The 144,179-nt window shown below is 38.5% G+C and overlaps 6 protein-coding genes and 1 pseudogene across 6 annotated transcripts; 4 read left to right on the top strand and 3 right to left on the bottom strand.

Annotated features, from left to right (window-relative positions):
- Nucleotides 1-942: 942 nt before the first annotated feature.
- LOC139744949 (ficolin-2-like) lies at nucleotides 943-4,899 on the bottom strand. The gene is made up of 3 exons (XM_071655359.1): nucleotides 4,771-4,899; nucleotides 3,694-3,955; nucleotides 943-1,432 (listed from the first exon to the last, which is right to left on the bottom strand). Exons 1-3 carry the CDS (start codon nucleotides 4,876-4,878, stop codon nucleotides 1,191-1,193), a joined length of 612 nt encoding a protein of 203 aa, XP_071511460.1. The 5' UTR covers nucleotides 4,879-4,899; the 3' UTR covers nucleotides 943-1,190.
- An 18,274-nt stretch (nucleotides 4,900-23,173) lies between these two features.
- LOC139744956 (uncharacterized) lies at nucleotides 23,174-28,615 on the bottom strand. The gene is made up of 3 exons (XM_071655366.1): nucleotides 28,127-28,615; nucleotides 23,685-23,805; nucleotides 23,174-23,187 (listed from the first exon to the last, which is right to left on the bottom strand). Exons 1-3 carry the CDS (start codon nucleotides 28,433-28,435, stop codon nucleotides 23,174-23,176), a joined length of 444 nt encoding a protein of 147 aa, XP_071511467.1. The 5' UTR covers nucleotides 28,436-28,615.
- A 2,639-nt stretch (nucleotides 28,616-31,254) lies between these two features.
- On the top strand, nucleotides 31,255-32,253 carry LOC139744955 (beta-1,3-galactosyltransferase 1-like). The gene has a single exon (XM_071655365.1). The coding sequence runs from the start codon at nucleotides 31,255-31,257 to the stop codon at nucleotides 32,251-32,253; it is 999 nt and encodes a 332-aa protein (XP_071511466.1).
- A 50,707-nt stretch (nucleotides 32,254-82,960) lies between these two features.
- On the top strand, nucleotides 82,961-113,276 carry LOC139744954 (uncharacterized; the record flags this gene model as incomplete). The annotated part of the gene is made up of 5 exons (XM_071655364.1): nucleotides 82,961-83,666; nucleotides 109,027-109,209; nucleotides 109,814-110,026; nucleotides 110,725-110,766; nucleotides 112,786-113,276. Coding segments are annotated over exons 1-5 (1,143 nt in total), but the record flags the coding sequence as incomplete, so codon positions are not given.
- Nucleotides 113,277-113,318: 42 nt separating this feature from the next.
- LOC139744953 (uncharacterized) lies at nucleotides 113,319-124,626 on the top strand. Its single transcript, XM_071655363.1, has 2 exons — nucleotides 113,319-124,470; nucleotides 124,577-124,626. The coding sequence occupies exons 1-2, from the start codon at nucleotides 113,574-113,576 to the stop codon at nucleotides 124,624-124,626; spliced, it is 10,947 nt and encodes a 3,648-aa protein (XP_071511464.1). The 5' UTR covers nucleotides 113,319-113,573.
- LOC139744964 (uncharacterized) lies at nucleotides 124,548-137,310 on the top strand. The gene is made up of 10 exons (XM_071655374.1): nucleotides 124,548-128,574; nucleotides 129,349-129,462; nucleotides 130,233-130,360; nucleotides 131,093-131,318; nucleotides 131,789-131,932; nucleotides 132,688-132,759; nucleotides 133,846-134,076; nucleotides 134,792-134,988; nucleotides 135,931-136,047; nucleotides 136,576-137,310. The coding sequence occupies exons 1-10, from the start codon at nucleotides 124,698-124,700 to the stop codon at nucleotides 136,603-136,605; spliced, it is 5,136 nt and encodes a 1,711-aa protein (XP_071511475.1). The 5' UTR covers nucleotides 124,548-124,697; the 3' UTR covers nucleotides 136,606-137,310.
- Nucleotides 137,311-141,168: 3,858 nt separating this feature from the next.
- On the bottom strand, nucleotides 141,169-142,301 carry LOC139744948 (uncharacterized; annotated as a pseudogene).
- Nucleotides 142,302-144,179: the final 1,878 nt, after the last annotated feature.

Below are 144,179 nucleotides of genomic sequence, written 5' to 3'. Positions count from 1 at the left end.
TCTGAAGGAAATATTTTTCACACAACGATAGATATATAATGTACTCTTAAATGATTCCCACAAGAATTGGAACAATCATCCCCCAGCATTCCCACTGATTCCCACTGATCAGTTACTAGCCATCCCCTTTAAACACAACCACGACTGTCCGGAGATTACAACGATTGTGTGAATAAGCGGCAGCAGAATAGATTTGTGGCAACTGTCGCGTCAGCCTGTCTGTCAGTCAGTAGCCCAATGCAATGTTTACAATATACATACATAATGATTATTATTCATTCATTTATTTATTTGTTTTTTATAATCATTATCCTGCAGGTTTAGCCCATTCAGTTGTACAAAACTGTTTTCCAAAACCACACTGCAGTTTCACATGGATTAAACTATACATCATGATACATCTAACATACACTTATGTACATGAGTTACACATATCAAGTTATATTATATTATATACAACTGGAGAGTGATTAATAAAGCAATATACATGTTTCATGCAGATACAAAGTCAGAATATCAAATTTGGTAGTTGACGCTTAATGAAACCAAGATATCTGCATACACTCAACAAAAGTTTTAAAAAAGATAGAAAAAGAAGATAAGAAACCCATCTGCATCCGTGGAATGCACATTGATGTGCGCTAATGCTTTCTCTCAAATCAAAAAAGTATAAGGAAGGACGTGATGAACATTACAAAGGAGAGCATTCTACAAGATAGCTGCGACAAATGCAGACGATTTATTTTTTCTATTCCGTCCTTGTGCGCAATATATATATATATATATATATATATATATATATATATATATATATATATAATACGCCTTAACTTGTATAGGAAGCCCATTAACACTCATGTTGGAAAGATTATAGATCCGACTGTAAAGATCAATCTTATAAGTAAGACGATCTGGGACGATCTTATGGCGGTTAACTGCAATTTTTGATACAAGTCGTGTACGTGTTTTCTACTGTGTCGATACAAGAGTCACAAATGCAATTGACTATCATGTTCTAATTCGATCTTCAACGCATTGGCAAAAAGTAAGAAAGAAAATGAGATAATTACGTCAGTGTAAAGATGACATGTGAAACGCGCGATTGTGTATAATGTTTTTGTGATCTTCCAAATTCAGTACCCGTATCCCGTCTAAATCCAATCGTTATGGTGGCTGCTCTCAACTTTCGCTTATTTAACTGGGCGTATTTTCATCTGCGTCTTCTTAAGCGCCGTCGTATAGCCTTTCCACGCGGCCCAGAGGATGTTGGTGACGTCCGCTCCGCGAGGCCGGCCCCGGTAGACCCCGTTCAGGTTGCTCTCGAAGCATCCGTCGTACCACCAGGCCCCCTGAGCCGACGCGGCGCACTCTTGCTCCGAATCGCGGTCCCGAGTCGCGAATTGCTTGTTGCCATGGTAACCGAGAGAATCCCCTTGATGATACCAAGGAGTGATGATGGAGGGATTGGTAGGGAGATCAGATGAACAGGGAATGAAAGAAGAGAGAGAAGGATGGGTGAGAGTAGAACACAGTTAAACGGGGATTTGATTTGATTTGATTTCTGCTTCTGTCACAAAATAAAAAAAAATAACATCGCAAAGCATTCCTCCAGTGTAATCATGATTCTCAAAATTCGATTACAAAGTCATATATACATATATATAATTATATATATATATATATATATATATATATATATATATATATAAATTATAAATAATAATAGTAATAATAATAATAATAATAATAATGATAATAATAATAATAATAAAGTCACAACAGAGGAATGCAGGGAATGCATTAATAGCCAATCTTGATTTAATGAATAATCCAAATTTTCGAGGATCCTTCCTCTTCTTCTAGTACTGCCAATACGCGGAACAACTACAATATATATAAATTATATATATATATATATAAATTATATATATATATATATATATATATATATATATATATAGATAGATAGATATAGATATATATGAAGTATATATATATATATATATATCTGTATATCAATAGTGATGTGAATGCTGCAAACATAAACACACACAGATTTGTCCTCATGAACATAATTATCATGTATTTACATGTGTATATCGCATTTACAATTGTATCTATATTCACATTCATATTCATATACGAGGTCAGGTTCAAGGTCTTTACCGCAAGTTATGTGAGCTATTTAACATTGGGAGCAGTAACTCAAAAAAATGTCAAATCATCATGTTTGATGCGTATTCATAATTCAATATTAATGTTTCACAAAACACCATAGTTCAATAAATGTTACACAAAACAACCTGCGGTACAAAAGAAAAAAATCTCAATTATGCCGCAAATGTAAGGAGATATCACAAATTTTCTCAATAAACCGTGACGGTGATGGTTTATTCCAGAAACTGTTTTTAATAAAAATTACATTACATAATACTTAACAATGATAATGCTGATTAACGTTTTCACGTTTTTTTAATCCCTACATCACATTTTATACTCAGTATTTTGAAGCACTTTTAAGCTGTTTTATTTTTTCACCTGCTAGTGTTAAAAGGGGCTATAAGTTCAATTTGCATTTAATAGGCTGAGCAGACGTTCGGACTCCAATAACATTATGGATGAGAGAAACCCTCCTATCACCCCACCCCACCCCCCCCCACCCCTCCCCATTCGCCCCCTTCTTCCCTTCTAGACACACAAACAATGATTTGCACAAAAAAAATAAAGGAGGAGTTAACACATGTATTCTGCATAACAATTCATCTTATGCTCGCAGCTATGCTCAGATGATGTGGGATTGGATGAAAACGGTGGCTCAATAATTCAGTGTCTATGAGAAGGGCTGTTTTGTTTTTCCTCAAAAAATTCAAAGGGCCGCACATCGCTTAAGCCCCCCCCCCCCTAGTTTTTGTTGAGATGCAAAAATAATGTCTTTAACGGATGATCATACATTAATAGCAAAAATCTGAATACAGAAACACACTCCGTCAGACTAAGACATTAATCAATGGTTTGTTTGTTTGTGTGTGCGTGTGTGTGTGTGTGTGTGAGTTTGTGTGTGCGTGTGTATGTATTTTTCTACATTTCAAAACAGAACCATATACGAAAAATGTGCATTAAAGTAAAAAAAATCAACTTAAGTGATCAATAAAGAGGAAATATATTACACTTTTGACAGGTAGGCCTTTTGGTGATAAATAAATTGGAGGATGCAGGTGGGAAAACCCACTAAAAAGAGAAGCTTGTATTCACTGTGGGTTCTACCAATTACATTATACAGTGTACATGCAAAAAAAAAACAAGAGAAATGCGTTGTCACATTTACACTCTACGCATATACATAAATTTGTATTGTTTTAGGAAGTGGATAAAATAAATTCAGTGTATAAATCCAGCAGAGACGACACTAAAAAACAAACAAGATACAGGACAGGTACGCGAGCTAAACCGAAATTCGAACAAGAACACTACAGACATTGATGTTTATCTTCAACACGCAATAAATTCCTTCGAATCTATCAAACTTTGCTACCAGTTGTGCTTATTCCTTAAACGTCACTTGAACAAAAACAGTCCTACTAATTCTATCTTTACGCGCGCGCGTGTGTATAGCCCGTGTGTGCGTGCATGCGTGTGTTATGAAACCTCTATTACGTTTTCTTGAGGAGTAACGTGTTTTTGTATTGTAATTACCTGCATCACCGTTGTACGTCCCAATTAGGAGCTTGTACCCCGTGCTCTCGTCACCCAAGCGGAAGTAATCGTACTCCGCAAACTTCCGGTTGCCCTCGAAGTCTTCCAGATCGACCCGTAGGACGTAGTACGTCTGAGCCGAAAGGCGATGGATTTTGTCATTCCCGAGCCAGTGCTCGGAGTTGATGTTCCCGAAACCGTGCTTGTAGTCGTTCCAGTCCCGGAAGAAGGTGACACTCCCGTCTTCCCGATTTTGAATGACCTGGGGAGGGTGGGGGAGTGGGGACGAAGAATGTTAGTCGAAAGAATATCGGATCAATACGTTGAGTGGGTGAGTTTTGACATGACAAAAACACATTGGAAAGTCTCTGTTATTGTACCTGTGCTCCACATTGCCTCACTTGGCAACCGCCTAAAGAAAGCAACACGTGACTCTTTTCGTACCACACTCCAACTGTTGTCACATTCTCGAACTTTAAGTCAACTACTCCATGGTAACCCTTAATCGAATACTTCGCGGTCCTTATTTTTGCGACGGAGGCTTCGAGGTGCAATGAGGTGGTTAGGCCTACTCTTTGAAACTGTGTTAGGTGCCAAAATACCTTTCTGTCGAAATCAATATACCTCGGAGAGTTTAGTTTAAAACAAACAGATATCACGCATCCCCTTGGTAAAGTTGTCAGTTTTTCTTGTCCTTAAAGAGATGTATAGTTTTGGTTGAGATAGGGATTTAGATCTTAACTAAAGTCTTCTTGCGAGATGATTACAAAACCACTTATATGAACTATTAACTCAAAGAGCATGCAGTTCTAAGAGAAATTGCAAGTTTTTCTATGAAAATTGGGTTTAGAATGGCTAAGATATTCTAGTACAAATCAAAACAAAGTGGTCATAAAGGGATGTAGCTCCCATCTTTTATGCACAGTACACACAGAAAACAGAAAGTTTTCTTTATTCGTTTTTGTTTCTTACAGCTTTGGTGATTTTTGTTTCGTTTGTTTGTTTGTTCGTTTGTGTTTTGCCAAACAACATGAAGGGTATAATAAACCAACTATCAGGTGGCACAAAGCTACTCACCGTCCAACCACCGCCGTCCGTGTCCATGTCACAACGCACGTAAAAAGGATCACCGTTGTCCTGGGGATATATGAGAAAGCGTCCGCTAGCGGTTTCACCAAGTTCCATAACTTGAGCGCAGTCTCGAGGCATCAGCTTCTCTGTCAGTGAATAATTCTCGCAGACTGCAGAAAAAAAAAATATGAAGAGGTTTTATCATTTCTTCTGTTCACATTCAAATTTATTCTTCTCGAAATCTAAGTCATTACATAAGGAGAAGAGAAAATTATATATATATATATATATATATATATTATGAATATATATATATATATATGTGTGTGTGTGTATATTTGCGAGGGGTATCATTATTATTTGTATAATTGTTATTAATATTAGTAGTAGTAGTAGTAGTAGTATTGTTATTATTATTGTTATTATTATTATTATTATTATTATTATTATTATTATTATTATTATTATTATCATAATCAACATCATCATCATCATCATCATTATCATTGTCACTGGTTGTAATTACTGGTTGTTACCTGAAGATAATCATTATACAATGTGTATCACAAACATACATTTTCATTGAATTCTTTGCCCTGTGAAAAAAGATAAACGAATAAAAAATACATTATTAACTGCATCTCCTGACGTGGGAATAAAATTATGTCAAAATGGCTGTTTTTTATATCTAAACTTTATGCAAAAGAAAAAGCCCTCTTGCATGGAGGTTTCGAGCGTATAATGGGAATTTGCAATGTTGTTTAGAATATGCGAGACCGGATGAATGAAAACTCCCGACGAAGATTTAAAAGATTGGATTTATACGTTTCTATCGTTTATATACTCGAAAAAAGACGAGAAATTTGACATAGAATCTTCCGGTCGCTGCAAAGTTTACTTTTGAGTCAGTCAAAGTGACGGGTAGGAGAAGATCTTTGACCTCATACCCCATAAATCAGACGAATAACGGACACATCGCGAAATAGACGATCACATAGCAATACACATGTTAACTGCGTTCAATTTTCGAGCATAGTTAAAGGGAAATGAAATCTAGATAAACACGTGGATTGATTGAATTCAAACTTTACTCATGTGTTCCACTGTAATTTCTCGGGGTGTTTCATCAACGTTTGTCAGCGCTGACAATCACCGTAGTAACAGTCAGTGACCAGAGCATCTCATCCAATCAAAACCAAGGATTTTGCTGAAATTGTTAGCGCTGACAAACGTTGATGAAACACCCCGAGAAATTACAGTGGAACACATGAGTAAAGTTTGAGGAAAATCTGACAGTCCTTTAAAAAGGTTATGATTTTTTGAGTTGTTACGGTTTCGCTCCCGCCATCGCTAGAAGAGTTAAAAGACTTCAACCATTAGCGATGTCACAGTAAGACAATATAAGAGAATTTGACACAAGCCATTTTCCCTTTTCCATCACAATGAAAGAGCACTTGGCGATGACTCTTTCAGAAGACAAGGGGAAGAATATTACCCTCATTTTACGATCATATTGACAATCAGTTGCAGTAAAAACAACTCGGGCCGTTAACGATCGCCCCGTCACTGTACAGGCATGCTAACCTGGAAACATTAAACTGCACATACATTAGATCATTCTGAAGCAAATGGTGTTCACACAACAATAGATACATAATGTACTGTTTAATGAATCCCACAAGGATTGGAACAATCATCCCCAAGCATTCCAACTGATTCCCACTGATCAGTTACTAGCCATCCCCTTTAAGTCGTTGTCTTATGTTAAGACAACACTTCCAAGATGATGTACTCTTCTCATCTGGCAGTCGAGTTACCGAAAATTTGTGAATTAATAGTTTTGGGCGGTTTGTCCCATTTTCCTCAAACTTCACTAATGTGTTCTGCTGATATTATGGCTGCATTACTCAATTAGACATTGAATATTTGAGTTTCATTCCCCCGTATAATAAGACACTAGGGATAGATACAGCGCTTGTAGGGGTATAAGGCATGAAATATTGGCAATCATTGCCATACCCGGGGGATAGCTTATTTTCTCTTTAGATACTAACCGGGGGGCCAAAAGCTAAAAACAGAGGTCGAGTTGCACTCTCTCTACAAACTAAGTAGACCATGCTTATTTTCAAGTTTTTATTGTAACAAACAACATTCCACTGGTCTACCTCAAAAAATTTGTTGCGAAAGCCTCCAAATCCAAGATGGCGTCCAAGATGGCCGCCATATTTACTGAATTTGTTATTTGAAAGATAGAATTTGATTGAAAGATCAGTGTTCAACAAATGTGATGTCATATGAAAGAGAATAAAATTTTCTACAAGTTGATACCATTTTTGTGGGTTATTGTGATAAGTGGATTGAGATTTTAAGGAAAAAACACTCATTTTTTGATATTTTTCTGAAAAAAGGAAAATCATGAAAATGCTTGATTCAGCATAAATCAGAGAAAGACTAAAGGATTATCTTGAAACGTTTCAAGAATTTTGTTTGACATATAATTAATGTTTGGAGAAAATTAGGGGTCAGTACCGTTTTTGGTTCAGGAGTTATAATGTCTCAAACTTGAAAACTCACTATGTAAAAATGGCCACTTTAGTTGTGACAATACCTTGTTGGTCGTAAAAAGAGCCTGCGCGCGCCAAGACTACTACACGCACCACTGACACTGGCGCTTGTAGCAGTGCCAGTGGTGCGTGTAGTAGTCTTGGCGCGCGCAGGCATTTTCTTTGACAAACAAGGGTTTGTGCCTGCAAACTAGCTTTTCATACGAAGTGGTAGCTCAGGTGACGCTGATTGCTATTATTTCAAAGTAGATTGTTCTGAAGCAGATGAGATGAAGCAAAAATATCTTTCAAATAGAGGTAGAAGCTTGAAACAACCTTGCTATAGAAAGTTTAAAACAAAATCTGGATCAATCACTCAAAAATTCAAGATTGCAGGCCATCAAAGCTGACATAGTGGATAAAATTGCGCCAAAGTAAATGTATTATTTCGTTTTTGATACAATTTTGTCTGTTGTGCTATCTTAAACCGTCTTAGGTTTTTATGGACACATTTTTAGAACCAGTGATATTCTACTCTCCAAAAAAGAAAAAAAAACTCAAATCGAGTGGAAGTTTTTGCTTTTGATGTGAGGAGTGAATAACAAGAAAACGGTGAATTTAGAGTGAAATTGGAGTGACTTTTGAGTGAAAATGTTCATTTTCACTCATTTTAGAGTGACCTTAATAGGCAGGGCTCCACACTAACTTTTATTTTTGGTGGCCCAAAGGCAAATATCCGATCTTTTTTGGTGGCCCGATCAGGCCACCTATGTTCTTCATTTCTGACATTTTGGTGGCCCGACGTGCATTTTTGGTGGCCCCGGGCCACCGGACCACCGTTAGTGTCGAGCCCTGCCTTAGGGATCACTTGTCACTCTTCGAGTGATCCCCGAGGTCACTCTAAAATTAATGAGAATGAACATTTTCACTCTCGAGTGATCCTGATATCTAATATGGGAAAGCATCTACCAATGGCATAAGCTCAGATCAATTGTGACACTATAACCCACATGAAATCAGCCTAAAAACAATGTAAGAAAAATCTGGTAACAGAAAATACAGTTTCAGCATGCTTATTTGTAAATGTGAATATACAGCACGAATAATCAATTTGGACAATTTTATTCGAACAATATACTGAAAAGTAATTTCGCACAACACATTTCGCACAACAAAGTTGAGAAATTGCCGCCATGTCGGATTTTTTTTTTTTTTTTTTTGGGGGGGGGGGGGTTCGGATCAGAAGGGCTTTCAAGGACATCTACGGATCAGACATTATTACACATATACCATCATCATTCAGGCGTTTCTACAACAGCAGAGTAACATACAAGTAAAAAAGCATATCTTTGATACAGAAGCATTTCTTTTTTATCAAAGATTGGGCCTTACCCTAACACTGGAATGAGCTCCACCCCCTCCCCCCCCCCCCCCCCAAAAAAAAAGACCCTCAATATGGTTTACACTAGCACAATGTCGTTTGGATGTATAGGAACATGTAATAGACAGCAATATAAGAAGATTAAAAAAATATATCAAATTATAAGTTATAAGTTGAGATTTAACTTTGACGCAACACACTAAAGGTATTCTACCATTGGGGGAGATATCACGTTCGATTTATATGTGCAGGTTAGTTGTATTACAAAACATTCTACCATGTTAAAAAAAATATAATAAAGCCTAAAACATACGGAGATATCACCATTGCTTTTCAAGAAACCATAGCCATGACTGTTGACAATTTAGTATATTAAAAAAAACATTCTTATCAGATCTATTTAGTATATCTAACACTATTTAGCATTAATTAAACTGATTTCAGTTTGTACATTAGTTGTTCTATCCCTAACTCACAGTTTAGAACTAGTTTGAGGAATTAAGTAAAGCTGGGTTTTTGTTTTACGTGCACTAATGGTAAATAATGCCTTGAACGACAACCTCGATTAATTACCGCCATCTTGAATTTTGTGTGGATACTATTTTTATCGCTAAATATTACACATTGGCAAAATTTGTGCCAAATTCCAAGCTCCTATCTCTTTTTGGAAAATACTTTCTGTTCAATTTTATCTGCCTCAGAACAATCTACTATGATGAAATGCTACAGTAATAGCGATCAGCGTCACCTACCACTTGGCATGAAAAGTTAGTTTGCAGGTACTTGCAAGTCACTAGACCGTTACAGTATTACATGTGACCATGTAAACACATTGTATACAAAATTTATAATGCATAAATGTAATTTTTTCAAGTTTTAGACGTTAACTTGTCAATAGTGTATGATATTGCCTGTAATTCCTGAAATATGAATTAACATGTATGTCTCAATCTCAGTAAATCTCAATCTCAATCGCAGGTTTCAAAATAATTCTTCAGTTCTTCTTTGATAAATACTAAATCATGCATTTTCACATTTCTTCCTTTTTTCAAAACAGCATAAAAATATGGATTCCCCCCCCCCCCCCCAATTTATCACAATACACTGCTAAAGTGGTATTAACTTTTAGGAAGTTTTACTCTCCTTCATATGACATCAAATGTGTTGCAATCCAATGTCTCTATCAAACTTTATGTTTGAAATGTTAACTTCAATAAAAATGGCGGCCCTATTGGACCGCATCTGTACATTGGAGGTTTTTGCAACAAATCTATTGAGGTGTACTTACGGAACATTGCTTAGTATGCTTAATATTATGTATGGTCTTGTTTATAGAGAGAGTGGAACTCGAAAAGTAAGCACGATCTTGGATTTGACCCTCTGTGACGTCTTTGGGAACAGATGCGTGTAAATGCATATTATGTAAAATGGGATTTCAAGTTTGAGACATTATAACTCCTGAACCAAATACAATACTGACCTCTAATTTTCTCCAAATATTGATTATATGGGAAAGATGTTAATTTCTGCATGGTTTTCATAAACATTTTTGATTTAATTTTTTTTTTACTTTTTAGAGAAATATTCATGGTGCATTCTGAAAAAAAAAATGTCTCCGTAAAAACCTAAGATGGTTTGAAATAGCATTAAAATGTTCAGAATATATAAAAACCATATAAATAGACAGCAAAAAAGACAAAATTATATCAAAATCGAAATAATACATTTACTTTGGCGCAATACACTATGTCAGCTTAGATGGCCTGCAATCTTGAATTTTTTGAGTGATTGATCCAGATTTTGTTTTAAACTTTCTGTAGCAAGGTTGTTTCAAGCTTCTACCTCTATTTGAAAGATAATTTTGCTTCATCTCATCTGCTTCAGAACAATCTACTTTGAAATGATAGCAATCAGCGTCACCTGAGCTACCACTTCGTATGAAAAGTTAGTTTGCAGGCACAAACCCTTGTTTGTCAAAGAAAATGTTTGCGTTTGCCAAGACTACTACACTGCTACAAGCGCCAGGAGTGTCAGTGGTGCGTGTAGTAGTCTTGGCGCGCGCAGGCTCTTTTTACGACCAACAAGGTATTGTCACAACTAAAGTGGCCATTTTTACATAGTGAGTTTTCAAGTTTGAGACATTATAACTCCTGAACCAAAAACGATACTGACCCCTACTTTTCTCCAAATATTAATTATATGTCAAGCAAAATTCTTGAAACGTTTCAAGATAATCCTTTAGTCTTTCTCTGGTTTATGCTGAATCAAGCATTTTCATGATTTTCCTTTTTTCAGAAAAATATCAAAAAATGAGTGTTTTTTCCTTAAAATCTCAATCCATTTATCACAATAACCCACAAAAATGGTATCAACTTGTAGAAAATTTTATTTTCTTTCATATGACATCACATTTGTTGAAATCTGATCTTTCAATCAAATTCTATCTTTCAAATAACAAATTCAGTAAATATGGCGGCCATCTTGGACGCCATCTTGGATTTGGAGGCTTTCGCAACAAATTTTTTGAGGTAGACCAGTGGAATGTTGTTTGTTACAATAAAAACTTGAAAATAAGCATGGTCTACTTAGTTTGTAGAGAGAGTGCAACTCACTCGTTAAGTAAGCGACTTTTTGGGGTTTGGCCCTCCGGTTATACGGAGATGCCATGGTAGAAGATATCGTTGCTCATTACTGGTCTCAGCGGCATCGAAGCCGAAGCGTGTTGATTGTTAGGCACACATAACAGCGCTTACACTTGGATGATCAAGTCTGTCCTTTATTCCGTGTTTTTTTTTTCTCCACTAATTCCACCACAATTATTGTCAAAATAACAGCTTTTACGCCCCTCTCCCTCTCCCTCTCTCCCTCTCTCTCTTCCTTCTCTCCCTCCCTCCCTCTCTCTCTCTCTCTCTCTCTCTCTCTCTCTCTCTCTCTCTCTTTTGCTCGCTCTCTACACAATGTGTGGGTTTATGTGAATGGTTACAAGATATTAGTGAGTAAAAGCTTAGTTACTGTCGTAAAACAGCAGTAATAGCATCATCTATAGTGCTTCTAGCAGGCATTGCATTATAACACACAGGCTGTAAAAGCGTTGCGCATGAAGGAAATAAATACAACATGGTGATTTTTTTTTTAATGACTACAGAAAGTACATTCAAATAAGTTTGTAAGTACATAACTCAGGGTCTAAATTCGCCATAACTACGAACAGTGGAGATTTAGGGTGATGAATAATTGAATTGATCAAGATATAGGCAGATATGTCCTGCACAGTCTGAAGTTGAACCCAAAAATGAAGACTCCGTGCATTAAAAAGTCTGCTTATCGTATAGGATCTAGGTGCTATGCCGAAAGGGTATGACATAAACATATTTCAATCTCGAATGGAGCTGTCTCGGTTGATGAGTCTGTTGAAGAGACCACTGCATAATCAGGACTACTCTACTATTCTATCACTACTATATTTCTACTACTACTAGGCTACTCATCATCATCATCCTCACCCTCATTATCATCCTCCTCCTCATCATCATCATCATCATGATCATGATCATCATCCTCACCATCACCACCATCATGATCATGATCATGATCATCATGATCATGATCATCATCACCATCATCATCATCATCATCATCATCATCATCATCATCCTCACCATCATAATCATCACCATCACCATCATCATCATCATCATCATCATCATCATCATCATCGTCGTCATCATCACCATGGTAAGGATGACAAAAGATAATAATAACAATGATGAATGTACCAATCGTGAAAATGATAAAGTGAAGAATGATGGGGATCATCACGTATTCATATTCTGGCTTTTTTTTGTTGTTGTCCTATGTGCCTTGTGATTCCCACATGCATACTGTTCTGAAGGAGAGGTTAACTTGCATTTTCCAGCCTCTATCGCACTATACTCTGTATACAAAAAGGAAGAAAACCTGCCTCTGGCGCCCTTGGCAAATAACACGAGATAAGCACTATCATTGTATTATTCTCTCCGATCCCTTACGCTTGTGTTGTGTTTGAGTACGTGTTTGAGATTACGTTATTATACTCTATATTGGAAAAACCCATGGATACGCCGTCTGTACGGCACTCACTTTGTTTTTCATGACTGCATCAAAGCAGTGAACTTGAAATCGTTAATAGTCGATTGTTGACTGATATTGTGCAGTACAGTTACTGTACCAGTACGATAGGCGTTGCATGTACATAATACAATGATGTCTAATGGTGGAGCAACGATTAAGTCTTATAACGTTGACGAGGTGATCCTATAGCATACCAAAGTCGTCTATAATTAAGTTATCATGCATAATAAACGTTATATCAAACGAATACATTCGCTGAGGATGAAACATGCTTGTACATTATCGCATGGAACACCCCTATCTTTAGAGGCATAGCCGGAGAATAATTATACTCGACGTTTCCACGTGAAATATGTGTAATAAGAAATGATCTAAGCTCTTGTTTCCTTTATTTTGTTTTGTTTTGCTTTAGGTTTGTTTTCCCTCTAATTCTCTAGTGAAATGACAGAGATAAATTATGTCTGAACAAAGGAAACCTGCTTAGTTGTAAACACTTCCTAGCTAGAACATAACCTTTACAGACCTTTTAAAGCTTTATCACGCATCATGGGTGTATCACAATTTTTCAGGTGCAAAATATTGCGAGTGTGTGGATGTTGCCTTATAAACCTAACACTCTTGGGTACAGTCTATCCACCTCCTCTGCAATCTCATCGTTGAAGGTGATATTTTGATTAAAATTCAATCCTGACTATTCATCAAAACAAAGCTCTTGTAGTCTGCGCTCTTATATAATACACCAAAAGACACTTCTCCATGGTAATCAAAAACACGCGCTATAGTTTCGCGATGAGAGGTCAAGTATTTTTCTTCTCTCATCTCTCTCTCCCCTTCTCTTTTCTCTCCCCCCCCCCTCTCTCTCTCTCTTTCCCATTCACATTCATAGTTTCGAGGTGTTTTTTTTTTCTTCTGAGAGTCTATGCTTCTTTCATATCTCTTTCAATCAAGGCGTATATAGATATCCTCGAGAAATAATAATATTGCAAACAAGAGGAGCATACAACTGTAGCGTGTGATGCCTTTCAAATAACGGAATTTTGTTATGTGTTCCAGTTCTTGGAATCCTCGACTTGCCTAAATTACACATCCAATGAATACCCTCTCGCCAAAGAAAAACAAAATGTCTCGTTAATCATGCCTTGTCTTGTATAGAAGCGGTAAATATGATATTTATGTCTTGAAATGTCATGTAATGAAGACATACTAAAGCCGCGTTTTCGTTTATCTGAAACCCGAAAACAGTTTTGGCAGCACAAAGCGACCCCATCCATCTTTGATAAATTTTCCCACCTCCGACGTCACAGAAATTTTCAAGAAGCGGCTGATGACGGCGTGAAAGGTCGGTTCAAACTGCGCAAAGTCAGTTTTCCCTTTTGTTGCCAGTCACGTTCTTTCCTTTCCTTCGTGTATAGGCAGGTGAGTAACGCATAATAGTCGCAATCAGACGGTATATTCAGGGAGGGGGTCCCACTTCCCTTTTATATTACACTCTTTCTTGCAGGAAGCAATAACAAAAGAGGACCCAACGTCACGTACCATGACCCCCATATGGTGGTACCGTAATTATTCCAGTGATTGTGATAGATCAATGCCCTCTCACTTACAAGTTCATTGACCCGAAAGTTTTCTGTGTTAATATAAAACATCGTCACAGTACGTGTGCTTCGACGGTAATGAACCACAACCTGAGCACTCCCATCGCCGCGCCGTTCTGAGTGACCGAGAGGTGGCGTCCTACCCGTTCTGTGTGTCAGCTGCATGTGCCAGCAATATTATTGTTAAACACGGTATTACGTCAACTTTCTTCAATAAGTAGGACTTGTATGTATTCATATTTCACGTATAAATGTAGGTACTGCTATTGACGCAGAGATCTACGACTTCTCGTATATAAAGAAAATAAAACAAATCAAAATAACAAAAACAAAAGATCCACAGGTATTATAATACTAGTACTCCTGAACTGAATTCCAAAGACAGATAATTTTCTTGATATATAAAGCTTTGCGATGATTAGGAAGTGCAACACTTATGTTAAACTCGAAGACATCCATCCATAACAGGCATAAACAATAATGATGGGGTAATTGGTAATCTATGTTGATCTCCTTTTCATTGCAGTCACAGAAGTGACAGTGACGTACAGCAAGCCCTCTTCATTTTCCGCACGTTTTGCCCTTCCTCCGTGACGAGTGCGTCGCGCGCGTTGAACACGCTCGCCCTCGTTTCCATGGTGATGTCAATACCTGTATGTTCACTGGACGTGAGGGGTACGAACAGGTGGCGCCTCCTCTACAAGTTTGTTTCACCTTAAGAGGTCATTGCACTCGCCTGCCCCACGTGGTGGGGCATTGGGGGGGGGGGGGGGGAGAGAAGATAACGTGACAATAACTTGATGGACTTATCTTTACTACCAAGGAGTGTTGTATTGTAATACATGTTTAAAATTAGTTTCAAATGATTCGCTCTCTGTTTTAGAGACGGTAGAAGATGCCTGAATTATTTTAAGAATTTTTGTTCTTATCTAGTTCTTCCTTTGGTGCAAAGGACAACCCTGGGATAATTAACTTTGCGCTCACTGACTTTTTCCCAAAATTATTGCCATATGCTATTTTAGGCCAAACATTCTATACTGTCGCTAGTATAAAGTCGTATAATATACCACGGAAATAGGTCGCGAGTGCCTATGTGTGTTAAGTTGTACACGCATTTCAAATATACACTGATTTTCTCGAGCAATATTTGTGTGTTAGGAAAAAGCTGAATAACATCTGTACCAAAAGGACCGTTGAATGCTGGACACACAGCAAAACAACAAAATCAGAGTTACATAATTCGAAGAAGAATTTATGAAATTTTATGCGCAAGACAAAACAATGGAAGTTGAGCTCACATGTTACGTCATTGTCAACAGTTTACTCTGTTTGCTTGGTCTTACCTTCGACATTTCATCGAACTTTGAAAACAGCAAGATATTCGGATCAGAATTTGGTCAGACATTTATTATCCTGTTCCTCATTTTAATTTTCTCCTCAAACAAACTTATTTCTTGGGTCTACACTTGCTTTGTCTGCGACTAGATAGGCAGCCTGCGTTAAGTCCGACAAATGGTGGCGCAGTTCAACTTGGGATTCCTGCAGACTAGACGAATAAACACTACATTTATATGAATGCTTTCAAATGCTGATATAATTACTGGATAAACTCACTCCGCTGACATGAGAAACAAAAATCAATACATGAATTCATCACAATTATAAAATTATAAGATATAAAAGAACATGATTATTAAAGGAGACCTCCGAATGATTTTCAGATTTTTACATTTGAACAACTATAAATTACTAAATACTGAGGACAGAGTTTCAGAATTTGTGACAATTGGGATGAAGAATAAGAATATTTTCAAAATTTAGAACAAATTGCAACGAACAAGGATGATGACATGGCAGAGTCACCATAAGAATGCATGAGTTGGGGCTCATGGAAGCAGAACAAAAGAAGAACGCATGCATAGATTATACACAGGTGAACTCGCAAGCAAGCGGTATTGTAATGGAATTACACTGCTACATTTCTGAAATATGTGAACCTCCTATGTCATCATCCTTGTTCAGTGTAATTTGTTTAAGGTTTTTCAAAGTATTGTTTCTCTGTTCAAGAACCAGAATAAATTCCACAAATCTATACATGGAGCTGTTGATTTATGTACTACATGATGTGAAATTGTGAAATCGTTAATAATCAAATCGTCTGGAATGTCCCTTTAATGATGAATAACATTTACGAATAATTAAACCGCTAAAAACAAATAAACAGAAAAGTAAGAATAAAATGATATATGTAATAAAATAAGCAAACCAAGCACAAAGAACAAATGCAAACGAAACCATGCAGGAACAGGAAAAAAAATCAGCTGAAGTCAATTGTACTGAAGATCTTGGTTCAAACCAGTTGTAATGGCGCTGACAAGGACTTTTGTCTACCTGTCTTTCTCATGAGGAGCCAATCACAAGAGTTTCTCCTCAGGTGGTGTTCCTCGACTTTGTAAAGCATTATTTTATAGATTGGAGAGCCCTATTACAGATTCAGACAAAACTTTTTGAACAACTTTCTTGCACTGTAATTTCCGGGAGGTGGAAAGTGTCCAGAAGGGGCAGACGTCATTTATACTGGTGTCAACACTGTCCTTAATTGAAAGATGCAGAAAAATCCCAAACGGCAAGCTCTAAGGTTCCATGGCTCGACTCTTATCTAGATTTTTCGATCCTACGTATCAGATCAGCGATGTCAGCTGGCGACACGATGATTTATACAGGGTGGTTTCTGAAACGTGCCAACGCCTGTCAAATAAACGTTGACACCTATATACCTCTTTGTTTTGTTCTGCTTTCATCAACGCTGTCTCCTCGTAACAAGGTATATTGTTGACAGGTATGCAAGTTGCCATGGAAACAGCAATGTTAGTTGGGGCTGCATGTAAACCACGTCACACTCGTTTCAGTAATCTGGAAATTTGCGAGACTTCCATAGGTCGTGCTATAGCGTGGGAGTAAAGACTCCTGTTCGAAGCTAAACATTCTCTCTCTCTCTCCCTCCATCCCTCTCTCTCTCCCTACCCCTCCCTCTCTGCCTTCTCTCCATCTCTCTCCATCCCCTCCCCCACTCCACCACCCCCCCCCCTCTCTCTCTCTCTCTCCCTCTCTCTCTCTCTGTGCCTTTGTGCCCATAAGTGCGATGACCAAAATAAATGATTTGGGAATATAACGTGAGATTTTCCTCACGTTAAACCAAAATCAGTTTTAGGAAGTTGGTTCCTAGCTCTCATCGTGGCGCTTAACTTCCAACCATGCTCTCATGTTGCTGACCATAATTTGAAGAGGAGAGTAGCCTACGTCAACATTGATTGCGCAATCTTGAATTGCTTCGTGCCCCCCCCCCCAAAAAAAATGAAATGAATAGATAAATTTAAAAAACAAACGGGCTCGACCTCAAGAAATAATGTTCCGGATTAGGTATACAAACACTGAGGAATGTCACAGTTGTGTGTCTCTAAATATGCGGGGAAAATCTCATGATATCATGTTACTCATTGTCATTGGAACATACTGAAGAGAAGAGACGGACGGACCGACAAACAAAAACATAGAGAAAGAAAGAAAAGAAAGAGAAAAATTGAGAGAGATCGGAGAAGCAAAATGAGTAAGGACGGCCGCTTAAAATAATTTTACCCTTGAGAGATAGCGTTTTAGCATAGAAATGAAGTGGTTTCTTCATTAAAGTTTCTGTCACTTGGACATCCACTTCTACGTCAGCATCTTCTGTCCTCACTATTGTCTCAATTATATATATATATATATATATATATATATATATATATATATATATATATATATTTACAATTATTATATATCACATATTCCCTTTTTTACCAGCTATCCTATAACTCTAGACGAAAATAAGTTGTTAAAGTCATTTCATCAGCGTGAGCTGATGAGTGGGATCAGTGGAAGGGGGAGGGGCAAATCCAAAACAATGAAGGGAAATCATCCATCATTTTTAAATGACAAATATTAGGACGTGATGAGCTTGAACGTGAAGAAACAAAAAATAGAACGCTCTCCTCCTGAAGTCCTTGAAAATGTTTACGCACAGATGTAATGCCATCCTAATCCAAGAGAAAATAACCCGTATTTGTGTTTCACTCGCACAAGAGATTAGTTTGGAAATCCATCGTCGAGATGGGAAGACTAGGGTAAGCGGGCAGTACGTGCAAATATGCAACTTGGATTTGAGAAGCAGAGGAGACTAGCCATAAAGTGTGCGGCGTTCTTTCACCTCTACCAAGGAGCTTATACCTCTATTATAACTTGTAACCACTCCCTTTGTTAAAGAGATGGTATATTATTGGTTAAGATGAGGATGCAGTCGTTAACTTTTAGCAAGAATCTTGGAAACCAAGTTAAAGAAAATGTTAAAGAGCATACAATTCTAAGAGGATTTCAAAGTTCATTGGATAAAAATTTGTTTTGAAATGGCTGAGATATCCAAAAAACAAATTAAAACAAATATGATCCTGATGTAAGGTGGGTTCCCGCCCTTTATTAGGATTGCTTTGTTTTGGATATCTCCGCCATTTCAAAAACCAATTTTCATCAAATAAACTGTGATATCTTTTAGAAATGTATGCTCTTTCATATTTCAAAAATGAGGTTTCTCATTATCTAAAAAAAAAAAATAATCATCATTAAAAACCATTGGAAACCTGTAGCCCCATCCCAAACCGAAATTGTACGATTCCTTTAAGGTGATGTTTCCTCGAGTATGTTTATGGAATTTACGGAAGCAGGAAAAGGAATAAAACACTCCTCTTGATTGAAATTTCTGTGAATAAAATTGGACTATTCGTTCAAAAGATTTGATTTTTTGTTTAACTTTTTTTATTTCATTTGTCGCTCTGTCTATTTAGTGGAACCACTGCAGCAATGTGTCATGTCCCAGAGGAAGCAGAAAAATGAGGAATTAACGAAATCTTCTGCTTTCTGATGAAAAGCACACCGCGATTCTTCGCAACTTTTTACTGTCATATGTTATGACGAAATGAATGTTGCTCCCCATGATTTCCGGAAGAGTAAGATAAAGTACTCTTTTAATGACAAGGGAAGTTAGTTTTGTGAAAGCATTATTTTCTGTATTTTCTGTTATATTGTACTTTTACTGGAATAAACATCTCGTTATATTGTAGAGTAACAAAAGCGGCGTATGGAATAATCAATGTTTTAGGAATAGACAACTTTAGAACGGATTGTCCGATTTTCCTAACACTTTCATTAAGAGCTTAACTAATCGTTGTGTATTCGCCAGCTATACAGACGTCTAGAATGCATGGCATAACGTTTCTCTTTAAGCTTTGACGTTTGGATAAACACATTTTTGTAGCTCCGTAAAAAGGGGTTATGACAGGGCCGTGAAGGGTGGCTGTCGACAGGGTATTAATAAACATAGCGTCAACGTTATGTGCAACCCCCCCCCCCCCCCCCCCCACCACCACCACCACCGCCACCCTCATACTTTTGGAATGGCTGCATACCTTCATTTTTTTGCAATCTGTCTCACGGATAGTATAATATACACTTGTACTTTCATCGCACATTATCGGGTATTCGTATCTATTTAACACTGCATGTTTTTCACATTGTAGATACCCGTGCATACATCATCGCCTCTGTCTACGAAGGTGATGTCTCTTTCACGCATAGCAACAGGTCCTACGTATACGGAAGTGTTCCACCTCCCTGGTTCTACTCTACGCAATTCCCACTGGAATATAGAATGAGAAGGGGGAGGGAGACTCTTAATAAATAAAGTACTTCAATTTATTATTCGCGGAAAGTACCTTTGGCTCCCACGGCATGAATTCCAAGGGATTGGGGTTTTTCTTTTCACCAAAGAGAAGACAAATCTTACTGTGAGTGTGATATTTGTGATAAATTCAAAAGTAAGTTTTTCCAGTCGTTAAACTATTTCCCCAGGCTTCTGGCTAAGATAGTGATTTGATGTGAAATGGATAAACTTCCCGCCCCTACCCCGATTCGTCAAAATAAGAAAAATAAAGATACGTCACAGTTTGCATGGAATTTATGTACATATTATAGTCGAAAGACTTGTCGATCTTACTGCTGCTATTTTTTTTTTCCTTTTACAGCAATGCAAAAGATAATAAGTTACTTGCAATCTATCACATTCTACATAGGACTGTAGTTCTTCTCATTTTCCAGACAGTGTCTCTATGATGGTACATGACGCTGTATAAATAGTCCTTAATCTGTACAAGACCAAATTATACCGTCAAGAACAAGGGGAAGCGAGCGTGATTAAGTGTTTGTTTCATCATGTGCGATGAGGAAAATAGGAACATAAATCAGACAGTGACATGCAAAGTTTGAAGACAACAAACTCGTGAATGTAAAAGGACAGAAATAGGGAAGGGGAGGCGTATAGAGCCCCCCCCCCCTACACACACACACACACACACACACACACACACACACACGCATACGCACATACTCACGCGTATACCTGTAACGGCACGACAGAGCAAACTTACAGGATTATTGAACTGATATTGAACAGCAGGAGTAAACAACAGGAAATTGTTTAGTTGGGAGGTTGGAGGGGGAAAACAACAATAAGGAAAGCAACAAAGGCAAGAACACAAAGTCAGCGGTAGCGCCCTCCCCGTCAGTATGCTAACAATGTTCAAAGTTCATCAACCTCACTGATGCTGCACGTACGACCAGATGAAAGCTACCAGTGCTTGACGTGCTTTCTGAGCTCAGCTTTCGATTTCTCCAATCCGTGTCACGAACTGGGCTGGATATTACATCAACACAGATGAGTGGATGGATAACATTTGCAACTCATGATACACAATGCAGGCCTACCGAAACTCCGACTTGATCATTTTGTATACAACCTTGTTTATCATGAATAAACAGTAATAAAACAGTTGGCAGCTGCTAAAATGCTAGCGCATAAAAGCGTCCGTTTGGTTTATGCTTGGTCCTTACAACTCAACAAAAAGAAAAGAAAGAAAGCAAACACATTTAAGCGTATAGTTCGATTCCAACTAATGTTCGCTTCAATAAACAGAGTGTCACTGTAAACTAAAATGGTTTCACAAAGAACAAACAGCACGTTCAAAAATAAATGAAGAACAAAACCTAATATTTGGAACTGTTTTGCTTACAGTGTCGTATACATAAGAAAAAAAAATAATGTCATTACCTCCGAACTCGGACCCCATACATGAACTTTTTTTAGTCCGTATTTTTGGCACAGTACATATTCAATTTGAATTTCAATTTCAAAGTTTATTTCATTTTTCGACAAAGCATACATGTTTTCACTTCCTTTGATAACAGAAAATAAGGTAAAATGAACATTGTAGAATGAAAAGACTTTACCATATTAAATTGAAGAACCTTATAGTAATTATACATTGTAGTAAAAAGAAACAAAAGTGGTCGAAATAAAGTTGATGTACAACCTTGCGTAAAGTGCGAAAAATGGAGGGACCCACTTAAAAAGACAGAGCTTGTCAATTTGCTTGTAGAATGTGGGTCCCTCTGGAAGAGAACATTAATGGAAAGACAGATTGAAGCATCGTAACAAAAAAAAAAAGAGGAAGAAGTCTGGAAGAAGTTTGTTTTTTTCACACAGTGCATACTGACAATTCTTTCATTTTCGTTACCTCTGCAACAATTGCAATGTATTGATACTGTTAGTTTTTCCCGTTATTGTTGTTTTCTTTGTACAAATTTACATGCATTGTTAATTCTGTCACTCAAGAAAATGAGATTGATGTTCATATTGCTTTATTGTGGAAAAACGATATAAATTCGAACTTGAACTTGAACTTGAAGCCAACTGAAAAATAGATTAACAGATAAATACATTTAGACGCGAACAACCATGAAATGAGACTAGACAACAATAAAACTATTCTTCTCTTCTGAAATCTCTGGAAAGGGGAGGTGGGTTAGGGTAAGGGTTAAATTAGGGGTACAACGAAACCCTGATATTTTAATCTGAATCAGCAATGTCTGTCAGTGGGACACATTCGTTGGTAAACTCTTCAATGATGTGTCACACGTTATCCTATGTAGACTGCTTGGAGTTTGACGGGGCAAGACAGACACCAAGTCTACTCTCTGAGGTAATTCCCACAAAACGAACGTTTGTAAAACGCACACGCACACACACGCACACATATTATCAACAATCATTTGTACGACAAGCACGTAAAAGAACTCGTACTCAATGATCGTTGTTTGTGTTCGAAAGTATTTCGACAATCTTCATTGTGGAACAATATGACAGGTTTTTAAAATAATCAAATAGGAGATATCGAAACTCTTTGGGGCCCCCTTCAGAGGTCACGTGGGTTGATTCGCTGGTCTATCCCGTATACTGCAGCTATTTGACGTGTTGCGATTAGTTAGACCTTGATATTACATTCCTTGTTGAACTTGAAGTCAATTAAAAACGCATAAAATCGCCCCAGAACTTGCACATTACCCTTATGATTGCCACATACGAGCAGATCACGATTATTAAAATCCTGTAGTATGCCACGAAGACGATCGTTTATTACAGATATAGAGAAAGTGGCATCTTTCTCGAACACATTAACTTATCTACAAAGCAATTTCTATTCTGTTAAAGACTCTGCAGTGGGTAGAAATGTAGCTTAACATGATTACACAGTCGACAGGTTAACCAGAATGATTGACCCATCATGGAGCAATTCTATGGTTGAACTTTGATTGCTTCCCGTAAAACGCTGTCTGTGTAAAATGACATGGTGGTAGCTTTAGAGGGTGGTCGCTGGAAAAAAAAAAGGGGGGGAAAACAGCATTGCGTCATAAAAAATTAGTTGGTGTTTCGAAAATTTGAGTGCTTGTTAGCATGTTTGGTTGTTGTTGTTCTTGTTGTTGTTGTTGTTGATGATGATGTTGTTGTTGTGTGTGTTTTTTTTCTTTTCCAAGTGATATTTTGGTTTGGTGTAACTACTTTAAAGCTGCCGCGTGAACGTCTTCATAAATACCACCCATTACAGAAAAGGGGGAATTTGAATGAAAGAGAAACATGATGAAGAACGTTAAATTTCAAAGAAACATCCAGATTGATGATTGTGTTAGATCATGAAAGCCTCGAAAGGCAAGGGGAACGACAGGGTTCTTTCGTGTGTTTGACTGTTTGTTTGTTTGTTTGTTTGTTTGTTTGTTTGTTTGTTTGTTTGTTTGTTTGTTTGTGTTATCTGAGTTAGTAAATATAGTTGGCATCGGCAATCAGCACACTTTCGCAAAGAAGAGCACACTCACCCGGTTTTCTGGGGATGCTTTCCAGACTCGCCAAGATTCTCTTCGACAGCTCCCTCTGTCTCGTTGCCATGGCGACCAGCTCCTCCAGCGCGGAGCAATTTGTCTGCGCGGGACTGCCAACCTGCGATAAGCGAAGCGGGAACATGTTTTCAATGTCATTGAGTTTTCCCTTTTTTGTAACAGGAGAATTAGGAGGCCCCTGATTATTCCCCCTCGGAATGTCTTGTGCAGGGGCTGCCGGGATGGCCCGTCCATATCGCGGCAAGCAAAGTGAAGGAAATTTGATTGGGTTCCCATGCAATCAGCAAATCTTGATACAATCTGAATACCTTGATTTGCAAAGTAAGCTCTCAGGCGGATAGCGTGGAAATCAAATTCGATGTCTTACACATTAATTTTGTGTGCTGTGCTTGGGTGTTTGTTTGTTTGTTTGGTTTGTTTCTTTTGTAAGGACTGGGACAGAGAGCGAAGGAGAGAAAGAGACATGAACTCAGCGAAAATTCAGCATCTAACAAAATTCAATGTCTTATGTTTATCGTATAACCATCAAACGTGCCAAGCTTATTCCTTAATGCAAGAAGTCAAAGTTCTCTGATTGGGAAAATAGAGAGAGCGAGAAAGGAAGAAAGGATGGGGGACCGTACCATAGGATGGTACATTTTCAAGAGAGGCCTACATAGATCCCATTGACAGGAGCGTATGCAGCATCCCACGCCATGTTCAAGTTCACTTTAAGAAAAGACATGGTTTAAAAAGATTTATTGTGGAACTTTATTTTACTGTTTACTTGTTAACCTTAATAAAACTGTATAATGATGCTCAACTAAATACAAAAAGAAAATAATAACTCAATCCCGCGCAAGGTGAAATAATTATGCCTCCTCTATGAAATCACACTTTGCTATTATTTAATCATTTCCGTTACGAGTTTTGAGTTTGAACATTGGGTATCAACCCATGACCACTTAATTCAAAACGGATGAGTCTAATCCCATTAGTATTCTCATCTTTCTTATTCGCTGGAGTCGGTGAAAAGACAGCGATACACAATCTGACGTTAAAACATGGAACTTTGTGTCTGTACAATGTTATCACTTGCATCTTATAAAACAGCGAAATATCGAAATAAACGTGCAATATTCTTATCATCAATGGTTGTCACAGTTTGTATCAACTTCATTTGCAATCATGAACAATAATTCTGTTCAGATTCCTTTAAATATATACCATCTTAACTTGGTTGAGGGGATGACAGAGACCTCAAAGTTTAAAAAAACCATGATAAGATTAAAAAGATAATAATGACAAGGGATAAAACAAGGAAGATAACCCCGTGATCTCACGCAACTTCCGATATTCATGGAGACAAGACTGAAACCCTTTCCAAGACAGGATGCACACTATCCGCTCCAGGAACAAACGACCTTCCCCCTGAAACAGCCGTTTACTAAAATAGCATCTTCCCAATTGCAAACAGGCAAAAAGCTAACGTTAAAAGTGATGATGATGATGATGATGCAGACTTCCTGATGTCATATCTTTGCAAAATTCTGATGGTTTGTATCATCTGAGTGTCAGAGGAGACCTTCTTATGATAGCTCAGACACTTTGTGGTGTATATCCTGTATGTCCCTTCCCCCCCCCAAAAAAAAAAAATCGCATTTCCGCATTGATAACTTCCAATATGATTAAACTTGCAGGATTCCATTTCAGAATAACATCTTACCTACATTTAGCAGAAAACCACATTCATTTTGGTTAAGTGGTCAAAGAGAAATATGTGGATCGTTGTAAAGCATGTTATTTGTCTGTTTCTTCCAAGTTAAGCACTTCGATGCTCTTGGAACTGCATATGTGTGAACACAATGGACAGAACTTGGAGAAAAGGCATTCCTGACATGCTCTCAAAAAAAATCCTCATTTCTCTTCGACCACTAAAGTATATCGGATGGGGTTTGCTGTATGATATGGATGATAAGTTATAGGTTCATACCACGAAATCGAATTTCGATTGATCCACTATTTCTAAAGTTATCGTTGTGGAGGGTCCCGTTGTATTTTTTTTTTTTGTGACATATGGTACTGGAACAGAGAGTGATCTATATACGAGCTAACATCACCGTCTGATCACTTGCCTGGAAAACCGAGTGAGTTTTTTTTTTCTTTTGTCAAGTATCAATATCGTTCATCTGGCCTTTAAGTGTCCAGATGCCTATTACACATCTCATCGCCTATGTGGAACTCCCTCCCATCTTTTCTCGGTGAAGTTGACAAACTGAATCACTTCAAAGCCTCACTCAATAAGACTCACATTTTTCACCAGGTATTCAAGGGACAACTCTCTTGGAGGAGTCTGCGCCTTTAAATGTTTCTTCAACAAAATATCTAGCGTAAATACAAATGCTGCAGTGGACTACCAATATACCAAGGGCACTCTCAAGAGAATCTCAAGACGGTTTACATGTTCCGTCCGACGAACCCTTCACGGTGAACTTTAACAGTCAACTTAAAATTGTGTATCACACCAACCGTGATCAACGATAAACTGCATTTTCAAAGGATATGCATCAAAATTGTGATCATAACATATCGACATAAAAAGTACAACCACCAACAACAAAGACTGGTGCAAAGTATTATCATTGCCAGGTTAGTACAAAACAAAATGCTGAGGGTGTAAGTTCTCCTCCATGATTTCACGTCTGAAACGGACTTCTATAGAAGATTCCTGTGTGGATCTTTAAAAGACTTGTAAAACGAATAAATTATCACCTCGTCTTATTGACAAAACATTACTTTGTTATGAAAATATACAACAGGGTAGTATGAAAATTAAGGCAGAGCTTTCGTGGCTTTCTTTCTTTGAAGGACAAGTTCACCTTCATAGACATGTGGGTTGAGTGAATGCAGCAATATTAGTAGAACACAACAGTGAGAGTTTGAGCAAAATCGGACAATCCGTTAAAAAGTTATGAATTTTTGAAGTTTCTGCTCAGTCACGGCTGGATGAAAAGACTAGTATAGCTTGTGATGTCACATGAGTACAACGATATAAAGAAAGAATAAAGAAAATTCAACATATTTTCATTTTTCTCCCATAACATGAGAACACTCGACTTCTCTCTTTCAGAAGGCAGGGGGAATAATATTACCCTTAACATACGCGCAATAGCAAGTCGAAGAAGTGTGCACTTTATTCAAAAAGTAAAGTTTTGTGAAATTCTCTTTTTATTTTCCTTATACGCATGTGACATCATAATGTAGTAGTCTTCTCTTCCAGCAGTGACTGCGCAGATACTTAAAATATTCGTAACTTTTGAACGGATTGTCCAATTTTCCTCAAACGTTCACTGATGTGTTCTAATAACATTGCTGCATTCTCTTAATCCTTATGTATATGAAGGTGGACTTGTCCTTTAATGTTTAAGATACTATGGGCCGAATGCATAAACGCTAGCAATTGCTTGTGCTAGCCTTTTACTCGAATCCGTATGCATAAAAACGAGCAATTGCTTGCAAGCAGAAGCTTTTGCTAGCAAGCACAAGCTATTGCTTGTTGCCCGCAAGCAATTGCTTAGAGACCAAGCATTTGCTTAAAAACGTATGCATAAAACATACCATTTGCTAGTTCTTGCTAGCAATTGCTTACGATTTTCGAAGCTCTGTAAAATGAGCTTGAGCTTTTGCTTAACCGGAACGTTCCCTTTTAAGTATCATTTTCATATTCATGAAAGAAAGACCACACTTGTGAAGGAGTGGTATAAATTTACAAGAAATTACTCATAAGTAGTGTAAGAAACTTTTTCATTTCAACAAGGGGAATGTCCAGTGGTTAGCACGCAAAATGTGATGAAAAACAGGTAGGATGTCTGACTTCAGTGGAGAGCGAGGAGACCTCTCTCTACGTGCGATCTGGCAGATCCGGGCTGCTGTAAGCTGCAGTGATGGGAATCAGCCAGTAATACGTGTGTGTGTATAGATGTGTGTGTATGTGTCTGTGTGTGCATTTCATAGCTCTTCTGCTATGTCAGGAAACGTTTCCACACACACATGCCCTTTCAAATACATGCTGCTACACTCGCCTTTGTTCTTGTGTTCGCACAGGCGTGACATCCCTTTTGTTGAAATCTCAAGCAATTGCTTGTGCGGGACAAGCAAAAGGTATTGGCATAAGCAAAAGATTATGCATATGGATTTAAGCAATTGCTTGAGCTAGACCTTTTGCTAGACGAGCTTGTGCTTTTGCTTGAAGCAATTGCTTACAAGCAATGGCTTGTTTTATGCATTCGGCCCTATGTCATTCTCTTACTTTAGTTTATACTTTAGTTTTATCAAAACTAACTTCATCAATGCTACTAGTATGTGAAATTAGCACTTCAAACGGTATGAACGGCAGTGCTAATGGCTGGTTTATTAACACTTTCGGTGGGGCGATACATTACGTGGATGTTGTTGACGGGCACCCATCCGGGTAAGAACTGTTGCGGTGGTGGAACCTGTTGCTGGGGCGGGTTCTGGGCGCATGCCGTCTCATCTTGGCCCGGGGAACCTCTCCGTGAGGGCACTTCGCGCCTGTCCGCTTCATCTTGCCTATCGCGCCGACTGTCCCCTTTCTCAGCTCGCTCCCTCACGGCAGCAACCTGATATCCAACAACAAACAGTGAGAAAACTGCGAAGTAGGTGCAAACCACCACGAAGAATTTCACCGAGCTCGCCGCTCTGTCGGCCAGAGAGTTCGATTGGGACCTCATTTTAGAGTCCGCTCAGTATTCTGCGTCCTCTGCCTCCGAATTCCATTTAAGTAGACAGTAGAAATATGCGACTACGAGATATGCAAGCTCAAATCACCAGCGATATCCTTAATGCGTCCAGGCAACAAGGGTCCGTTAGCTACAAGCAGACGACAGAGAGGCCATAAGCGCCACCATCGATCTTCACAAGCTATGCCCATCCAGTAAATAAAAAGTGTGGCAACACCGCTCTCACTCTGTGGCTCGTTGACTCAATGATAAGCGACTGTTTCGCAGGCTCATCCACTCTCAGACACAGCGCACTTTCGACGAATCAGATTGCACCTCAATATTTCGGGCAAGTGACAATATTTTTGCTGCAAGTAAAGCGCTCCCTCTTTTGACGTTTCTCGGAGCTATCACAAGACACCATCCCATAGGCTGACGCATGCGTCATGAAACCGTCCATAAGAATTATCCTTGAAGAGATGTTTTTGCTTTAATTTGTAGTGCCAGTGTGTATGAAGGTGTGTGTGTTATAGAGTGAAAGCGTGACGAGTGGATGGGCATCGAATTTATGTGAACTACAGCAACTGTCATAATCCGATTTTTTTTTTAAAGAAAGATTTCGATGCAAATCAGGAGTTTGATGTGAAATGTGTCATGGAAAGTATAGTGAGATGTGAAGAATGAGAGGTATGGGATTATGTAATAATGGTGACATGACATTTGCGCCTGCGACAATTTGTTCTGGTCTTATTTCCTCCCTGGACATAGGGTAAGGGCTAGGGTCGTGATAGGGTTCTAGGTTCAGTTTGCCGTGAGCAGAGGCTGAGGATTGGGATTAAAGTTAGGGCTATGTGGGTAAAATTTATGTTTGGCTTACCGTGCAGATATTTCATTGGAGCAACAGTTACTGTCGCAGGATCAAATGTCATTGAACCGTGATAACACTCGTGTCTGTTAGGTATAGGATAAGTGTGTGTGTGTTTGTGCTTGTGTGTGTATGTGAAACTGGATGAAATTCAATAAAGAATATTATTTAAAAAATATGTGCCTGGTGCGCATTGTGTGTAAGGGATTGTGGGTTTGTTTTTTGTGTACTGACGTGTGTGTGAGGTGTGTGGGGTGTGTATTTTAGGGATGGGACAGGGTAGGAACCGGGTAATAGATGGTTTCTGCATTTTAATGCAAAAAAAATGCATATACAAAGCTATTCATGTTTTGGTCATTCATTTTCTCTTTTTCTCCTTTCATTTTTCTCATTCTAGATAATCAGCTATTGTATACAACTTCCATTTAATTCGTGTAGACAATACAATAGGCATATATTGCCATATTCGGTATTAGCATTATTTCGAATTATTTAAAGGAAATCAAATCAAATTTTCGAGGGAAATCAATTATCAAATTAAATTTGTTTGGGTTTTTTTTTTTAAGTAACTGACACGAACTTTTTTATTTGCATATCATTATTCCCATGATTCCCGAAATGTCCAAATGAATATATCCATTAATTTTAATATAGATATGAACACAGCCAGGGGAGTTGTGCTATTGGGGCATTGTACTCGAGCACACAAACTCGGGTGGCTTAAAGGGAGACTCATTTAATACCAATAACGTGTCACACATTGACATAGTACAGCGAATTCCGAGCTCTTGCTCTTGAATATTTTGCTGGTGGTTAAATACCCGTTAGTATCCTTCATAGCTAATCCAGACATAGCGGAGATAAAGTTTAGCTTCACTCATAAAATACTGTTCTGTTCAGTCGTACATGTATATACCAGCATCCATCGATGTTTCACGCGCCTACTTCAAGTTTGAAAACCGGGATACAGGAATCCAACGTTGAGTCTTTCGGCCATTTTGAAAGCTATCCTGTGAAAAGACGTACACTTATTTAGTACCTGCTCATTACAGACGAGAGTACTGTTTGTTTATTCGTCGACTTTGACTGTGCGTGCGAGATATTGAAGCTGACATCTTTGCCTGATTCATGTTTTATTCTGACTCACCGTATGACACAACACGACTGCTGAAGAGCCTAGCGCTGGTCTGAAAGAGCATAACACATGTGGATGTTATTTTCTAGGTGCCTATGATACGACCAAACCGGCGTGTTGTGCCAGAAGAGAAGCGAAGCAAATAGGAATTGTCAGCGAAATGACAAATACCTTCTTTCAAGATCTGTCGAGTGTGAAAACAAAAATCGTGAAGGACGTACTGTAAATCTTGCATTTATTCATTTATTTTTTCGCTTGGTATTTTAGCTTTGTTGTGGCACGCACTGGACCGGTCACAAAGCAATTTAATCTATAGAAACTCGAAGATTCGCATGAAGGTGAGGAGATTCTGCGGAAGATCAGATACGCGACTTGATTGCAACCAACAACGATCTCGTGAGCGACAATTGCTAATCAATTCTGTGCCATCCGAATAGTGAGTGGTAAGAAAGTGTTCCCCGACCTCCAAGTCTCTGAAGGCGAACTTTGTCGTTTCCATGTTGATCAAAAGGAGATGTATTTGACTAGTGCTTACCAGTGATATTTTCCTGCAGCAACACGACGATTAGACGTCGGCGAAACCTAAGTCTGCTAGATTGGTACCATTATTGTAAACCTAGACGGGGATTAAAACTCTGAACGGCTGACGAGGTTAACAACAGCCATGTACTGAATGATATTTCATTTGCTACAAAGAATGTGTCGCGTATATTAAACATCTTCACCGTGTAGTTCTGATCCTGCCTGAGCAAAATGGGTCTCTATTCATTGGTTCAGAAGGTAATGTTGCTCACAGCATTTACGCTGCTTTCGATTGTTGCGTTACACGTTATGCTTTTCGGATTGACGGAGCCGACGGGGGTAGAGAGGTACGATTTGGGCGGGAACGCCTCCATTGCTTATCGGAAATCAACGTGGCTCCATCTGATGTCGCTGAGCAATATTCAAAGAGCCGTCGAACTGTGGGACTCCAGGATCGATTTGCACGAGTTCTCGTATCTACACAATCCCGTGTTCAAATGTATGGATTTGGAGCCGGAATCGGACATTCTTCTGCTGATCATGGTGAACTCTGCCCCGAAAAATAGTGAGAAGCGGGCGTATATTCGCAAGACATTTGGCAACGCAAGCGCTTGGCCTTCTCACAATGGAAGGTCAGTGATGAGGATCGTGTTCTTGCTGGCAGCGGTCAGCGATCGCCAACTGCAGGACGACGTTCGCTTCGAATCGCTGGCCTTCGACGACATCGTGCAGGAATCCTTCGTCGACAACTACCTCAATATGACGCGGAAGACAATCATGGGGATGAAGTGGGTCACGACCTTCTGCCGGAGAGCCAAATTCACGATGAAAGTGGATGACGACGTTCTCATCAACGTCCCTCGCGTACTGACCATCCTAGGAAACGCACGCCGGTCAAACTTCTCGTATGGAACAGTGCACTGGGCAAAACCTGTCCGAAGAACTACGGGAAACATGCAGAAGTTCTACACGCCGAGACATGTATATCCTAGAGAAATGTACCCACCTTATTTCAACGGTCATGCCTATATTCTTTCTACAGACGTTGTCGAAAAAGTATTTCACGTGTCGAGGGAGATAAAGCTCTTTCCTTGGTCCGATGTGTACGTCGGCATGTGCTTGGAAAAACTTGGAATTAGATTGAGGCATTCGGAACAGTTCTGCTCGGTTTGGTTCCGCATGGTAAATAAGACAACTTTTGCAGAATCGGAAAACGCCGTCGACATAATCCGAGAATACGTCAGCGTTTTTCATCTTTCCTTTCAGCAAATGAATCAATTGTGGGATATTTGGAACAGGCAACTGTAGAACCATAGTAATGCATCACTGAGACGAAATTCAAGGCGAATGTCCTCTCTGTATCCAGAATTGTAGAATGACAATTATTTAAGAGTTTATCAAAGTCAAATGAGGAATGCAAGAATAAACTAGATTATGAGAGTAAATTACATAACAATGTTTCCAGTGATATCGTTATCCCCGCAAATGGAAATCAGATAAAGCGATGATGCCATAAACTTACAATTAGCCCAGTCGTTTATAGTAGATATATCACTGTTTTTGTTGATGATTTGACAATATGATATTTCTTCAAGCACTGCGTTTGAGAGAAGTCATCACAGAGTTTCAAAACTGTTAAATAACTCGATGCGAAGGATATAATTCTTTCTATTTAATTTCAGTTTGATAAAGAAATGATAACGAGGCTCTACACGAAAGTTCGTTAGGGACTTGAATCAGGAGATAACAGCAGAATAAAAGAATATAAATTATAACCTCAATAGACAGAACTATATGTATACAGATATGTTTGATTCAATAGTTTCATGAGCACAGGTGTATTAATTTTGATTTTATGAAGAAAAAAATCATGATTGCGCCTCGAAACTGAATAATGCGTTTGATGTTCTGTCTAAGTAACTCAATTCTAATGCGTGTTTGTTTGGGTTTTTTTATTTCTTAGTCACATTACGTGATATTTAAAGCACTTTCTCATACTTGCCAAATTTCACCTAATTATATATCCTGGTGATTGTATTTTGATCTGTTATTAATTACTAATGTCATTTTTTTTTTTGGGGGGGGGAGCCCCAAAAACATGAAATTTGCTGATTTTGATAGCCCTAACATAATGATAATGATAATGATAATGATAATGATAATGAATAACATTTATATAGCGCTTAATACTGATGTTTCTAAGCGCATCAAATCGGGGAAAAATAATATATATAACGTAAAAACAAAATACAGCATTATGTACATATTATGATAACGACAGCAACAACAACAACAGCAAAATTAAGGTTGTGTAAACAGATGAGTTTTCAACAATGACTTAAACCTATCAACATTTTCAGCGTTACGAATATAAAAAGGGAGTTCATTCCAAAGAAGTGGGGAAATAACTGAAAAGGCCCTATCACCATAACGTGTACAGGTGCGGGGACCACGTGATAATTGGAGAGCGGAGGAAGAACGAAGAGAACGGGTTGAAGTGGAGGAGCGGAAGGAAATTAAATCTTTAAGATAAGATGGGGCAAGATTATTACATATCTTGTAAACAATAAGGAGGATTTTAAAAGTGATACGTTGATGGATGGGGAGCCAGTGGAGGGATTGGAAAACTGGAGTAATGTGGTCAGATCTTTTTGTAAGGGTCACAAGCCTAGCAGCTGTATTTTGAATTCTTTGAAGTGGTGCAGTACTTGAAGCAGGGAGACCAACAAGAAGGGAATTGCAGTAGTCAAGATGAGAGGAAACAAATGCGTGAATGAGACGTTCCGTGGAAGACTGATCCAATAATTTACGTATTTTACCAATTTTACAAATACCCCAAGCAGCAGAACGACATGAATTCTTAATATGTTGTTGAAAGTTCAGATGCTTATCTACAATAACTCCGAGATCTCTGACGGACTGAGAGATGGGGATAGTACTATCTTCAAAGGAAAATTCTGTTAGAGAGCTACCCCGCCTGAACTGAGAATGAACATATAAAAATTCCGATTTAACACAATTCAATTTCAAATAATTATCGTGAGACCATTGCTTGATATCATCAACGCATCTACTAAGTTTGCAGAGTGCTTCGACTTGGGTATTTGGTTGTATGATTATGTAGATTTGAGTATCGTCGGCATACATAACATGTAAAATATCGTTATGAGAGTTGATTACTGAAGACAGAGGGGCTGTGTATAGAAGAAATAGTAAAGGACCAACCACAGACCCCTGGGGGACACCATGTCTAAGAGGGAACGACTGAGAAAATGCACCGTTCACAGTAACCATCTGGTGGCGGTCGTGTAAGTAAGATGCAATCCATCTCAAGACTGTTCCCGTTAGACCAAAATTAGTCTCCAATCTGTTAAGGAGAATTTCATGATTGATAGTATCAAACGCAGCAGAATAATCTAAAAGCAGAAGAGCAACTTCATGGCCTTTGTCTACTGCTAAGAGGAGGTCATTGAGTACCTTCAATAAGGCGGTTTCGGTGGAGTGGAAGTGCCTGTAGGCAGACTGATTACTAGGAAACAACTGGTGTTCATCAAGATGATCTCTGAGTTGGCGAGCAACCACTTTCTCAAGAACTTTACCAAGAAAAGACAGATTAGCAATGGGGCGAAAATTATTCAAATCATTACGGTCTAAGCTGGGTTTCTTTAGAAAGGGCAATATGAGCGACCTTTTGAAGTGCTTAGGAACTACGCCAGATGACAATGAGAGATTCAGAATGTGAGTTATTGCAGGAAGAAATTCATCTAGACACTCTTTTAGTAGCCATGTGGGGAGAGGATCAAGAGAACAAGACTTGGACGGAAGAGAATTGATGAGACGTTTCATTTGTGACTCAGTGATTAAACCAAACTCAGAAAATACACACTCAGTGTTTATATTTATGCGAGAGGAATTAGAGAGAGAGATTTCAGGAGACACCGGGAATGAAGATGCAATGGTACTAATCTTGTTGTCGAAAAACTCAGCAAACTGATTGGCAAGTGCAGGATTTGAAGTATGGTCAGGAAGAGAAGAATCTGGATGTGCAATTGTGAGTCTTTTGATGATGTTGAAAAGTTGTTTGGTGTCTGCAGCAGCAATCTCCTCTCTTAGGTGCCTTGACTTGGCGTCGGCAAGGTGGCTGTAGTAGGACTCACACTCTTGCCGATACAGCTCTCTGTCAATGCAAAGACCAGACTTGATCATGCGGCGCTCTGCACGGCGTCTACGCTTCTTAGCCTCCTTCACTTCTGTCGTGTACCAGGGATTATTTGGCCGCACTGTTACAGATCTAGTCTTGAGCGGAGCGTACTTATCAAGAAGTCTTGTTACATGAGAGTTGAGCAGCAGGACAGCCTCGGAGGGACACGCTGACTCTCTGATCTGGAAAAGTGATGCAGCAATGTCATTTTTAAAGGAGCAGAGGTCCATAGACCGTAGATTTCTGGAGGTAGTCTGCTTCTTGGGGTTCACTGGGCCTTTCAGGTTGAGAGTGGTGATGATGGCGGAGTGGTCAGAGGGCAGAAATGTGACAAGATTAACATTCGATACAATGTTGTCAACTTTTCTGCTTAGAACTAGGTCTAATGTGTGTCCAGCTTTATGAGTTGCCTCTTTAACATGCTGTTGAAATCCCAGAGAGTTAATGGTGCTTAGAAAAGATACAGCCAAATTATCCGAGCAATCGTCAACATGTATGTTGTAATCCCCAAGCAGAATGGAACGATAGTCATCGATTGCCACTGATTCCAGAAGTGTAGGGAATTCTGACAGAAATAAGTTATTGGTTAAATTGTTCTTAGCAGAAGGAGGTGGTCTGTAGATGCCATAACATGTCGCCAAAGAAAAAAAAATTGGTGTCGAGCCTTGATATATGATTACATACATAATCAATTTTTGTACTATGTGCATGGTACATACAGTGTGTGATTTCTGTAGATGATATATTCATATGATTATATCATATGTATATATATATATATATATATATATATATATATATATACATAAATGCGCATTTGCAGGTTACCAATATTCCTTTTTAGGATAGTGCATTGAATGTTCAAACATTCCAAAATTAAAAAAAAAATACCAATGCTCATATCAGATTCTGAGTAACGTTTATCTGGTTTTGTGTGTCTTTGCTTTGATTTAAGATATTCAAATCAAGTCGAATATATGAAGCAGAATCTAACTCAAGTTTTCCCTGTATACTGATTGATGCGGAGTGCAGTAAAGGGAATTATCGACAGAATCAGTACGCATCGTGTTGATGTTTTTTTTTTTTAACCGTTAGAGGTGAGCACTATCACTGGTATGTATTACATCATCACGAATATGGCCTCGCAAAGACATACATGCGTTGGAGTTCCGCTTAGATTTACTCGCAATTGATTAATCATTTACTGGCATAAAGCTGCCTTTGGTGTCTGCTTTCTTAGATGTATCAGCAAAATTGGCTTATTACCTGTTTGACGGGTTATGATTTCACTTTGTATTTGTGTTTCACTACTTTAAATGTTCGATTGAGTCGTTTAATTTTGGTACTTTATTCAAGATTCTTGTAAACTAGGTAAACTATTTTTTCAAAATCATATTTTCCAGTGATCTGTACAATTTGTCGCCTCACTTTCCGAAAACATACCACGGAAACCGGACAAAAACTCGGCTACCATGCAGATAAACACAGTTTTTAGAAAAGAAAAATATGCCTACGTATTCTACACCCGATTACATTCGTTGTAGCCAAGTAGCGCAAGTTACGTAATTGCATTTTTAGTTTTATTGGCTTATTGCTACACGGAGCAGTTAGAGCATAAAAGCGATCCAAATAATTCTCTCGCTTTAACGTAATGATAATCGCAGGGTATATCCAACAGGGCCTCAAGAATACTTTTTTTGCATAATGTATTACTATCCAAAAGTCACTGATCTGGTTAAAGTGTTTGTATATCTATATGTATATGTATATATGTATATTGTAGTCCACGTGTTGGTACGAGTACAGAAAAGATGACGAAGTAAGGAGGTAATGCATTTCAGTCCAACAGTGCTATCTATTCAGACCAAATTTTCGACGAATACATTCGTCTTCCTCAGGGTCGACAATGACAATTCACAATTGTCATTGTCAATCCTGAGGTAGACGAATGTATTCGTCGAAAATTTTTTTGGTCTGAATAAATACTGTAGCATTGTTGGACTGAAATGCATTACCACCTTATTCGTAATTTTTTTATAAATATACATACATATACTAGTATATATAATATGGAGAGGTTGCTTCCAAAAGGCACTGAATCCTTCATTTTTAGTGGATTTAGCGCCTTTTGGAAGACAGCTCTTGATAGACAGATAGAGATATCGGAATGTGAAAACGACTTAAGTCCAAATTTGTTGGAGACTCATTACGAAGTCATGCCAAGATAGATAATCAGTCTAATGATTTTTTTTTTACACTTAGATTTGTTCAAATTAACTGAAAAAACTAAAAACATTAAGACATTATTTAATGATTTCTATTTCTTTCTAGATTTCCTGTAGTGGACTTGGGTCGTTTTTAAATTGAGATATATAGAGAAGATTATGTAATTTCTAAGTGATCAAAACAGTCACAGTCATGGTACATGTGTTGATAAATTTCCAAACTCATCACTTGTGTAATGTGCATCTTGTTTTGTAGTCTGATAAGATTCACATAAAGCAAAATGGCTGAATTCATTCAACTATTGATTGTCAATCTGACTTCAATACTCTTTGTATACAGAAAAATACCAGTTGCCATTGTCGTTAATGCCTCATTGTGCATGGTTTGTGCGGTAAGGTATAGGATGGTTGTGAGAAAGTAAACAATTCCACTTTTTTGTTTTGAAATTCAGTCTTTCTATGCTTGGAGTTTCAGGTCTATGCTGAGTGTACAAATATTTGATATTTATGGCCTTACATAAAACACTGTATGGCATGTCTTTGTTTTTGTCATAGCGCCATCATCTCCATTTCTCGACATGCACCTACTGGGGTCTATATAGAGCAATTACCTCCCTGGACAATTACCTTGCCCTCACCCTAACCCTAATCCCGAACCTGATCCTAACCCTAACCCAAGCTCTAACCCTAAAACTAACCCTAACCGTAATCTTTACTCTAACCTTATCATTTACCAGTATTTGGGGGAGGGGGAGGGCATTTTTTTTTTAAATATGTATGGTGTTTTTACGAATTCGCAGTTTGGGTTCCGAGAAAAGCATAGCACCTGTCACGCTTTGTTAAATTTTGTTGATAAAGTAGCACATGCTTTAGATAATCACTCTCATATGATTGGTATCTTCCTGGACTTCTCCAAGGCCTTCACTATAAATCATGATATTTTACTATACAAGTTGTCTCATTATGGTATACGTGGGAAGGCCTTGAAGTGGTTCAGGAGTTATTTAACTGATCGCAAACAATATGTTTTTTTGAATAATCATAACTCTGATATGAGAGAATTTAAGTGTGGCGTCCCACAAGGTAGTTTGTTGGGCCCGCTGTTGTTTATTGTTTACATTAATGATTTTTGTGTTTCTTCCCATGTTTTATCTTTCATACTTTTTGCCGACGATTCAAATGTATTTTATTCGCATGAAGACCCAAACACCCTTGTGCAGACAGTTAATTCTGAGTTTAAAAAAGTATGTGAGTGGATACGAGCAAATAAGTTGTCTTTAAATATCCAAAAAACTAAATATATGCTTTTTAGTAATACTTTAGATAATTTGAATGTGGATATTTGTTTTGGTGATGCTGTTTTAGAAAGTGTTTCCCATATTAAGTTTCTCAGAATTATAGTCGATAATAAACTCTCCTGGAAATTTCATATTGATAATGTCTGTAAGAAAATTTCACGTAACATAGGTGTTATTAACTCTTTATGTGCCATGGTGGAAACCCCCTGTGTGCCACATTATTCAGAGATACGAAGGTAGTCATGCTTTGAGAAAGAATTCTGTGTTTCCAATCTGTATAAATTCTTCAAATTTCTGTTAAGCTGTACATAGTAATGAGCAAAGTGTTAGAGGAATGCCAAACTTTGCTTCGATATACATTGTATGACAAATCTATTTTCAATATTTCTTTGAAATGACCAGTTGCTACATTACTGTAAAGGCATGAATTTTGCACATAAAACCATGACAGAAACTTAGAATGTAAACGCAAATCTAGTTAGGAACACCGCTTGATAGTTAACAACCACATATTCCTCAATATTCGTTGTTTACATTGTATTCATTCTTGATATTACCCTATTTGAATTATGGAATTTCAGTATGGGGAAACACTCATCAAATATTATTGGATAGGGTTTTACTGCTACAAAAGAAGGCTCTTCGCATTATTTGTAACACTGTTCCATATTCTCATACAGATCCTTTGTTTTTTCATAATAAGATTCTGAAAATTAAAGATTTGTTTTTGTTTCAACTCGGGCAATTTATGTATACTTGTAATAATAATTGTCTTCCGTCTATTTTTAACTCCATGTTCATGCGCAACCGGACATATCATGGATATCCAACCAGACAGTCAAATGAATTTCATTTACCTTTATTAAGAACCGTGCTTGCTCAACAGACTTTCATTTATGTAGGTCCAAGATTCTGGAACTCCCTTCCCATGGACATAAAAAATGCACCGTCATTGAATTCTTTTAAAAAGAGATTGAAGAGTTTTCTTTTGAAGTCTTATAATGCAACCGAATAAATATAATTCTGTAATGTACCTTCTTTCACTATAGGCAGCGTTCTCTTGAGGCATCGACCATTTTTTACCGCGTTTAGTATTTTTGTATTCCCCACGTGCCCTCACTACAGTCTGTTCCGCTGGAAAGCAGCTCAGCACTGTTTCACTCTCGAAAACGCGTGGCTATTTTTGTCTCTGTGGGCTTCGCCCCGTGGTGTATGCATCAAAATAAGTTAGGTTTTCTCTCTCTCTTTCTCTCTCTCTCTTCCTCTTCTCCCCATTTTCTGTTCCTTATTTTCACACTTTTGCTTTCTTTTTCTTCTTTCTTTCTTTCTTTTTTTTTATTCCCGACTTTCCCAGTTTCCCGCACTCTTTGTAGTTGTAAGTTTTTCACCCCCTTTACTTCCCCTCTTTCCCCCTTTTCCCTCAGAGGTACCCACATGTTACAAGCATAGTCTTTTGAGTGGGTACCTCCACTTTTTTTTCACAGAGTGTATAAATGTTTCTTTTTGTACTAAACATAAAGACATGAACATGTTGTTATCCCTGTCTGACTATGTATATTATCAAAGACTCGCATGCCAAATGTATCATATTGTTTTTTGTACATTCTGTTGGAAAAAGAGTGAAAAAAAGTTTGAATTGAATTTGAATTGAATTGTCCACCGGGGGTAATTGCCCTGATACGTACCTACTGAGTGGCTTGCACTCTTGATATCTGTGGAGAGTACGTGTCATACTATTTCCATGTCTTATCCCTACCTTGAGAATGAATTCGAGGTAACAATCTGAAGTATGCGGGTATACTGTATCTTGCTGTGTGCGTGTGTATAATAATGCTGTGGCAAATTGTGCGGGTAGTCGTCCTCGCAATCAACATTCCAAGACAATATGATGCAGATACTGAGATAGGTGGGATGGAGGACTGTTTGCGTACCTATTAGTAGCGGCTACTATGTAATCCCGTGAGATTTTTGTGCCAAAATTGATTTTTTTAGCTAACTTTGTCAATTTGGGGGTGCTGAATCCAAAAAACTTTGGTTCCATTTTTTCCGACCACGTCTTTAGCCGCCATTTTGAATTTCAAAATGGCCGCCAATAGCAAACTGTATTTTCATCCATATCTTATTAAGTGAGCATTGTAGAAGCTTCAAATTTGGTGCAAAATGTATGGTTGTGATGTCAGACACTCTGGTATTTCTTTTTCTGATATTGTGGATTGTTTTGATACAATTTGTAGGCTGCCATCTTGAATTTCAAAATGGCCACCATAGCAAACAGTATTTTGAACCATATCTCATACAGTGAGCATTGTAGAAGCTTCAAATTTGGTGCAAAATGCATGGTTTGTGATGTCAGACACTCTGATATATCATTTTCTGTTATAGTGGCTTGTTTTAATACAATTTATAGGGTGCCATCTTGAAATTCAAAATGGCCGCCATAGCGTTTTTACCCATATCTCATGTTGCAATTATTGTAGGAGCATCAAATTTTCAATAATGCACATGCTTGTGGTGTCCAACGTTCCAGTACAGCTGTTTCCTATTGTTGATCATTAGATAGGCCACCATCTTGAAATTCAAGATGGTGGCCATAGAAAAACATGTAATACTGTGGTAAGCGCCTTAGATGAATTTGCCAAAATTGTCTTAGTTAGACCGAATTCATTTTCAGGTCACGCAGAACGACAGCCATCTCTTAATTCAAAATTGCCGCCATAAATTCAGACTGTAAGGACGAGGTTCCAATGACGTCATCAAGCCATCCTGAGGGGCAAAAACTGTGTGTGTGTGTGGGGGGGGGGGGGGGGAGGGGTCCCATACCACTTCCCATAAGTGTGGGCAAGTGTGTAAGCGTTACATCCCACGTCCCATAATAGCGCCAAGCGGGTATGTGGTTCGCTTACACGTGATTTGTTTTTGCCTCTCAGGCAAAACATTATTTGGTGTCGTGGAACCTCGTTAATAGTTATTTTTAATCCCAGTTATTGAATATTTGTACAAAAGTAAGCATTGATATGATTAAAGGTGATCTTCAAAAACTTGATGCTGCCTCGAGAGAATGAAGACAAACAAGGAAAAGTCTCGCAATGGCAAGAAATGCCATGGTCACCCTACCAGGCATCCCATTCACAAGCTTGTTTGTTGACCACAAAATGAAACAACTCATCAGGGAGCTCATAATTGCTGGATGTATTTCTGGAATAACACAGAATGAATAAGGAATGCCAAGGAGTAAGTTTTTCCTGATTGCCCTTGGTGGGTCATCCTCAAATTATCAAGACTTCCAAGATGCTTACTGCTGTACCACCAATGACTCTAAAACTACAAAGGAGCAATAATAGCTCAGTTCTGTGGCAATCTCAAAAATTGTCACTGCATTGAAACTGATGAATGTGGTGTTTGGCAATCAGGTATCGGAAACATTCAAGGAGGATATTCTAGAAAGAGATGAAAAGGGAAGATTTTATGTGTGCTAATTCAGTACTAAGAATTGATCTGAAAGAATTTAAAAATAAAATAAAAAAAAAAATCTGTCTGGGATAATATGAGAAAGGCCAGACATTCAGCTCTTGCAATTGAAGTACACCATGTAAGATTGGATCAAAAGTCATTAAGCTTAAGAGAGGACCACTACCTTCTTATAACACTTCTACCGGTACAACAGTCTGATAGACCTGTCATTATCCAGTCATTACTGGACGATACAATTTTCGGAAGTTATAAGTTCTACTGTTCTATTGCATAATTCCACAATCACTCTTCATCTTACAATATTATGGCCTTCTCCTCATTCTCACTAACAAAGGTTCATATTTCATACCCATGCCTTAGAAACCCACAAAACTGAGCCAAATAATCAGCCTGAAAGTTGAAATACCGATCAGTCAATTCCATCTGACATAGAACGGGGAAAACAAACAAACAAAGGGTTCATCAAAGATTCCATGGGGGCTGTCACCCGTCACAATGAGGAAGCAGATATTCTCATTCCATTGCATGTATTAGATGTTACTTAAAGAGCACCAGGGAATTTCAGAAGAGATATTGATGATTATTACGTATAGACACTGACATTTTCATTCTCCGAATGGATGTTTGCTTTACTTTTAATACTGCATCGCATGTTGTCTGCTTCATCACTGGAAAAAGGGAGATGATTAAGTACATTGACATTGTTGAGAGATTATGTTCTGCAAATTGTTGCGAAAAACAAAGGTCTGCTTGGTCATGCCTTTCATGGCACAGGCTGAAGTTGAAAATTTGAGGATGTCTCAAAGAGCAGATGGATCAAGAATTCTCTAAGCCTTGAATCATGCAGAATGTGCAATGACACAGTACATGCCTTCCAGAAGTTGGGCGTGGATGACTTCAGCCTGGACAATCTCCCGCTTTGCTCTCGTAGAGTCTTGATACAACACATCCAGAGAACAAACTTGTAAACCTTCACAACCTATTTTGTGCCTTTACTTACAGGGGAATATATATAATATGGTACATTGTAGTTATTTCCAGCGGATATACATAAACTGTGCAGTTAAATGCTTTGAGCTTCCTACACCAACGGTAGCCGCAGAATTCATTATCATGTTCATAATAATGGCAAGAAATGCAAAAGTCATTGTTTCTGGAAGAATTTAGAACCAATTCTCCCCTGTGTACAGCCCTATATACAAATGCTGTGACTTTAAAAACACATGCAAGGAATGAGCCTAGAAGACATTAACTAAGTAAATTTCCAATAAATTTTCTAGTACACGGTTAATATTGTTTATTTAAACTCTACAACTAAATCGTCAAAATGGGGGCATTTATAGTCACAGTTATTGAGGCACTTTTGAAAGTCATTTACTTTGACACCAGAATCACATGATTTCCCATTCACACAAGTTTTACCCGAATGCAATGCTCTTAAAGGAATGTTTCCCATGGCAGTCATTTTGCATTTCAACATGACAGTGTACCTACAGGAAGCAGTCCCTCCTATGCAATAATAATAATATTTATTGAAGTGATTGACTTACACCTAGTTCCTACATGAAAGTGCTCCATATGCTTGAGTTTGCAGGGTAAAGATTTTACAGCCCCAAATATGGGTCGAAATCCATCTTGAATTTCAAGAGTGGCAGCCATTGCGAATAATCCACTATTACAGAATGTATACAATTATGTGTGTGTGTCTGTGTTTGTATAAGAATGTACAATATGCCTAAAAGTTGCTTGTAACCACAGATATCAGCTGAAAAGTAGCCATTTTGAATGATAAAATGGCAGCCTAAAAATGATCTCCAATTTTAGGGAGGGGATCAAAGTACATCTGACTGTTCAACATCATGAGCCCGGTTTTTTATGCCCAAAATGTGAACTTTCTGTATTGTTCAAAACATGAAATATGGGTCAAAATATACATTCTGGTATGTCGGCCATTTTGAATTTCAAAATGGCCACCTATAATATCAAAATGGACCATCATTTAACATAAAGATGTTTCAGAAAGTCTGATAGCAAACGCATGCTCTTTGCCCCAAGTTAAAACCTTACACAATGCATACGATATGAGATATAGGCCAATTTACATTTGCTATGGTGGCCATTTTGAATTTCAAGATGGCCGCCAACAAAAATTATCCATCATTTAAAACAAAAATGTATATATTAGCATATCTGACATCATAAGCATGCTTTTTGCCCCAAATTTATACTTTCCATAATTCTTACAAGCTGAGATACAGGTAAAAATACATTTAGCTATGGCGGCCATTTTGAATTTCAAGATGGCAGCCCTCAAATTGTATTAAAACAATCTACAATATCAGGAAATGGTGTATCACAATGTCTGACATCATAAACATGCTTTTTGCATCAAATTTGAACCTTCCATGATGCTCACATTATGAGAACTGGGTCAAAATACAGTTTACTATGGCGGCCATTTTGAAATTCAAAATGGCGGCTGAAGACATGGTCGAAAAAAATGGAACCAAAGTTTTTTGGATTCAGCACCCCCAAATTGACCAAGTTAGCTAAAAAAATCAATTTTGGCACGAAAATCTCACGGGATCCAATATTTGGACATAGCAGACCGTACTATATACTTCGTTATCTGAGTGGGATGTGTGTCGAGTGCATGCGTGTCTCTGCTCTGTGTGTCTATGCATGGACCTACTATACATGGACGTTCATCGCTCGTTAATTAATTCATACACCCATTTCTGTAGCACAAAAGCATTTTAAGCGTGCTTTCCTGGTTTGATCTCATCATCACCGCCGACAGCCAGCCTGGATAAAATCAAGACGACGCTTTGAGAACTCTAAAAAGTACATGCGCAGAAGATAGTACTTCTCTTAAATCAAGAAAAGTGCATGTGCAGTTGTAGTGTACATTGGGAAATTGACAATTTCATTTGCGAAATGCGCGTACTTTACATGAGAAAGCAGTTACTTTGGCAGGTTAGATGTAATTTGTAATCTAATGTTCATATTTTTCGCACATTGTTCCAGAGTAAACATGGACAGTAACCGTAGATGACATGTATGTCCCATCATTAAGCCATGTTATACTACATGCTTGTCCACAAGTGTCCACTTCAGTAATTTTCAATTTTGTGACATGAAAACTGTCATGTTTTCGGGTTTGCTGCTCCCTTTCATCGGTATTTATTCAAATGCAGTTGAGTCTGGAAAGGCACCTCAGCAAAATAGGACTGCAATGAGGGAAAAATGTTTATTTTGTCAGGGACGATGCACGATCGCACAATCGTTATTATCCAAGCACCTGAAAGTACTCATTAAGATGCACATAATCAGGTGGCGGCGGTGATGATGGGATCAAAGAAAGACATTCGTTACTCGTCCATGTGTGTATTAGGTCCATGGTCTATGCATGCTGGTTTGGGGAAGTGTGATTGAGGGTGGATTTTTTTTTTTTTTTTTGGGGGGGGGGGTGCTGTTGTCGTTGTTGTTGTTGTTGTTGTTGTTTGCAAACAATACTGATAAAATTTACATGGGACCCATATCACACCATCACTAGTCTAGATTCTGGACACTTTTTTACTCGTAGCCTTGATTCAGTATAGGCGACAAGCCGTATGAGGGCGTGACACTCGAGGATTGCGATACGCCGAGAACTGTGATACCCGAGTTTCGTTGGGCGCGCAGTCTCGCGATTACGGGAATCAGAAAATTTGCGCCCTCTCTTGGTTAATCGTACCAAGGAAAAGGGGACGGCGCCCAGACTACACCATCACATGTACAATGTACAAGACAATGTGCGTTTTGCCTTTGAGATCAAATTGACCCTTTATGAGACAAAGAAGAAAGAGAAACAAACCGTATGCCATTAAAAGACAGTCAAAAGGACACTTGACAAATGTTTCCATTTCTATTGGCGTAATGAGGCAGCCAACAGTTTGAGTGATCAGTGAACATCATGTCTAACTGAGGCACAAAGTCAAATCCAAACTTTTAAACACAACGAAGTGACTTCTCATGAAGAACAAGAAGACACCTCGATATCACAAAGATTATAGCGAGGGATAGCACAGTGGTGCACATTATTATTATTGGCTGGCCCTTTTCCTGCTAGGGACTTTAGACTGTGTGTTTTGGTTTTAAAAAAAAAAATCACGTGATTATCTAAGAGTAGGGAAGCGATGCATCTTTTGAAGCAGAATTATGCTGCTTTTTTATAGCTTCCACTTCACCTCGCTGCCGTCGCTGCTGTCTTAAACCAAAATGAACGAAAAAAGAAGAAGGAAAAGTAGGCCTATAGGTTTACACGACAGAAATAACTCATCATACCCACAAAGTAAGCTTTACACAATGCAGTAACAACAAGACATAAGGGAAGCGGATTGCCCAGACTAGGCCTACATGGCCTTAGCTTGTTAGCCACGGACGGACAAAATCACTCAAATAGAAACGAGGAAACCCACATTGACAACATCATCTGGAAAAAAAAAACAAACAAACATGAAACCTATTCTTCACTATTGTACAGCTTATCAAGAGCTCATGCAGCGCAAAATGATTACTGTACTAGGTTCTTCGCATTTAAACTTGATTAAACCAGAACTATCACTCATTGTGATTAATATACCCCCACCCACAACTGAGGGAATTAGATCAACCGCACTAATTTCTTTTTTTTTTATACTTTTTAATGGAAAAAAAATGTCACCATGGCAATGCACTGTTCAGAAGTGAATACATGTATTGCTCACTGTTAGTCACATGTCCCACATCTCAAGTCAAGTGCTCAAAAACTGGGTGAGCAAGATAAATAAACTTACAATTTGTATGGTTTTCATTAAAAATTGTGTTATCATGGCAACACAATGTTGGACATTAAGAAAAAATGTTTGCACAATAGCCGTCACATGTGCCAAATTTCAAGCTAAATGATAAAAGGCTGAGGGGCTCAGTTGAATTCACAATATTACTGTATCATTTTCATTCAAAATATACTGTTACCATGGCAACACATTTTCAACACTGACAAACGATTTTTTGCACATCTAGATAATGCAGAGGTAACATGTGCCAAATTTGAAGCCAAAATGCTCTAAAACAGAAACCAAATGCTCAAAGACTGAGGGAGTTACCTGAATCCACAATATTTTTGTATGATTTTCATTCAAAATATGTTGTTACCATGGAAATGCACTGATCAACCATAACAAATGGTTAAGTTTGCACATCTACGTACCATAGTGGTAAGGTGTGTCAAATTTCAAGCTAAATGCTACAAGACTGAGGGAGCTAGCTGAATATCTTTATATCCTTTTTGGTGAATAAAAAGCTGTTACCATGGCAACGCATTGTTCAACACTAATGACAGATTAAGTTTGCACATCTATATGCTATAGTGGTCACATGTGCCAAATTTCAAGCCAAATGCTCAAAGACTGAGGAAGTTAACTGAATCTACAATATTTATGCATGATTTTCATTCAAAATATGCTGTTACCATGGCAACACACAGATCAACAATGACGAGATATTACGTATGTACATCTACGTACTATATTGGTCACATGTGCCATATTTCAAGCTAAATGCTCAGAGACTGAGGTAGTTACCTGAATCCACAATATTTTTGTATGCATTTTAGTGAAAAGATGCTGTTACCATGGCAACGCATTGTTCACCACTGACGAAAGGTCAAGTTTACATCTATACGCTATAGTGGTCACAATTAGATGTGCCAAATTTCAAGCCAAATGCTCAAAGACTGTGGGAGTTAACAGAATCCACAATATTTTAGTATGATTTTCATTCAAAATATGCCGTTACCATGGCAACACACTGATCACCACTGACGAAAGATTAAGTTTACACATCTACGTACCACAGTGGTTACGTGTGCCAAATTTCAAGCTAAATGCTCACAGACTAAGGGAGTTAGCCAAATCCACAATATTTCTGTATGCTTTTTGTTTTAAAAAAACTGTTACCATGGCAACGCATTGTTTATCACTGACGAAAGATTAAGTTTACACATCTATATAGACCGTTTCAATTTCGATGGCCTATTCACCTACCGCCGCTAGCGGCGCTATAACGGCCGCCATAACTGGGGGCCAACGGGGGGCTCCCAGCGAGCTAGCTAGCTACCCAACGAGTTGCACTTGCAGCTAGCAGCCCAGCGTACCCATCGCGCATAGTTAGCCGGGCGCGGCCGCATGCGCCGCCGCCGGCGGCCGCTGGGTCGCCGCGCTAAAATTGTGATTGTTTTACTTACTTACTGTGGAAAAGTCATTCAGCGGCATTTAATGCCTTTTTTTGGACAAATTGAGTAATTCAGACATATCGATCTTAAATGAAAGCTTCAAAGGATCAGAAAAAAAAAAACACAAACTTATTGTGCAGTTGTTTGGGTGCACAAATAACAGGCGAAAAAACGGAAATGGAAGCTGCTCTTAAACACGTCAGTATGTGAAATTTTGACGCATGATGAATCACTTAAGTGAAACACAGCGGTATAAAAATTGCACAGATTTTTGAAACAAACTTTGGCCTATGCCTAATAGATTCTCTATCTAATTAGGCTAAATCACTGCATATTCATATTCGTAAAATAAAGTTGTTCATTTTAGAAGACAGGTTCAGATCAAAGATTTTGAGAATTAATTAAATATATATTTTTTAAATGCTTGGTGCAATACTTACAAAAGTTAGAATACACTTCCTGGCTACTTAACATTTTAAAGCCTACACTACAGCCAAATGAATGTTTCAAGATGTGTAAAAAATCTTATATTGTAAATTTTTACTTCTTCACTAAGCGTTCAGCATTAAATTGACCATAATCAATTTGGGCCTGGAACTCTGAATTTGAATTAATTTTTGATAAAGTGATACTTATAGATATTAAACTGCCATGAATGGTGGCAAACATCTGTTTCATAAGCATAATTCATATTAAGAAAGTTTGATTAGAAAATCACTTTTGTAGATTATAATTTTAGGCGTTAGCGCGATGTTAAATGCAAGGTTACTTATAGACCTTAAACAGTAGAATGTTTGGTTGTTGACATCAGGCGACGTAAATTAACTTAAGTTTATACGGCTTAGAAACGCCTATATTTGCCTTCAGTTTGCTTTACTTAGTTAGACTTGCCGGAAGTTAGTGACAACCGAAAATGATATAGGATGTAGCTATAGGTCTAGACGGGTCTTGATCTAGTCTGGACTGTTGCCAGAATTCTAGACAAGATCTAAAAAACGTTAGACAGACTCTACCCCGCTAGTCCGAGAAAAGGCAAAAGCCTAAAAAAGGTTTAAGTTAACTGATATTATTAGTTGCTTTGATAGCGCCATATCTATCTAGCTCAAGATTCTGATTCATTATTTGTATTTGATTATATCAGTAAACTGCTCAACAGTCTAGGCTTACTATCTAGACGTCTGTCTGCGCCTATCCATAGTTCTCCCCAGGTGTTTTTTTATCCTCTTGGATAATACACAAATGTGAATAGATCTATAAGGGGCTTACACGCGAGTACCCAGGTCATCGCAAAAGAAATAGAGTCTACAAACACTCACGGATCGTACCGATATTTACCTTGAAATTCAAGTTTTGGCTACAGCCGTATATGCCATCTACCCATTCGCTCATAGTCGGTATAAGTTGTTTAATTTTATTAATTAGCTAACGAAAAAAAAAAGTAGACTCTATAGTTGTCACAAATCCAGATGCGTCGATCGCTGCCAGCTCCAGAGATAGCTAGCTGGCCGGCTGGCGCCGGGTGGTAAAAGCACTGGCTGCCGCTGGCACCCTTGCCACGCACGCACGGCGCTTGCCGACCCGACCCGGTTGGCGCCAAAGAGATATAATCTCTTTGGTTGGCCCCCAGTTATGGCGTCGCCTTAAGAGGGCGCACTTTCATGAACAGTCACTTGAATCGGTCTATACAGTCAGACCGCAACGCTGCTGTTAATGAGCTCAAATCAAAAATTTATCGTACGCGCAGGTTTTTGCGCATGTCCTTTTCAGCACCCGAGATTTTGCGAGATAATTCAGAGACAAAGTGCATGGTCTACGAGATTCACTTATTCAATTCAATTCAATTCAATTCATTTATTTTTCATTCTTCTTTTTTCAACAAAACATAACGCATAATATATTTGGAATTACATCATAAAAATAAACATTCGACTTTGTAAAAGATAAATGATACAAATAAACAAAAGAATGCATACTGGCAAAAAAGTACAAAGTTATGCTTCAATTGAGGAAAAAGAAAGAACTGAGAGGTCCACTAAAAAGCAAGCTTGTATGTTGTGAACCACTCAAAAAATGAACAAACTTATGAATTACTTATTTACAAATACTTATCACAGTTATAATTTACGACAGAACGGAACAAGAGAGGAGAAATACAAAAGACATGACAACACTTGACAAAAAAGACGGAAAGAATGGGGAGAGAGAAAGGAAAAGAAAAAAAGAGAAAGAGAATAAGAGAATGAGAGAATGCCTACACGCTGAACTAGGGAAATGGAACAGGGGGTGATTGAGAATGTGCTTCAGAGGGCTGGTACTGCACGCAGCTGTGCAGGGATTTAATGGCTATTGCATAATAATCCATGCAATCCATTACGTAATAATGAAGTCAGTAAACGAAAGATTGGTGGATGGATGATGAACCCTTAGGTTGATGAGATCTAACTAAGGACGAAATATATCAAAGAGGATTTAACAGAAATGATTTCAACTTGCGCTTAAAAGAATGCAAAGAAGGGGAATTTTTTATTTCACAGCTTAATGAATTCCAAAATCTAGGACCGGTGTATATAAATGTACTCTGAGCTAATAAAGTTCTCAGGAGGGGCAAATGAAACTCATTAGATTGTCTAGTTGGATAATTATGAAAAAACTGATTCCGTGGAAACATTGAATTGAAAATACTGGGAAGTGCATTTGCATTGTAATTAAACATAAACTGACCAAGTTGAAAAAAATACAAATCTTTGATTTTCAAAATCTTATATTTAGTAAACAATGGCTCTGAATGGGAACGTGGCGGGACGCCGCATATGATACGAAGTACCTTTTTCTGCAGTAATAGTAATTTATCTAATAAAGTTTGATGGGCACTACCCCATGCTAGGAGTCCGTAATTAAGATAAAAATTAAGATAAAATCAGAGAAAAATACAAGGTCAACAAAGAGGACATTGGAATATGAGACTTGAGTCTATTTATGATACCAATATTACGTGAAATGATTGTACTAATGTTAATAATGTGCGGTCTCCATGAAAGTTTATCATCCACTGTGATACCAAGGAATTTTATATGAGATACACGTTCTAACAGAGTGTCATCAAAAAATGATATTTGTGCGCAAAGCTTCTACAGAATTGCTAAAAAGCATATACTTAGTTTTCTTGAGATTAAGTGATAATTTATTAGCTCTTATCCACTGAGTAACTTTTTTCAGTTCAGAATTAACAATGCTTACGAGAGTATCTGGATTTCGGTGAGAAAAGAAAACATTGGAATCATCAGCAAAAAGTATAAATGAGAGTATATCAGATGATCTACAAAAGTCATTAATATAAATAATAAAAAGTAATGGTCCTAATAAGCTACCCTGTGGGACGCCACATTTGATAAATTCTAAATTTGAGTCATTCTCGTTCAGAGATACATATTGTTTTCGATTTTGTAGGTAACTCCTGAACCACTCCAAGGCCTTCCCCCGTATTCCATAATGAGACAATTTATATAATAAAATGTCATGATTTATCGTATCGAAGGCCTTGGAGAAGTCCAGGAAGATACCAATAAGATGAGAATGATTATCAATAGTATGCGCGGCGTGGTCAATAAATTTCAAAAGGGCATGAATGGTACTGTGTTTCTGACGAAACCCAAATTGAGAATTTGTAAAAACATTATGAAAATTAAGAAAATTAATTGTTCTTACAAACACCAATTTTTCCAAAATTTTAGATAAGGATGAAAGCAAAGAAATGGGTCTATAATTACTTACATCAAATTCATCTCCTTTTTTAAATAAAGGAAAAACCTTAGCTATTTTCATAATTTCAGGAAAAACACCACTTAGTATAGATTTATTGAAAATATATGAAAGTGGGTCAGCAATTGATGATAAAATTCCCTTTAAAATAAAATTACTTATATCATCAAAACCGGCACTTCGTTTATTATTCATTGCAGTAACAATATCTATTATTTCATATTTGGTAGTTGGAACAAAAAAAATTGAACTAGAATTAGGCTGACCTAAGAATGTAGAAAAATGCATATTTGACTGTGGTACTTTTTCTGCCAGATTTTCCCCAATCATTAAAAAATAAGAGTTAAAAATATTAACTATATCATTAGGATCTTCAACAATTTTATTATCATATTTTAACTTTGTAATATTTAATTTCTTTTTTGATATATTCATAGCCTGCTTCAATATCTTCCATGTATTCTTTATATCATGTTTATATTTCTCTAACTGAATCATATAATATTTCCTCTTTTCCAACCGTATAATCTTCGTTAAGATATTTCTATACGAAGTGTATTTATTTTTTGACTTCTCAGTTTTTTTCATTTTGAATTTATAATATAACCTATTTTTCCTATTTATTGAACGCAGAACAGATTTTGAAATCCATGGAAGTTTAGGAGACGTTTTATAATTAACTAACTTATCTTTTATTTTAGGAATATATTCATCTAAATATTTATTCATAATCCCTGATATTGACGACATGAAGATCTACTATCCGTGACTAATTGACGTGGTTTGTGAATATTTGAAATAAATCACATCTTTTAATGCTTACATTATATAAAATGAGCTTATGATACCATTATTCATATCTCTGCATTATATCGATATTTTCCAAACGACCCTGAGACAAATTATAACAAGGCTTTCTATGTATTGCCAACCCGACCCGTTCATAGGTTGAATCACCACATGAATGATAGTCAACGTTTTAGATACACTTGTTACAATAGCACAGTAAGAATTGAATTGGTCCCTCGCTTAGAAAACAACAAAAATTGGAAGTCTCGTCGAGTAAAAATCATAGTGTGGCAACTTGAGATACATGAATGATCATGCGCTCCCAGGGTATCATTAGATAAATTACTCAGCGATGTATACAGTGGATTAATAAGGAATAATTATTCTAATACCAAATAGAGAGCCCCAAAGAACTCATGTGCCGAAACTTAGTGCTAAATCTATTATTATTGATTTGTATGCTATTTATTAATGCACGCTACTCTATCTAGTTGTGCAAAGTTCAAGCCAAAGTTGAGCTGTCGATCAGAGTGGAATGTTGTTCTTGTTGTTTACGTGGAGATCTTAGCTGCAGTTACCTGAACCTGAGCGCGTATACATACATTGTGCGCGCGCGCATACACACACCATAGGGTCCTACACTGTCATCTACACACAGTGTATTACTGTTATGTAGAGTACACGTTTACTGTCATTCCGCGAGGTTCGCGATCAACTCTCCACTCAGTAGAGGGAATTAACCAATCAGAAACGCGTATTAGCGGCAAACTGAAATCTCGTGAAAATTAACTGTACAACGCAATGATTTATTCGCCAACCTGACCCGTTCATAGGATCAGTCCACATAAAGTCATTATGTTTTCATATAATGATATTTCCTCTTTCATTGTATACCTCTTCCATTTTGGTCCACCTTAATTTCGTTGGTCTAGTGTACCCCTTAAGAAAAATGGAAAATATGCAAATTTTGTGTTTTATAAATTTCTTGTTCAGTACATTTTGTAAGTCATAACCTTTTAAGTAGTTAAATTTCATCAAAGTACAACTCTTCAGCTTTTTATCGATGTATAAATCATGAAGATTGATAATGTCGTTCAGATTTACAGACACTCTAATAATGTGGTCTCCCAGCTCATTACGTATTCATGTCTGCGAGGTCCATGCATACGCGTACGATAAATGCGAAGGCTTTTCAGGGCGTTGCGGTCTGACTGTATACTATAGTGGTCACATGTGCCAAATTTCAAGCCAAATGCTCTAAGACTGAGGGAGTTACCTGAATCCACAATATTTTCATATGATTTTCATTCAAACCATGTCGTTACCACGGCAACGCATAGATTAACAATGACGAAAGAGTAAGTACGCACATCTAGGTACCATAGTCGTCACATGTGCCAATTTTCGAGCCAAATGCTTAAAAACTGAAGGAGTTAGATTAATCCACACATTTTTGTATGATTGGTTAAAAAAACTGCCGTTGCCATGGTAACAGATTTTATAACGCACACACCAAAGATGTTTTGCACAACTATACATTACATTGATCACATATCCCAAATTCAAACTGAATTGTTACAAAACTGAGAGAGTAATTCGATCCACAACATTTTGTAAGATTTTTATGAAAATCTGCCGTTGCCATGGCAACGCAGTATGAAATATTCATGAAAAAGGTGTTTTGCACATCGGCCTGTGGTAGCAGTCACACATGCCAAATTTGAAGTTAATTGCTCAAAAAATGAGAAAGTTGTTCGATCCACAAGTTTTTATGAAAATTTGCCGTTGCTATGGCAACGCATTATGCGATATTAACGAAAAAGGTGTCTTGCACATCTACCTTTGATAGCGGTCACACATGCCAAATTTGGGGGTCAATTGCTGAAAAAAAAATGAGAGAGGAGTTCAATCCACGACATTTTGCAAGATTTTTTTTTATTTTGCCGTTACCATGGCAACTCATTGTGCAATACAAACGAAAAAGGTGTCTTGCACATCTTCCTTTGATAACGGTCACACATGCTAAATTTTGGGTAAATTGGTCAAAAAATGAGAGAGTACTTCGATCCACAAGTTTTTATGAAAATATGCCGTTGCCATGGCAACGCATTACGCGATACTAAAGAAAAAGGTGTCTTGCACATCTACCTTTGATAGCGGTCACACATGCCAAATTTGGGGTCAATTGCTGAAAAAATGAGAGAGGAGTTCGATCCACGAGATTTTGCAACGGACCGACCGACCGACGATCCGACCGACCGGCCACCCGACCTCAGAGTGATTCCTACATACCTCCCCCCCCCCCCCCCCCCCGCCTACACACTATGTGTGGGTGGGGGTATAAAAATGAATGATGGTCATTATCATCACTACTACTTCTACTACTACCACCACTACTACTACTACTTCTAATACTACTATAGGTATAAACTGCTATACTAATGCTGTAACTAGGCCTCTACAATTTTTTTTTTTGAACGGCAACTGGCAATGAGTTCTCTAGAGGTGTGGACAAGACAAAACAGTGTATGTTAACTTTAGTTGCTGCATTTTCGTTAAGAATTTTGTCCTCATTCACGACGCTATATACAACATAGAAAAAACATTTCTTACGTAGAGATTATTGTTAATTAATTACATTTTTTCATCATTATTAAGTACTTATTACATAAGTAATACAATTATGTAATAGCATGAATAGAAACTGGATTTCAGGAGACGTGAAGGTATATCATGTATATATATATATATATATATATATATATATATATATATAGCTGAGAAATCTACCGCTTGGAGGTCAATGTACTCATAAAAGAACAATCTGATACAGGAAAAGGAACCAACACTGCATATGGCGGGGACCTAGGAACGAATGATATTTTGAAGGGCTCGCACATAGAAGGGAACAAGTGAATACTCTATATAAGTTCTAAAAACCAATAGTGTGGCGCCTGTTATTAGAGCATTCTTTGCCGTTTTCAAGTGAGCCACGTACTTAACCAACATGAACAGTCTTACGACAAGAGTGAAGTGTTGCAGCGCTAACATACAATTTTACCTATTTAGCAAAGGTCGATCGATGTCAAATAGGCCATCACAAATAGTTAATGTGGCCATTTCAACCACGATTACACCTTTTCTTCTAGGCGAGATATAGGACACTTCCATTATAGCTAACACTGTTATAACACAATTCCGGGTACAACGAATTAAAAAAATACAGGCCCCAACATTGTCAGCTGTATATGTTTTACTGTTCATTTGCTCGGTTTCAACGAAAATTCGATCTGATAACTTAAAGGAGATTGCCGGCCCCGAGTAACTTCGTTATAACAAGAGTCGACTGTATACCGATGATTGGATGTTTAAATCATTAAAAGGGGAAACTCGTAAATGTATTTCAGATAATATACGGTCAGTAAGATGTGTGAGGCCATTATAATTATGGTCCCTGCTACCATTGTAACAAACGTCATAACTATATTGGCCCTACTAATATCAATGACTGTAGAGAAAGAAAATGCGAAAAGAGCGACAAACAGATGGTCGGAAAGTAGGGAGAAACAGTGAGAGAGAGAGGTCGTCATCGCATAAACATCATTAATTTGTAAGGCCGCTATCTCATGATGAGTACAATCCCATTCCATGTACTCTTATAGCTTTGCAATGCCAATATTGGCATCACCGTCTCATTTGTATCAAAGTTCTAGACCTCCAGCCAGCCACCAGTAAGATAGACCTTTGAATTTCCTCGATCTGTCCACCTTGTTCTTTTCCGGTGTAGTGGATGAATCCCCCTTGGGATTTTCGATACAGTCCAACAGTCCCCTATCCAGCCAACCTCTGCCAAGGAGGTCTGCGTCAATCATTGCCGCAGTCGGGGTACGAGCCGCTCCTCTCCCTACCCCTACAGACGTAACGCTGTGAAGGATCTCGCCTCCCCGTGAAGACGGCAAAGAGTGCTCCTCGCCTCCCCGCTTCCATTCTCCGCGCGTCGCCCTCAGGACATCGCCCTCCAGATCTCGCTGGATGTCGGCAAGACGAGACCGCAGATAATCTCTCAGTGCATGCCTGTCTGAATGCATCTGGACGCAACGGTGTGTCTCGGAGATCACATATTCGTGGTATTCCTCGAGCAGTTTCATTACCGAACAGACTGCGTCTCCATGGTAACGCCCTTCCTCCTGATACGTTAATTTCGGCATCTCCTCATGGGAATCAATCGCAGAAGCTCTAGCATTGTAAAGTGAATTCGACTTTACAATCCTGTCCAGTCCTGACTTTTCGGTTTCTTCACATTTAACATCGTCTTCCGGAGTCGTTGCAATAGACTCTGCGGCATGCTGCAGCAAGTTTCCAGAGCATTCTGCACTTCCGTATTTCTTGCCGTCTGTGTTTTCGACCACCACGTCACTATCTTTCCCGCATCCGGTCATTGCTTGTGAGGCTGACTTTGCGTTCTCAACGTCGCTGTCGATCACGGCGTCGCCAGTCAACGTGGCCGTGGAGGCGCTGAGTGAACTCGAGCATGAGTGTGGGTACATATCATCTACCGTTGATAGGGCTTGTGCTGGCCAACCTACGCTGGTCAAGCCTGTATGTTCGCTGGTTAAGACTTCAAGGAGGTGGTTCAATTTCCCGTAACTTTGAAGCTTGGCGCGATACCGCCGTATGAGCTCCTCTTCGGACAGATCACTCTCAGACCGTTTCCCCTCATTGTAGACGCCTACCATATCGCCCCGCTCTTCAACTGAACATTCGGAGTCCAGGCACTCGTCGTGCGATGATTCTCCTTCGCTGTCTCGTCGCCCTTCATTCGCATGGACGTAGGGTGCGTAGTTGACAGCAAGGTTCTTAAGCTGCATCACGTGACCGGCCAGTTGGTCAGGTAGCGGGGAATCTTCTATCGCTGTCACCTGGCCACTGGCGGTCATGTCCTTGCTGCAAAGTAAAAGAGTAAATGCACGTGTAATTGTTAGGCAGAAGCAGATATTCAACGAGGCATCATAAAGCCTCCACAAAACAACAACAAAAAAGTCAGACTTATTTTGACTTCTCAAAGTAACCAAAGTGTAATGCCTGTATAATAACATAAGACTTTAGTGTTCATAAAACCATAATTTCACTGTTTCCATTTCTCGGGGGAAATGCAGATGCATGCAAGGATATTTTTTTTTACAAAGGACTTAAAATACTGGCGAACAGAATAACAACCTTGTTATATCATTTACAAAATAGAGCCACAAGAAAGTGGGTAACGATTCAAAATGCATGGAAACGGCTTTACAATTAACACCAGCATTGATCAGCAAACAGTGCAGACCAATGATAAGGTTTCAGAACCAGCTCCTTTTCCTTAACTTACCCAGCATAGACGGCCTTCAGTTTAGCCATGACGTAATTGACCATATCCCCAATCGTGATAGGTTTGGTCTTCTCGACTTTGGCATTCTTTTTCTTCCTTTTCCTTTTCTTCTTGGTTTCCTTTTTCGTATCGTCACATATCTTGGCGTCTCCATTGTTGTCACACTGCGTTGCTACGTCCAGTTCGCCACAGACTGATTCTCCCACAACCTCATTCAATGTTGCACCGTGTTCTTTTACTATTGTCTCATCTTCTTGACCAAGAATTACAGAACGGCCTTCCCGTAATGCGTGTACATCCACATCCTGATTAACAATTGATGATGGCTTGATCACTGAGGTCTCTGCAGCAGTAGTCTGCATTATTTCGTTTCGCTGACTTCCTTTCTCGGGTGCGGCAGCATCTAGAACGTCGTCCTTTTCAGGATGGTGGAATCCGTTGCCTGCGGTATCTAACACGCAGTCCGCTTCAATTGATTTACGTTGACTTTGCATCACAGTGGTGCTGTCAGTATCACCCGGACAAACATCATTTGAAAAGCCACTGCCTGCTTCCTTAGAGCCTTTACTTGTCTTGGCGGTATCATTCGGCATTCCTGTGTCGATCGTTTTCTGACAGTTGTTGTTTTCGTTCTCCGAATTCGGAACTCCGGAGGATGGTTGAATTATAGCGTCTCGCTTTTCCGGAAGTGCTGCTTCGTGGGTATTCAGATTGTTCTTCGACAATCCTGTATAAATCTCTCCATGTGACTGGGGAGCAACGTTCTCAGGGTGGTCATCTTTAACACCATTTCGGGAAAACTGTTTGCAACGGACGGAGCCAATCCTTTCATCGTTACCTCCAATGCCACTCTGTCCCTTCTTGTTTCCGAGACACGTCTCGGCCGCCACAATCTCGCTAACACGGTGTATATCCCTCCATTCTCTGTCACCTTGTGCTTGTTGTGATCCATCTGTCACTAATGCAGACCCTCCTTCATCGATAGAGGGCGGCACATGAGCTTTTCTGGTTCCATTTTCTTGGAAGTCTGTAGACTTGACGTCAAGATGGTAATTGCCAGTCGGCTCCACGATTTGGTCATCCTCCTCATCTGTGGTAGTGGTCTCTCTCAATCTGTTCCTACGTGTTCGCACTTTTCGGCGCCGTTTCTTTCCCGCAGTCCGATCATTATCTGATGATGCTGCGTCGTCAATTAATGATGCGTTAGACATCTCAGAAACCTGATCATGTTGATGCTGGGCATTGGTAGGCTTTTGATTGTCACCAAATTCAGCGAAACTCCCGTCTGGATTGGAGAAATTCAAATCGTCTGCACCATATAAGTTGCCGGTCTCGAATTCCATCGTATACGGCGCTTCATGATCGGGGTAGAATTGGCCGGGGATACGCTCAAAATTCATGCCTGCTTCATCCATCCACTTGATGTCTTCGAATGGGTCCATAAAGCCCATACCATCGGGCATATCGGGTGGCACCTCGTAGCCTTCGTATACGTCACAGAAAGGTCCTCCAACATACCTTTCAATAAAGTGTTCTCCGTCGAAAGCTAGCCCCTTTTGCTTCCCTTCAGCTCCAGGCAAGTCAGGAAAAGCGACGTCGTAACTAGTAGCTACATGGAATCCGCCTTCACACTTGCTTTTATTCTTGCACACCGCCTCTCTCTTCGTGGCGCCCCCTCCCTTGCAAACCCGAGCTCCTGGCTGGTTACGTACCGCCGAACTTGCTCTTCCCACGCCGTGACTGCTTTGCCTCTTCTCGATTTGCACGCGTTTGAGCAGTGTGCGTTGCTCCGCCTCGAGGGCGGCTTTTCTCTTCGCCGCCCGCCAGTCGGTTTCTGGCGCAGGTGTTTTCCCAGCTTGGTTTTTGTTGCCCTTTCTCGCCGATGGGGGCGCAATTCCTCTCGCTTTCTTTGCTTGTGCGGATCCAAAATTATTTCGACCCGTAGCGTGAACATCTGGCTGCGCTGATTTCTTTTCTTTTGCCTTCTTGTTCTTGGTCACGGTTTCCCATGGCCCTTCTTCGTCGCATAGGATCTCATCGACATCAAAGACCGACATCGTTCAGAATGGTTATCGAGAGCCAACGCCCTGTGAGTGTGACAAAAATGTAGTAGCATTCATTGAACTAACTTTGGATTAAAGAAACTTCCCTATACTAAGCTTTTTTTTTCATTATGAATTTCAATCGGACAGGTTTGGTTCTCTCATTAGAAATATCCTGATAAGAGATATTTATAAATTCGTTAAAGGGATGGTATAGTTTTGGTTTCAGGTTTGTCATCTTTTGGCTGTTTGGTGAGATAAAATGAAAAACCTCTGAAGAAAATATGGGAGAGCATGTAATCCTAATAGGAATTCAACGTTTATTTGATGAAAACTGGTTTTGAAAGGATTGGGATATCCAAAACAAACGATAACTAATAAAAGGTGGGGCCCACTTTTTTTATTAGGATCGCTGTATTTCAGACTGCTTTCAGATATCTCTGCCGTTTCAAACCCGATTTTCATCAAATGAATTCTTCTTAGAATGGTATGCTCTCTAACATTAATACACAAGCGGTTTCCCTGGTATCTTTCATTGCAAAAAGTTACAAGCGCAATATTCATTCCCACCAATACTATACCATCCGGCCTTTGAAAGATAATTGAATAAGAGTTGTCCACGTTAAGATGCAATGGCTAACGTCCCCAATGAAAACTATTTCATTGTGCACCTGTTCACAAGACTTCCTTACTCATTCATTTTTTATTCATATTTGCCACCGAAAGTACAAAGCAATGCCTGGTCGAATGTATGAAGATGAATTTGTAAGACATAGTGTTCAAAGCTCTCTTGATTAGAATTTCCTCAATCATTTTGGGTGAGATTGATTCCATTTCCGAACGCAAACTAGAACTATCACTCATTGTAATTAATATACCCCCACCCACAACTGAGGGAGTTAGCTCAACCAGGACTACTTTTTTTTTTTTACTTTTTAATGGAAAAAAAATTGTCTCCATGGCAATGCACTGTTCAACAGTGTATAAATGTATTGCTCATTGTTAGTAACATGTCCCACATCTCAAGTCAAGTGCTCAAAAACTGGGTGAGCAAGATAGATAAACTGATGATTTCTATGGTTTTCATTGAAAATTGTTACCATGGCAACACAATGTTGGACATTGAAAAAAACATAGGTTTGGAAAACTACATATCAGAGCCGTCACAATGTGCCAAATTTCAAGTCAAATGCTAAAAGGCTGAGGGGCTTAGTTGAATTCACAATATTATAATAGTGTATCATTCTCTTTCAAAATATACTGTTACCATGGCAACACATTTTCAACACTGACAAACGATAATCTTTGCACATCTTGGTACTGTGGAGATGACATGTGCCAAATTTGAAGCCAAAATGCTCTAAAACGGAGTTAGGAGACTCGAAGTGTTCGTATGATTTTCATTCAAAATACACTGTTACTATGGCAACACATTGTTCAACAATGATGAAATATGAAGTTTGCGTATCTCTGTACTGTGGTGGTTGCATGTGTCAAATTTCAAGCCAAATTCTCCAAGACTGAGGGAGTTACCTGAATCCACAAAATTTGTGTATGATTTTCAATCAAAATATGCTGTTACCATGGAAACGCATCGGTCAACAATAACAGAAGGTTAAGTTTGCACAACCACGTACCATAGCGGTCACGTGTGCCAAATTTCAAGCTGATTGCTCAAAGCCTGAGGGAGTTAGCTGAATCCACAATAGGCCTATGTTTACACGCTTTTTGGTGAAAAAATGCTGTTACCACGGCAACGCATTGTTCAACATTAACAAAAGATTAAGTTTGCACATCTATTCTATAGTGGTCACATGTGCCAAATTTCAAGCTAAATGTCTGAGACTGAGAGAGTTAACTAAATCCACAGTATTTTTTTTATGATTTTCATTCAAACTATGTTGTTACCATGGCAACACATTGATCAACACTGATCTGCACATATGCTCTGGTGGTCACATGTGCCAATTTCCAAGCCAAATGCTTAAAAACTGAAGGAGTAAGGTTAGTCCACACATTTTTGTATGATTTTAAAAAAAAGTGCTGTTGCCATGGCAACAGATTTATCAACGAACATATCAAAGGTGTTTTGCACAACTTCACATTATATTGATCGCATATCCCTATTTCAAACTGAATTGCTACAAAGCTGAGAGAGTGGCTCAATCTACAACATTTTGTAAGATTTTTATGACAATCTGCCGTTGCCATGGCAACGCATTATGAAATACTCATGTTAAACATGTCTTGCACATCTGCCTGTGATAGCGGTCGCACATGCCAAATTTGAAGTCAATTGCTCAAAATGTGAGAGAAGAGTTCGATCCACATTTTGTAAGATTTTTTAAAATTTGCCGTTGCCACGGCAACTCATCATCCAATACTAACGAAAATGGTGTCTTACACATCTTCTTTTGATAGCGGTCACACATGCTAAATTTGGGGTTAATTGCTCAAAAAATGAGAGAGTAGTTCGATCCACAAGTTTTTGTAAAAATACGCCGTTGTAATATTAACAATATTATTTTCTACGAAAAGCGGATCAATATTTCACATGCATTACTACCATAAATACATATCTCAAAACTCTTTTTTGAGTTATTAGTATTTTATCAATATTGATCTTGGCTACGCTTTTCCATAGAAGTATTCTTTTACATATTTTAAGTATTGTGAAATTATAGTTGAATATAGCACTAAATGTATTATAATCGGGGAAAAAAAACCCTGCTTTGATTAAGAAAAAAATCACTGCATTTCTTTATTCGCATTTCTTTATTCAAATAAATAAAGCGAGTGTTGTGATTTAAATGATAATCAATAAAAAGCCTCTAGAATTATAAGATTATCCAAAGGATTACGGAATAACAAGACAGAATTTATCAGCTTGAATCCAGTTGTTTTGACAGTATCAAGAAGTATTTTTGGATCATGGGCGAATAAAATAAAAGTGATGAGCGCGTTATATTATTAATATAACAATTGTTTTTCAAATTCATGAAATTCTTCCGTCGGGATGTTTTCATTGCAACTGATTGACATGCTCGAGTATGTACGCCCATGATTTTTTATCATGGCTACTATTAAACACTGATCAATTCAGTGCTCATTTACGTCGATGTAGGGCAATTTGTCAATCAGTTGCAACAATTGTTTTGTTGTTTTGGTATGCCAACAAAACAGTGGCACTGCACTTTAAAGATGCTGGTGCAAGGAAGCGCAGCTCCAGTGACATATAGCCGGTGATGTGTAACTTCAAGTGCTGTTTCTTCCTAGCTGCATCTCTTACGTCTTACCTCTTACGTCTTTACAGGGGTATCTCACATTCTCCAGAAAACAAAAACATATGTAGGCCTATATCCCTATCCGGGTGGCTAAACGAAAAAGATAAAAAAGTTGACTTACCTTACGAGTATTCTCGCAATACAGTCGCTGAAGATTGTCGATGAATGTGGAGCCGTGTTTTTGATCGGTAGGCACAACTTCACACACTCGCTTCTTGCTTGTCAACGAAGCGCGCGTAGTCTCATGTGGCGCGTATGAATCTTGAGCGCGTCACTATGGTCACCGCTGATAACGCACTTCTTTATGACGTAATAATGAATATACAAGCAATTATCCTACGGCCCTACTTAACGGCAGCACACAAAAGACTGAATGACCGCTTTCTCCTTCTGACCAACCACTGACTGCGATCCATTAGCGCCATCAACATGTCATCGCTCCTATCATTTTCTGTTTTATGTTTATTTGACCTGATGGGTTATGCTTACACCCTTTCTAAATCTCTCTATATCCTCTTTGATCATCCTCACGTACATCAAAAGGGGATAAATGAATAAAATGTCACATTTCTTGAAGGAGGTGTGCAACTGTATTACTCCATCATACCCATGTTGTGCTGGACAGAAAGGTTCTCTTAACATGATTTTGATCGTATTTAATTGAAAATATATGCCTGTAGAACTGTCGATTTTTGTTCCAAAATGTACATAAAATATGCATAAGAAATGTGTGAAAAAACGCTGTAATAACACGATTTCAGTTGGGTAGCAACGAAAATGCAAAATATTAGCCACTAAGGTTCCCCGGAAGTCGGACTGTTTGTAAGAGCACAGCCGATCGTGGTTGCTACGGTTTTTGTTTGTTTGTTTTGTTTTATTTTGTTTTGTTTGCTTGCTTTGATTATCGATAATCGATATTACCCACCGATCTTCCGACCTAAATGAGTCGCTTCGAAGCTTGTTGGAAAAACCATTGCTAGGCCACGACCAATTGTCACGTACGTTCTACCTATATACACGCCCACAATGCTGAACGTGGAGGGTTGTTCTGGAATAAGAGTCGTCTATACTACGATCACAATTATTCTATACTGTCTTGATCTTAAAGGGGAAGGCTAGTAACTGATCAGTGGGAATCAGTGGAAATGCTGGGAGATGATTGTTCCAATCCTTATGGGATTCATTCAAGAGTTCATTGTATATCTATTGTTGTGTGAAAATGATTTGCTTCAGAATGGTCTCATATTCAAGTAATGTGCAATTTAATGCTTCCAGGTTAGCGTCCTTGGTCAGTGACGGAGCATTAATCTGCACATTACTTGAATATGAGACCGTTCTGAAGCAAATCATTTTCACACAACAATAGATATACAATGAACTCTTGAATGAATCCCAAAAGGATTGGAACAATCATCTCCCAGCATTTCCACTGATTCCCACTGATCAGTTACTAGCCTTCCCCTTTAAACAAACAAGGTCCCAAACAACTCATCATCTGAGGATGGCAAATCGCGTCACCCATGTATAAGTTTCTTGGTAGGCCCTTTCCGATGTGTATTGTTAGCAAATTCCAACTGGCGAAAAATGAATATTCAGCCCTTCTGAGTGTACGATATTTTGCCTAAAGTCAAAGCCCCCTTTTTCGGAGATACTCTGCCTATGACGGGAGAACAATTCGATTTCCCTTCCCTCCACCATGTAACCGTGTTTTTTGTTTGTTTGTTTGTTTGTTTTTTTGGTTTGTTTTCTTCAAAATAATCGAATAAACTCAATTATTTTCCAATACATTTTTTGTTCGTACTTCACTTCAATTTACGCATATACTGTATGATTGGTATATGTTTATTTATGTTTCTTTTTTGTCCAAGGTATGATTATTTATATGATTCTCAGTTTGGTTTTTAGAAAACATTACAACACAACCCATGCTTTACTTACTTTTATAGACAAGGTAGCTCATGCTATAGATAGTTTTGAACATACAATTGGAGTTTTTCTGGATGTTTCTAAAGCTTTAGACACGATAGATCACGAAATTTTGTTTTACAAATTGTGTCACTATGGAATCCGCGGGACCCCCTTAGAATGGTTTAAGAGTTATTTAACAGAAAGAAAGCAATTTGTTAATATCAATAGCCATGATTCGCAATTAAAGCCTATTTCATGTGGAGTCCCGCAGGGCTCCCTCTTGGGCCCACTTTTATTTATCTTATACATAAACAATCTTCCAAAATCATCGCAAATTTTGTCATTCATTTGTTTTGCCGATGACACAAGCTTGTTTTTTTCACATCGAGACCCTAATACATTAATTAATATGATGAATACTGAGCTCAGGTATGTGCAATCCTGGATTTATGCGAACAAATTATCCTTGAACATAGAAAAAACTCATTATATGGTATTCAGTAATTCTTTGAATGTTGTTCCATAAATTATGATATCAAAATAAATGATTTATGTTTAAAGCAGGTTAATAACACAAAGTTTTTAGGGCTTTGGATTGACCGAGAATTATCCTGGAAAACTTATGTTAATTTTGTAAGTAAAATTTTGTCTAGAAACATTGGAATTTTGAATAACCTCAAACATTTTTTCCTGTTCATATTTTGCAGAGTAAATATTCTTGTTTAATATCTCCACACTTTAATTATGGAATTTTGGCGTGGGGAAATGCGATTCACTCATTACTAGATTCCCTTCTCCGTATTCAAAAGCGTGCAATAAGAATCATAAACCACGCCGGATATTTTGCTCATACCAACTGTTTTTTTCATCAAAACAGAATTCTGAAAATTCCAGACCTATTTTATTACAATCTCGGAATTTTCATGTATAAACTAACAACTAAAGATTTACCATCTGTTTTTATCCACATGTTCAAAAGGAATCGCTCTATCCACTGTTATCCCACTCGCCAGAGTGACGCCTATCACCTTCCCCCGTTATACTAGCACTATTTTTGCAAAGAAAACAATTATGATTTACTTACTGGACCCAGATATTGGAATGATCTCCCTCTAGATATCACTTCTTCCTTATCTTTATTCACCTTCAAAAGCAAATTAAAACAGTTAATACTTAATGGATACACACTACCAAGCTTTTAGCAACTTTTTTATGCTCCCAGTCTTTTGTCCTTGTCCGCAGCACCAAGTTATTCAAGTTATTTCATGGTACCGATACATCTTTTAAGAATATAGCATTTTTGTTTTTCAAACACTGTGAAATTTGCATGCAGTCTGGTTTGTGCGATATCTATGTGGTTCATTAATTTATTACTTATCGATTTTTTTGTACTGGTGTAATTTTAGTTGGTCAAGACAAACATATCCGTTCTCCGTGTAAAATTATATGCCTATGAACTCGGGAACCTACAGTTTTACAAGCTTGAGCTTTTAGGTAGGCTCCATCATATTTTTTATACTTACTAGTGACTTTTTCACACGATATGACCATGTACATTTGTGTCGTATACATTTTTTTCTTTTTCTTCTACAATCAAAAGACATGATTGTATATATTTTGTATTCTTGTTTTGTTGTCAATAATTTTGTAATTTCATCATTGAGAAAATGGAAATATGAAATAAATTTGAACTGAACTGAACTGAACTGAAATTTTAGGAAGATTGTTTGTTACGTTTATGTATTTACTTTGTGGAAAATACAGTAATTAAATCAAATCAAATCAAAACGTAAGTAGCGAAATGAAGCATTGCCGATAAAACGAGGACATCAGATGATAATTTCAGCAGCAAATTGCTCTAAGACTTAGAAGCTTAATGTGGAAATTGTAATTCCGTAACAAGTCATTACACTGTAAGAACTGCATCGTTCAGGCGCAAACCCTCTTTTGAAAGTGTAAGACTTTTTTTTAATCAGCTCACAGTTTGCGTAAACTGCCTCTTGGTATAAATGAATTCGTAGAATGTCTAAGAGAATGGGGTCGGTATAAAATATTAGTACCTGCCTTCCAACTGGTTTGATACCCTCCCCCCCCCCCCCCCCCAGGAAAAAAAAAAGAAAAAAACTTTACAAAAAAAAAATTACGTGAAAGTCTATCAAGAATTATGAAGCCAGCCTATGCGATGAAAATTGCATGATTCCAAGAAAAACAAAAAGGAAATGAAAAACATATGGAAAGTTAATCTACCTTTCTTCCTGCAGCCGTTTAGTAACTCTCTTTCCGCTTCTCGGCACTTCAGTCGACCATATCGGTTTCGTATCCGCGCGGGTATAATTCACAGCCTGTCTCGTAGAGATAACACGGAAGCACGGATAATGTTTCGTGTTAGTCGATTGAATTCCATTACATACAATGAGGCACATTTACTTCACACTTGAGATTTCTTCTTGTCTTGCGGTTGATTTATCGGAGCTGATGTTGCCGCCCACATTATATACATAAACTCATTGAAATCTCGTTTCCTGAAAACAGAACGATCAACATGATCTGATAAATGACCATGAGTACGTTGATATTATTTATTTATTTATTTATTTATTTATTTATTTATTTATCTATCTATCTTTCTATCTATTTATTTATTCATTTATCAATCGATTTATTTATCCATCTATCCATCTATTCGACTATATATTCTATTACTTATTTATTTATTTATTCATTTATTTATTCATTCATTTATTTACTTCTTTCATTTATCTATCTATCTATCCACCTATATCTATCTATATATTTTTGCATTATATCGCTTTACTGGCCTCGATCACGACACACTTTAAAGATAAATGAAAAGTATAACATACACATCTGGATTAGCCTGAATGAGACTACGATTTCATCAGGTGATGAGTCATTTTGCAAAGAGCGAATCTTGACGACATGCAATAATATGGCGTGTAGTCTTTCTTCAGAACAGTTGCTATCACAAACTTCTTTTTATTTAGGCCTAGATTAAGAACCCTTTACACACTCTTCACTTATACTTTGATACAACTGTATCTTTATTAATGCTAATACATTTAAAATTGGTATCAGTCATTCATATAGAATATGAGTGTTAATTTTAGCTTCATCTAATAATCTTTTCATTATGGATGCTGCAGAGTTTTGCATCCTCTTTATTGTCCCATTCATTATACTGGGTGAGCTCAAGCACCTAAATAGACCCCAAACTTCAAAGCCACTTTCCTTATTAAACATTTTGGCAGAAGGTTTACATTCTCTCCTTCATTTACATAGGTTATGAAACATTGTCCTAAGTTAAATCTAACACCGATCAAACTTCAATAAAGGACCACACCCACAGGTGTTAAAAATGCACTGTGATGGTGTTGAAAATTGTTCACCTGACACTTCGTGGTGTTAATTTGACACTGTACCTGGTGATATTTTGACACTGTACTGGTGTTAATTCAAAAATGACACCACATGGTGTTGATTTGATATTTATTGGTGTTAATATCAATGGTTTAACACCCGTCCAGCTTCAATAAGAGACCACACCATCTGGTGTTACTTTGGTGTAAATTTATTTTCACATTTTTTCAAAAATTTAGTATTTTAATGTAAAATTCTTGATCGTCTTGTTTAAATCAAAAATCAATAAGAAGTGCAGTTACTAAGAAACTCTTCAAAAACAGTTTAAAATTTGGAAATTTATCACCAGCTCGGTGTTCACTATTTAACACCGGACTTTTTGCAGTGTAGAGTCCGCTCTCTTACAGTTTGTGCTTGGCCTTTAATACTAAAAACTCATGTCTAGCGACATTTTGGTGTTTTTATTTATGCGGAGTCACGTTTGCTCCTGAATATGATAGGAACAATCAACTCTTAATTTTATATTGCAATCATTTCAGCACATGAAACCGGATTGTGTGTAATATGCTTTGATAGGCAAGGCTTAAAACCCTTGTGTGTACGTGCTTCCGCGTATGACAATGATAATAGTAATAACAATAATAATAGCTAGTTTTTATACAGCGAATTTCACACTTGTTAGAAACATCTCAAGGGCTTTTTACACTTGTAAATTTTTGCTTAGCCCCGGACCAACGGTGGGGCTAAGGGGGGCCTTAGCCCCACCGTTGGTACGGGACTATCCTTAGCCCACTTTCTGTTTACACTCGTTTTTGCCAAAGTGGGCTAGCCCCACCGATAGTACGGTACTATCTGGCCCTGCAAAATAGCAGGGGTTAGCACCGCAATTGCGGTGCCAAGCAAGTGAGTGTAAATAGAACGAAAAAATAATCCTGGGCTACGCGACGGAGACGAAGTCCGACCCTCACTGACAAATCAGAAACGAGGTAATCTAAGTGCTGCCGGTGCGTGCGTGTACGTGTACAGTACACAGCGTAATTATGAATATTCATGTGGTTTGGAAAGTCTGGGGCTAAGAAATACGAGTGTAAAAAGGTCAGTTTTCTCCTTAGCCCCGGACAAGAGATAGTACGGGACTAATTGACGAGTGTAAAAAGCTGAAAAAATTGGTACGGGACTAACGATAGTCCTGGGTCAGAGAAAGTCCGGGGTTAAGAAACACAAGTGTAAAAAGCCCTTCAATGTGCTTTACAGACTATCATTATCCCGCGGTCACTGGATACATTATCATATTTCCAACTAATACTCCCTGGTTGCCTGGAGTCTGGGAGAGCATTCCAGTCAGTCGCAGTCATTTTACAGGCGTGCATATGCTGATCAACCAACATAAAGCTTTCTCATCCTACTGAGTACCCATTTGTGAATAAAGTGTCTTGCTGAAGGGCAAACGTGTCGGGCTAGGGCATTGGGCTCGAACCGACGAATCATACCACACTCAAGTCATTCAGAGACCGTGGCGTAACTACGGGGGGTGGGGGTGGGGGTGGGGGGCATGGGGGCACGTCCCCCCCCCCTCCCATCCGCTGGTAAAAAGAAAAAAAAGAAAAAAAAAAAGGTAATTCATGGATGGGTAAACTGCTTTTGAAATCGACATGAAAGGGTGATCAAGAAGTAAGATATATTTCTAAGATTACTTTTAATCATAATTAAAGAAGTATGTAGAGTGAAACATTGTTTAAAAAGCCCGGAGCCGACAAAAGATTGTGATTCAGCGTGATTCCTGGTTGGCATTCTGAATAGAAGCAGGATGTGCGCAGTGTAACATCCGCACGGCAAAAAGAGTCACTGCAATGTTGTGCAAAATGATGTAGAATGTACACCTTTGTACCTTACGGTTCGTTATCTCACAGCTAGATCATTGATTTTGCAGTGTTGCTTTGTACATAACAATCTATATTAAAATGCCTTGCATTGCCAATGATAAGACTTAAACTGGGTTATTTCCTAACTTTTGCATATATAAAACACACACACACACACACACACACACACACACACACACACACACACAAATACAAACAATTAGGGGATGCTCTAAAGTGCATATTTTGGACTTCTTTCCCCCGCTTGGTCACTTCGACGCCCCCTCGCTTGTGATACCTCCCCCAATCATGAAGATAGAGCGACATCCTTGACTACCAGTGCGCCCTCCCCCCCCCCCCTCCTTTTAATTTCCAATTGAAAAAATATAGCTACAAACGGCAGTTTTTGGACTGTAAAATGTCAAAATTTCCAAGCTCGCTCGCTTTACTCACTCGCATTTGATCGTTATGCCTTTCTCCAGATGTTGCTGCCAGTAATTGCCAGCAGTTAATATGCCTGTTGCCCCCCCCCCCCCACCCCTTAATTTCCAAAGCGAAAAGATATAGCTACAAACGACAGTTTTGGGAGTGTAAGATGTCGAAATTTTCAAGCTCGCTCGCATTTAAGTTATGCCATGCTCCTGATGTTGCTGCCAGTAATTGCCAGAAGTTGCGCCCGGTACACCCCCTTAAATTCCAAAGTGAAAAAATATAGCTACAAACGACATTTTGGGGAGTGAAAAAAATGTCAAAATTTTCATGCTCGCTCGCATTTAAACGTTATACCATTCTCCTGATGTTGCAGCCAGTAATTGCCAGCAGTTCTGCTAGGTGCGCCCCCTTAATTTCCAAAGCGAAAAGATATAGCTTCAAATGACAGTTTTTGGACTGTAAAATGTCAAAATTTTCAATCTCGCTCGCATTTAATCGTTATGCCATTCTCCTGATACTCTTCCACGAGATGCCCCCCCCCCCCAATTGTCTTGACCCACGGTACGCCACTGTTCAGAGACAAGCGCTCTCACCCACTCAGCCAGGACACCTCCACACATTCAACCATTGTGTTTCAATTCAGTTGAAGTCTTTAATAATTCATTTCACCAAAATAACTGGAGAAAAGATAATTCAAAGCGTACATTTCACCGATCATACTGTTTTAACAACTATCTGTAACAAATTCGGTTAGTATAAGACGATTTATAAGGTGTATCAAAAATCGTACGTAGAAATTAACTAATCAACAGATTAACAGTGTATAAACTACAAGGTTGTCAGAAAAGCAGGATATTGTTGAAAAAGAGTGATGCCCATTCATAGGAAAGCTGCTAAACATTTCATGGATCACTCACGTACATGTGTAAATGAATTATCATTCCAAGTCTATCTAGGTACTGACAGAATGTAATAACTGTTGAATGTAGAAACTGCAGATGATATGCAAGCATGTTGTAAACAGTAATCATTTCGAAGAACAAGGGAAATTCACATTCAGACTACGATACCGTTGTTATTGCCGTCGTTTCTTTGCAACAGGTGTTTGAAATTTGTAATATCTCGGTCTTTACATGTCTTATAGTGAATGTGTGTGTGCTAGTTCTCTGCTTGCCCTTTTTTTTCTCTCTCTCTCTTCTTTTTTGCGCGTGCGTGCAGAGAGATTATGGGCAGAGAGCAGAGAGATTATAGGGTTTTCCCCAAGATGTTTACGTGCATGTCTATATTATTTTAAAGTTGGGTCCGATAGCTAACTGCTTTCATCACTATCAGACCTTTAAAATAGCCGACAATGGCTGAGTGATATCTCAGCATGACTTTTGGCATATAAAATTAAGAAGAAAATCTGCGCGGTTGCCTATAGCAATGATGATTTTTAGAAAGAGTGAACATTGTATGGGGCAACTGTAGTAAAACTAAATTGAGTACAATTTCACTTCTCCAGAAAAAGGCTCTGATCCCATATTTTACCGCCTAAAAACTTTGAAGGCCCGTGATATAAATTTATACCTAACCATTTGCTAACTGCCATATTTATGTATAAACACACTCGAAATTTATTACCATTTTCTCATAATGCCCTAGTAACCAACGACCATATTCATTCATACCCTACCCGTCGTTCCCATGATTTTCATTAAGTAATCCAAAGCTTTTACTTGCTCAAAAAGTCGATCAGACATCACGGTCCGGATACATGGAACACTCTTCCTGAGGAGTTGAAACAGTGTGCCTCCTTGTTTTCATTCAAAGCAAACTGAAACACATTATTACAGTATATTTCAAATACGAACTAAATGCAAATGATTTATATGACTAATGTTGGTCTCTGGATAGCAACATCGCATATCGTCTCCTCTTCCAGCAAAGCAGTTCCATTATTCTAAATTCCAGCTTATCTGCCCTTGTGCACTTTCAAGCACCTGCACGCACATTCACCATACATGTTAACCACCATCACATATCAGAGTTTATTTTCCCCTGCTATCTTCGCAGCAGAATTTGTATTGTTACGAATCTAGTACGTCCCTATCTTTTCCTCGGGGTGGCCATCTCTTCAAGCAATGCTTACAATGGCAGCCCTCTGCATAATCGCTTCTTAACTACAATTGTTATTGTAATCCCTGCTGCATAGACATGCATACTGTGTAATTATATCACTATTTTTTTTATATCGTTGTTTATGCAAGTCAAACGACTCTGTGTTAAATTTACTTTGTATATTCCCTAATGTATATGTTTATGATTATGTAACTTATGTATATTGATTTGCAGAAAATAAAGTATCTATCAAACAAACAAACAAACAAACAAACAAAATACTTTTTCTCATAATAATGTGACAATTTGTGAGCAAGCCAGTGAAAGAGCTCTTAATTGATGAGATGGATATATTCATGAAATGTACAATTTAATGATGATGAGGTTTTCATTAATCTCACGACGCTATTTAGTGCAAACACGAACAACATTTCAATGATTTATAACTTCTGTATTTCATTCCTTTCTCATGATATTAGGTCTACTTTATAGCTAGAAAAACTAAATATAATGAAGAATTTGACTCTAATGCACATAACTCTTGAAATCTACTTTCGAATGTCGTAAGTGTGTGTGTTTGTGTGTGTTTAGGTGTGTATTTGCGTGTGTCTACACACCCGCTTTGTTCCCCTCTGTCTATTCACGCTATAGTGGCCGTGACCCGCCCTCCAGTTCCGTTGTACCAGGAAAAATCCTCCCTGCCTGCTCATGGGCGGGTATCGCTATATGCAGAGTTTAAAAAAGAAAAAGAAAAAGAAGAAAACTAAGGAAAAAAACACATGTGCGCCTTCTCTGATTTGTCTCATACACAATGGCGTGTACACGTCTAATAAATGCTGAATCTCCTGGGGCTATTTCAGCAATAAGTAACGAGAGCACATTGCTGATCACCTCCAACATTAAATGTTGGCCTACATTGGACACTCCCATCCCATTCATATGGCACGGACAGAAATTTAGAACTATTAATCAAGTTTGGATTATGAATTAGGGTGTTATCCTATTTCGAAACTTTACATATTTTCACTGAATGGTGTTATTAGTCACAATAACGGCAAACTAGAAGAGGCAAAAATATATCCTCGTAATTTTCAAAATGGTTTCAAATGGAATAATGTATATAAAATCATCTATCAATATCATCCACAGACTCTTAAGTGATGGTTACTACTGCTATCGGCGTACTAGAGAAATGGGTCGTAATTCTCTTCAGATCACTAGGAAGTATAATCATATCATGATAGATGTATAAATAGATAGATAAACAGTAGATAGATAGATAGACAGATAGATAGATAAATATATATAGAGAGACATAGATATATAGTATAGAAAGACAGACAGATAGATAGGAAGGTAGGTAGGTAGGTAGGCAGATAGACAGATAGATAGATAGATAGATAGATAGATAGATAGATATATTGGTAGATAGATAGACAGACAGACAAGTAGATAGATAGATAGATTGATATAGACCAAAATTGCCTCATGCTATTCTTGGTAGGCACTGAAGCACAACAAGTGTTTTTGTGTTCGCGCGTCTTCAAACAGAGAAAGAGACACAGACGGACAGACAGACAGACAAAGACAAAAAAAAAACAATAATAAAAAGTAAATACTTGATATGAAGATGTGAAGAGTTTGTTTGCAAAAACCGATAAGTCCATTTTTGAAGATTTTGAAGTACGGTCCCTGTCATAAAGTACAAAATAATACCTTTTAAATGATATATTGGTCACTACATATATGTAAGGTACATTTTTGAAGTTATGGTCAAAAGAAACAAAAATTTTCTTATTATTCTCTTTATATTTCTTGACCTGTAATCGCAAATATCTCCATTTGGCAAATATGGACTTATCGGTTTTTGCGAACAAACTCTTCATGAGAAGATAATGTTATTGAAATCATCACATCTAATTAATATATCATTTTCTCCGCTTTTCAGCAGCTTTATATGAAAATATTTCATTGTTGATACAAATGGATATAGTGGGAGCGTCGCCAATTATATTTTAAAGGTCTTGTTTACCTATGGGAGCTGTGATTCAAAAAGAAAAATGTTCAATGTATCACTTTTGATGCATGTGTATAGGTCAGTTGTACCACAAAACATCCTACCATATAAAAATAAAGCCTAAAATATAAGGAGATTTCACTACTTTCTCAATACTCTAAGCTATAACTGTAGATGGTATAGTCTATAAAAACAATGAAGCATTTTAATTAGAACTATTGTTCACGTTTTGCATATCTAACAATACTTTACATTGGTTATACTTATTCAAATCTTTACATCGGTTATTTCTATCCCTAACTCATATTTTATGACTATTTTGAAGAACTAAAGCTAGGTTTTTGTTTTATCTGCAAATTGTAAATAATACCTTTAAGTGCAATTTTGAAACGGAAACCGCATTATCCCTTTAATACGAGGTCCCGAGGGAATCAAAGGGTTTTCCCAGGATTTTTTTTTTTCTGATAACTATACCATCGTCTTGAAGTGTCAGTGCCGACAAAATGTAGAAAGTCGTTGACTTTTTCCCTGAATCCCACCAAGTGCTATAGAAACCACTGTAATCTGGTTTGGTGATGTATTTCTTACCAGCAACGCTATGATTTCACTATTCATTAATCATTGCTTTATAAATACGAAATCAAGTGGCTTCGTAATTTATGATCCAGCAGAAAATTTATGAAGTTGCGTTTCATTCATGAAAAGCGTAACCACCGACACCGCGGATAAGATTTATAGGGTCTATTGCAGTCACCAGCATTTTCCGGGCGTTTTGAGTATGATATGAGACAGACAAGTCGTCTTTGTTTAAAGCGGGGTTCCCACTATCACGATTGGCGCCACGATTGAAATCGTGGTCTTAATCGTGAAGGAATCGTGGTGATCTTATCAAATCTTATCAGATCTTGACGTCAGTCGTGGCAATCGCATTAATCGTAGAAAAAATTTGGACGGTTCAAAAATGTTCTACGATTAACACGATTAATTGTTGATCGTGATCATCGCATCAGGTTGTCTTGGATCGTATCAAAACGCAGCAAATCTCATCTAATCGTACTTCTTAATCGTGTTGATCGGGATCGACTTCTTCACTTCCCTCCTACTTATATACATATATTTATTCTTCTTTTTTTTATATTTGCCCTTATTTTGCTCCAAGATCGTACATATTTTGTATTAGACATTTTTATACATATCATTATTATCACTATGCATTGTTTTACCATAACACAGACGCACAAAAACGGAGTTCCCCGTAATCAATTTGGGGTAATTTTTTAACCAAAAAAAAAAAAAAAATAGCAAAACTAAAATGACTGTGGTATGTCTGCACGTATTGACTAAGGTCAGTATAAAAATGAGAATGATTTCCTGAATCGTGCATGAGTGAGCACACATCAAAGGCAAATTTGATTACTTTTTAGAACTATACTACGGTAATTGTTGTTGTTGGGTTGTTTGTTAGTTTGTTTGTTTGTTTGGTTGGTTGGTGTTTTTTTTTTGTGGGGGTAAAGTATTGTTTCTTGTGTATATAATTATCAATCGCTGTTGTTGTTTAATCATCCATCATTTGACCCCTTCACATTTATTGTAACAATTTTCATGTTTTGTTTTTTGTGGTTTGGTTTTTAGAGGAAAATAGCTGTGTCTACTCTTATTAAAATGCAAAATCCATTTAGTTAAGGATTGTTGTCAGATGATGCAGCCAAGATCTAGCAGCCCATGTCAAGTGAGCATAAGAAAGAGTAGTTGTGTCTTCATTGAGTAAGCATGTACACTTTAAAGATGGAACAAAACCTGCAAAACTGTACTTTTGATATTGAATAGGGGAGGGCTGGCACAATGAATCCGAAAATAGCACCATTGAAACATTCACCGGAAGCAGAATGTTTCTCATACCCCACGAAAACTTTTGTGACTTTTGAAAAGTGACCATTGTCACTCATACATGATTATAAAGATCACTGTCATTTTTCACATAGAGGTTAGTTGATAAGACGTGTAACAATACCCCTGCGAAATAATTTTGCTTCAAACTTATTTTGTGTTAAAAAGTGACATAAAGGGGAGTTACTTTTCTGTTGTGTGTATATCGGTTTTGTTAAACACTGTTGAAAAAAAAAAAAACTATTTATCAAGCTAAACCCACCAAACTTTCAATACCCCATGAGATAACGACATTTTGAAATAGAAAGGCATATATAAGTACTATGCGAATATAAAATCAAACACATAAACAATACTAAGTTCGGTCAACTTTCTTATACTGAGCCTATAACACATAATAATGTCAGCATTCAAAAAGATCCAAACATCTTTTTAAGCTTCCATTTCATCATATTTTCTTCATGTGTTTCAAAGGAAGGCAAAAACGTTTGTCTTTATCTTTTTTTTGGGGGGGGGGGGAAAGAGGGGGCAATGATATGATCTTGCGTATGCAGTTTGTTTGTTGTTGTTGTTGTTGTTTTGAGGGGAGGGGGGTGCTGAGGCCGAGCATGTCGATTCAATAATCTTTAGGTTGAATTAGAAAAGGGAATTTCTGACGTTGTGGCTGGCCTGGGCGCTGCTTTCTCTCTGATGATAACGTAATCGTCATTCGCAATATTGCAAAGGTCACGTTGTCGTCATCCTCAGTCAACCCTTGCCATCATCAATGGTTGTGCATAAATAGGCCTAATCACTCTTCAGAAGTTAGAGAAATAATGAAAGACATTGTCAGTCGGACTATGATATTCCCATTCGGGTCCAATCGCGCCTTAAATCGAGTCGCTTTTGATCCCGATCGTGAAAGATATCGTATCTTATCTCAACAGCCCGCATTGCTTCGCGGTATTCGTACTGGAACGTATCAGAACACAGCTGCACGCACCAGATCGGGGATCTCGATCGTAATGATCGTGTTAGATCGAAACCAATCGTAGACTCAATCGGGACAATCCTATCGGGTCATATTTGAATCGGAGACCACATCGTGACAGATCGTATTGCTTGAAATAGACCAATCGTGACCATATCGCATCCCAGCGAACCAACACGTATTGACTCACATAACCTTGTATCCAAACGTGAATTTTCAGACGAGTTGAACAAATTTTCCACGATCAGTTACGAATGTCCAATCGTGGCGTTCGCAATGGATCGCACGATAGTGGGAACCCCGCTTTAGTGATCAAACAAAGGAAACCTTAGAAGACAAATTAATATGATGCATGTTGCTTCGATTGTGAATGAGAGAGCTCCGGTTTCAAGAAATAAGGCATACCAATCATTGTTCAAATTTGCATTCCACTGTATTATGCATTGTCAGCACTTATATTGTTTTCGTTGCCGATAAAATATCATTCATGACTATTTTCCACTTACATTCACCATTCAAGCTTGTGCAAAAACATTCTCCATCGGGGAAAAAATCACCCAATCGAACAAATTTTAATAGCAGCTTAAAGGAGCATATCTCACAAACAGAAAAGCAGCTTCAACTCCTCATTCTATCATTCTTTATCTAAAGGCACTGTTTACCATTGGGAACAGTGATTTAAAAAACAATGAGTTATCACATTGATGTATATTGTTTTTTGTTGTATCACAAGACATCGTTCACCATATAGAACTTCGCAATAAAGCCACAAATATAAGGTAATACATGTATCACCAATTTTCTAAACAAACCTTAGTTACTGTATATACGGTTTACTCTAGAAACAATTTTAGTAAAGCTATTGTTCACATTTTGAATATTGAACTATACCTAACATTGATTATACTGATGACTTTTTTACATTGTTTCCATCCCTAACTCACATTTAAAGACTAGTTTGAAGCACTTAAGCTGAGTTTTCGTTTCATCTGCAAATGGTAAATATATAGTGCCTTTAACAGGCACAATTGCATCGCCATTCCCTTTTCTTCCAATCGTTGGTGAGAAGGAGGTGACATTGAAGGGTTCACTTGGTGAAAGATTCGTCGATACTCTCCTCGTCTTCTATAGGCCTCACGCTTCTAATTCAACTCGCGCATTGCCTATAGGGAAGGCAGTACAAAGATGAGGTAATGCTATTGTTTACAAAAAAAAATCATCAAAAATTCAGTCAAGTGGAAAATTGCCACCTTTGGTGGTGTTTGACATTGCTTGAGGACAAGAGCTTCTGCAGGCTATGAAGAAGTTGAATGAATCAGGGGTTTTGGATTTTTGATATATTTTCATTGATATATGAGGTAATTTGATATTTTTATCGTTTTTGAGAGTGACTGGATGAGTAGTCTCGTATGGAAGCTGTTAACTTTTTTTTTTAGAGCTGGAAAACATCCCAAAATATGTTGTTTGCTTGAAAGCAGAGAAAATTTCCCTTCATCTGCTTCAATTTCAAAAGAAAGATTCTATGATTTGATTGATTTTTTTATGATTTATGGAATATGCTGCATTAAACACAGGTTTCTATGGGAGCCCGGAAAAGGAGCGCGTGAGGCCCCAACCCTGGTGCGCCCTCATCGCTAGCTGGCGCTTCGTATACCTGCACTGCAGCTGCATCTGCAATGAAACAAGTGCACGTGCGCATCGATGCACATGCGCATAATCGACGAAACCACATAACTTTTGCATAGACAGACAGACAGACAGATACACAAACTCACACGCAAACACACTCACACACAAACGCACACACACACACAGACACACAGACACACACACACACACACACACACATGTAATCTAAATGGTGGCTAATCTTTCTGCCACTAAAAATTCTTTCCTCCCAAATTTTGTTCCTATAAGTCTTTTCAAGACCACGATAATCTGATAGTGAGCTAAAATAATGTATTATTTTGATTTCATGTAAAGAAAGAGAATTTTCGTGAAAATTTCAATACATAGAAATTACTTTGATGATATTTCTGAAATGTAAGTAAATTTTTCGAGCATTTTTTAACCAACCTAAGCCTTGAAGAAGGCATTCGTGCATATAAATTTAGTTTATATTGAGTTAAATGATTTGTCCTTCCCAACTGGAAGAAAGTCAAATTGACACATGTACCACTTTGTATCATGTACTTTTTTATGGAAATGAATAGAAACTATTGAATCAAATATCGAAGAAGGGAGAGACCCCCGAAAAAAAAAATCGGCAACACACACTATAAACAACTCAGCTTAAATGCAATAGCATTATCTCTTGACAATCTATACAAATAGATAGCTAGCTAGATAGATGATACATTGATTGATGGATGGATGGATGGATTGATTGATTGATTGATTGATTGATTGAGTGAGTGGGTGATTGATTGATTGATTGATTGATTGATTGATTGATTGATTGATTGATAGGGAGAGAGAGAGATGGATGGATTGATAGATATTCATTATAGTGCTCCTAAAGCTCACTCACTTCATTCGGCAAGTGTCTCGGGACAATACAGACCTAGGCTTGCCTGTTCTAGGACTTAAAGGGGACCTCCGGATGATTTTCAGACTTTTACATTTGAACAACTATAAATTAGTCAAACTGAGTACAGAGTTTGAGAATTTATAGTGATTGGGATAAGTAATGAGAATGTTTTCAAAATTTATAATGAATTGCAATGAACGAGGATGATGACATGACAGCCTCACCATAAGAATGCATGAGTTGGGGCTCAAGGAAGCAGAACAAAAGAACGAAGGTATGCATAGATTTTTTACAGGTGAACTTGTTAAACAAACGGTATTGTAATGGAATTACACTGCTACATTTCTGAAATAGATGAGGCTCTGATGTCATCAACACTGTTCAGTGTAATTTGTTTAAGATTTTAATTTTACTGGTTTCTCTGCTCAAGGACCACAATAAATTCTACAAATCTATACATGAAACTGTTGATTTATGTACTACATGATGTGAAATTATGAAAATCGTCCCGAATGCCCCTTTAACGGTGCCAACATATTCGGCGCATCCACAACAGCTTTTTGGGCGTTGTCACTCAAAATCGTTCAATGCTCGTATTTCTGCTTTCTTCACGTTCCTCAGGGGGATAACCAAGGAGGTACTAGGCGACCTTACCTCCTTGGGATAACCATGAGCACTAGGCATGTACGTATATCTAGGTATACATGCAATATTATTTTTCCTCATTCTTCTCATGCCCTCTCCATTTTCTCTATGCTACGCTTCATCTCGTCCCCCTCCCTCCGCCTTTAATTTTCCCACTCTGCCTCTCCCCTTCTTGCCCTTTCAAGATTCAAGATTCAAGATTCAAGATAATTTATTGTCATGTATAAAATATACATAAAATATGTTTTCGGACATACAGAAAGATAGAGGTGCATAAATGAAGAATATAAATCATGAAATAACTTAACATGAGTTTTATACCATACATACATAAAATACATACATTTAATACAAAAAAACTAAAATATAACAGGCAGTGTGACGTATTGCAAATGCTCAATAATGTTATATTTGTATTTTGTTGAAAAGTTCTCTTAATTCTTTTCCTTCTTTCCTTTTCTGTGTATGTTCCAGTAACAAATACAATATATAATAAATTAAAAACATTTCATCACAAAATCTAAAACATTCAATTCAGTCATAGATCATAGGGTTGGCAAGACATGCAGCTCAAAACTTCCCAGATACTGTTGGCTCATCCATAATTACACTGCTGCTGTTTGTGTACAATTATTTTGCAATAAGTCAAAAATATGTAACAATTCAACATAACTAATCAACAATACAATTGTCATCAAGTGCACACATACTGGACTTTCACACCACAAATACATTGCACAAAGGGTAGTTAAGCTCAACACATACAGTACATGTAGATAGGTCAGAGCCCTACTTGGGCCGAGTCATCTGGCACTTGTCTTAAAATACGACTCATGAATCATGAATCATTAAAACAGTTCACATATTTTAAACATATAACATGTACTTTAAATAACAAAAAATAACCTCATCTGTTAAATCTGCTATTGAAAACTTTACATACTGCGATCAGAAATGACCGTCTGAACCTCTCCGTCTTTACTTTTGGAAATCTAATTCTACCTGATCTGTTTACAGTCACCTCATCATAAAACAGATATAATTCATCTTTCATTACAATATCAAATCTAAACACAAAAGCAGATTGTACAATATCCTCTAAATGTTGCACAGGCATTCCTATAATTTTACTGGCTTGTGATACAACCCTTATCAATTTGAACTTATTTTTCTCTGTTAAACAACTAAACCATGCTACTGATGAGAAACACATAACAGACTATATATTTACAAAACAAATATTTAACTCTTCACATTAAATAACCTGAGTTTTCTAAGGAAATACAATCACCGGTTTCCTTTTGACTGAATTTTCTTAGTATTTACATCCCACCTAAGTTTATCGTCTATAATTGTTTCCCTTTTCTTACAGTGATTTGTTCCTTTTATTACTATTATTATCATTATTTTGGGGAATCCCAGTTACTGGGCGGATTGGTTGGGTGTCCTATAGCCTCCTGCCGATCACTGCATTCATAAGGATCACATCATCCTGTTCTTCGCACCTGTTCATGATTATTTTTCAATTCATGTTACTGCATCATGTGTGTGTGTGTGTTTGTGTGTGTTTGTGTGTGTGTGTGCTTGTGTGTGAAGGGGTGTGTGTATATATTTTAAATGTGTGTGGATTGTTGTGTGTCAACCAATAAAGAAACGTGCCGATTCTATTATTCGTAAAATGAGGAATGTCATTGGATAAAGCCAAGTCGAGTTGTACGCCCCCCAGTGCTCAGAACTTAGAACTCCACATGCTTACTGGTACTCGAGCATTAGGTCGTGCATCTGGAGATTGAAATGCAAAAATTGGCGCGGAGAACGCAATCGCTTGTAAATGAAGAGAAACATACATTTTTATTCAATTGGACCAGCCGAAAATAAGAGTAAGGGAAAGACGGATGCCACCACGTGGGAAGACTTCTCAAAGCTACGGACACTTTTTGATATTCAGCAACTGCAGCATCCGCTCAAAAGGCTCCGGTGAGAAGGGACGGGGAACATGAAGCCCTGAGGAGAACATACGAACCAGAAATACCCGACGTGGTATCACCGCAGAAGACTCTTGCCGATAAATACAGGGTGAACGGAATGGAATGGTGTCCACGAAACACGGTCGGAAAGATAAGGTCAGCGATGGATGACGCCGTCCGTTCTGGAGCAGCAGAGTTGCATGATTCGATAAGAACTCATCGATTTTCGTCCACCTCATCTCTCATCACACCACGACTCTTTCGGCCAAGACTTGAAACAATAATTTGTGTCGCTGTTGTTCTCCTTTCTTTCACAGCAGTTACAGAACAAGGTAAGCAGCATCTCGCTATACGATCATCTGAAAATGCATTCATACATTGTTCCCCTTGGTAGTTTCTCCTGTAAACTCCATATATATACATATATATATATATATATATATATATATGCCTATATATATATATATATATATATATATATATATATAATCATTTATTCATTTATTTATTTATTTATTTATTTATTTATTTGTTTATTTATTTATTCATTCATTTAATTTATTCAGGATTAGACATGACTGGACTTTTCACGAAACTTGAAAGTCGAAAAAGAAAAACAAAAGATATATAGGGATAACTCGTACAAATCTGTCGTATACATTATACAAAAGTCTACATCACCCGTCCCGTGGGATCACTCTTGTGCTGCGATTGTTCAGATATACTTCTATAGACTATGGTTATCCGAACCAGTCTGGATATCAGACATTTGTTGGATTAGGAAAAAATAGATGTCTGTCAGGGTTGTTAATTTGAAAATTGCATCTTTATCATCGATCGCTATGCTGTCGATTTTATTCTCTTCTTGCGAATCAGTATCTTCTGAGAGAAATAAAGAGTTGCTTAGGAAGATGCTAGAGGATCGAAAAGAATCTAGATGGTAAAAACGGGGTATTTTATGATCGACTTAAATTGATTGGATTGTTCTTTCAGTATACGTCACCTGGGGGGGAAGTAGTTTGTTAGCAAAGAAAACCGTATAGTAACAGTTAAAATGTCCTGTTTACCTTTGGGAGCAATAATTTATTAAAAATTCAAGATATGCCATTTAATGCATATGTGTAGGTCTGTTGTACTACAAAACATCCTATCATTTATAAAATTGTCTCGATAAAGCCTAAGATGTTAGGAGATAACTGTAGACGGTTTAGTGTGGAAACGTTTTTATTGTAACTATTGTTCATATTTTGTATATTATTTAACAATACTTAGCATCGATTATACTGATTCAAATTTTTACAGTGACTGTTTCTATCCCTAACTCACACTTTGGAACTATTTTAAAGTACTAATGCTGGGTTTTTGTTTCATCTGCAATTGGTGAATTACGCCGTTGATTGCCAAAGCATGTGATTTGGAGAGTACGGCATTCAGTTGCAGAAGGTCTTGCCGGTTTGTTTGTTTGTTTGTTTGTTGTATTTTTTTAATAATTGTACCAGGAGTTTCCTTGCCTCCTTGCAGTGGAGATTGTGTCTGTCTTGCTTTTTTTTTTTCTTCTTCTTCTTTTTCTGGCATGATCGACTGTCGATTCCATCAAACACATAGATAACTGGAAGCTGCACTGAAAACAGCCAAATTGTGGTGCAGGTGTGCGTTTAAAGTTTGCCCGGTGTAGCTTTTCCTTTTCGCCGTGAGAGATGCCCCGCGTAAAGAGGATGGCTAGTAACTGATCAGTTAATGACCCGTTAGAGATCGCCCCGACACTGTACAGGCATGCTAACCTGGAAACATTGAACTGCACATCACTTGTATATGAGACCATTCTGAAGCAAATAATTTTCACACAACAATAGATATGTAATGTTCTCTTAAATGAATCCCACAAGGATTAGAACAATAATCCCCCAGCTTTCCCTCTGATACCCACTGATCAGTTACTAGCCATCTTCTTTAAAGAAGGACGATATATTCTAGAAAAAGGAAGTGTTTTCATGAAAATATTTCAATTCTGGGCGGGTTCCTCTTTCTTGGCTCCATTCCACTTCCAACCATCTGTACGCCGTACAGCTCGTGAGACCACCTGCATGTTTCGACCAATGTTCTCTCGCTTCTTTCTTTTCTTTTCTTTTTTTTTGTTTTCTTTTCCTTTCTTCTCGACTTCTGGGGTCTCAGATCAAAAGGCGAAGGCATTACAGATATGACTACTAGATCTTGTCTTCTTGGTTTCTCGGATGCAAGAAGTCGAAAAGACTAGATATCTGATCTCGCCTCCTCGAACCGAAACTGTTCGAGAGCGGGATATATCATCTTGTCTCCTCATTGGCACTCATGAGCTTCCGCGTAAAAGGTCGAGAGTAAACCCTGCCAGTATTTCACTTTCTTTTTTTCTTTCTCCCCTATCCCGCCGATACCAAACACGGACTTTCATCTATCTCTTATTGTGGCGACGAGGTTTTTACGTGTCTCATATGTTACATCTTTGGGGAGTGACACCAGATTGTGGAGTGTGTGTGTATCCGTGCCAAAATCGTATTGGGAGTAGGCCTTCTATGTAGTCTGTAGGGATTGAAAGAAAGTAGAAGCCAAAATGTAATTTATGACATTTTTCTTTCATCCAAACGTACCCAGAGGTCGGTATCCAAACGGGCAAATATTATGTTTTTCTATTACATGAAAGGTGCGTCGGCCTACACCCTTTGCCTAGAATTACATTATTCATTCACATTTGCATACTGGTAGACGTCAGTTACTTCAGTTTCGTTTTCTTTAGATTGAATTAGGGTGGTATACCTATCATTCATCATTGATCGCGACTCGTTGTCTTGGTAACCCTGCCGCAGACAGAAACACCTAAAAGGCTGATCTGGCAGAAAAAAAAAAGTTGTGATGTCTGAACTGTTTCTGTCCAATTTTAAAAGGTCGACGGATATCTTGAAAAGTTGAAATTTGCAGGTTTATTGACATCTTTCCATGGGTCTTCGGCTCTACGGAAAGTTTGAAAAACCTAATCTCAATTTCCAGATTCGCTTTGCTCACAAGCCTATGCCTTTGTTCTATCGGGGAATTCCTATATGTTTCTGTGGTCGGTTTTTAGCAAGAAATGGGGGGGGGGAGGAGAATTCACTGGAAAGCTCGGAGTCTTGAGAATTCAGCAATACCAGAAAGAATTGTGTTCAGTGTCTCTATCAAGCATCATGGTGACGCGACAAGTATGTTTCTCACTCCTTGAGATTTTGCGCAGTCTCTCCCTTGTAGCACGTTGTCACTATACATTGTAGTGATCCTGGAATCCTGTAAGTTCCTGCAAAAAGTCTACGGGGAACAGGAGTGTAGCGGGTCCTATTGGCCCTCCTTCTCTCTATAAACTGCTACTCCCCCTTTTCCCCCATTGATTCTTCCTTTCTTCAATTTTAATCTTTATTTCTTGAACTCACTATACCGATATATACTTGCTTGATTGTAAATTCATTGTCATCATAATGGATTCATTTCTGTTTGTTTCATTCTATTGTTGTCTTCTAACCTAACGAAGACACATCATTAAATGAATATAAGACAACTGAACGCGTTGACTGAACGTTGGGACAAAATAACAAGTTTAAGGCCCTATGGCAGGACCACGTGAGCGCTGACACATATGATCACACTACTAATGGCCGCATAGTCATTATGGCCGACGACAATAATATGGCCATTATGACAAACGCAAATATGAAGGCATTGCTACCATTAACCATATTTTTGATGATTGGTGTTACCGATGCCATTTTCGACACAACACTTTGTTACGACGTCCAAACGTGTTTAATGTGCCATCGCCAAAGCTCTGTGCGATATTCCGAGAGCAGCATCACCAATCTAGCTTATACCAGCGCCACCCTACACCTGTCCACTATAAACCACTAAAATCCCAATCCTCGACTCTGCAACGAGTAGGCCGTACACATTCATGGCATACTATCTCGACCATTGGCATTACCACCATCGTCAACAGCATCATTACCACCCTCACTATCCTCTTCCCCCTTTTTTTCTTCCGTTTACCTTTCTTTCTTTTCCTCTCTCTTTCTTTCCCAGTACATTAGCACAGACACCACGACTGCCACTAACACTAGAGCCTACGAACAGTAACTCCAACAATAACAATCTTCATCACTACCTTATTTGTCATCACGTGACTATAAAATACATACTGCTCAAATTGGAGTCGCGATATTCATTGTAAATTCATCGAAAAATTGCCTTGAATTGTTCAGGTGTTTTCTTCAGATTAATGCCTTCTATGTTAGATTGTAGACTGATTAATTTTCATCGCTTGTCACTTTGTCTCTTGACTATTTTTTAGGTAGGAAATAGACACGTATTAATCCTATAAGAACTCTGAATGTGAGATCCATTTGCTCTGGAGGCACCTTCCTCTGATCTTTCAACGTTTTGCTCTGAAGATAATTCTGACCATCTGCAAACACTTGAGGCGATGGGTGTATGGGGAGGGCACGCATGTAGACCCACGGATCTCCCGGGCAACGCCGCCGAGTTTTCCCAAGGAGGTATAATACGCTCGCCTGGCACCTTCTGGGTTTTCCCCGATGGGACGCTCGTCTTGATGAAGAAAACCAGTCATCTCGCTTGCGTGTCAAAGTTTAATGACGATCCAAACGATGGTCTGGGGGTAAAGCGAAGTCGTGTATCGGGTTTTGCGTTAGGTAAACGTGGCACAATCCAAGTCCAACTCGATCAATCCAGGACGTCGCATTCATTTTGCGAGTTATCAGTGAGACAAGTTCAGATTTTTAACTGAATTTTGATACAATTTCGGAAGTAAAAGATCAGGTTAGCAATGGTCAACATCTATAGCAGGTGTCCCTGTCAATACGAAGGTTTAGGGTTCGAGAGTGGCCTACTCCTGCACATAAGGCCAGGTACCGCGTCCTTGAGCCAGACACTGTATTCACAGAGCTCCTCTCTGACCATGGTGTAATGTGTAAGATGGGTTCTGGTAGAAGGCGGAAACGTTTAATCAGGGGGGTGGGAGTCCTAACTGGTTTAAAGGGATTGTATAGTTTTGGTTGAGATATACAACTGCAGGTTTCTAAAATTGTTGGTGAGATAATGGATATGAAATATGAAAGACCATGCGATTCCAAGAGGAATTCAATGTTTATTTGATGAAACTTGGTTGGAGATAGCTGAGATATCTGTAACAAAGCAATCCTAATGAAAGGTGCGACCCACCTTTTATTATGATTGCTTTGTATTACTTTGTTTTTGGATGTTTCTGCCATTCCAAACCCGATTTTAATCAAATAAACTTTGAATTCCTCTAAGAATGGTATGCTTTGTGTTATATAAGTGATTTCTCGGTCATCATCCTCATTTCTACCAATACTCCATACTATCCCTTTAAACATAGCTGTTTTCGAATAGCATGTGTGCTGCACAAAGTGGTACGGAGTGATTATACAGTGTAAGTGTGGATCTGAAATGTCATTTGTATTATGGTTTAGCAATACATTGTAGATTGTAATAAACTCGCTCTGATTACCAACACGTCGCCTGAAAGCATGTTATAAAACATTTGTTATCAACAAACGAGAGATTCTTTTTGAGGAACTCTTGAGAGTTGCAGTCTCCAAAGAATAAACATAAACATGATTTTTTTTTCTTTTTTATGAACTACTTAACTCAAACCAATCTGATTATTGTAAAATGATATGAAACAAATTATTAGAGTTAATGATGAAATGACATCATGACAGTGGCGACGATGGTGTTTGCCATCTGCACACTGCCACTGGTCCGACGCCAGGACTAGCAAAAATCACTGTCGGACCAGTAACTTTTGCAGGAATGAACCAGAAGAAAAAATGGTGCCTTCTGGTCCGACAGACAGGTCGGACCAATAGAACAAATAGGTTAGTGTGCACCCCTGGACGTTTGCAAATCTGAATCTCAAGGATTATTTTCACAATTTAAAAGAAGACTCGGGTATAATGGTAAAGGCTTATATGGACCTTTAAATAGAAGATTTTGTTTGCTTGTTTGTTTGTTTGTTTGTTTGTTTGTTTGTTTGTTGTTTTACTCCCAGACAGAACGACTCATACTGTATACTCTGCCCCCTCTTTCTCGAGGTTAAAGAGATGGTATACTATACCATCACTTTACAACACATTACTGGTTTAAGAAGTTGTAGAAATGGCTACTTGTAATGTGTGTGTATTCATAATGTAGCAGGGCCTTCTATAGAGGGTACGTTTTCAGAGCCTCGGGACAAGATACACTCTTGCTTCATACGGACCATGATATCTATAGTGTCATTATAATCAGATTTATCGTAGTGATATCATGAGAAATGAATGGTGCACTTGCAAATGTACTGCCACTGCTTGAGTGAAGTGCTGATACGTTATCCGCACTTATCATGTAAATGGTGTTAATTATAATCATCATGACTATTAATTTTAGAAATATCTTTCGACTTTTTGACAAAATGTCCATTTTGTCAATAGTCCACAGATAAATCATAGTGCGAAACCTTGTTTGATTCTAGAAATCAAAGATCTAAAGACGGGGTAAATATGTTTGTAAAACCAGTACTAAACAGGTACGATTAACCATATATCAACTGCCTGATTAAGGTGTATGTGAACTTCACTCTATTATATTACAGCCAATTTTAACAAGGCTTTGAACTGGATTTTTAAGTAGGCCTACATGTCTAGGACAGTAAGCATCAGATTGGAAATAAATAGGCGTCTAGTTCTGCTTGGAAATCTTGGGGAAAAAACACCAATCGAGACACAAAGGTATGTTAGTGAGTGTTTAGATATCGTGTTTGTGATCAATCATCGTTTGCGATGTGATTTTGACAAATCGTATTTCCTGTACCGTGTCTCTCTTCCCCACTCTCTCCCCTGTTTCTATTCATATCTTCCCCCCTCTCTCTCTCCCTCCCTCATATATATTACTGGTCATCCTTCATATGGAGGGGGGGGGGGGGCAAAAATACACCTCTGCTCTTGCTTTGCTATGTATTGTCGTTATCCGTTATCATTTGACGAAAAAGGATCGTCGGTCCTATATGGGTCCACACCCACAAGACAAACAACGATCTCTGGTTTTCTCCAAATAAAGGGGAATCTTGTGTTCTGTTTCTAAACGGGTTGTGAAAACATGTCATCCGTTTGATGCTGGCTAGAAATGATAAAGATACATTAGTCTTTGTTCGTATATAGTATAAAGGAGGAGAAAACTCTGCCGTGTTGATAAAGTACAAACTGATAGAATTAGATTACAATTACCGTGCATGAATTTTAGTTTGATTGCTTCACTGCATTTTCAATTAGAAAACAAAAGGAGAGCTACATCATTTTCGAGTTAACTTTGAAAAAAAAAGATGATAATGATAATAATAATGATTATAACGAAATGTATGACATCATCATCACCGATGCTATAGTACGCATGATGTGGATGCTACCAATGAAACAGCTTCGTGACGAACTTAAAACATACGAGGAAAGTAGACAGGTAATCTGACTGCGTGGGTATATTGTAGTGGTCATGATTTCTCGATTCAAAGACATCTTTTCTTCTTCTTCCTTTTTTTTTTTTTTGCATAATTTTTCATGTAAGACACTGAATGAGGGAGGGAGGGAGGTGGCATGTTGTTGCTTTATTTTCACTCTTGTTGATTCCCTTTGTTGATGTTTTGTCCAACAATAAGGAGGCCTTGATCGTGTTGATTCGGGGTCCAGTAACACGAAGCCGTGATGGTAGCTGTTTGATAGAGAGAACTCTCTTCTACATTCCTTGTTATAATCAACCGCGACTGCGTTTAGCGAATGTACGACCTCGTGTCTCCTTTAAGGAAACAAAGCAAAACAAAAAACAAAACAAAACAAAACAAAACAAAACAAAAATGCTGTTGTAATAGACATACACAGTCATGACGTATACGGTCACAGAACTGCTAAAATCATTGTCGTCGCCCTCAAAATGCGAACGGAGGTAAAATCTCAAAGGGGGTGACCGACGGGTCAATACTAAACAAGTTGGTGGATTGGAAATCCTTGGCGTATTGCTAGGCACACAATGCCGTCTTCGACAGACTTCCCTCTCAGCACCTCCCTGGTCCAGGTATTTATTAATTCTACCCTGGTAATATTCGGACTAAAGAAAATAACAAGATCAACATCTACCATTATAGACCAACCATCCCACTAGTCCCTAAAATCACACACACACACACACACACACACACACACACACACACACAAGAACAGATGCATTATGGCACAGATTTGATGCACATAGAAATAATTATGATCAGAGACAAGCAACATCCGAATTTGGTTTGATGATTTTAGTTGAGATAATCATGGAGAAGTGTTCTATTTTTGGGAAATCTATATTCTCTTTTTCTGGCCCTAAATTTTGGAATCCTCTTAATAACCGTATGAAAAAAAAAGTTACGTTTCAATACTTTCACTTTAAGTTAAAGAAATGTTTCTGAAATTCCTTTCAGTAGAATGAGTTATATATCTTGTTTGCCCTAATTTCAATTATTTTTATCATAAACCTTCATATCAAATCTTTTTTTCTCTCTCTCTTTTTCTCTTTACCTCGGCGAGCATCTTTAGTGAATCGCGTAGGTTGATTTTGACCCTCCAAATCATTTTAATTCCTTCACCCTTTTCCCGTCATCTTCAGTTCAGTTCAGTTCAATTTATTTTCATATTTTCCCTTCCCTTTCCCTATTCTAACTTCACAAATTATCACATTATGGTATCAGAGGAAAGGCCTTGGAGTGGTTCAGGAGTTACCTTACTAATCGAAAACAATTTGTATTTATCAACGGACTTGCATCGACTACGCAAAATGTTAGCTGTGGTGTTCCTCAAGGAAGCTTACTAGGTCCCCTTTTATTCATTCTCTATGTTAATGATATGTCAAATTTTTCAAACATCCTCTCTTTCTTATTATTTGCGGATGATACTAATGTGTTTTTATATTTGATCCTGATCCTGATCGATTAATTGATATCCTAAATAGAGAATCAATGAAGTTTCTTCAGTGGATAAGAGCGAACAAATTATCAATAAATTTGCAAAAAACTAAGTGCATGCTCTTCAGTAATTCGCTGGAAAATTTACAGAGAAATATTTTCCTGGAAGACACGATCATAGAAGAAGTTTCCTCCATCAAATTCTTAGGTTTGATCCTGGACAATAGACTTACCTGGGGTTCGCATATTGATTCTGTATGTCGTGTTATTTCAAGGAATATAGGTGTTATAAGCAAAGTTAAATTTTATCTTCCCAAAAATGTACTTTTTATGTTATATTCTACTTTGATACTACCTTACTTAAATTATGGGATACTTGCATGGGGAAACACTTTTTCTACTTATACAGAAAGAATATTATTATTACAGAAAAAAGCTCTTCGTATCATTTGTCACGAATCGTGGAGATGTCATACTAATGATTTATTCCACGAAAATAATATTTAGAAAATTTATGACCTCTATCGTTTGCAATTAGGACAGTTTATGTATAAACTCACCGACCATTCTCTCCACCTTGTGGTTGATTCCATGTTTTTAAAGAATGAAGCTGTTCGAGCTTATCCAACCCGTCAATCCCATGAATATCATTTGCCTTTGACTAGGACGGTTTTTGCAAAATTTTTATTCTCCTTTTCTGGACCAAAATTCTGGAATTCTCTGGATGATAATATATAAGAAACTTTAAGTTTTTATACATTTTCTTTAAAGTTAAAGAATCATCTAAAAACTTCGTATGCAGCATAATAATTCATTCTTCTTTTTTTGCTTTTGATTTTCAAAGTTGTTGTTGCTTTGTTATTCTCACTACTCTTTGTTCATCAGCGAGCCCGTGCTTCTGTGCCTCCAGTGTCCTGGTTATGACCCACCATTTCCCTCTCCTCCCCCCCCCCCCCCCCCCATTTGTCCACCTTGGACTTACTATCTTCTTCACTGTACTATATGAAGAGTTTGTTTGCAAAAACCGATAAGTCTATATTTGTCAAATGGAGATATTTGCCATTAAAGGTCAAGAAAAAAGAGAATAATGAGAAAATTTTTGCTTCTTTTGACCATAACTTAAAGAATGCATCTTTATATGTAGTGACCAATATATCAGTTAAAAGGTATTATTTTGTACTTTATGACAGAGACCGTCCTTCAAAATCTTCAAAAATGGACCTATCGGTTTTTGCAAACAAACTCTTCATATCTTTCTATCCTCTCATCAATTTTTCCTTACAAGAGAGCCGCCATGCGTTTGTAAATGTGAGTCCGTATGTGTGCATGTATGTGTGTATTACTCTGTCTGTCTTCTTTTTTTTTTTTTGCTACCGCTTAGGTAAATTTGTTGTTATTGTTGTTGTTGTTGTTGTTTTTTGCAATTATATTTTTCTCTATAAGGGGACTGCATTCTACAAGCTCTGCTTTTTAGCAGTCCCCTCCATTTCCAGCAATATTGTTTATGCATTTACCACAGTGACGTAACAGTTATTTGTATCTCTGCTGATAATTTACCTGTATCTCTTTTACAATGTTATTCTGTTCATCGCATTGTGGTACTGATTTCATGACGTCTGTGTATATGAGCGTTTCTTTGCATATATTTCGTATTATTTGTTTGTTGGAAGTGAAATAAATCAACTTGAATTTGAAAATAATAAGCAGACATATTTCAGTCAATTTTATGCCAGCTTATGCTTTAAAAACAGGGGGAAAAAAGAACAAACAAACAGAGACTGTGCATTACATGATTTCTGGCCATTATTTTCTTTAAATGACAGTTTTCACCACAGGATTCACTCTACCACCAACATGCTCTCCCCCACATTGCGGCTGTGACCTTTGTATCTTTGACCTCGGGTCGAATTCATGCATCGGTACTAAATCTTGATGATGTCAATGTCTATGTAGTGTTCTGAAGCGGAGTTTACGAAGAATGTTCCACGTACAGCGTGATCTATGTGGGAGATGGAGAAATCAAAAAAGTACCAAAAAAACCCTCATAGAAACTTCTTTACAGATCTCATTAGACATATTTCAGTCTACTTTTGTATTAAACAACTTGGATTTGATTATATATATATATATATATATATATATATATATATATATATATATAGTCACAGGGGTGTAATTGGTGGTCCGAAAGATAAAGAAAAATATAACAAATAAATGATTTAACGAAATTTCAAAACAATATAATAAACCATAAAAAAGTATGTCGATATTGACAGGAATGATAACATGGTTCAAATACCACGTACTATGACTAAGAATTAAGAAATAATATAAGAATATTATAAAGCGAAGTCATTCAAGAAAATGTTATAATCATTATTAATGATAATGTGAAATTGGCAGGTGTGATAACAGAATTTTGATGACTAAAACACTAAGTTAACCACATGTATATATATTATACATACATAGACTTAGGTGAATGTACTTCTTTTATAGGGAGGATAAAACTAGAAAAAAGGTAATTGCCTGAATTTTTCTGTAAAATGGATTAAATTCGGTCGTGAAAACTATCTTGTATTCTAATCACGGCATCTGAACGCGAATTATTCTCCCCCTTTTTTTTGCGTGAGAGGAAAAAAACACACACACACATAAAAACAATCTACACATTCACAAATTGTGGTGTCGTAATCGGGCCACCTAAACATATCTACTTTTTCTTTTTCTTGTTCTTTTAAATGGTGGTCCGACATCTATTTCTCGTGGCCCCAGGCCAGCGGGCCTCCGCTAATGTCAAACCCTGTATATCATATTGAATTGTTGTTGATATTGATATCTGCTGTGAACCAAGGTGAGAAGAGCTACGAAAACGATATGTGATGGAGTACTCCGTGCTCGTAAAGATATATTCTTCAGTTTACAGCCTGCGGAGGCTTCGTCTCCGCAACCAACAGCTATTAAATCATTGTCAAGGCCGACTCAGCACGGGAAGTTCAACCTGGATCCACGAACTGAACATTGAGCACGAAGCAAACAAACAGGATTACGGATAACAGGGGAGGATCCAGGAATTCCTTTAAGGGGAGACGCCTCTAAAGAATTAAAGGGGGCGCACGCACCACCCCCCCCCCCATTTTTTCCTTTTTATTTCTTTTGTTTTGACCAATATGAGGAAGGGACGAGCGCCCGGTGTGCGTCTCCCTCTGGATCCGCTACTGAGTAAGAATGTTTCTCCCAGGTTTACGAGATCAGCTCTCGTGCGATATGGTTTTGTCTCTTTCCCGTTTCGCGGACGTCGGGTGAGCAGAGAGCATGACCCCGGTTGTTATGGTGCCGAGACGCTGTTGCTATGGTACCAAGACGCTCCGCGGAGCTGCTGCTGGGCTGCGACGCTAAATTTAGCAGCACAGCGCTCATATAGCCATATCAAATAAAGTATAATTCACATTCTTGACATAAACGAATCTGAACTGCATGGGTAAATGCGCTTTAATGACACTGATTTGTTGAGGATACTCAGATATAAATCAGCAGAATAAGAGTCATAGAATCGACATTGATGAATGACATTGGTGAACGCAACATCTAGATGGATATACACATACACACAGACACGCACACATGAAATGGACACATAACATAATACCCACACACATACACACACACACACACACACACAGACACATGCATGATTCGGGAAAAGCAGCACAATTTGACAGTGATAACAATGTCCGCGGACCCCCTCCTCCCCCCCCCCCCCCCCCCCCGTTTGCTTCTTGGTATTGCTCACCGCAAGGTATGTGCAAAATGATGGATCTGTCGAAGTGGTAGAACGGAACAATCAAAGTGGTTGTTTTGTCTGAAAGATAAAATATGAAATGATGGATCTGTCAAAGTGGTAGAACGGAACAATCAAAGTGGTTGTTTTGTCTGAAAGATAATATATTACGTGGGTGTTAGATGATTACAGAAGAACATGATTAGAAATAATATCAGTGAAAAGCTTGGGGTAAGATCAAACGATTCGTTCAAAAGAATTTAGAAAGTTTTGATCAGACCAATGTAGGCCTAGTGTCATCGCTGAATGACACTAATTCACTGTGACAACAATTCATGATGTCACAGTAGCGGAACAATATGATAAATGATACACAGAAATTGTTTTTATTTGCTAGGATAATCAAAGAACAGTAGGTGGCTAGCAGCCCCTTTAGAAGGCAACAGGGGCAACAATATCATCCATATATAACATTACTAACAAGTCATGGTATATTTTACTCTCCCTCCCCCCTAAAAACAAAAAAAAAAACAAGAAACGTCAGAATAAACAATTTGACAGATATTGACCTAAAAAACACGAGGGTATTTCCAGCCAATTTTGTGCATGATTATTGAAATAATGAGCATACTGTTTCGATCAACTATGCTCTTCGTTGCGCTGTATCAATGGATTCTTTCGCGGAGAATTATTTTACGTATATTGCATTTGCTATAACAAATGGATCATGTCATGTCGTATACGAACCAGTCAAGAGTATCGCACGCACTGTGAATGCATAATTTAGTAATCATTACAATTTCCTTTTACCTTGATCATTAATTTGCGTTGATGCGTTTTTCAGCTGACTATATGCATTGCCACCTATGCATTGTAGTAACAGAGACTATAGGGCCTACCTGATACGAATGCTTATTGCGTGCAGTTTTGTAGTACTGGCAGGGTTCTGGAGATCATGGGACAGCAGTCTACCGTCTATTTAGCAGTTATCACTGTCTATAGCATTAATTTATCTATCAATTAAGGGTTGTGATCTTGTCATTTCCTCGCTCAGTTATTCGATAATCTATGTATTTGGGAATCACTCTTCAAATTGTAATACTATCACTCTCTTAAAGGCAACCTTCGGATGATTTTCAGACTTTTGTATTTGAACAACTATAAATTAGTCATACTGAGTGCAGATTTTTAGAATTCACAGAGATTGGGATGAGGAAAAGAATGTTTTCAAAATTTATAACAAATTGCAATGAACAAGGATGATGACATGGCAGCCTCAGCACCATACGAATGCATGAGTTGGGCCTCAAGGAAGCAGAACAAAAGAAGAAGGTATGCATATAGATTCTACACAAGTGAACTTGTTAGCAAGCGGTATTGTAAAGGAATTACACTGCTTAATTTCTGAAATAAGTGAGGCTCCTATGTCATCAACACAGTGCTGTTCAGTGTAATTTGTTTAAGATTTTCAGAGTTTTGGTTTCTCTACTCAAGGATCACGATAAATTTCACAAATCTATACATGGAGCTGTCGATTAATGTACATGATGCGAAATTATTAAAAAATGTCTGTATTGCCCCTTTAACTCTCCACAAATACCACATGTTGCTGGACAAATTGATATTGTTCACATAAAGATCATAACACATGTTTTGGTGATAAGCCATCTCTCAGACACGCCCACCGTGATTTGAACGAGGGATGAAAGCTAGCTTTCCGCAAAATTGTGTCTGGTCTTGGAGAGATGAAATCCCAATCTTAGTTTGTTTTCGTTTGCTTATAAATACCTACACGAAAATCTAATCGGTGCCACGTGTATCTCTTTCAATCTGATCACTGTTTTTTTTCCTATAATCTTCTTATTCATCTTAAGAAACATATTTTGATCAATTTCCGATCAATGAGCTTCCACCGAATGACATCATGCAAGTTAGTGTTTAATGATTGTTGGTATAGGCTCGTTGGAGAGTGATGCAGCTGAAACGTGACAGTTCGTAAAGTCTTCCAGAAGCGCTAAGGTGTTTCACAGATTTTTACCTGTTCTGTTTGTTGCCTATTATGTGCGTTCCCATGGTACTAGTAGTAGGAGGGGCAGAACATTTATGTCGTAATCGATATAGCATACCATAATAGTTCTGGATTATAGTATCTCCCATTTGCAAGAGGAGTTTCCCTTACAGGGGAAGTCGACCCTGGAGATAATTTTGTGAATAGAAGTAGACAAATAAGAGGAACAGGACAACGACAATTTGAACATGAAGCTACTAAGTGTTCCATAGTTTGAGCAAACTGATAAAAAATGAGGAAGTTATTTTTTTTTTTTGAAGCTGTGATCAGTTAAACTCAAACTGGCAATTTCGTGCTGTCGTACTCAAGCTCATGCAACCTGTTTACTCTGTACTAAAAGATAAGGAATTTTCATTTTCCATTCAGTAGATTTCCACAACACGTATTTCATGCATCATTGATATAATGATTATTAATACTTTTTCAACGCGACCGATACATGCAAAAAATATATTTCTCCATCAATAACGAAAAGAAAGATTCAGCGGAAAGTTTTGTGTACGGTGAACAGAAGAAGGATACATGCTAAACCATGAAGTCGTCAAGTAGGGTGAATGTCCCGAGCTAGACACGAACGAGTCTTTTATCTCACGAGTAACAAGCAACTGCTCACGAGTCATACAGCGCAAGAGTTATACCGCTTACGAGTTGAGTTGAGTTAAGTTGAGTGGAGTTGAGTTGAGTTTATTCTATTTTATTTATACACGGAAATAAAAGCCTGCTTTCAGCTGGACAGCTGTTTTTCAGCAAGGCCTTGTTTCACATCGAATAACAAAGCATACATACACACGGCGAAAATGCAAACATATACAATGATATACAATAAATGACAGACACTGAACAAGTTACAAAAGAAAATCAATGAAAAAAGAAAAAATACAGATATTTAAAAACAAAAAGAGAAAATCGATATACTTCTATAGACACATTATGGGATTTCCGCTAACTTCATGATCTCTTTCGAGAAACTTTTGATGTCAGTATTGTTCTCAAATGAACTGGAAGAGTATTGAAAATTTTACATGCAACATTTCGGACAAAAGTAGAACGAGGTTTTGGCATCACAATTTGAGTATTTGAGTTTCGTAGAGTGTAATTTTCAAATGATCTGAGTTAAGCACCAGAGGACAGAGTTGTTGGAGCAAGGTTATACAACAGTTTGAATATAACGATTATAGGCTTGCTTTCCTCTTCTTTCTTTGAGTCGGTAGAACTGAAGAGAAGAATAAAGTCGTAGGGCCCACAAGCTAGACACTAAATAAACAAGGTCCATGAGCTCGATATCCAGTGAAATAGGCCCACGAGCTCACAGCTCACGAGCTGGACACAAGATATTATTAAATTTTGCCTATAGTGTCTACTTCGTGGGCATGGTTTTCTTGGTATCTATATCTCGCGAAGTGTATTGACCGTGGATGTATGACTCATGGACGTTTTTTTCCAAATATCGAGTTCAGTGGCGGATTCAGGCGGGGCATCCGGGCACACGCTTCCCCTTTAATTTTTGTTAAAACAAAACAAATAAATAGAAAAAACGGGGGCGTACGCCCCTCCCTTTAATCTTGCATGGGCGCCCCTCCTTTACGGAATTCCTCGAGCCAACTCTTGGAGTTTTGTGGTCTGAATAACTCGTCGCTGTCTCATAGCTTGTGGGATGACCACGTCAATTATTGTGTAATAATTGGTCACACTTTCAAAATGTCATAATTCTCTTATTTTTCATCAGAATTTGGTCAAAGTTTCACTTTAGATATCTATTAATCATTTCGCTAATTATATTCAAACAAAATTATTTATGGTGTACAGCCTCTTTATGATGTGAATCGCCGTGATTTCATCAAAGTTAGGCCTATGTTGCGCAAATGCGAAGATATGGACGGGGGAATTGATGAAATCAATGTAGTCATACCCTCAATGTTTTTTTTTTTCTCGAGATCTGCGTAAATAACGCATTTGAATATCAGCAGGGATAGGTTGAAGAGTTCTCTTGCCTATTAGTTTGACTGCGTTATATAATAGTTATCGCATCTCATGAAATCAAACGCAAATGGCAAGCTGATCGATCAGACATTCAGCACTTGCGCTGCATTTCTGAGTTGCTATTGATAGCTACTACAAAGTTCCCAGGCAAAGGGGCCCATGGTCAGTATGTGGGTAGCATTCTTATATATAGCAAGACTATCTTTCTCTCACTCTCCTTCTCCTCCACTTTCCCTTACACACACGAACACACACACACACACACACAAACACTTTTTTTTGTTTTATGATATTCTTTATTTGAGTTTCATTCAATATCAAATCCATATGGACAATGGAATTGATATTACCCGTTAAAAAAACAACAACGGTATTCTTCGTTCTTGTGCTGCTGAATCATTTTTCCAACATACAGTACAATATATTTAGGTGGTTTTTTTCAAAACACACAGACACACACATACGCATACACACACACACACTTGTAACACAGGGATGATTAATGATGATACTGAGAAAGATTAAAATACTGAGGATGATAAGGTGAAGAGGACGACGTCGAAGAAGAACAATGTTCATAAAGTATATACATATACAAATAATTATGAAAATAACATCTTCCACTATTAGAGCAAAGGATATTAACCCGGACATCCCTCTCTTTTTTTTCTTCTAATAACTTAAATTTGTTTATGAGAGCATTACCTCTCGCCTTCGGAAGATGCTCCGCACTTGACTTCTTCTCTCGAATTGGATGTAACAATATGCCAGATACACTTCGAATTTCAGTTTCATATCGTTGCTATCTTACCCGGATACAACTTGTTGTTCTTCTGCTACTCAGATCGCTGAATGGAGTAGTCAAGTAGTATATTCAGATGACTAAGATGAGAAAGAAAAACAGTCTCAACGCAACGTTCTCCATAAAAGCACAATCAACTCTGGGTAAACTATTAAGATATAGATTGCTCTCAGGTTTACATAATTAGTAGTATATCACGCTGAAAATCGTGTCGCGTACATAAAGATGGGTCATCAAAGAGAACTTATTGATCTTCAGTGCTTCTTTCACCACCATGTATGATGCAAAGAATTCGAAACGTGGAAAGCCCAAATAGAATACTGTGTATACCTTATTATAGTTTTTGTTGAGATGGGGTATTGAAATTTAAACTTATTGCGAGATACTTAGAAACTGCTTATGAAATTATAAAGAACATACATTTCTCAAAAGGAATTCCAAGTTAACTTGGTGCAAATCGGTCTTGAAATGGCTGAGATATCCAAAAACAAAGTAAAACGAAGTGGCTATAATAGAAGGGGTACCCACCTTTTATTACGACCTCTTCGATTTTGGCTGTCTCTGCCATTACAAAACCGATTTTCATCAAATAAGTTTTGAATTCCTCTTAGAATTGTATGCTTTTTCATACGTCACAGGAGGTTTCTTATTATTTTTTCAAATGTCGGAAACCTGAAGCCCCATCTTGACCAAAAGTATACATTATATTAACATTTTAGCGTTGCCGAAAGTGAAAACTCTCCTTAGAGAACAATGACAGCCGTAAGGGTGGAAAGAGAACATTCCGAGGACAATTTCACTCTTACAAAACATAGGGTATCAATATAAAATATCCTCCTTCTTTTAGCTAGATTTGATCAAAATCAAATGAAAATCAGGGAAGTTATGAAATTTTGAAGTTTCGCTAATTCAACAAGGCTCTTCCTATGACGTGTATGAACAGTCAGTCATCGCCTCACAATTTTCTCCATAGTTTGTTCACAAAATGTTGAAATATCTCGGAGGTTTTTTTCTGCCTAATCTCAAATGCTCAAAATTTCATATCTGACTAATGGTTATTTTGAAGCTATTCAGCTTGATGTAATATCATGTTTACATTTTCATTGCAGGAAAGGGTAATTTTGCTCATTTTTTTTTTTTTTTTTGGTTACAATGAAATATGGTGAGGTGATGAAAAGATTAGCATACTCATTTGCATATATTCATATCAACTATTTCAGAATTATTTGGCTGAAATTAGCAAGACTTCACAATTTCATAACTTCCCTAATTCTCATTCAATTTTGATCATTTTTTTCATTGGCATGCTTATCAATTTGAACTCTTTCTTTCAATACTCATTTAAAACTTACTGAATAACTTACTTCCACTTGAAAAGACAACAAAAAATACCACGTTACAGTTGAGATGAACAGCGGGCAGTATTGTACCATTATTTTGCCTCAACGTTTTATGGAATAAGATGCGAGGGTCGGAAAGAGCTTATGCCTCACCATATGCACGCCTTAGTTAAAAGCGAGTCAATACAATGATGGTACCCCCCCCCCCCCCCCCCCCATGAATCAAGCAAGAACATTCCTCATGGGGGGAGGAGGAGACGAAAGAATGTTGGGGGAAATGTTTCTAAAATCCTTACCAGTGCTGCAGGGTCTGGTGATAAATCTGTCCACAGATTCCCACGCAGTAATCAAAGTGTCAGCCACTCCCACCCTGTCCAAAATTTACTTGCTGTCATGGTAGCATCGGGCAAACAATGTTTACTGCAAACATACAAGACAAAATAGAAACCCGCGATAAGAAATGCGTTCGAAAACCAACTAAAGCGCCCTTATAATTCTCTATGGACGTAATGTAGGTATCTGAAAGTATGAAAAGTATTTCATATAATACATAATAATGTGATATCTGTCTTAAAAAGAAAGTAGCGTAGAAAATGTTAATCGCCGCACCTGCTTTGCTACGAAAATTGGACAATTACAACCGTCACCCCGCAAAAAGGGAACTATACAACATTCCAATACATCGGGGCACCGTTTCATGAAAGTTGTCAGCCCTGACAAGTTGTCAGTCTCTGACAATTTCTGTAAAATCTGTAATTTGATTGGCTGAGAAGCTCTGATCACTGACTGTTACTATAGTAATAGTCAGAGACTGACAACTTCTTAAGACTGACAACTTTCATGAAACGGTGCCCAGGTCTTACGGGTAAAGACGTTGTAAAATGCTGCAAATTACCTATTCGGTGTCAACGCATGTTGACTTGACCAATCTGGCGAATGATTATACCCTCAGCATCTCCTGTGTGGGGAAACTAATATATTCATATACCTACTATATGCTGCGATATTTTCTATATACTATTTAATATTCTCCAGATTACTTGGATTTGCCTTTTAAAAAGATCCAAACGTAGATTCTGCTCATGAACTCACCTGGCAATCATTGCTGAAGTATGTGGTTAACCAAAGACACTGGAATGCACCTTCCCCTAGACCAAACATAACTTGCATATCTCCTTGCAATGTCTTTTTTTAGTTATATGAGTAATATAGAAACATGCAAGTATTGCTCGGAGGAGGGGAAGGTGCATTCAAATTAAAGGACAAGTTCACCTTCATAAACATAAGGATTGAGAGAATGTAGCAATATTAGTAAAACACATCATTGAAAGTTTGAGGAAAATCGGACAATCCCTTCAAAAGTTATGAATTTTTGAAGTTTTTGTGTAGTAACCGCTGGATAAGAAGACTACTGCAGTGTATGAATAACTTAGATGTCACATGCGTACAACAATACAAGGAAAATATAAAGAGAATTTCACAAAATTTCATCTTTTGAAAAAAAGTACACATTCCCTTGACTCGTTACCGACATATGTTATGGGTAATATCATTCCCCCTCCCTTTAGAAAGAGGCAAGTCAAGTGCTCTTTTATTATACGAAAAAAGTGAAAATATGTTGAATTTTCTTTATATTTTCTTTATACTGTTGTACGCATATGACTCACAAGCTGTAGTAGTCTCCTCATCCAGCGGTTCCAAGACAAAAAATTTAAAGATTCATAACTTTTGCATCGATTGTCCAATTTTCCTCAAACTTTCACTGATGTGCTCTACTTATATTGCTGCATTTTCTCAACCCTTATGTTTATGAAGGTGAACTTGTCCTTTAAGATGTATTATATACATATATATATATATATATATATATATATATATATATATATAATATGTGTGTGTGTGTGTGTGTGTGTGTGTGAGTGTTTGTGTGTATGGGATTGGTAGAATGAGGTCGCAAGCACAAGCAGTTTTTTGTACGCATGTCCAAGTAATCAGTTGAAATATAATAGAAATACATAAAATGGTATTACACGTTAAATATTCGTGTCGCCACAAAAGTGATGTTGAAGGTATCATGAATCAGCACAAGTCAACATACAACATTATATGATTATTTCCTTTAATGTAAATAGACAATAAAAATGATAAACATGATTAATGTAAATTTCACGTACACAGGGGAACTCATGGTTCCTGTAGATGTATACATAAAGACAATTTACCTTGTATTAGAATAATCTTGTATTTCGCATTAAAGGGGCATTCCAGACGATTTTCCATGTATTGCAAAAATCGACATCTCCAAGTGTAGATTTGTGTAAGTTATTGTAGTCACTGAGCAGAGAAACCAATACTCTGAAAAATCTTGAAAAATTGCAGTGAACAGTGTTGATGACATAGGAGCCTCACATATTTAAGAAATATAGCAGTGTAATTCCATTACAATATACCGCTTGCTTTGCAAGTTCACCTGTGTAGAATCAAAGCATGTCTTCTTCTTTTGTTCTACTTCCTTAAGCCCAAACCCATCCATTCTTATGATGAGTCTGTCATGTCATCATCCTTGCTCATTGCAATTACTTATGAATTTTGAAAACATTTCTACTCCTCATCCCAATCACTATAAATTCTGAAACTCTGTACACTGTATAACTGATTTGAACTTGTTCAATTGTATATTGAATATTATATTAGATACAATAGCTATATAAAAAAAACCTTGAATAATATACTGTTTACTCAGTATTTATCTAGCGATCCACGTCACACAAGCTTTGCTTTTTAGTGGATCACTATTTTCCATAATCGAATTTATTTTCCGCACACCCACGAAGTATATATGCATTGTTCCTCTAATTATTTTATATATATATATATATATATATATATATATATATATATATATATATATATGTTGTTATATAATCTATCTCGTTATATACGACATGACTCTTTTACAAATGAAATGTTTGAACAATATCATTTTATGACATGTATACTTTGTACTATGTTTTGATTTTCGTTGATTGGAAATAAACTATGATTGAATTGAATTGAAACTGTATAAGTCTGAAAATCATCCGGAGGTCTCCTTTTAGATCACGTCAGAGTGCTCAAAGGACTTTACAATGATTTTTCTTCTTTTTTTTTAACGAAAGTCTTTGGGGTCAAACCTACATTTTTTCGGGTGAATTCACTCCCCTCCCTTGGTAGAATATCCTAGCCAGGTTGCAGTTGAAGGCGCACCCACGTTAAATCCATCAACCACGAAAGCGGCATAATTTCCTGCCAGATACACATCTTTTTATCCAAAAAAAAAAAAAACTCGCAAAGAAGAACAACAAGTTGGCCTAAGAAGAAAACAACAACAGTGGGGGGGGGGGGATTTTATAGCATAGCTATCGTTACAGAGTGAAATGTGTTGACCAGAGAGACAGGTACTACTACATGGCTTGAACCGAGAGCCTTGTGACAGAGTGCGGAGAGCGCCTACCTGTAGACCACGTCTTCGTGAACATAGCGACGATAGCAAGTCATGTTATCACTTCCAGAAGAAGAAGAATAGACAACATTGGAATTTGTTTTGTTTATCTTTAGCTGCTTTTGTGGGGCATAAAATTGGTTTTATCTCTGAAATTTTGACGTGAGTTATTGTCTGCATGGGGATATTGTGTTTAAGGTGCACGAGCTGAGAACCTCCTTGGTTTGATGTTGTATGCATCATCTTTGGATCAAACATGGTGGCTATTACAAATGAGAGACCTGCAAGTAGCAAAAAGGGATAAACCATTATTGCTACCTCGAGGTTTGCGAGAACAAACTGCGTTCCTTTATATGGAGTAATTAATTCGTCATTTATGAGCGCTGTCTTGCTTTTGTTTGTTTGGTTGGTTGGTTGGTTGGTTGATCGGATGGTTGATATACTTAAGAGGCAATATAACATACAAGCTTTTAACGGTTGTTTAAAGTATTGAAACAGCGAAGAAAATGCAATTCGCTAATCAAATATGAAATGATTACCATACATCAGAGGACATTGGCGGGAATGACATTAGGACTATAAAGATTTGTAGTTCTCAACGCTAGCACTAAAAAGGTTCGTTTCAAATATAGCCACACTGGAATCGATGGCTTTTTTCGGTTACTTCAACTCCCCCCCCCCCCCCCCCCCCGCAGTAGCATTATTCATTTCCCACACATTCATTGCCTTTTTTCTTTCTTTTTTTTTTTGAAATATGAAATCAAATATGTATGTTTGTTTGTCATGAATGGGCGTTACCTCTTTCTATTGTGTCGGTGTGACAATATTTCTTTGTACATTATTCATTCATATCTGTACTGGCAGACGCCAATTTTGAATGTTTACAGATAAAGTCATTGATCATTTCATCATTAAATTGCATGCGCCTGTAGTGCGATATGCGGCTGACAAAGGAAATCGTCTGTCAAAATCCAGCATTCGTCATGCAATTTTGTTTGAGGAGTTTATTAACCTATATACTCCTAGTAACTCTGGCCACTTTCTTGTGTTATAAGTCATTTCGGTAGTTGGAGCCGATGCCTATTCCATACATACATGTATTTATCCAATAATGGCAGCAATCAAAGCGATTAACAAGTGGCTACCACTTAACCTTTTCATTCTTGTCAAACCCTCCAACTTTGCGGCGTCTCTGTGACACGCGTTGATATATCATAGGTAAATTTGTCTATGTAGCCGCCTCGTGCAAACACGAAATCGATGTGTCGGTGCGCGGTTTGTGCGAGTGTTGGTTCTGTTCTTTGCTTTCCCCCATAGCTGTGAACAGAAAAGTATGGGAGTCAAGATGGACGGCTGCCGACAGTGCGGATATGAGAAGCTTCACACATTTCGCATGGCCCATTAATGCTACATTGCCAATGACTTTGTCATTTTGCCAGTCAGTCAGTGACTACTGTATTAATAGTCATATCCACGCATACAACTGTTGATATTCAGACACCAATTACGGTCGATTAGGGTTGATTAGGCATGATTAGGATTAATTCATCTCGTGATCAGCCTTCTGTATCCCCATTAAAAATTAATTTGTCTCGTGATCAGCCTTGTGTATCTCAATTTTGGTACAAAATGTCACTCAGAGACTATTTCCCTTCTTCGTAATGTATCACTGGAAGTGACAGAACAGTTTTGGCGTTTACAGCAGAAAAAGGAAAGAAACTGGTAAATTTATTCAGTCTCAATAACAGAATAATTGTATTCCATTCCTTGAACATGATTACGTCATCTGGCAGGATTCAAGCGATTCGTCAATATTGACAATTGCACAATACGGTAATTGCACAAGAGTAAGATTCCCGACATCATGCACACAATACGTATTGTTTCCCCTGATATTTCATTTCATTTCTGACAATTATTTGCAAAGAAATCTCCCACCCACCCCTTGCAAACGTGGAGATAGGATGGACCCGGGGAAGAATTTCCACGTCTAACGAGAGTAGTAACTCTCATTCCTTAATAAATCACCATGGACCGACTACATTATGGACTTTCATCGCTCGTTAATTAATTCATGCACCTGTTTCTGTCATTAAAAAAAAACTGCATGCGCAGAAGATAGTAATTCTCTTAAATCAAGAAAAATGCATGCGCAGTAAAACGTAGTGTACATTGGAAAATCATCGCTCAAGTAATGCTTATTTCATTTGCGAAATGCGCGTACTTTACAAGAGAAAGCAATTATTTTGGCAGGTTGGTTTTGATTTGTAATCTAATTTTCCCCATTTTTCGCACATTGTTCAGAGTAAGCATGGACAGTAACCGTAGACGACATGTATTTCCTATCATTATACCATGTTACATGCTTGTCCACAAATTCCACTTCAGTAATTTTCCATTTTGTGACAGGAAACTGTCATGTTTCGGGTTTGCTGCTCCTTTTCATTGGTGTTTATACAAAGGCAGTTGAGTCTGAAAAGACACCTCGGCAAAATAAGGCTGCAATGAGGGAAACAGTTTTTTTTTTTTTTTTTTTTTTTTTGTAAATGCGACGCAAGATTGCACAATCGTCATTGTCCAAACCATCTGAATGTACATGTACTCATTAGATGCACATCATCAGGTGGCGGCAGTGATGATGGGATCAAAGAAAGACCTTCGTTTCTAGTCCATGTTTAGTACGTCCATGATCTCACAGACTTCTTTATGAGACCTGCTACGTGCATTGTAGCTCCAGGTGCAACTTCGAATCGAAACCAGAAGACCGCATCCTGGTGACTAACAAACATATTTTTCGCTAATTCCTGGTATTCATATAACAAGTATGTTTCGAGAATTTCTTCTTCAAGTATCAGTTTGACTTGACCCTGAATGGACGGACTGCTAGCTAATTTTTATTTACTGATTATTTACATGAATATAGAGATAAAAACGTTCCAAGCTATACCAGGTCACTCTACTCTTGGCGGATTTTACAATCAAAATAGATAAGCGTACATCCAGAAAGTATGTCCTCAGAGAAAGGGGATGGGGGTGAAGGGGGGGGGGGGGGGGGGTAAAGGGCAATTGCTACACCCATAGGGGTAAGTTAAGTTACTCTTTATCGATAAAGTAAATCTACTTTTTGGAAGTTTGTCGACGGAAGGTATTTAAGTGTGAACTACTCTTGATCGAGTCTTTACGATCACAAAATGTAGTATCTAACTCCAAATTCTATTTTGCTCTCCTCAAAGCCTGTAGTTCCATCTCACTGAGCGACCCATCAAGAGTTCGCGTGGCGCCACTGACGAACAGGACAAACGTAGTCAAGCTTTCTTGCAATGACACGAGTCGTTTCACCTCTTCTGGGTCTTCGACGAGCACGTGCACGGGGAACGGAACATGGGCACCCGATCCTTTAAATTTCGTCTGTTATGGTGAGGGCGGACACCAAGAAAATGAGTTAAAGGGATGGATGTGGATGGGGAGGCCAAAATGCACCAGTAAACAAAGAGTTTTAATGGTGATACGAGACTGTTTGGGAGATTTGTGGGCAAAACTTTCGATACGAGTCATCATGCTTTATTCTCACTTGAATTTACAGAAAAATGAAATGATCCTGCCATGATTACACCCAAAAAAGAAAATGGCTTGCAGTGCACAGCAAAGTAGAGGGACATCGGTCATACCCTGAAATGACTGAGGATTTAGTAAATGAGTGATGGTTTTAAGAGTTCATCTTTACTTGCAAATTACAGCAAATACCAGTTGTGAGTTGTTGTTTTTTATTCAGAGAAGAGAATTCGCCTGTAGGTGACAGCGACACTTGTAAGCCCATGGCAGCTTGATGTCATTCATTTTTTTTAAAGCATTGTTAAGTACCAGTTTCGTTAAAGTGGTCGCACTTTTACCTCTTCTATTACTACGAAATTAACCTTCAGTATCTCCTGTTGATATTGCAAACAATGGAAATCAAACGATGTAGTGACAGTATGCTGAACAACCGTTCTTTTGCTTTCTCGCAACCAATGGCTGATGCAGCCAAATGCAGACTGCCTCCAAGTTTGGACGAAGACGGTGTGAGTGTTTATCCCCTGGCCGACTCCCCGGGGTGGTACAACCATGGAGACAGGGTTGAACTCTTCTGCTCCAGCACGCAGCAGGTACTCCTTGGTCCGTCCGAAGCACAGTGCGATGACGGAGGGTGGCGCCCTGCAAATTTCCCGTCATGTCATGCCGCAGCCGGCGAGAGAGGTAACAAAGTAGACATACATTACATTTTGATTCATCGTTCTAGACGAGGTGACCGAAGACTCTTAGTGTTATATACACAAGCCAAGAGACAATGTCCTAATAGAAAATAAAAATATAAGTAGCGTCTCCGACTCTGGCAGTAGGCCTACGTCTGTACGTGGTCATAACGCAAACAATATTTTCCATTCAGTGCGCACAGCGCTGACTCAATCTTTTTTTCCCCGAGGCCCACATTGGCTCCTACAAAGTTTTGTGAGCCCAGTTGCATATAAGTCAGATTGTATACAATTTCTTTCTTTTTTTTTGAGGACACATGGCGGCCACTGGTTAAAAAGCTGCTTGAGCAGTGTTTAGTAGATACCAAAATTGACATCGCATTCGTAACGTTCATTCGACAGAATGTTCCAGCTACTTCATATCAGATTCCTGATAACATTTAGTGTAGTGCTGATACAAACGCGCACCAATAAATAGCAAGTACATATAGTATACATTTCTTGTAGTAAATCTCTTTTGTTCTGATACAGTTGTACGAAGCGCACATCTTTACGTCAAAAGAGTTACTGAATATACTGAATCTGATATACACATGTTGCACCAATTGCCTGGCAGATAATTAATAAACACATCAGAATTACAAAATAGTTGTTGTTTTTTTTTCACTAAGACCGGTGATTCATTATTTCCTTCCTCGACAGATTCACACCACAATCGAGTTGGCCGGAGTCTTTTAGCATCAGGTTAGTATAACCAGGGAGGTGGAAATAATTCCCATCTCCCTATCCAGTAACCAGAATGCCTACATTAGCTACGTATAATCAAATAAACAGAATAGCATAGGGAGGATTCATTAGAATCCACTATATATATATATATATATATATATATATATATATATATATATACACATATATATATATATATGTGTATAATATATATATATATATATATACATATATATATGTGTGTATAATATATATATAGTGACTATGGTAGTAATGATGTACGAAAACCATACTTTGTTGGTAAGTTTGTGGTAGTAATGATGTACAAAAACTATACTTTGTTGGTAAGTTTGTCATGGCTGTGTAACTCCGGAACTGTTGTTCCACGCACGTTGAAATCTTCATCAGATTTCCTTCTTTAAAGGACAAGTTCACCTTCATAAACATAAGGATTGAGAGAATGTAGCAATATTAGTAGAACACATCATTGAAAGTTTGAGGAAAATCAGACAATCCGTTCAAAAGTTATGAATTTTTGAAGTTTTTGTGCAGTACCCGCTGGATGAGAAGACTACTGCAGTGTATGAATAACTTAGATGTCACATGCGTACAACAATATAAGGAAAACATAAAGAGAATTTCACAAAATTCCATCTTTTGAAAAAAGTACACATTCCCCTGACTTGTTACCGACAAATGTTATGGGTAATATTATTCCCCCTGCCTTTAGAAAGAGGCAAGTCAAGTGCTCTTTTATTATACGAAAAAAGTGAAAATATGTTGAATTTTCTTTTACATTTTCTTTATACTGTTGTACGTATATGACTCACAAGCTGTAGTAGTCTCCTCATCCAGCGGTTCCAACACAAAAATTTAAAAAATTCATAACTTCTGCATCGATTGTCCAATTTTCCTCAAACTTTCACTGATGTGTTCTACTAATATTGTTGCATTTTCTCAATCCTTATGTTTATGAAGGTGAACTTGTCCTTTAATATCAAGAAAAAAATACATCATTCGCGCTTTATCTCATGTCACAATAACCTAATTAAGGTTGTCTTTGACGGTTGAAGGATTATAATTGCTAAATTTCCGTCAGTCTCTTTTTTCCCTCTTTGGCATCTTTGTGGTCTTAAGTCTGTATACGGTTATACATCGGTTTAATTGAAAAGAATGAGCAGTGATGAACTTTTACCTGTATAGCTCCATTGTTAGTGATGAAATGCTTGAATATTCAGTTCCTTTCTCGTTATAGGAATCACACTCTTTAATGGACCAACATACATTATGATATGCATGTTGTCGACAGTCGCATATGGCATAGTGAAACACCGGCTACAACTAGGACTCTACGCAGTAAAGAAAAGAGGAAGAAAAAAGAAAGTTCAAACTATAGAGATCTTATGGGTGTAAAATCTCTTTGGTTCCTACCTAGCAGCTCCATACGCAGACCAGCATCTATAAGGCTCTGCCTGTCAGTGGCCGCTTTGCGCTATCAAATGGCGACCACGTATACAAATTTTGTTGCCTTCGAAGTTTCACTATATGTATGTATATATATATATATATATATATATATATATATATATATATAATTCATATATATGTGTATATATTATGTATATATATACATGTATATATATATATATATATATATAATTCATATATATGTGTATATATTATGTATATATATATACATATATATATATATATATATATATATATATATATATATTTATTTATTTATCTATATAAGATGTAGATGTGATATACATACATTGTATGCATATATATGTCTGGCTATCAGCTTTACTCTGAATAATGCTTCGTTTTCGTTATTATTAGTTTTGTTGTCAAAGGCACAATGAAAATATAACATTACGACGTATTCTTATGTCAATATTTGAAGTAATGCTTTGTATCACTGCCTGACAGCCATTACCATTGCTCTTGTTGTTACCATGTGCTGAATAGATATATATTTCATCACTGTAATATGGTATTCTATTCATATCCTTGCATATGTGGTAACAGCAGTAACAGTCCAAACAACAGAAGTAAGTGAAGCAAATCGGGATTCCCAAACCTCAATGGTCACAGAACAGACCGGGAGAGAAACAACAACTTCCAAGGAATCAATAGGACAAGATTTTTCAACGTCAGTGACAGATTATGTCCAAACAGAATCATTAACACAACTTGGCCTTACGACACAAAGTGTGCTCACATCTGTTTCAACAAGCGAAACAAGTAAGCCAACGAGTGGCAGTCAAGCGACTAAAGTCACGAATCAGGCAGAAACAGATTTTATGACGTCTCAAGAAAGAACAAAACAAAGTGAGTCAACTTCATCTACGGACGAAATGTCTCTAATAACCTCAGCTCAACGTAGTATTAAAACCCGTCAAGATGCAACATCTGCTTCAATCACTGAATTCAAAACTAGTGAGGCGACTAGTGAAAGCCAATCGACAACAGTCACGAATCAGGTAGACACAGAAATGATGACGACTCAGCTTTCAACAAATCTTGCTACTACACCTACCTTACTAACTGAATTGGAAACAAGTGAACCAACTAGTGATATCCCATCAAGAACAGTCACAGATCAGGTAGAAACAGAAATAACAACTACTCAAGAATCAACGAAAGAAAGTGTGTCTACCGCATTGACGGACGAAACGCAACCAACGACCTCAACTCAAGGTAGCTTTACAACCCGTCAAGAAACAACATCTGCTTTATTCACCGAATTCAAAACAGGTGAGGCGACTAGTGAAAGCCAATCGACAACAGTCACGAATCAAGTAGAGACAAAAATTATGACGACTCAAGAAACAGAGCAACAAAGTGTATCGACTTCATTGACAGACCAGACGGAGGATATGGCCTCAACGCAACGCAGCTCTACCACACGTCTTGTTACAACACCTGTCTTAGACACCGAACTTGGAACAGGTGAGCCAACAAGAGAAAAACAAGCAACCACGGCAACAGATCAGGTAGAGACAGAAATAATGACAACGCAGGACACAACAACAACGGATGTGTCGACATTATCGACAGATCAGACAGAGGACATTGCTTTAACGCGACTCAGCATAACAACACGTATTGGTACAACACCTGCCTTAGTCACTGAATTACAAACAGGTGGGTCAACAATTGAAAGCCCGGCGACAACGACCACAGATCAAATAGAGACAGAAAAAATGACGACTCAGGATTCAATGACAGACAGTATATCGACATCACTGACAGATCGGACTGAAGAAATGGTTTCAACTCAACGCAGTTTTACGTCAAGGCTTTATACAACACCTACCCTAGTCACTGAATTACAAACAAGTGGGCCAACAAGTGAAAGCCAAGCGACATTGGCCACAGATCACATAGAGACAAAAATAATGACGACTCAAGATTCAATTACAGACAGTATATCGACATCACTGACAGATCGGACCGAAGAAATGGTTTCAACTCAGCGCAGTTTTACGTTAAGTAAAGATATAACATCTGTCTTACCAACCGAATATGAAACAAGTGAGCCAACAAGCAAAACCCAAGTGACCATGGCAACAGATCAGGTAGAGACAGAAAGAATGGCAACGCAGGAAACAACAAAGGAGGATTTGTCGACATTATTGACAGATCAGACAGAGGACATGGCTTCAACGCAACGCAGCCTTACAACACGTATTGGTACATCACCTACCTTAGTCACTGAATTACAAACAAGTGGGCCAACCAGTGAAAGCCAGGCGACAACGGCCACAGATCACATACAGACAGATATAATGACGACTCAAGATTCAATTACAGACAGTATATCGACATCACTGACAGATCAGACCGAAGAAATGGTTTCAACTCAACGCAGTTATACATCAAGTCCAGATACAACATCTGTCTTATCAACCGAATTTGAAACAAGTGAGCCAACAAGCGAAAAACAAGCGACCACTGCAAAGGATCAGGTTGTGACAGAAATAAGGACAACGCAGGAAACAAGAAAGGAGGGCGTGTCGACATTATTGACAGATCAGACAGAAGACATGGCTTCAACGCAACGCAGTTTTACTTCAAGGCTTTTTACAACACCTACCCTAGTCACTGAATTACAAACAAGTGGGCCAACCAGTGAAAGCCAGGCGACAACGGCCACAGATCACATACAGACAGATATAATGACGACTCAAGATTCAATTACAGACAGTATATCGACATCACTGACAGATCAGACCGAAGAAATGGTTTCAACTCAACGCAGTTATACATCAAGTCCAGATACAACATCTGTCTTATCAACCGAATTTGAAACAAGTGAGCCAACAAGCGAAAAACAAGCGACCACTGCAAAGGATCAGGTTGTGACAGAAATAAGGACAACGCAGGAAACAAGAAAGGAGGGCGTGTCGACATTATTGACAGATCAGACAGAAGACATGGCTTCAACGCAACGCAGTTTTACTTCAAGGCTTTTTACAACACCTACCCTAGTCACTGAATTACAAACAAGTGGGCCAACCAGTGAAAGCCAGGCGACAACGGCCACAGATCACATACAGACAGATATAATGACGACTCAAGATTCAATTACAGACAGTATATCGACATCACTGACAGATCAGACCGAAGAAATGGTTTCAACTCAACGCAGTTATACATCAAGTCCAGATACAACATCTGTCTTATCAACCGAATTTGAAACAAGTGAGCCAACAAGCGAAAAACAAGCGACCACTGCAAAGGATCAGGTTGTGACAGAAATAAGGACAACGCAGGAAACAAGAAAGGAGGGCGTGTCGACATTATTGACAGATCAGACAGAAGACATGGCTTCAACGCAACGCAGTTTTACTTCAAGGCTTTTTACAACACCTACCCTAGTCACTGAATTACAAACAAGTGGGCCAACCAGTGAAAGCCAGGCGACAACGGCCACAGATCACATACAGACAGATATAATGACGACTCAAGATTCAATTACAGACAGTATATCGACATCACTGACAGAGCAGACCGAAGAAATGGTTTCAACTCAACGCAGTTATACATCAAGTCCAGATACAACATCTGTCTTATCAACCGAATTTGAAACAAGTGAGCCAACAAGCGAAAAACAAGCGACCACTGCAAAGGATCAGGTTGTGACAGAAATAAGGACAACGCAGGAAACGAGAAAGGAGGGCGTGTCGACATTATTGACAGATCAGACAGAAGACATGGCTTCAACGCAACGCAGCCTTACAACACGTATTGGTACATCACCTACCCTAGTCACTGAATTACAAACAAGTGGGCCAACCAGTGAAAGCCAGGCGACAACGGCCACAGATATAATGACGACTCAAGATTCAATGACAGACAGTATATCGACATCACTGACAGATCAGACCGAAGAAATGGTTTCAACTCAACGCAGTTATACGTTAAGTAAAGATATAACATCTGTCTTATCAACCGAATTGGAAACGAGTGAGCCAACAAGCGAAAAACAAGCGACGACGGAAACAGATCAGGTTGTGACAGAAATAAGGACAACGCAGGAAACAAGAAGGGAGGGCGTGTCGACATTATTGACAGATCAGACAGAAGACATGGCTTCAACGCAACGCAGCCTTACAACACGTATTGGTACAACAACTACCTTAGTCACTGAATTACAAACAAGTGGGCCAACCAGTGAAAGCCAGGCGACAACGGCCACAGATCACATACAGACAGATATAATGACGACTCAAGATTCAATTACAGACCGTATATCGACATCACTGACAGATCAGACCGAAGAAATGGTTTCAATTCAACGCAGTTATACATCAAGTCCAGATACAACATCTGTCTTATCAACCGAATTTGAAACAAGTGAGCCAACAAGCGAAAAACAAGCGACCACTGCAACAGATCAGGTAATGACAGAAAGAATGGCAACGCAGGAAACAAGAAAGGAGGGCGTGTCGACATTATTGACGGCTCAGACAGAAGACATGGCTTCAACGCAACGCAGTTTTACTTCAAGGCTTTTTACAACACCTACCCTAGTCACTGAATTAGAAACAAGTGGGCCAACCAGTGAAAGCCAGGCGACAACGGCCACAGATCACATACAGACAGATATAATGACGACTCAAGATTCAATGACAGACAGTATGTCGACATCACTGACAGAGCAGACCGAAGAAATGGTTTCAACTCAACGCAGTTATACATCAAGTCCAGATACAACATCTGTCTTATCAACCGAATTTGAAACAAGTGAGCCAACAAGCGAAAAACAAGCGACCACTGCAAAGGATCAGGTTGTGACAGAAATAAGGACAACGCAGGAAACAAGAAAGGAGGGCGTGTCGACATTATTGACAGATCAGACAGAAGACATGGCTTCAACGCAACGCAGTTTTACTTCAAGGCTTTTTACAACACATACCCTAGTCACTGAATTACAAACAAGTGGGCCAACCAGTGAAAGCCAGGCGACAACGGCCACAGATATAATGACGACTCAAGATTCAATGACAGACAGTATATCGACATCACTGACAGATCAGACCGAAGAAATGGTTTCAACTCAACGCAGTTATACGTTAAGTAAAGATATAACATCTGTCTTATCAACCGAATTGGAAACGAGTGAGCCAACAAGCGAAAAACAAGCGACGACGGAAACAGATCAGGTTGTGACAGAAATAAGGACAACGCAGGAAACAAGAAGGGAGGGCGTGTCGACATTATTGACAGATCAGACAGAAGACATGGCTTCAACGCAACGCAGCCTTACAACACGTATTGGTACAACAACTACCTTAGTCACTGAATTACAAACAAGTGGGCCAACCAGTGAAAGCCAGGCGACAACGGTCTCAGATCACATACAGACAGATATAATGACGACTCAAGATTCAATTACAGACCGTATATCGACATCACTGACAGATCAGACCGAAGAAATGGTTTCAATTCAACGCAGTTATACATCAAGTCCAGATACAACATCTGTCTTATCAACCGAATTTGAAACAAGTGAGCCAACAAGCGAAAAACAAGCGACCACTGCAACAGATCAGGTAATGACAGAAAGAATGGCAACGCAGGAAACAAGAAAGGAGGGCGTGTCGACATTATTGACGGATCAGACAGAAGACATGGCTTCAACGCAACGCAGTTTTACTTCAAGGCTTTTTACAACACCTACCCTAGTCACTGAATTAGAAACAAGTGGGCCAACCAGTGAAAGCCAGGCGACAACGGCCACAGATCACATACAGACAGATATAATGACGACTCAAGATTCAATGACAGACAGTATGTCGACATCACTGACAGAGCAGACCGAAGAAATGGTTTCAACTCAACGCAGTTATACATCAAGTCCAGATACAACATCTGTCTTATCAACCGAATTTGAAACAAGTGAGCCAACAAGCGAAAAACAAGCGACCACTGCAACAGATCAGGTAATGACAGAAAGAATGGCAACGCAGGAAACAAGAAAGGAGGGCGTGTCGACATTATTGACGGATCAGACAGAAGACATGGCTTCAACGCAACGCAGTTTTACTTCAAGGCTTTTTACAACACCTACCCTAGTCACTGAATTAGAAACAAGTGGGCCAACCAGTGAAAGCCAGGCGACAACGGCCACAGATCACATACAGACAGATATAATGACGACTCAAGATTCAATGACAGACAGTATGTCGACATCACTGACAGAGCAGACCGAAGAAATGGTTTCAACTCAACGCAGTTATACATCAAGTCCAGATACAACATCTGTCTTATCAACCGAATTTGAAACAAGTGAGCCAACAAGCGAAAAACAAGCGACCACTGCAACAGATCAGGTAATGACAGAAAGAATGGCAACGCAGGAAACAACAAAGGAGGATTTGTCGACATTATTGACAGATCAGACAGAAGACATGGCTTCAACGCAACGCAGCCTTACAACACGTATTGGCACAACACCTACCTTAGTCACTGAATTACAAACAAGTGGGCCAACCAGTGAAAGCCAGACGACAACGGCCACAGATATAATGACGACTCAAGACTCAATGACGGACAGTATGTCGACATCACTGACAGAGCAGACCGAAGAAATGGTTTCAACTCAACGCAGTTATACGTTAAGTAAAGATATAACATCTGTCTTATCAACCGAATTTGAAACAAGTGAGCCAACAAGCGAAAAACAAGCGACCACTGCAAAGGATCAGGTTGTGACAGAAATAAGGACAACGCAGGAAACAAGAAAGGAGGCCGTGTCGACATTATTGACAGATCAGACAGAAGACATGGCTTCAACGCAACGCAGTTTTACTTCAAGGCTTTTTACAACACCTACCCTAGTCACTGAATTACAAACCAGTGGGCCAACCAGTGAAAGCCAGGCGACAACGGCCACAGATATAATGACGACTCAAGATTCAATGACAGACAGTATATCGACATCACTGACAGATCAGACCGAAGAAATGGTTTCAACTCAACGCAGTTATACGTTAAGTAAAGATATAACATCTGTCTTATCAACCGAATTGGAAACGAGTGAGCCAACAAGCGAAAAACAAGCGACGACGGAAACAGATCAGGTTGTGACAGAAATAAGGACAACGCAGGAAACAAGAATGGAGGGCGTGTCGACATTATTGACAGATCAGACAGAAGACATGGCTTCAACGCAACGCAGCCTTACAACACGTATTGGTACAACACCTACCTTAGTCACTGAATTACAAACAAGTGGGCCAACCAGTGAAAGCCAGGCGACAACGGCCACAGATCACATACAGACAGATATAATGACGACTCAAGATTCAATTACAGACCGTATATCGACATCACTGACAGATCAGACCGAAGAATTGGTTTCAATTCAACGCAGTTATACATCAAGTCCAGATACAACATCTGTCTTATCAACCGAATTTGAAACAAGTGAGCCAACAAGCGAAAAACAAGCGACCACTGCAACAGATCAGGTAATGACAGAAAGAATGGCAACGCAGGAAACAAGAAAGGAGGGCGTGTCGACATTATTGACGGATCAGACAGAAGACATGGCTTCAACGCAACGCAGTTTTACTTCAAGGCTTTTTACAACACCTACCCTAGTCACTGAATTAGAAACAAGTGGGCCAACCAGTGAAAGCCAGGCGACAACGGCCACAGATATAATGACGACTCAAGACTCAATGACGGACAGTATATCGACATCACTGACAGAGCAGACCGAAGAAATGGTTTCAACTCAACGCAGTTATACGTTAAGTAAAGATATAACATCTGTCTTATCAACCGAATTTGAAACGAGTGAGCCAACAAGCGAAAAACAAGCGACGACGGAAACAGATCAGGTTGTGACAGAAATAAGGACAACGCAGGAAACAAGAAGGGAGGGCGTGTCGACATTATTGACAGATCAGACAGAAGACATGGCTTCAACGCAACGCAGCCTTACAACACGTATTGGTACATCACCTGCCTTAGTCACTGAATTACAAACAAGTGGGCGAACCAGTGAAAGCCAGACGACAACGGCCACAGATATAATGACGACTCAAGATTCAATGACAGACAGTATATCGACATCACTGACAGATCAGACCGAAGAAATGGTTTCAACTGAACGCAGTTATACGTTAAGTAAAGATACAACATCTGTCTTATCAACCGAATTTGAAACAAGTGAGCCAACAAGCGAAAAACAAACGACCACTGTAACAGATCAGGTAATGACAGAAATAAGGACAACGCAGGAAACAAGAAAGGAGGGCGTGTCGACATTATTGACAAATCAGACAGAAGACATGGCTTCAACGCAACGCAGCCTTACAACACGAATTGGGCCAACCAGTGAAAACCAGGCGACAACGGCCACAGATATTATAGAGACAGATATAATGACGACTCAAGATTCAATTACAGACAGTATATCGACATCACTGACAGATCATACCGAAGAAATGGTTTCAACTCAACGCAGTTATACGTTAAGTCCAGATACAACAACTGTCTTATCAACCGAATTTGAAACAAGTGAGCCAACTAGCGAAAAACAAGCGACCACTGCAACAGATCAGGTTGTGACAGAAATAAGGACAACGCAGGAAACAAGAAAGGAGGGCGTGTCGACATTATTGACAGATCAGACAGAAGACATGGCTTCAACGCAACGCAGCCTTACAACACGTATTGGTACAACACCTACCTTAGTCACTGAATTACAAACAAGTGGGCCAACCAGTGAAAGCCAGGCGACAACGGCCACAGATAACATACAGACAGATATAATGACGACTCAAGATTCAATTACAGACAGTGTATCGACATCACTGACAGATCAGACCGAAGAAATGGTTTCAACTCAACGCAGTTATACATCAAGTCCAGATACAACATCTATCTTATCAACCGAATTTGAAAGAAGTGAGCCAACAAGCGAAAAACAAGCGACCACTGTAACAGATCAGGTAATGACAGAAATAAGGACAACGCAGGAAACAAGAAAGGAGGGCGTGTCGACATTATTGACAGATCAGACAGAAGACATGGCTTCAACGCAACGCAGTTTTACGTCAAGGCTTTTTACAACACCTACCCTAGTCACTGAATTACAAACAAGTGGGCCAACCAGTGAAAGCCAGGCGACAACGGCCACAGATCACATACAGACAGATATAATGACGACTCAAGATTCAATTACAGACAGTATATCGACATCACTGACAGATCAGACCGAAGAAATGGTTTCAACTGAATGCAGTTATACGTTAAGTAAAGATACAACATCTGTCTTATCAACCGAATTTGAAACAAGTGAGCCAACAAGCGAAAAACAAACGACCACTGTAACAGATCAGGTAACGACAGAAATAAGGACAACGCAGGAAACAAGAAAGGAGGGCGTATCGACATTATTGACAGATCAGACAGAGGACATGCCTTCAACGCAACGCAGTTTTACGTCAAGGCTTTTTACAACACCTACCTTAGTCACTGAATTACAAACAAGTGGGCCAACCAGTGAAAGCCAGGCGACAACGGCCACAGATAACATACAGACAGATATAATGACGACTCAAGATTCAATTACAGACAGTATATCGACATCACTGACAGATCAGACCGAAGAAATGGTTTCAACTGAACGCAGTTATACGTTAAGTAAAGATACAACATCTGTCTTATCAACCGAATTTGAAACAAGTGAGCCAACAAGCGAAAAACAAACGACCACTGTAACAGATCAGGTAATGACAGAAATAAGGACAACGCAGGAAACAAGAAAGGAGGGCGTGTCGACATTATTGACAGATCAGACAGAAGACATGGCTTCAACGCAACGCAGCCTTACAACACGAATTGGGCCAACCAGTGAAAACCAGGCGACAACGGCCACAGATATTATAGAGACAGATATAATGACGACTCAAGATTCAATTACAGACAGTATATCGACATCACTGACAGATCATACCGAAGAAATGGTTTCAACTCAACGCAGTTATACGTTAAGTCCAGATACAACAACTGTCTTATCAACCGAATTTGAAACAAGTGAGCCAACTAGCGAAAAACAAGCGACCAATGCAACAGATCAGGTTGTGACAGAAATAAGGACAACGCAGGAAACAAGAAAGGAGGGCGTGTCGACATTATTGACAGATCAGACAGAAGACATGGCTTCAACGCAACGCAGCCTTACAACACGAATTGGGCCAACCAGTGAAAACCAGGCGACAACGGCCACAGATATTATAGAGACAGATATAATGACGACTCAAGATTCAATTACAGACAGTATATCGACATCACTGACAGATCATACCGAAGAAATGGTTTCAACTCAACGCAGTTATACGTTAAGTCCAGATACAACAACTGTCTTATCAACCGAATTTGAAACAAGTGAGCCAACTAGCGAAAAACAAGCGACCACTGCAACAGATCAGGTTGTGACAGAAATAAGGACAACGCAGGAAACAAGAAAGGAGGGCGTGTCGACATTATTGACAGATCAGACAGAAGACATTGCTTCAACGCAACGCAGCCTTACAACACGTATTGGTAGAACACCTACCTTAGTCACTGAATTACAAACAAGTGGGCCAACCAGTGAAAGCCAGGCGACAACGGCCACAGATAACATACAGACAGATATAATGACGACTCAAGATTCAATTACAGACCGTATATCGACATCACTGACAGATCATACCGAAGAAATGGTTTCAACTCAACGCAGTTATACATCAAGTCCAGATACAACATCTGTCTTATCAACCGAATTTGAAACAAGTGAGCCAACAAGCGAAAAACAAACGACCACTGTAACAGATCAGGTAATGACAGAAATAAGGACAACGCAGGAAACAAGAAAGGAGGGCGTGTCGACATTATTGACAGATCAGACAGAAGACATGGCTTCAACGCAACGCAGCCTTACAACACGTATTGGTACAACACCTACCCTAGTCACTGAATTACAAACAAGTGGGCCAACCAGTGAAAGCCAGGCGACAACGGCCACAGATAACATACAGACAGATATAATGACGACTCAAGATTCAATTACAGACAGTATATCGACATCACTGACAGATCAGACCGAAGAAATGGTTTCAACTGAACGCAGTTATACGTTAAGTAAAGATACAACATCTGTCTTATCAACCGAATTTGAAACAAGTGAGCCAACTAGCGAAAAACAAACGACCACTGTAACAGATCAGGTAATGACAGAAATAAGGACAACGCAGGAAACAAGAAAGGAGGGCGTGTCGACATTATTGACAGATCAGACAGAAGACATGGCTTCAACGCAACGCAGCCTTACAACACGAATTGGGCCAACCAGTGAAAACCAGGCGACAACGGCCACAGATATTATAGAGACAGATATAATGACGACTCAAGATTCAATTACAGACAGTATATCGACATCACTGACAGATCATACCGAAGAAATGGTTTCAACTCAACGCAGTTATACATTAAGTCCAGATACAACAACTGTCTTATCAACCGAATTTGAAACAAGTGAGCCAACTAGTGAAAAACAAGCGACCACTGCAACAGATCAGGTTGTGACAGAAATAAGGACAACGCAGGAAACAAGAAAGGAGGGCGTGTCGACATTATTGACAGATCAGACAGAAGACATGGCTTCAACGCAACGCAGTTTTACTTCAAGGCTTTTTACAACACCTACCCTAGTCACTGAATTACAAACAAGTGGGCCAACCAGTGAAAGCCAGGCGACAACGGCCACAGATCACATACAGACAGATATAATGACGACTCAAGATTCAATGACAGACAGTATATCGACATCACTGACAGATCATACCGAAGAAATGGTTTCAACTCAACGCAGTTATACGTTAAGTCCAGATACAACAACTGTCTTATCAACCGAATTTGAAACAAGTGAGCCAACTAGCGAAAAACAAGCGACCACTGCAACAGATCAGGTTGTGACAGAAATAAGGACAACGCAGGAAACAAGAAAGGAGGGCGTGTCGACATTATTGACAGATCAGACAGAAGACATGGCTTCAACGCAACGCAGTTTTACTTCAAGGCTTTTTACAACACCTACCCTAGTCACTGAATTACAAACAAGTGGGCCAACCAGTGAAAACCAGGCGACAACGGCCACAGATATTATAGAGACAGATATAATGACGACTCAAGATTCAATTACAGACAGTATATCGACATCACTGACATATCAGACCGAAGAAATGGTTTCAACTCAACGCAGTTATACGTTAAGTCCAGATACAACTGTCTTATCAACCGAATTTGAAACAAGTGAGCCAACTAGCGAAAAACAAGCGACCACTGCAACAGATCAGGTTGTGACAGAAATAAGGACAACGCAGGAAACAAGAAAGGAGGGCGTGTCGACATCATTGACAGATCAGACAGAGGACATGGCTTCAACGCAACGCAGCCTTACAACACGTATTGGTACAACACCTACCTTAGTCACTGAATTACAAACAAGTGGGCCAACCAGTGAAAGCCAGGCTACAACGGCCACAGATCACATACAGACAGATATAATGACGACTCAAGATTCAATTACAGACAGTATATCGACATCACTGACAGATCAGACCGAAGAAATGGTTTCAACTCAACGCAGTTATACGTTAAGTAAAGATATAACATCTGTCTTATCAACCGAATTGGAAACGAGTGAGCCAACAAGCGAAAAACAAGCGACGACGGAAACAGATCAGGTTGTGACAGAAATAAGGACAACGCAGGAAACAAGAAGGGAGGGCGTGTCGACATTATTGACAGATCAGACAGAAGACATGGCTTCAACGCAACGCAGCCTTACAACACGTATTGGTACAACACCTACCTTAGTCACTGAATTACAAACAAGTGGGCCAACCAGTGAAAGCCAGGCGACAACGGCCACAGATCACATACAGACAGATATAATGACGACTCAAGATTCAATTACAGACAGTATATCGACTTCACTGACAGATCAGATCGAAGAAATGGTTTCAACTCAACGCAGTTATACGTTAAGTAAAGATATAACATATGTCTTATCAACCGAATTTGAAACAAGTGAGCCAACAAGCGAAAAACAAACGACCACTGTAAAAGATCGGGTAATGACAGAAATAATGACAACGCAGGAAACAAGAAAGGAGGGCGTGTCGACATTATTGACAGATCAGACAGAAGACATGGCTTCAACGCAACGCAGCCTTACAACACGTATTGGTACATCACCTGCCTTAGTCACTGAATTACAAACAAGTGGGCCAACCAGTGAAAGCCAGGCGACAACGGTCTCAGATCAGGTAGAGACAGAATTAATAACTACCCATGAATCATTGACAGACCGTGTATCGACATCACTGACAGCTCAGACCGAAGAAATGGCTTCAACTGAACGCAGTTATACATTAACTCCAGATGCTACATCTGTCACTGTTACAGAATTAGAAACAAGTGAGCAAACAATATCTATTCAATCTACATCTGCAACACTTCAAGCGGAGACAGATATTATAACTACTCGAAAATCAACGATTGAAAGTATATCAACTTCATTTGCAGAAGATACAAAAGCTTCAACTCAACCGAGCTTCACAACACGTCCTTTTACAACATCTGTCTTAGTCACCAAGTTCGAAACAAGTGAGCCAACTATTGGCAGCCAGTTGACAACAGTCACAGATCGGGTAGAGACAGAAATAATGACGACTCAAGAATCAACAAAGGAAAGTGTATCGACATTATTGACAGATCAGACTGAAGATATGGCTTCAACCCAACGCAGCTCTACAGCACCCCCTGATACAACATCTGCCTTAGTCACTGAACTAGAAACAACTGAGCTAACAAGTTCTACTCAATCAAAAACGGTCACAAAACAGACAGAAGTGATAAGTACTGAAAAGTCAATGACAGAAAGTGTAGCAACATCATTAACATATCGGACAGAAGATATGGCTTTAACTCGAGAAAGTTTTACAACACGTCCTGCTTCAACACCGGCATTAGTCACCGAATTAGAAAGGAGTGAACCAATTAGTGAAAGCCAGTTGACAACGTTCACAGATCAGGTAGAGACAGAAATTATGTCAACCCAAGAAACAACGAAAGAAAGTGTGTCGACTTCATTGCCCGAAGAAACCCAACCAATGACCTCAACTCCAAGCAGCAGTACAACCCGGGAAGATACAACATCTGCCTTAATCACCGAATTCGAAACAAGTGAGGCGACTAGTGGAAGCCAATCGACAACGGTCACGAATCAGTTAGAGACAGAAATTATGTCAACCCAAGAAACAACGAAAGAAAGTGTGTCGACTTCATTGCCGGAAGAAACCCAGCCAATGACCTCAACTCAAAGCACCTTTACAACCCTTCAAGATACAACATCTGCCTTAATCACCGAATTCGAAACAAGTGAGGCGACTAGTGGAAGCCAATCGACATCAGTCACGAATCAGTTAGAGACAGAATTTATGTCAACCCAAGAAACATCGAAAAAAGTGTCGACTTCATTGCCCGAAGAAACCCAACCAATGACCTCAACTCCAAGCAGCAGTACAACCCGGGAAGATACAACATCTGCCTTAATCACCGAATTCGAAACAAGTGAGGCGACTAGTGGAAGCCAATCGACAACGGTCACGAATCAGTTAGAGACAGAAATTATGTCAACCCAAGAAACAACGAAAGAAAGTGTGTCGACTTCATTGCCGGAAGAAACCCAGCCAATGACCTCAACTCAAAGCACCTTTACAACCCTTCAAGATACAACATCTGCCTTAATCACCGAATTCGAAACAAGTGAGGCGACTAGTGGAAGCCAATCGACATCAGTCACGAATCAGTTAGAGACAGAATTTATGTCAACCCAAGAAACATCGAAAAAAGTGTCGACTTCATTGCCCGAAGAAACCCAACCAATGACCTCAACTCCAAGCAGCAGTACAACCCGGGAAGATACAACATCTGCCTTAATCACCGAATTCGAAACAAGTGAGGCGACTAGTGGAAGCCAATCGACAACGGTCACGAATCAGTTAGAGACAGAAATTATGTCAACCCAAGAAACAACGAAAGAAAGTGTGTCGACTTCATTGCCGGAAGAAACCCAACCAATGACCTCAACTCCAAGCAGCAGTACAACCCTTCAAGATACAACATCTGCCTTAATCACCGAATTCGAAACAAGTGAGGCGACTAGTGGAAGCCAGGCGACAATGGTCACAGATCGGGTAGAGACAGAAATAATGACGACTCAAGAACTAACAAAAGAAAGTGTATCGACATTGACAGATCAGACCGAGGACATGTCTCCAACGCAACGCAGATTCACAACACGTCTTGTTACGACACCTGTCTTAATCACCGAATTCGAAACAACTAGTGAAAGCCAGTTGACAACAGTAACTGATCAGATAGAGACAGAAATAACAACTACTCAAGGGTCAAGAAAAGAAAGTACATCAAGATTATTGACAGATCAGACAGAGAACATCACTTCAACTCAACGTAGCTTTACAACACGCCATGACGCAACGTCTTCCTTAGTTACTGAATTAGACATAAGTGAGCCAACAAGTAAAAGCGAGCCTACAAAGGTCACAGAGCCGTTAGAGACAGAAATTACCACGTCGCAAGAATCAACACGTCCTGATGCAACATCTGTCTTAGTCACCGTAAGTAGGCTAACCAGTTATAGTCAATCGTCAATGGTTACAGATGAGGTGGAGACAGAAGCTGTAACTACCCAGGCATCAACAACAGATGACCTTCCGTTATCAGCAACAGACCAGACACAACCTGTGTCTTCAACTCAACGTACCTTAACATCACGTCAGGTAACTACATACACAACCACAGAATTGACAGCAAGTGAGGCAACAACTACGAGTCATTTGACAACCGTTACAAACCAAATCCAAACGGATATGGCGACTGCCATGACTCCATCAAGAGAAAGCCTTTCAACAACAGCGAGTGATCAGACAGAATCAATGTCATCAAGTACACACGCCTTCACATCACAACACCAGATGACTACTGACTTGTTCACAGAAAGAGAAACAGCTGAACCAAAGAGGGAAAGTCAACCCACAACGGTCACAGAACAGACAGAGAGAGAAACCAGCTCGACTAGGCCTTCGGAATCAACAGGCACTGATCCTTCAACCTCTGTCACTGACCGGCCATCACCTCTGGCGACGACTTTGGCAGCACAACCTTCCACAACGAGCAAAGGACAGGACCTGTTAACCACAAAGACGGTTGTCACAGCAAGCGGTTCGTATCTTGCTTGCCCCTTGTTCCTCCGTTATTTGTTTCTCAGAAATGACATACTTTATCACTGTCTAAGTCTTAACCAGCAAACTCACTTTATTCCATTTCATTTCATATTTTTACAAATTCTCTTTAAAAGGTAAAGAACAAGGCGAGAGCAATTACGTCACATTTGATTACAATTTTGGATTACAATGTATATGTTCAAACTGGTCCAATGTTCTCTCAAACTCGCAGGTGATACGTCAAAAGATTAACTTGATAGCTTTAAGAACTTTTTTTCGCAAACGCATTTGCTTAGAATGTAACGGAAAAAATATGCCAACAGTAGCAATGGTTAAAAAAAATAAAGCCTTCTGATGCTCAGCGTGCTTTCAGATGCTATACACTGTTTCTACTACATATGCACAATTCACCGACGGACGGATATTCTATTGTAGTGAATGGAAGACGTAATATTCTATTATGATTCCAGCTAAAGATTATGATAGATTTTGAATTATTTTAAAACGCTTTACTAATATATATACATACATACGTTCTTATTAATCATCATTATCATCATTGCCCCTATTACTATTATTGTCTATTCTGTGACATTCACCTACTCTACCAGGGAAGCGGAAAATCAACTTAATGACAGTGATCTGTAACCCTGAACTCCCTCGTATACCAGCTGTGAGGTTTTTTCCTGTGTTTGATCACTACATTATCATTGCACATTATACTAATTAAGCACATCATGACCTATTTTTCTACTGCATTTATTATTTCCAGAAGCGTACTGTGGCGTTAAATGCGTTGAAGACAACGAGGTATGCATCGAAGATAAAAGTGGCGGATTTTGTGCTTGTTGGCAGGGCTATGAACGCGTGAACGGCAAATGTAACGGTGAGATTCATTTGACTCTCTTTGCAAATCGCGTCATGAGTATAATTATTCTGACGGAATGTTGGAGAATAGTTGGTCCCCATCTAATCAGTTTTACAAATGTAAAAGAAAAAATGCTAAATGAAAAAGGAATAATATTTACCCATGCGGTGTTTTTGTTGGTGCCTGTAAGCACACTCTTTATTATATTCAAGTCGTAGGCCTACTTCCATGTGCGTTGTTTCATTCTGCATGTTCTGCGGGTCAACTGTATGTGTTTGTGTTTGTGTTTGTGTTGGTTGTGTTTCTTCAAAATGCCAGCAAAGAAGCTGGCTACGAGCGATCACAATTCAAAATATATTTCCAGAGCTTCCTGATTACTTCAGCAATATATTTTCCCTAACCTTTGATAAGAGAAGTGAGAAGGCTTGAAATCGGAATAAAAAAGTAATTAATAAATAAATAAATATCACATTTCTGGCTAACTCATTGTGTCGCCAGTATCTATATGGTGGTACAGTATGACATGGAAGTGACGTGGATGTTAGTGCTTCACACATTTTGTTTCACCTCTGCTTAGATGTGTTTAAAACATGCTCTCAAAACTGTCCTCGTAGATGCAAACTTTCGTTGCTTTTGTTGTTGTTTCTTAGGTCTATAGCGTGTACCCAATCGGAAGGAATATGGGTACAGGTGCTTCTCTTTTAACCTGCTGTGTTTCAATCGATTCTGAGTATCTGAAAGTAACCACGCTGTTTTTTCTTCTTTCTTTCTTTCTTTCTGTAATCAAGAGGTTGTGTCCTACATGATGCAGGTGAAGATTGTTGAGATAAAGGGAGAGAACGCGGTGTTTCAAGATGATTACTCTGATCCAACTTCGGAAATATTCAAGGTTTTGGAATCGGAATTCTGCAATTCAGTAAGCTAATCCTGCTGCTTACCTGGGCTTGTGAACTTTACCTTTAAGTGTGCATGTTGGGAGTTGATATTGAATTTGACAATATGAGTATGTACATAACAAGTTGTGTCTAATGATACGGAAATGTCAGTGATTGTGGTAATGAGTGGTGTCAAGAACATTCATCACTAAGTTTTTACAAACGTGCTCATGGTGATATTGTGCTTTGTGTTGTCCAATATCCATATCTTTTTTTTTTGGTACAACTTCCTTAATGACCATTGTCAGCTCTGTTCTGTAAGTACCTTGGTCTTTACATTGGTCGTTCTTTCTTGAAATCATATGATGACAATTCCGAAGATTCGTTAATCCTCGTTAATCCCAAAATGAAATAAGATTCATCATTCCGAAGGTTCGTTAATCCGAAAGTGAAATGAAGTTTATTATACCGGAAGTTGGTTGATCCGAAAATGTAAAAACTCGTCGTCATTTAGAATGTTCATTAATCCGAAACAGAAATAAAGTCCGTCATTCCAAAGATACGTTAGCATGTTCACCTGATTTCGTTTTCGGATTAAAGAATCTTATTTCATTTTCCGATTGACGAAACTTGGGTATAACGAACGTTCAGAATAACGATCATTACCGAACTATGTACTCCTGCACTCTTCGATATCCCTCCCCTGGGCCTCCAATCGGAGACAAAGACCCTACTCACTTATTACTCCATGTCTTTGCTCCCATGATGTGTAGCTGAAGGAGATGTACGATTCGCTACTCGATTCAGTCTTCCGTCTCGCTACGTGCGAAGTCTTTTCCTTCAAGCAGGGGAGTATCATTGTCGATTACGCCATCGGTTTCGTTTCTACCAATGTGACGGCCGAGGTCGTGTCTAACGAAACAACGCAGTATCTAGAGATCCACAAGAAGCTCCTTCCGAGGAACATTTCGCTTCAGGCGTCAGCAGTCGCAGTCTTACGTAGGTCTTTCTGTGTTATTTAGCAGGAGGCAACGGAATTCTTTCTCTCCTAACGAGAACCTGATATCCCTATATAGGCCTTGTGCAAGACGGGGAGGGGGGGGGGGGGGGGGAGGGGATGGTGTTTCATGTAAGAATGTAAGTTGAACTTTAGAGTTAAGATCAAGTTAAAATCATGGCATTGCTGTGTGTGTCTTCAATGGTATTCTAACTTTCTAACGAAAATGAAATAATCTCTGTGAAGTAGGGATTGGAAACAACGTTCAAATACAAACTTGGGCGAGATAATTTTAGAACTAAGACAGTTGATTTCTGCTTTTGATGTTGTTGTTGTCTGTTTGTTTGTTTGTTTGTTTGTTTGTTTCTGAGCTGTCTACGAAAGAGTTGCGACATCCTAGTATTGAATACGTTTACAAAACTGATACGTGAACACGATCATTAACTTCACCTTTCTAAATCCTTTGCGACAGCGCATGATGAATGTTTAACGGGTTTGGCCGACTGCCATCCAGACGCGAATTGCTCTGACACTGGAACACGCGGATACACCTGCTCTTGCCCGCCCGACTTAATGGACCCTTACGTTGACACTCTCCCCGGGCGATATTGTACACGTAAGTCCTCGCCACTCTCTCTAATGATCACATTTTGGTTTTTCACAAATAATAGTCCTCTTCTGTTGCTCCTTCTTCTCTTTTGATTCTTCTTTGCCTCCCTTTCCACCTTGTTCTTGTTGTCCTTCCTCTTTTTATCTATTTTCCTTATCCGCGTCATTCTTATTTTCGTTTTCTATCCCTCTTCTTTACCTCTTCTTTTTCTCCTCTTTCACCTTTCTGTCCAGTTGTCCTTCTCGTCCTTCTCTTCTCATTTTCCCTTGTCGCATCCCATCGTTCTTCTTCGTCTCCTCCTTCTTTCCCTTACTTTCTTCTTTTTCATGCAGCACTCTTTGCCACCCTGACCCACACTCGTAACGAACCACTTCAAAATCGTATAAATGTACATGTTCATTACTGAAATTCCAAGCGACGAAGATGTCGTCATTCTTGCACAATGTGGACTTTAGATACTATGTGACGTCCTAAGGCCCCAATATATATATATATATATATATATATATATATATATATATATTATGCGCATGATAGTATCACCTCACGTCATTATTTCAGGTTTCCAGCACTCACGCACCTTATTATCGATTCTGTGCCAGACGATATTGCAAAATTTATACCATGGATTTTACTTTTTCCTCTGTCAGTTTTGACAATACAATGTTGTTGTCTATATACACCATTTTAATCCTTATATTTATATGAGTTTGTTGTTTCTCTTTGGCTAATCAATTCTCACCTCTCGATGTGACTATTAGCGTTTCCAGCCCCGACGACTGCCACCACAACAACTGTCGCCACAACAACTGTCGCCTCATTCACAGGACTAGGTAGGTGTTTGGATACGGTTTCAGCATGTTCGCGTGACTTTCTGTGAAAATCACTTCTTCTTCTTTCATTTCTTCTCCCAGCTTATTACGCTTTATAGCGTCAGGTTGCATTTGCAAAACTGGAATTACATCTTCAACATCTTCACGTAATTGGCTTTAAAAGACACAGTAAAGTCAGTGTGGACACTGTGGTATAGTGGATAGGACTCTTGACATGAAGTGGTGTCTCGGGCTCAAGTTCTGCCACCTGTTAGTACTTAAATACTTGGACAAAATGATTTTACTCAAAATGTCTCGTTAAATGAGGAATGAATATGGTTATAAATGACAGGCCCTCTGGAAGAGCAGAGATATCACTGCAGATGAGATATCATGGGTATATACGACGATTATCATTATTGATATCATCATTATAAATCATACGAGGAGACTGAAAGATACAGGGTTGTTATAAGCATGGTAAAGGTGTCCCATTGGCCTGCACATAGATCTTCATGCATGCATTTATGAAATTCAAGAAACAAGCATAACTTCATTCTTCACATCGACTCTGGCATACTGTAATTGTGTACAGTAACGGTAATATTCATCTTCGACCAAGTCATGCTTATCATGTTCAATTAAATACAAAAACGAAGCCAATTACAAAATAGTAAATTTCAAACCAGTTGGAGAACTATGAAGTATCGACATTACCACATCTACTGTAAGTCGCAATCAAGATTTGACTTTAAAAAACACGATACGTTCTTTGAAACATCTACGTGCGTATAATTGTTTTCCATTTTGATAACACCTTATCAGGGCCTACATACTGTTCTGTTCGTATGATTTCACTGAATTAACTTGACGGTCGTGGAATGCCATTGCACTCTATAACGAACTTTGTACTTTCGAATTTCGTCTGTTATATACAGAACTTTGTACAAACTACTCGAATACGACGCAGCTGTCTCTGGGTGGTATAAATTCTTTTAAAGAGAACGTATATAGACACACACACACACACACACACGTGACTCTTAGATTTAAGATTACTGCTTCGTGGTCGTTCCTCCAACTGAATGTCTTGCTCATCACCTGTAGAATCATGGGAAATCCTCGTGATCGTCTTCTCCATCGTTGGCTTCTTCTTCTGTGTCCTTGTCGTATTCGTGATCGCCGCCTGCGTCAGAAGGCAGATGGGTTGCTGGGAAGACGACTTCGACATGCCTGCATCAGAGGCTAGCTTCTCTCTGACTGGGTATGCTTACCGGAAGAAGGACCCCAATGACACCGTTGGTTTCATGGAGGAAGGGATCCCTCCCAGATTTGGAGGTACAATAAACATCGTTTTGCCTATCTCTCTCTCTTTCTACCCCATAAACTATAAATATCCGTGATGTCCTGAAGCGTGTTGTGAGGCGTGCACGTCACGAGTCCGACAACGCTACGAGTCATACAGTCCACGAGTCACACAGCCCATGAGTCATACAGCCCACGAGCTTGACATTTGGCAAATACGACCAATGGATCAGACAGTAGGAAACGAAGGCCCGCAAGTCCGACACTAGGTAAAAACAAATGCCCATAAGTCCAACACTAGGCAAACAAGGACCATGGGCCTGATACTCATGACATCTTAGGGCTTAGTCTACGCAGTGTCTGTCTCGTGGGCCTTGTTTGCCAAGTCGATGTCGGGGGTCATGGACCTTTTTTTGCCTAGTGACAGACTCGTGGGCCTTGCTCGCCTAGTTTCGAGCTCATGGGATGTATGACTCGTGGGCTGTATGACCCATGGCACTTTTTTCATTGTCAAGCTCATGGACCATATTATGACTCGTGGGTGTCGGGCTCGTGGGATGACCCGGTTTAGAGTGCGTGATTTAGATGACGATATAATCTAACCACATGCACTAACAAAAACGATTCAACATTGCTCTATGCTTCTTACCGTCTACAGTTTAAGCATCTTTGTCTGTGTTGTAATGTTGCAGTATCCCTCAAGATTTATGATTGTTTGTTTATGTCTTTGTTTTCTTGAAAATGTCAGAGGACATGTTCGATAACGCAGCGAATGAAAGAGGAATGTTCGAAGTTTCAGACTTTAATGCGGACACTCCGATGATAGACACGGGAAACTGGCCGTACGAGGCGGAGCAGGTGTTCGTCACCGACGACATTGACGCCGAAATTGAGGCGCGCATGAAGCGCGTAACTGACAGCCTGAAGCATTCCGCACCTTTCCACGTAAGTGCAGACGATCCGTTAGCGCCTCTGAGATCGTGGTGAGAAGTCCTATGCGCGTTGTTAGTGTTGTGACGTTGCAAATGCGAATGATTTTATTGGGGGGGGGGGGGGGGGGGCTGGCAAGTCAAATAAAATGCATTGTACCGTATGTCCCCAAGAAAAATAGAATACAACGGGACCCTTTGCAAAAATAACTTTAAAGATAGTGAATCAATCTACTTGTAAATACGATTCCAGGGTATGAAACTACAACTCATTGCCAACACATCTCACAGGAAACCCCATTCGATTTGCTTCAGTGGTCAAAGAGAAACGAGGAATTTTGTAGAGCATGTCAGGAATCTCTGCCCTATATAAGTTCTGTCCATTGTGTTCACACATTCATACATATGCAGTTCCAGGAGCATCCAAGTGCTGAACTTGGAAAAAAAAATCAGACTTATAATAAATGACATGCTTTGCAATTTAGTCTATATTTACCTGTGACCGCTTCACCAAATTGAACGTTGGTTTGTTTTTTGTTTTTTTTTTGTGTGTGTGTTTTTTTTTTTTTTTTTTGCAAAATAGAGCTAAGATGTTATATTTCAAGACCCTGAAGTAGCATTTAGACAGTTAAATCATATTGGGAGTTATCAATGCGAAAATCCGATTGTAATTTTTGGGGCGGCATACTGTATAGTCAAGTATTTGATGGATTGCAGCCACCCGCCCCCCCCCCCCCCTCCCCAAAAGAGGGGAAGAATATAGCAACATACCAATCGTATCTGCAAACTTGGTAACTTCATCAATTTTTAGAGACATCTGTTAGGTGATGTAAGTCTTCGGTGCATGCTTTAAGAGGTCATCAATTAAAAGTTTGAAATAACCATGCACGAAAGGGTTCATTCTCCCATGCAAAAGAAATTATCTGATGAAATGTACTTTAAAATCTCTGTCTTAAAGATTACACCAGTGCGCGCTAGAGTGGACCACTCATCGATGTATCTGCCACAAGCACCCACTTTACCACTACATGAAAGTCGCAGACGAGAGACTGCGGAACCTTCGTCGCAAGAATTCGTGAGTTTTCGTCACACATTCGCAAATTATATTTTTACCTATCACACAGTGGTTTTCTTCTTTGGTATCATCTTTTTCTTTCTTACCAGCAAATTGAGACATTTTCATTTCAGTATGGATATAGATATGACGTTTATTTGTCAGTAAAATGCTGGTACTCTCTAAGTCATTTTGTGACTGATCATTGATTATACACGTTATTGTATATTACTTTTTGATGGCTCTATAACGTTATTATGTGAATGCATAGTTATTTTCTTCAACGGAAAGGAGAACAGTGCCAGCATGTAAACTTCTTATTAGTAAGTTAGTAAAGTTGTCTCAGTCGCGATTCTCTAATATTCTTGTCCAGTAAAACGACGCGACATCATGTTCTCTGTGACTCCATTATTTTACAATTACGAAACTCGTTCACATTATGAGAAGGTATGTATCGCATCATAGCATATTATCATAACGTTCTATACAACAATTATTGCCATTATTACTATCTAATTTTGGTGTAACTTCTCACTTTTCTTTCGACAGTTCGAGTCCCTTCCACAGACATATCTTTGAGAGAACATCTGTTCACCCTCCTGGCATAAAGCAGAATGAATGATTTAGGAGAAAGGCTGGCGGGAAATATCTTGCAACTTGATAGTTGTGTGATGTCATCAGTGAGCTATTTAAGCCAGCAAGGACATAGAGCGCATGAAAATCTACACGAATGATTCCGAGTACATTTTCGCTGATTCCATCGTGGCGCTGTGCGTAGCCTTTAGTTATGTGGCTGTACACCAGATCAAGTTTGCGAGGAAAACCGTGCCATCAGCGCTGACTGAAGTTGTGGCATGATGCAGATACACTCAGCCGTTTAAATCTCCCGAATAAATCACCAGTGTCTTTCCCGCCTACAGTGACATAAAGATCGACGTGTTGATGTAATCGTCTGCTATTCCCAAAGAAAAAACAAAAGAGAGCTCGAATTTCTTCCGAGGAGAACTGACAACATTCCGTCACAGGAACGCAAAAATCCAAAGGTCAAAGTTGAACACAAAGTGCAAATGCGAACCGTCAAGGGCTTTTCATACCATTAATACATGAATTGTATAGTCATTATAGATCACTGAACGCATACCAGTGCAAAGAATGTGCCCTCAGCAGTACATTCGTATTGCCGCTCTCCAAACACTGAGATCAATCAATTCCCTCTCGTTGAAAAAATGGTGCTTTCACCTTCTCATTGTGCAGCATTCTGCGCGTCTTAATTGTAGTAATTGTAATACATTGTATTCTTAAGTGGAATACCTGTGAAACTAAAGTATATGACACACCGAATATCTATCTTCTAGGTTGCAGAAGCCAAATTTGATTACTATAACAAAGTGACCCACATTTAGACACAAGGTCTTACATCCGATTACGTATACAGGTTTTGAATTTGTGTTCTTTAGGGTAATCTAGAAAGTAAAATAAATGGATTTAGAGTAAGATAAAACCCACAGAAGACTGAGACTGTAGTACAGATCTGCTATTTATTGAAACAGTTGAGCAAACTACCTTCTGAAAACAACAGTGCTTATACAAAATACATGTAAGTGGCTACCACTGTAAAGCATTCAGAATGCTGGTAAAAATGCTTATTTCATTTACTCGTTTCAAGGATGCCTATGTATAGTTTCAGGGGGTGGGGGAGTGGCATTCACCTCCATAACAAGCAAGGATATATACCGTTACAGTATAGGTTTTAAGAAGTCGGCGTATATTTCAAGAAGGTTTGTTTTTACTATCTGGAGATGTGAATGATCGATGCGAGTTTCTTCATTTTGTACTATATCTGTTACGCGTTACCTTCAGAAATAATATTCATGTTACCTTCAGAAATAATATTCATGTACATTCCTGAGCAAGACACATTGTATCACAATCTCTTGGAAAATCAGATCTGATGCTGAGAGGGATTCTTATTCACGATGTTGTTTAATACATTGTACAATGAAATACTGAAAGTCATCAGAGGTGTAGGCCTATATGTCAAGTGTACTGATGATTTGAATGTCTTTAAGAACAAAATGCATGTTCATATCTTCCTTGTCTCAGTCGGCTGATTTGACAACATACAACATGCACGCACGCACACACTCACACACACACGTGTAATATACGAAGAGTTTGGTCGCAAAAACCAATAAGTCCATTTTTGAAGATTTTGAACTACGGTCTCTGTCATAAAGTACAAAATAATACCTTTTAAATGATATATTGGTCACTACAAATAAATGTACATTTTTGAAGGTATGGTCAAAAGAAGCAAAAATTTTCTTATTATTCTCTCTATTTTTCTTGACCTTTAATCGCAAATATCTCCATTTGGCAAATATGGACTTATCGGTTTTTGCAAACAAACTCTTCATATACAGTATACATGTATATAAAAGGGCCTATATATACTAATTGCAGTGGGCCTATATATGAGAATGGAAACGTGTTCACTTGCCTTATTCCTACACTACGGAATTTTGTAATTACATTACTATAATTTGGTATCAAAATGATTTTCAGCTTTTGGTATCTTCCAGTAATTATTTGATTTGTACATAGAGAAAGAGACTTTGTATAACTGTTATGATCATATTGTCATTGTACCACATTCAAAGTAATTATGCAATGTCATTCTAATTACAACGAATCAGACAAAAAGACAACTCGCGGAATGAAATGTACATGCACAACGGTGATTATACTGCCTATATTGTACAAAGATACATAGTCTGACAGGGGCGATACATAATACTTTCTTCATTTTGTCCGCCACGAACACCCTAGTAATGACAATATTCATGTCTGGAAACAACGTGCACTGCTCCAGTAAGCCATAACGTCTTGGGAAATTTTAGTTGCAGGAGGTAAAAATCTTGTTGTGAATCTTGTACTGTACTGAATAGTCACCTAAGAATTTCATTGTAGGCCCTATGTCTTTAAGACATAATGGTAGAAAATTACGTGAAAAGGTTATGTCATAACTGCTCAAAATTGGATAGCCGAGTACACAAATCTGCCACTTTGAAAGAAAACTGTATTCTTCTTCTTTTTTTCTTCTCCAGAAATGTGTTGACAATTTAAGGATCAATGAAAAATAGCAATTAATTTAGAGGTTGAAAATACTGGTGCCAAAATCTTATAGGAGCTAACAACAAAGGGCCGTAATGAAAGAGGATTTTACTCTTTTTCACGAAGAACTTATAATGAACTGCAAACAGTAGGGCTTACAATAAAAAGACAAAGTTGAAAACCCCAGAATTGTATCGTATAGTTTTCTGCCTTTATGGGTTAACATGGCAGGACACTGGACTTAAGATGGAATGCATATCAGCCTAGAAGTGCATGTATAAAGAGGGGACTGGCAATTACGCATCTTGATGGTTTATAACATGAGAAAGTAACCCTTTCAATGTTTTCCGTTGTTACTTGAAGTAAAAAGAAGTCCTCTTTCGCTGTGGTAACCTTGCTTCAATTCATAAGAACATGCCTATTAGCAACATGTTTTTCTTGATTCCCTTTCGAATTCCTTTTTACGATTACAAGTAGGTACATGTATTTTTTTCCATTCAATTTAGGATATTATGATGAGTGATATTCATTGAAGAATACTGAATGATGGCATCTCGGTATAGAATTGAATTTTATGAAGATGAGCTTATTGTTATTGTTATCTGGCTGAGACAAACATCTTCCACAATAGAAGGTGCAAGTCTGTTGTAACATTAACAAAGTACATTGTATTTTCTTAAAGCACTGCATCCATCTTAACTGGGTGTAGTGAAAATGGAGTAAATTTGTGCCTTTTACTACGTAACAATGTAAAGCCATTAAGAGAACAAATGTGAATATTAAATTCTTTGTATCTTGAGAACCGCGTTGTACTTAACTTGCTTTCATTACATCTCTCTGTATGTTTTAAGTGTGTGTGCGTGTGCACAGAATTTTATGGTCACAACAGTTAAAACAAAAAGAGAGTCTGGATTTAAAAAAAAAATGTGTGTGCATATCTATCTTTGAGATTAAAACAAACAAACAAACAAACAATAAAAATCATAATTCCATACTGCAGAGCCAACTTGAGGTGCAGGTCTCATTTAGCATCTTACTGCATTGTATTACGGCAACTAGCAATGTTTGCCCTTTAGCAAATCATCTGCAAGTTTGTTTTCATATCAAATTTTGCTATTTTTTTTCAAGGGTTGATGTGAAAAGAGCCTGACTTACGCTTCTCATATTCACTAACATACATGTATTATGATTACACTGCCAACTTATAAAAAAAAAAGTTTCTATAAGGACCATCCCCTTCCCAGAGAAAAGGAAAAGAAAAACTACGCTGAAGCGTATTGGAAGGGGAAAATAAAACCCCAATTTCGATGCGTCTTACTTCGACATTCTTCGATTAAACATTTTTGTTTAATTAATTGTGTTTCATTAACCTGTACATTGGTAAGATACTGTTGTACTTTATACAATTTGCATGCACGCGCTGTTGCTATGTCGGGTGGGCCTGGGCGGGCTGTCGCACTGCCAAGCGCGACTTCATCCTTGCTCGAAAGGGGTTCTTCGGGTTGCCGGTGGCAACCGCTGTTGAAGTAGTATACGAGTATGCATGAAGTAAACAAGCGGATTTATTCAAATGTACACTGTATGCAGTCTGTTTTTATTGTGTAATGTAAATGTATACAAGCTTTCGGGCAGGGTATATCCTTTGCGACCAAATAGCTTGAAAAAAAAATGAAAAAAAAAAACACCTTAGTACCAAAGAAATGGCTTTATAATTTTAATGGTTTCAATAAATACGTATTTCATTCATCCTCTGTTTAATTATGTTGCTTCGAGAAATTAATAAATTCTATCATTTGAAGAAAAAAAAACATTCTTCGATCAGCTATAGGTATAAGGTGAGCAAAATCAAACAAAATTTTCTGTTCACTTACGGTGTTACTCGGAATCACTGTCAGAGCTCTCACAGTCAGGAAAATGACAAGACGCTTTGATCATCACCTGAACCTCACGAGGTAATGTTCGTGACTCTGGTGCACTAATCGACCTACTGCTGAAGACAATATCGCTTGTTACCAGGATGAGCCTATGGAAAACATCGCTCATGTTGTCAGTCTGGGTTGTTTTTCGTGCATGCCTTCGACGGAATAGCTTGTCTTTGTGCCTTCTCACTCATCATGCCAACGGGGAGTATTGATGTTGAAAGAAATGTATTGAATTGCTTTGACGTTGCCCCGCAAATGCAGCATCGCACAGATGATTTCGTCTTCGTCAGTACGTTTATTACCTTTTGGTCAACCATTGTGAGATATAGATCATACCTTACTTGAAGGTCAGCCTTTCTGTTGAGGTCCACTTCCACTTCGTAGTTGATATCCAAAGTAACATCCATCAAGTTGCAAGTTTCACTGATTGACGTGTTTCCTCTTGAGATAAATCAGTTGTTTCTTTGCTGAGCTGCGAATGAATCGGGCGGCAAAATATCGTTGAAGAGGGTACTGGGTTCTCCCATAATACACGACCATTTGAAAGCAGCTGCAATGAGAACATTGTAGTGCAAAATAAACTCTCTTCGGATTGATCTGTGGAGGTGAACCTCTGCTTGTATTCATTCTGACCAGAAGAGCCATCGAATCCCCACTTACAAACAAGCTTACATGGGAGCTGTTCATCATCCTCAAGATTCTCGACAACTTCAGTGATTGCTTCCTTCTGTTCCTGGATGATCCCGAGTGCCGTGTAATCGAGGAGATTCTGGGGAGGGACTTTGGCAGAATCCTCCTTAGTCGATATAGTTTCAGGGTAGCATTTCTTTTCGGCTTCTTTTTCTGCGTTGTAGGATGGATAGATGTCTGCATGCTTACATTTTGCAGCTGTTCTTATCATTTGCTATGACTGCTTTGTCACGTCCGTTTCTAGAAGTAGTGACAATGCTTCGTCAGGTGTGTACGGTTCTTGTTTTAACTGGTTGTGATATGAGTTTTCTCACTTTGGTAGGTCTTGATGGGGATATCAGAGTTAAGTTCAGGACATACTTTAAGTCACTGTTTTTCTTGTATGTTCCCTGCTATGCTGCAAAAAGCAGTTCCGGTGGCTCTGTGTGACTCAGTAGATCTTGCGCCATTCTTTACTTGGATTTTTTGGACAGATGTTGCCATTTTTTAGATGAACAGCCCACAGTGGGCTGTTGATGAGACGTTCCAGGTACGTCCAGCCTTAGCAACTTACTGACCTCCTCTGTGAACATATTACCATTGAGCCAGTCACTGTAGTTACGTGGAAACTTGTCCAAGGTACGATTGCTATTCTTCCACCTCCATCTGCACTTGTACACGAATTGTCTGATTGATTTTGATGTTTGGATATGCATCTCATTTCCTGATAATCCATTATGCTGACTCACAAAATCACTCAACTTTTCAAAGCACACTGCTGTGTCATTTAAACATCGTTCAACAAGGGCGATTTCATAAAGTTGGCGTTTCATTGAAGGAATCAATTCCATGCTAATAGATCCACACTAGTCAAGCAAACAATTGTTGTCCAGGACTGTGAATGAGTGAGAAAATAATTTTATGATGTAGAGGCTACACTGATAGGTGAATATCTTCACTCTTTTCTAACAGTATAATGTGTGATATAAAACCAATCTTTGATATCATTTTATCGGTCTCTACCTGATTACGCTATAAGCCACATCGATCATTTATACAAGCTCAACACTCTAAAAACTAGTCTCTTAAATACTATACTGGAATTAAAACAGCTTAGAAAGTTCCCCTTATACGGAGAGAGAAATGATTAAGCAAATAAGAAAGAGTTTCTGATGTCCGAAAGTCTGCATCATTAATATACACAAAGATTTATTAAATCCATACCATGTGAATCATTATTCACCTTTTGTGAAAAGCAGGATCAAAGTTCTTAGGTATCGATGGGTACACAGATCGTTGAAGTTCTTTGATATCCATGTGTATCGCAGAGCTAGGAAAGTATGACTTGTAGTGATGCCTAGGAGGTACAAGGCGAGACTATACCCCCATAGCTATGTACAGTATACTTTCATCTTTGGAAGAGGGGACTTTTAGAAATCAAAACTAGCCCAATAAATTATCATCTTGTTTACTTTTTGGTGTTTAGGCCATGATGTGGGTGTTAATAACGTGCTTATTGGTCCTTGACGTGAAGGAGGGGTGAAAAGTCATGCGCACCCCATGCGGCGGTGTATGATGACAGATATATTCCCCCCCCCGTGCCTGCGTGGTCCAAAATAGACATATTTTATGAGTGATGTGTCACAGAAAATCGGCTCTTACACAAAAAGTGGCAGAAGGTGGCAGCTAAATCTGGTATCGACTTAAAGCAGACACATCAGGCAATGTAGTGGTAACAGAATTTAGTTGGAAATCCATGGAAATCAAAACATTTCACATAGATATACAAAAAACACAAAAAATAAGTTTATTTTCCAGGATAATTACAAAGATACAAAGATTGCAGATAATTCACAAAGATTGCTTTCCTTTGTATCTTTACACCATTGATATAGTATAACAAACTCTCAGAAATATGTGGGTGCAATCATAGATTGATATCTTAAGAACTGCATTTCAAAATTACTTTTTCACTGAAGTGGTGACAATTTGTACTGAAACTCGTAATATGTTGTTTTTTGCTACTTGTTGGGATGGTGATATACCCCTTTAATCTGCGTACATGAGTTTAAGATTTTACTGAAATATTCTTCAAAGTATTACCTTTCAACAGGGTGTGTCAAAAATCAAAAGATAAAAATTGCCCAGAATGACCTTTGGTGCACATTGGTATGCCCTGGCCCACCGTGCGGCGGTACCCACTCCGGAAGAGAAAGCCCCCTGATTATTAATTTCAGTTTCAGACACCAAACGCAAGAATGAAATTGACTGGTTTGTGAATGAATAAGTTGCGTGTGTGAGAGAAACAGGCAGTAATAATCCACACAGACGTCATAAGAAAATTATGTTCATTAATTCATTCACAAATTGACTGCATCGATTTTGCCACAGAATAATGGGCGAGCGTGGAGAAAGGACCTCTTGCCAATTTTCCTGTGGGGAATGTGA

The sequence above is a fragment of the Diadema antillarum genome, unplaced genomic scaffold, assembly GCF_040938485.1.
Source record: "Diadema antillarum isolate AM-2024a unplaced genomic scaffold, OU_Dant_1.0 seq00001222_RagTag, whole genome shotgun sequence".
Classification (NCBI taxonomy): Eukaryota; Metazoa; Echinodermata; class Echinoidea; order Diadematoida; family Diadematidae; genus Diadema; species Diadema antillarum.
The sequence above is the reverse complement of the archived record's forward strand: the minus strand, read 5'-3'. Positions and strand labels throughout refer to the sequence as shown.

What these genes read in the sequence shown, in the direction of transcription:
- LOC139744949 (XM_071655359.1), bottom strand. Translation starts at nt 4,878, where the DNA reads ATGGAACTTGGTGAAACCGCTAGCGGACGCTTTCTCATATATCCCCAG. An exon ending in CGGACGGCGGTGGTTGGACG is followed by an intron (nt 3,956 to 4,770) that starts GTGAGTAGCTTT and finishes CACCCTCCCCAG; the next exon opens with GTCATTCAAAATCGGGAAGA. An exon ending in GACGTACAACGGTGATGCAG is followed by an intron (nt 1,433 to 3,693) that starts GTAATTACAATA and finishes GGTATCATCAAG; the next exon opens with GGGATTCTCTCGGTTACCAT.
- LOC139744956 (XM_071655366.1), bottom strand. Translation starts at nt 28,435, where the DNA reads ATGAGGTCCCAATCGAACTCTCTGGCCGACAGAGCGGCGAGCTCGGTG. An exon ending in TGCCCGTCAACAACATCCAC is followed by an intron (nt 23,806 to 28,126) that starts GTAATGTATCGC and finishes CGCTTATCGCAG; the next exon opens with GTTGGCAGTCCCGCGCAGAC.
- LOC139744955 (XM_071655365.1), top strand. Translation starts at nt 31,255, where the DNA reads ATGCTTTTCGGATTGACGGAGCCGACGGGGGTAGAGAGGTACGATTTG.
- LOC139744953 (XM_071655363.1), top strand. Translation starts at nt 113,574, where the DNA reads ATGACGACTCAAGAAACAGAGCAACAAAGTGTATCGACTTCATTGACA. An exon ending in TCAAGATTCAATTACAGACA is followed by an intron (nt 124,471 to 124,576) that starts GTATATCGACAT and finishes ATTTGAAACAAG; the next exon opens with TGAGCCAACTAGCGAAAAAC.
- LOC139744964 (XM_071655374.1), top strand. Translation starts at nt 124,698, where the DNA reads ATGGCTTCAACGCAACGCAGCCTTACAACACGTATTGGTACAACACCT. An exon ending in CGTGAACGGCAAATGTAACG is followed by an intron (nt 129,463 to 130,232) that starts GTGAGATTCATT and finishes TCTGTAATCAAG; the next exon opens with AGGTTGTGTCCTACATGATG. An exon ending in GATCCCTCCCAGATTTGGAG is followed by an intron (nt 134,077 to 134,791) that starts GTACAATAAACA and finishes TGAAAATGTCAG; the next exon opens with AGGACATGTTCGATAACGCA.